This window comes from Chanodichthys erythropterus, chromosome 3, assembly GCF_024489055.1.
Source record: "Chanodichthys erythropterus isolate Z2021 chromosome 3, ASM2448905v1, whole genome shotgun sequence".
Classification (NCBI taxonomy): Eukaryota; Metazoa; Chordata; class Actinopteri; order Cypriniformes; family Xenocyprididae; genus Chanodichthys; species Chanodichthys erythropterus.
This window is the reverse complement of record NC_090223.1, coordinates 19,898,883-20,037,924: the sequence shown is the minus strand read 5'-3', so window position 1 is coordinate 20,037,924 and position 139,042 is coordinate 19,898,883. Positions and strand designations below refer to the sequence as shown.

The window sequence follows — 139,042 nt, the reverse complement described above, 5'->3', positions numbered from 1 at the left end:
GATAGAGATGTTGCTGAGGAGAGGAAGAGAGTTTTGGAGTGCCAGCCGGTGGTTGAGTCCATGGTGGGCAGCCCGCTCATTCTACAGGAGCTCAGCAAGGTATGCGGTCACATTGTGTTATTTGGCTCCAAACTACACTATTTTAAGGTTTCAGTTTCCACTGGTCTATATTTTCTGCCATGTGTTGATGGTTTAAAGTCTCCTACAGATTCCTGAGTGTACAAATCCATTTGAATGGTGCTGCCGCCACCTATTGACCAAAGTGTATGAAACATGCAGAAAATCCATTAATCTCAAAATCGCTTGGGAATAATTTGGCCTAAGGTCATGTTTCATGATTAAGAAGGTCCCTTCTATAGCTTTCTGCCAAATTTGTCCAGTCTTTGCCAAAATTGGCTTCTGTCGTATTCAAAGGAAGTCTCACAAAAGCCGTTAAATGGGATATTGGTATACAACAACATTCTCCAGAAATACGCAAGATGCTGAATATGCTAAGCAGGAAGTTATGTATGGTTTGCATATTTTCACAAAACTAATATCATTGCCACAATGCCCTGAAAATACCATGTTCATTTGGTCACAGCATCATCTGCTTATTTAGTTTAAGGTTTTTGTCCCTTTTCCCCCTTTGCCTAAGATCTGTGGTTGTGTTTCACTAGATATATTCAGGTGGTCAGTCGCTGTTAGCGGTGGACCGTTTGTCCCTGGCTGTTGGGAAGGGAGAGTGCTTTGGTTTGCTGGGATTTAATGGAGCAGGGAAGACTACGACATTCAAAATGCTGACGGGAGATGAAAGCATAAGTTCAGGGGATGCTTTTATTGATGGCTACAGCATCCTCAGAGATGTGAAAAAGGTGGAGCATTTTATTTCATATGTGACACTTCATATAAAAGATTCAGTTCCTGAACACTGGAGATTTACATTTGATATTTTTAACAATTATGGTCATAGTTGGCATAAGTGAATGGTGTATGATTCAACACATTGTTAAATATGACTTTGCTTCAGGTACAACAGAGAATCGGCTATTGTCCCCAGTTTGACGCGGTGCTGGATCACATGACGGGGCGGGAAACCCTGAGCATGTATGCCAGACTGAGGGGCATCCCAGAAAAATATATCACTGCCTGTGTAGAAAACGTCCTGCGCTCGCTGCTGATCGAACCTCACGCTGACAAACTCGTCCGCAGCTACAGGTATGAACATGAGATCTGAGAAAAAGAGGATGAATGGTTAGATGTGATGAATGGATGGTTAGATATGATGGATGAATGGATAGATGTGATGCATGGATGGTTATGATGCATGGATGGTTAGATATGATGGATGGATGGATGGATGGATGGTTAGATATGATGGATGAATGGTTAGATATGATGGATGAATGGTTAGATATGATGGATGAATGATTAGATGGAATGCATGGATGGTTATGATGCATGGATGGTTAGATATGATGCATGGATGGTTAGATATGATTGATGAATGGTTAGATATGATGGATGAATGGTTAGATATGATGGATGAATGATTAGATGGAATGCATGGATGGTGGATGGATGGTTAGATATGATGGATGGATGGTTAGATATGATGGATGAATGGTTAGATATGATGGATATGATGGATGAATGGTTAGATGTGATGGATATGGTGGATGAATGGTTAGATATGATGGAGGAATGGTTAGATAGGGTGGATGAATGGTTAGATATGATGGATGAATGGTTAAATATAATGGGTGAATGTATAGATATAATGGATATGATGAATGGTTAGATACAATGGATATGATGGATGAATGGTTAGATGTGATGCATGGATGGTTATGATGCAAGGATTGGTTAGATATGATGCATGGATGGTTAGATATGATGGATGGATGGTTAGATATGATGGATGAATGGTTAGATGTGATGGATGAATGATTAGATGGAATGCATGGATGGTTATGATGCATGAATGGTTAGATATGATGCATGGATGGTTAGATATGATGGATGGATGGATGGTTAGATATGATGGATGAATGGTTAGATATGATGGATGAATGGTTAGATATGATGGATGAATGATTAGATGGAATGCATGGATGGTTATGATGCATGGATGGTTAGATATGATGCATGAATGGTTAGATATGATGGATGGATGGTTAGATATGATGGATGGATGGTTAGATATGATGGAGGAATGGTTAGATAGGGTGGATGAATGGTTAGATATGATGGATGAATGGTTAAATATAATGGGTGAATGTATAGATATAATGGATATGATGGATGAATGGTTAGATACAATGGATATGATGGATGAATGGTTAGATGTGATGCATGGATGGTTATGATGCAAGGATGGGTTAGATATGATGCATGGATGGTTAGATATGATGGATGGATGGTTAGATATGATGGATGAATGGTTAGATATGATGGATGAATGATTAGATGGAATGCATGGATGGTTATGATGCATGAATGGTTAGATATGATGCATGAATGGTTAGATATGATGGATGAATGGTTAGATATGATGGATGAATGATTAGATGGAATGCATGGATGGTTATGATGCATGAATGGTTGGTTATGATGCATGAATGGTTAGATATGATGCATGGATTAGGGATGCACCGATACCGATACCGGTATCTGGTATCGGCCTCGATACCACATTTTCTAAAGTACTCGTACTCGTTACAAGTCCCCCGATACCGGGGACCGATACCACGGTCTGAGAAATGTCTATGTTTGAGCGGCGTGTAAGGGGTTAATCAAAGGCGCCGAGTGCCCGCCCCCAGGCCCCGCCCCGGCTGCAGCTCAGAGCGGGGAGAAGGCGAGGCGAGACAACATGTCAGCCGTGTGGAACTATTTCAAAGTGAATGAAGACGACAAAACAAAGGCGGACTGCAAATTGTGCTCAGCGAAATTGTCCAGAGGAGGCTCAAAAGGTAGCTCATTTAACACAAGTAATTTAATCAAGCACCTAAAATCCCAACATGACAATGAGTACAAAGAGTTTACCCACGCTTCTAAACCAACACAACCCACGCTGCAGCAAACTCTTGCAAGACGAGAGAAAATGTCCAGAGACAATCCACGTGCTGTGAAAATAACACAAGCAATTATCGAGTACATTGCATTGAGTGACCAGCCACTCTCAGAGGAAGAAAATGTGGGATTCCTGCGTCTCCTCCATGTTTTGGAGCCCAGATATGATGTCCCAAGCCGCCGCTACATGACTGACACAGAGCTGCCTAAACTACACGACTCCGTGAAAAAACATATCCACAGCCTACTGCAAGCCTCCTCTGCGTTTAGTTTCACCACGGATATTTGGACAAGCAGTGTTAGCCCCGTGTCGCTAATTAGCCTAACCTCCCAGTGGATAGACGAGAGTTTCACGCCGCAACGACATAAACATATTTATCCAAATATTGTGCACTAAATAGCTAAACATCACTAAAAAGATGTTTATGAATGCCCCTTGTGTTGTCCAAAGCAGCAGAGTTTACAACAAACTGAAAAAAATACTTGAGTTGCACTGTCACTTTTTAATTATTTTTTTATAATTATTTATTCTGTAATATTTTGCATACAACATGCTTTTCATTTTAAATAAATGTTCTTAATTCCAAACTAGTCCCTTGTTTTTTTGTTAAATTTATATGACTAAAGCTGTTACCTGTAAATTGAAATCATGTTTTTTTTATTAAGTACTCGGTATCGGCGAGTACTGAAATGCAAGTACTCGTACTCGTACTCGTACTCGTACTCGTACTCCAAAAAAGTGGTATCGGTGCATCCCTAGCATGGATGGTTAGATATGATGGATGGATGGATGGTTAGATATGATGGATGAATGGTTAGATCTGATGGATGAATGGTTAGATATGATGGATGAATGGTTAGATATGATGGATGAATGATTAGATGGAATGCATGGATGGTTATGATGCATGGATGGTTAGATATGATGCATGAATGGTTAGATATGATGGATGGATGGTTAGATATGATGGATGGATGGTTAGATATGATGGATGAATGGTTAGATATGATGGATATGATGGATGAATGGTTAGATATGATGGATATGGTGGATGAATGGTTAGATATGATGGAGGAATGGTTAGATAGGGTGGATGAATGGTTAGATATGATGGATGAATGGTTAAATATAATGGGTGAATGTATAGATATAATGGATATGATGAATGGTTGAATGGTTAGATGTGATGCATGGATGGTTAGATATGATGGATATGATGGATGAATGGTTAGATGTGATGCATGGATGGTTATGATGCAAGGATTGGTTAGATATGATGGATGGATGGTTAGATATGATGGATGAATGGTTAGATGTGATGCATGGATGGTTAGATATGATGGATGAATGGTTAGATATGATGGATGGATGGTTAGATATGATGGATGAATGGTTAGATGTGATGCATGGATGGTTAGATATGATGGATGAATGGTTAGATGTGATGCATGGATGGTTAGATATGATGGATGAATGGTTAGATATGATGGATGGATGGTTAGATATGATGGATGAATGGTTAGATGTGATGCATGGATGGTTAGATATGATGGATGAATGGTTAGATGTGATGCATGGATGGTTAGATATGATGGATGAATGGTTAGATGTGATGCATGGATGGTTAGATATGATGGATGAATGGTTAGATGTAATGCATGGATGGTTAGATATGATGGATGAATGGTTAGTTGTGATGAATGAAAATGATCTAGATATAATGAACAGGTATTTAGATATGATCAATGGTTAGATTTGAAATGTAGATGATGGTAAATATGATAGTTTGGTGGTTGGTTGGTTAGATATGATGGATAGATGGATGGATGGTGGTTAGATGATGGATAGAAGGTGTAAATTGAACGAGTATTAGAGATTGAAGTGTAGAGAAAAGGATGCAACAGGAATACTCTGAAGTAAAATCATTTGTTTGCGATATGTTGTATTCCAAGTTGTCTATTGACTCCTCTACACAGTGGTGGCAATAAGAGGAAGTTGAGTGCAGGCATGGCTCTGATTGGTGGACCACCTGTGATCTTTCTGGACGAGCCGTCCACTGGCATGGACCCTGTGGCCAGACGGCTGCTTTGGGATGCAATTACGCGAACCAGAGAGTCTGGCAAAGCCATCATTATAACCTCCCACAGGTAAGTCACACATCACCTGACTAACGCAGATATGAACAGGAAATGAAGAGAGCATGTGGCAGCAGAACGAACCCTGTCTCATTTCTCTCTGCAGTATGGAGGAGTGCGAGGCGCTGTGTACTCGGCTGGCTGTCATGGTGAACGGCCAGTTCAAATGTTTGGGCAGCCCACAGCATCTGAAGAGCAAGTTTGGGAGCGGTTACACGCTGCTGGCAAAAGTCCGCGTGGAGACAGAGTTAGCGGAGATGGACCTTCAGCTCTTCAAAGACTTCATTGAAAACACCTTTCCAGGTATTTAAATGACACGCTTTGTATTTCCGCTGGACAGTTGGACGGTTTGTAACATTTCTCCTGATGCCTTTCATAGGAAGTTCATTGAAGGATGAACACCAGGGGATGGTCCACTATCACCTGACTGACAAAACCCTTACCTGGGCACAGGTATGTCTCAATTATCCAGTCGTGCCAAAATGTGCAGTTTCCCACTCTGCCCTTGACCTTCCATTCCAAGTTTGAATTTAAAATTAAAATGTAAAAAATGAAATTAAAATCAAGTTAATTAATAATTGAATTTTCATTTAACAAAGATTTTAAGTAAATGTTTCAGAGTAAGAATTTCAATTTTTTATGGCCTCCTTTGCAACAAACAATGTGTTTTAGAAAACACTGTGACAAAGATCACAAACTAAATGCATAAAAAGCACATAACATGAAACACTGATCACCACAATAGTGACCAAACATTTTCAATAAAACATCTAAACCTCTGTTAATACTATTCTCAAAAAGAACTTCTGTAGATGAATGGCAGAAGTAAAGTCAATCTGGTTAGTAATACGTGAAGCTTGTAATGCTGTTTGTGGAGTTGTTTAATCCTCTGCTAAGATCTTGAGAGATTTTTCTTATTAGGTTTGCAGATTATCTCAGGCTGTATGTCTTTAAGTCAGTTGTAGTTATTGTGTTTCATTTTCTCAGAGTGCAAGCATGATGTGGAATCAACTAGTGATGGGAATTTTCCAAAATATTGTATTTGAATATTTCATCAAGAGTTTGCTTACGATTAGGCAATATACTGTACACAACAAGCTTACGTTATATCTTAAGGTTTTCTTTTAGTTTAAAGCATTAAACAATTTGTGCAAACAAAAAAAATATATAAAGAACAAAAGCATTTAAACTCAAGCAGCGCGAACTAGAAAAACACTAATAAAGCAGACAGCGCCAATTATCGTACAAAACGTACATAATACACTCAAGACAGTAGCCTATATAGTTATCGTTTTCATATTGTTTCACATGCTCGGGTGAGAAAACGAGCTGCGCTGACAGACGTTGCAGAAACACAAAGATAACGATAATACATAACGGTATGCTAAGCTAAGTTTCTAACAGTAGTACTTTGTGTTTTCTGTTCGTAAATATGTCTCCCTCAACGAAATGTAAAGGAAGCATATGTCTCAAAATCATTTTGCTATCAGATAAGTTATCTTCTCGGCTCACTTTGGGTATAGCTGCGCTTAGCCTACCTGTCGTGAATGCAGTGATGGAAAGTTGTCTTTCCTCATTTCATGTGCTTTCTCAATATGGGGGACATACAACTCAGTTTCATTGATTTTTTGCTCAAAAGTATTTCCATTTTGTAAGATCATTTTCATCCAAGTAATTCCAAACTTCGCGAGGCAGACAACAACATTATGTGACGATCAAATTCAGTAAACTTGTTTAACACGCTCCACAGCGCCACCCGGTGCATTTAGTTATAACTGCGAGTTTTATTGCTCAGGATTTATCATGGATTCACTGCATTTACGGCCAGCAAAGCAACATAGTAAAATTCGAATAGTATTTTTATTTTTCGAATATTAATTACAGATCAAATATTCAACTATTTCTGCAATCAACATCACATTGTAACATTGATTCAATGCCATTACCATTCTTTTTTTTTTTTTTTTTTGATAAAAACTTTTAGCTTATTTTTTCTGATGAAATGTTTTCAACATTAATTGCGGGTGCAAGTGATGTTTGTTCAGTGTGGTTAACGTTGACACATTAACATTGATTTAACATTGTTTCAATTGTTACTTGCTATCTGGGTACTATATAGTACTGTGTAGTATGCAGTATGCTAGTTGTCCTTTTCAAACATAACCAGTATTTACACAAAAACCTATTTCTTGACTCGTTATTTTGGTCAATTTTATTTTTACACAAAAACAGTTTTTTATGCAAAATTTAAAACTGCTAACGAGCGGTATGCTAATATTTAAGGCAGCAGCTATTTACACTAAGAGAAAATAGCAATATATTATATTTACACTATATAAAAGTTGCAGTTCTGTGCAACAAGTCCTCGGTATTGTTGTACATTAAAGGTGCCCTTGACTCAAAAATTGAATTTACCCTGGCATAGTTAAATAACAAGAGTTCAGTACATGGAAAAGACATACAGTGAGTCTCAAACTCCATTGTTTCCTCCTTCTTATATAAATCTCATTTGTTTAAAAGACCTCCGAAGAACAGGCGAATCTCAACATAACACCCACTGTTACGTAACAGTCTGGGTGTACGCCCCAATATTTGCATAATGCCAGCCCATGTTCCCAACATTATCAAAGGCATTAGACAAGGGCAGCCAGTTAACGTCTGGATCTGCACACAGCCGAATCATCAGACTAGGTAAGCAAGCAAGAACAACAGCGAAAAATGGCAGATGGACTAATAATAACTGACATGATCCATGATATCATCATATTTTTAGTAATATTTGTAAATTGTCTTTCTAAATGTTTCGTTAGCATGTTGCTAATGTACTGTTAAATGCGGTTAAAGTTACCATCGTTTCTTACTGTATTCACGGAGACAAGACTGTCGTTATTTTCATTTTTTAAACACTTGCAGTCTGTATAATGCATAAACACAACTTCATTCTTTATAAATCTCTCCAACAGTGTAGCATTAGCCGTTAGCCACGGAGCACAGCCTCAAATTCACTCAGAATTAAACTTTTAACATCAAAATAAATACTTTACTCACATAATTCGAAGCATGCATACAGCATGCATGACAAACATCTTGTAAAGATCCATTTGAGGGTTATATTAGCTGTGTGAACTTTGTAAATGCGCTGTAATATAGTTGACAGCTCGTTTGGCAGGAAGCTCGCGTCTTAAAGGGGCGGCGTCGAGTGAAATCAGTGCATAGTTAATGGTGCCCCAAAATAGGCAGTTAAAAAAATTAATTAAAAAAAAATCTATGGGGTATTTTGAGCTGAAACTTCACAGACACATTCAGGAGACACCTTAGACTTATATTAAATCTTTTAAAAAAACGTTCGTGGGCACTTTTAACAGGATGCAATAATAACAGTGTAAATGATAGTGTAAATGAACTATACTCTCATTCGGCGTAATAATCAAGGAACTTTGCTGCCGTACCATTACGCCCGAATGAGAGTATAGTTCCTAGCCATATCGGCCTAGAAAATCGCAACTTTTCATTTTCCGTCGGTCTTAGTACACGATGTAACTACAGAAGAGTCAAGTTTTAAATAGGAAAAATATCAAAACTCTTTGGTCATTTTTGAGCGAGATGCTAACGGTCTAATCAGATTCAATGAACTATGCTAAGCTATGCTAAAAGTGTTACCGCGCCAGACCCGGAGATCGGCTGAATGGATTAGAAAACGGTGAAACTCAACTGTTTAAGTCTAGAGGAGTTGAAACATGAGCCTATTTTCAAAAGAATTGGAGTGTTCCTTTAACCAAGTTTGATGAAGAAGACATGTTTAACATGCACTTGTAGACAGATGTCCCTACGTTTCACTGGAAACACTCTGATATGACGCATTTTTAACACATCTTTTTGTCTCAGGTGTTCGGAGTCCTAGAAACAGCCAAAGAGAAGTACGGCATCGAGGACTACTGCGTCAGCCAGATCTCACTGGAGCAGGTGTTTCTCAGCTTCGCCCAGTTCCAGCACTGCGCTGAGGCCTGCAGGAAATGACACGCTGAAGCACAGAGGGGATGGCGCTCCTCGAGTTGTTCTTCACCTGCTGAGTAGACGGTACATCCTGGGCCGACTGACTCTCCGTCAGACAGTGGACATTGCTCAGGTGTCTCTCTTCACTTACACATTTCTGACATGATCATACATGCATAACACACACTTCCGGACTCAAACACTGTGTCGCACGGCGACAGGACCACTAACGCAAGATCTTGTGTAACCGTATACAGTGTTTGTTTAACATCTGTCTGTGCGTTTGCGAGCGGTTTGAGGTTCAACGGGAAGTTCCGTCACACTCTTTGAATTTTAATCGATGGGTCTCCGCACCGCTCGCCCGAAAGGAAGTGGTGTTTGTTCGTCATCTGTGAGCGTGACAGACGAGATGTGTCATGTGTGCACTTTTGTACGATTACTGTTATTTATGAATGACTTTTTTTGTTTGTTTCTCTTCACCTGTTTTCTATTGTGGTCTTAAGGCTAAAGGTACACGCACTTCGCCCCATTTCTACTCAAAAAAGGGCGAAAATATTGAAAAATGCAATGTCCAAAACATAATGTGAAAGTCTAAATAAAAAAATGCTGCTTCTTTGGGTTTGCAATGTTATAAAATATTAAATTTACAGGAAAAGTTAGTGAATATAAAATTAAACATTTTATAGAATAGCTTTAGGTCATTTATAGAATTTATACAATAGCTTTATCCCCCTTATCTAGGCATTTATAGTCAGTTATTTGTGATATATCAATTCACCTTCCAAAAAAAAGGAAATTATTCAGAGTAATAGACAGTTTGTGTTATGTATGTCAAAATAAATGTCACTTTTATTTTTTTTCGCTGCTAAAAGTAACTAATTTTTCAGTCAAAACATGTTTGTGTTTTGAAAGAGACCACAAATATTTTAAGTCTTTCTCTCTTCACATTTCCAGTTATGATTTTTACCAGATTGAGATGTATAGAGATTTTTTTTTTTTTTTTTTTTTGAGTAGTGCAACATGGGCTATGTGTAATTCCGCAGAAGAGCACTAGAGGACGTACAGTGCACTTTTTTTTTTTAATGTCTGCATCAAACTGAATGTCTTTAGATACACTAAATGTTCGCTTGTATGATGAGAGTCTGTCAAAGAGCAAAAACCGCAAACTTTTGCAGAAACTTTTGTTTGTTACTGTGGTTTGAATTCATCCTGCTGTGTTTTTTTGCACTATACTGATGTGGACCAATTCATTCGCTGTCAGAAAGATCCATAAAAGAGCTCACCGAAGTATCACAAAGCCAGAGGGATTCATTGGAGCAACTGTTTGTAAAATCATTCTTGCTTACATTTTTTGCATTGAATGTTTTTTATTTAACTAAGAGAAATTACTACTTTCTCCATTGCATTCCACATTATGCTCTTTAAGGACGTCAACAAATCTTTGTTCAACGTGATTCTACATTCAAAGTAAAGCAGACCGTACTGACACGGTCCACGTTTCCATCCAGATTCATGGTAACTGAATGTACTTTCATAGCGAATGAAGAAAACACGGGCTCATTCGTCACCTTAACCTTGTACACACTGACATAGATAAAACAGGGCTCGAAGGTGACTGACTACAAAAAGTTTCTTTTCTATGTTTTGTGTCGATTATTGGTCTGTTTTGCACAGTGCTCTGGCTGTCATGTCTGAACTGCTTGTTTGAAACTGAAATATTGCATTTTGAGAATCGAGAAAGCAAACTTGAGAATGTTAATGATGACAATGTTGATTAAAAATGGTAAAAAATATATACCATCATGCAAAAAGGGAATTTACATCATTGTAATCTTGTGTACTGTATCACTAAATTAACCTTGTGAGAAATGTAAGTATTGCCATTTTTTCCTTTTTTATTAAATCTGCCTTATGCAAAGGAATTGTGTTCCGAAGTTGTTTTCTTTTTATATAGATTGTTTTTTTCTATCAAGACTCTTTTACAGATTAATTTCTGCCATAATTAGCATCTAAATCTTGCAGATGTTCTATAGTTTTCTTTCCCGCTTCAAACCTGGAAATGTGAAAAGGGTCAATTACGTAACTAGGATAACTGTCACCATTTGATAGTTAACTTTCTGTGAAGTACTTGAATATTTTTACTTCATTATTGTATACACATTATTGTTTTAGAAATGTATAAATACCTACTGTATGACTTTCTTCTGCATAACAGAACAGAAAATATCTGTATTTTTTTTTTTTGTCCATTCAGTGAAACTTAGTGGGCTTCAGTGTTTGCTTCCCAAAGTTTTTCAAATTATCTTCTTTTATGTTCACATTTTGAACATTTTAAAATTCTAAAGAACCTTTTTTTTTTTTTATCCAATGGAAAGGTTCCACAGGTGTTAAATATTCTTCATGGAGCCATTGATGCCAAAAAAAGAACCTTCATTTCTAAGAGTGCATTAATGTGTTTTTAGAAACAATATCAGGAGGTGAAAGACCTGTGTTAGCACTGTTCTGGAGAAAAGGTTCATTTTCATAGCCTTTATAAAAGATAAACGCCTTTATCTTTACGTGAAGTGCTTACTGTACATGATAAGGTTGATAGTTTTAATGCCTCTTTAAAATTCAAATCTAATTGGTTGATTTGAATGTTGTTCCAGGATCAACAAAAATGTTGACCCAGGAACATGTTGAACTCAGCAATATCAGGTTATGCGACTACATCCTTGATATAGTAAATTGTTCCTAATGCTGTTGTGAAGCCACTTCTAAAGAAAAGAAACCTGGATTGTTCTCACTGTAATAATTACAGACCAATTTCTTTTTAAGTTAGATTTTAGAAAAAAAGTTATATTGCAACAGCTTCATTCAATTTTTAGATGAATATAATATTTAGGACAAATATCAGTCAGGTCATAATACTGAAGCAGGATTTTAGAGGTAGTAAATGACCTGAGATTAAATGCAGATAAATACAGGTGCTAAAAAAACTGGAAAGGATTGTTTAATTTGGCTCAAGAATATGGTGTTCCTACGGAAGAGGATTAGAGCCAAGCAATAATAAAAAGATAAAACCATCTTGAGATTAAAGTTGTTAAATTTTTAGAAAAAAGTCGAAATAAAATGTTGAGAATAAACTCGTTAAATTACGAGAAAAAACTCGTTAAATTTCGAGAAAAAGGTTGAGATAAAATGTTGAGAATAAACTTGTTAAATTACAAGAAAAAAGTCATTAAATTACATGAACGAATTCGTTAAATAATTTAAGGACTTTTTTCTCGTAATTTAACGAGTTTATTCTCAACATTTTCTTTCGACTTTTTTCAACATTTTATCTCGACTTTTTTCTCGAAATGTAACATTTTTCTCAATTTAACGAATTTGTTCTCGTAATTTAACAACTTTTTTCTCGTAATTTAATGACTTTATGCTCAACATTTTATCTCAACTTTTTTTCTCAATTTATTTTTCTCATAATTTAACAAGTTTATTCTCAACAGTTTATCTCGACTTTTTTCTTGAAATTTAATGAGTTTATTCTCAACATTTTATTTAGACTTTTTTCTCTATATTTAACAACTTTAATCTCGAGATGGTTTTATTTTTTTATTATTGCTTGGCCCTAATCCTCTTCCGTATGTTCCTCAAGGATCAGTTCTTGGACCACTTTTATTTTCATTATACACACTCCCTTTGGCACATCATACGGTAAATCTTAAGCGATCTGGTGGTACTTCTTTTAGCCACAATGCTCCAAAAATTTGGAATTGTCTACCAAATGAAGTGAAAGACGCTACTAGCATTTATATTTTTAAAAAGGCAGGTTAAGACAAATCTTTTTAAAGTTGCTTATACAATATTGTGTGAAACTGAACGTTTGTTTTATGTTTTTAATATACTTTGTGATCCTTTTATAGTTACTTTCAAATATTTTTTATATTAATATTGCATGAAATTGTATTGCCAATATTTATTTTGATGCTTGTGAAGCTGCATTCAATGGATCAAAAGTGCTATACAAATAAATGTTTATTATTATATGGGTTGAAGATGAAGACATATATCATATCTTGAACTGAAATTTCACTATTAATGACATTATTCATCTTTTATGTTCGCAGACCTGTTAGCACAAGTGCGCAAGAATCAAAACATGACTTGTTACAGCCTCTGTGTTCCTGTCAACCCCTGACACAGTTCGCAATAAAAGCTAATCATCCTTAGACAGGTGAAGGTTCAGCCATGGGATAAAGGAGGACGAATGTCAACCGTCTTTCTGTACTGCGGCACCGAAAGGTATTTAGTCTCTCAAGTCACTTGTAAATGTGTGTCTCAAATGCTTCAGGATCTTTTTGCTTCACTTTTTGTTATCATTTTTGCTCAATGTCTTTTGAATCAGCTGGGGTTTTGGTGATTTTTAGTTGATGTGTGAAGTCAGTTCTTCTCAAGTTCACACTGCAGGGTTGATCAACATGATCCACTATTGTTTTGGTATATCGCAGTACAGATATGTCACTCAGGTATAAAAGTGTATTGCACAATGTTTAATCATCTTCAGTCTGATCTGATCTATTGCAGGTGTGTTAAACCAGCTGTGTAATGTTCCAGCTTTACTCTTGACACAGTTGGCCATCAATATATCCGGCCAAACAACTGAACAGAGGAACATTTTTGCCCAGCCTGCAAAATGCTGATGTACCATTTATAGCAGCTTGTTTATTGCCATTTTTATTGCCAATTATATAGTACCTAAGGGCAGTCAGTTACTGTTTGATTGAAGGCAATAGCGGAACATCAGACCAGTGCAAAATGATTAGCATGGCAGGCTGAATAGGAAAAGTGTTATGGTAGCTATTTTCATCCACCTGTTTTACTCAAATTTTGGGATATCACATTAAAAAAAATGCTGGATGGAAACACCATGTGCATAAATTCTAAAAATGAGCATTAAAAAATGCATGCGCTCAAATGAGGTGGATCATTTTTTTATTCATTAACGAAGACATATGTATAAACTACAATGGAAACACATTTACAGACTAAATCCCTTGATGTGTAACCAAAAACTCATGTGAGTTTGCCTCAACAGAGGATGTGATTGGATAACTGGACTAACCAGCGGACCAATCTCATCGCACAGCATCTCAAATGTTGGTTTGGTCATTTTGAAATGCCTGAGTCATCAAAATGATTTGGTATAATGACCTTCCAGAACTTTCACAATGATTGTGTTCCCAAACACCATGCATCCGCCTCTGAACTCAAGGCGACATGACAGCGTTTATTGAGTTTCTTCTCCACACTATGAGTCACAGTGGTGTCCTCGATTGCAGCAACTTCCATTTTTATTACTGATATTTTGCACCAATTTCCCAAGAAGGAACGATTTTGTTCTCTTGAACACATGGAATAGAAACGCTGCTTTATTCGCAAATGTTTTATGCAATATTCCAATTTTGCACAGAAGTTAAATTCAATTAACTTTGGTTGGAAACATAGCTATTGTCTACAGTTTGAGTATTTGGTTTGTTAATGGCATTAATTAATAAATAAATTTATAATTCACTGCACATTGGGGTTGAACATTGTTTATTCTTCTTGCAAGTGAACCGTTATTTAATTTTAGCCGTTCCCAACAGGTATTAAGAAGCATTTCGGTCGATCGGATCACAAGTGGATGTCGCTAAATACAGGTGTAAATGGAGTCTAAAACATTTTGAGCTTGTCTACTTTCGACAACTTCCAGAGGTAGTCAAGTCTACTGGATTGCTTTCATAGTGTAAATGCTCATGTGATCAAATGTGTTCGAACAGCCACAGAAGACCATGTACTCTCCACCTACTTACTTAATGCACAAACATTATGGAAAGCATGCTAGCTAGACATATTTTAAACTACATTTTTTTTTGGCTGGATATCGAACTTTGGATTGAAGATGAAAAATGTACCAAGCACAATGTTCTCTCACCATTCCTGATTTCACCATTCCTAAGCACATACTGTACTCATAGTGTTCGGCTGGTCTTGTGGCTGTTAGAGCAGAAATGAAAGCTGCTATGCTTCATGTGTTTTTCCATCATCTCCGGTCTTAATTTGTAAATTGCGTGAGCTTATTTTGTCTATTACATCGAAAGATCTGAAAAAGCCCATACATTTACCCACCCATTGACCCTCCCCTTGAAGAAATCAGGACAGAAGTGGTTGAAAGTGGACAAAAGAGATGGATTAAAACACCAGGTGTAAACGGAAATGCGTCTCCCTCGTTTACTTTTGATCTGATCGGCCAAAACGCATCTTAATACCAGGTATAAACAGGACCTTAGTCTGGTCATCTTGTTATACCATTTAATTTTGTTCATTGGTTTTAAGATTAAACGAGACACAACCTGTCCATATTCATCTGACTTGTGGTGTAGCCTGAATCAAAACACTGTTTGTTTGTTGGCCAAAGGAGGACTGGCCCCCTGACTGATCCTGGTTTCTCCCAAGGTTTTCCCATTCTGTCACCTGATGGAGTTTGGGTTCCTTGCCATTGTTTCCTCTGGCTTGCTTAGTTTGGGACACTTGATATTCAACAGTATTAATGATTTGACTGCACTGACACTGGATGAGAACTGAACTGAGCTGGACAATGACATCACTGTTTTGTGCAGAACTGCTTTAGAGAATTATTGACCCTTCGCAAAGACCCGCCCCCCTTAGTTACTGTTGCTTTGTCCGACAAGCCATGGCGCTGTCACACCATACGCAGTGAAAAATACATAGCGGCGCAAAGAGAACACTGACAACACGTGGACAGACATGACAGAGCAGGTTTCTTATGATATCAAATAAAATAGCTTTCAAACTGTCATTTTTCAAGAAATTCAAACAATAAAACCTGGCTCTTTAATGCGTCGTGACAGATTGTTGTAGCGCCTCAGCTCAAGTGGCTTTTGAACCGATCATCTCTTCCTACTAGTTAATTTATAGCATCAAATAAACATGAATGAACATCAGAAGGAATGCTGTTTCAAATGCAGAAAGACGTCAGTACACACCATTTGTCAAGTTCAAATCCACTGAGGTTAAACTTCTAACTCCTGACTGCTTTGTCAGACAAAATGGCGGAATCAACGTTATGATTGGTTAGATCGCTTGTCAATCAAATTCCTGGCGAAGGGTCACTTAAACTAATTCCATAATTGATGAACTTTACACAGTTATTGAACGGAACTGAATCAACACTGAACTGACTTCAGCTGAACAATGACTCTATTTATTTTTTTAGAGCTGCTTTACAGCAGAATTGAATCCTGTTTGCATTATTTAACATTATTTTTTTTCAAAAGCTTATAACACTATAACAAGCTCATTATAATAATTAAATCAGACACACACAAAGCTCACGAGTGCACCTCTCACCTCTGTCACACTTCAACCTAGAGTGACTTCAAACCTGCTTTCACAGATATGATTAGGCTGCTTTAAAACGATCTGTATTGTATAAAGAGCTATATAAATAAATGTTAGTGTGACACATGGTTTTAAATCCTAAACCCTCTGACGAAATGTTGCATTGCCTAATCATGTCTGTGAAAGCAGGTCTGAAGTCACTCCAGGTGTGACAGAGGTGAGAGGTGCACTCGTGAACTTTGTGTGTCTGATTGAATTATAATAGTGAGCTTGTTATAGTGTTACAAGCTTTTAATATATAAAAGACAAATAATAGAGCTAATGGCATTTTAAAGTGAAATGTATACATGTGACGTGTTAAAATATATATTTTTAATTCCTGACTAGTGTCAAGATTAAAGCATAGAAGAGAATTTTCATTACAGTTTATTCCAAAAAAAAAATGGATTTGGAAAAAAAAATGGCAAAGAGTGTGAAGCTCAACTTCCATAGGAATGAACTGAAAACGCTGTGCTCCGTTTGCTTCATGCCAGTGTGCATGCACCGTAAAGCCCTGTTCACATCTGATTGAGTTATTGTAAGGCTCACAATATAGAAAATAAATAATTGAGCTCATAATAGTGTATAAAAAGTTTACATATTAAGTGTTGGAATATATATTGTGCTGGTTTAAAGTTTAATAAAGGTCACAGTAGCTCTGTGTGTCACAGTTCAGACCTGCTTTTCTGTGCATTGCTGGGACATCAGATAATATAACAAAATGTGGTGCATATATAAACAAAAAGGCTTTTTTTTATTAATATAAATGCAACAATATTGGAGCAAAGTTTGTGTTAAGCCTGTTTTTGTTTTGTTTTTTCTTGAATAATGTCTTGAACAAGCTGAAAAAGGTTAATAATGAACTCTTTTTCGTCTTTGACCTACATGCTGATGTAATCATACCAACCCTCTTCTCATGGATTTTTATAGTTTGTTTAGGATCACATGAGGTCCCTCCCTTACATAGCAGCTATAAATGTGAGTGAATCAGTTCAGAAGCTTAGAGAGAAAATGGCTGTATTTGAGTCACTTCTGCAGTTTCTCAGCACAGGTACAGTTCTGGGTGCTTTGCTGTTGATTCTGCTTTTGTATTTGCTTTCCTCTGGATCCAAATCTCAGAAAGATGGGAAAGAGCCACCTGGACCAAAACCACTGCCGCTGCTGGGAAACCTGCTGACCCTTGACCTCCAGAGACCCTTTGACACCTTTTGTGAGGTGAGGACTTGATACAATTAAAATGAATAGTAGCCTAACATTTTTAAATTTGTTTGTAAATGTCTTCCTCTGTGTCCTTCAGCTGTCCAAAACCTATGGAAACATATTCCAAGTGTTTTTGGGTCCCAGAAAAACTGTGGTCTTAGTTGGGTACAAAACCGTCAAAGAAGCTCTTGTGAACAATGCAGAAGAGTTCGGCGACAGATATATTGGACCTAGTTTCAGGATTCTGAACGACGAACATGGTAGGATTCCACTCTTTTTTGCGAACTCAAATAAATATACAAAAACGTAATTTACAGAACAAACTGTAAATGCTAGACTTGTTGCATACTCAGATAGCAAGCAACCATCTAAATAATCTTAAATCGGTGTTAATGTGTCAACGGTAACTACATTGAATCAACATCACTTTTATGCCAAAATTAATGTTAAAAACATTATTGAAATTTCAACAAAATCAATGGTAATGGCATTGAATCAATGTTGCAATGTGATGGTGATTCAACATCATACTCGCACTCTCAGAAAATTAAACAACAACTACAACTGACTTAAAGACACACAGCCTGAAATCAACTGCAAATAGAATAAGACAATAAATCTCAAGATCTCAGCAGAGGATCATTAAACAACTCCAAAAAGAGTTCACTTATTACTAACCAGTTTGAATTTATTTCTGCCATCAATCTACAGAAGTTCTTTTTGAGACTCAGCAGAGGTTTAGATGTTGATGTTTTATCTGTCACCATTATGGTGATCAGTGTTTCCTTTAGTTTGGCAGTTGGACTTTTTGCTTTTTGTGTGAGTTTGTGGTCTTTGTAAGAATATTTACCTAAACTCATAATTTTTTGCAAAGAAATCCAGAAACAAAGATGATCAGGTGATAAGGTTTAAATCATCATGAAGAAAAAAAAAGCATGTCACCATTGTTGAGATTCATATGCTGATTCTGATATGCTGATGCAAAATATAAAATCTATTTATAACAAATAACCACTTTTGGTCAGGGAAAAGATTAATAAATTATTCTACTGTATGATGATGAAAACCATATGACCAGATCATCTTTGTTTCTGGCTTCCTTTGCATCACATGATGTGTTTTGTTAAACACTGTTACAAAGATCACAAACTCACATAAAAATCCAAGAGTCAAACTGCCCACCTAAAAGAAACACCAAACATTTTCAATAATATATCAACATGTAAACCTCTGTTAATTCTTCTGTAGATGAATGACAGAAGTAAAGACAATCTGGTTAGTAATAAATTAATCTGGTAATGCTCTTTTTTGAGTTGTTTAGTCCTCCTCTGCTGAGATCTTGAGTGATTTAATGTCTTTTTTTATTTGCAGTTGATTTCAAAGCGGTGTGGCTTTAAGTCAGTTGTAGTTGTTGTGTTTCATTTTCTAAGAGTGCAAGCATGATATTGAACCAACATCACATTGTAACCTTGATTCATTGCATTACCATTGATTTTTTTGTTGTTGTTGAAATTTCAACTTTCATTGCAGGTGCAAAAGTGATGTTGATTCAATGCAGTTAAAGTTGACACATTAACATTGATTTAATGTCTCAATGGTTGCTTGATATCTGGGAAACCTTTAAGTTCCTCATGGCCTCTCCAGGCCAATGTAATGCACTCAACTGGGTTTAAAAAAAATTGTTTTCAATAAATTTGGCACTAATATGAGCTCATTATAAGCATGCATAAAACATTTGATGGTGAAACATTTACTTTAACCATGAAATTCCTTTCGGTTGACTTGAAAATGTGTCTTTTATCAAAGAGTGTACTGTAAGTGGATTCTCAGCAATATTTGGTGACAAAATAGTTTTTTAAATTATTATTTTTTTTTAAATAACATTAATTCATGAATTTGTGCAATGACTAGTCGCTTATTAACCTGCCATATAATGCTAATAAGCAAACTGACACTATAAATCCCAAAGGTCTAAGGTTAATGTATCTAACTCAGTAAGTAATAATTTTCTGCTTGTGTTGTTGCTGAGACTCATTGTAAGGTGGTTTTGTGTTGATAAGGAATTGTTTTTTCCAATGGAGAGAACTGGAAAGAGATGCGACGCTTCGCTCTCAGCAATCTGCGGGACTTCGGGATGGGCAAGAGAGGAAGTGAAGACAAAATCATAGAGGAAATTCAGTATCTAAAAGGAGAGTTTGATAAGTTTGAAGGTACACGCTGAAACACATTTATGGACATCTGATATCACGCTCTTACTGGTCTGTTGAGAGACATTTGTTTTCTCTTCACAGGGAAAGCCTTCGACACAACAGAGCCTGTGAACTACGCTGTGTCAAACATCATCTCATCTATTGTGTACGGCAGCAGATTTGAATACACAGACCCTCGATTCACAGAAATGGTCGACAGGGCAAATGAAAATGTTCGTGTTAGTGGATCAGCTACTATGATGGTATGGAAGTATGTTCTACTTTGTTAAAGAGACATTTTGGTGGCTTCATTTTCTTTAATTAATACATGCATTGTTTTCTCTGTGTGCACTTGTAGCTTTATAATATATTTCCATGGTTGGGTCCACTCCTCAACTGCAAAAGTATTGTTTTAAGAAATATATTAAAAAATAAAGCAGAAATTATGAAGTTGATCAATGAGCTGCTGGAGACTCTGAATCCACAGGACCGCAGAGGGTTTGTCGACTCCTTTCTCATCCGCAAACAGGGCGACGAGGTACAGAAATCACCCTATTGCATAGAAATACAGAAGAAAGTAAAAAGTAATCATCAGCTTTGATAATTAAGTTATTTATTTAATTATTAGGCATGGTTATTAAATGAAAATGAAATATGCACAAAAGTATATCGCTACTAACAGTATATCGCTGCTCACGTGTTTCGAACTTCCTAAGTGAAGTACGAAAAACAACTTTGCCATGAGTATATCTGGGCTTTTAGATTGCTTTTGTAAACATTATTTAACATGAACTAATAATGAAAAATACTTCTAAAGCATTTATTAATCTTAGATGATGTTAATTTCAACATTTATGGACAAATTACTCAAATTAAAAGTTATTTGTTAATATTATTTTATTATTAAGACACAGGTTAACATGAACTAAACATGAACTAACAATGAACAATACATTGTTAGTTTATGTTAATGCTAACTAATTATAACTAATGGGACCTTATTGTAAAGTGTTACTATATAGTAATGTTTTTCAGTTGTTTTGAACTGTTTCCTGTTCTTTTTACTTTGTTAGCTTTTGCTACAATGGTCATTCATTGTTTGATTAATGCACTGCACCTGTTTCTCATTTGTGCATTGTTTTGTTTTCTGTTAGTCTTTGTTCCATGTTTGTCGATAAAAGTTGGTTGTTTGTGTTTTTTGCCATTTGAATAACATGAGTATTATTGTTATTTTTGAGTCTCTCTCTCTCTCTCTCTCTCTCTCTCTCTCTCTCTCTCTCTCTCTCTCTCTATATATATATATATATATATATATATATATATATATATATACATAAAAAAAATCTGTTTGCTTGTGCATTTTGAATTATTATCAGTTGCAACATTTTGGTTTACTCATTATTTTAGTACAAAAAAAAAAAAATAGTGCTTTGTGCTTTTTTGTACTTGACAGCAATCCTGCAAGAAAGACTCGTACTTTCACCAGGAGAATCTTTTTATGACGGTAGCAAATCTGTTTGTCGCTGGTACTGACACAACAGGAACGACTCTGCGCTGGGGTTTGATGCTCATGGCCAAATACCCTCATATACAGGGTAAAAACACAGAGATTTTCCTCAATGCTGAATTAAATGGTGTCCAAAGGAACAAACGTATGTCGCATTTGTGTGCAGATCGAGTTCAAGAGGAGATTGACCGAGTGATCGGTGGACGTCAGCCAGTGGTGGAAGATAGAAAGAAATTACCGTATACAGATGCTGTGATTCATGAAACTCAGAGACTGGCCAACATAGTGCCCATGAATCTGCCCCATTTAACCACCTGTGACATTCACTTAAATGGATACTTCATCAAAAAGGTCTGTCAGAAGAGTATATGGGTATAAAGCCTAGAAAGGATACCATGTGCATCTTGAACATCGTCTTTTCTCCATTTTCTAGGGTACCACTGTCATTCCTCTGCTGACGTCTGTTCTGAAGGATCCAAATGAATGGGAGAAACCGAACAGCTTTTACCCAGAACACTTCCTAGACGAGAAGGGCCAGTTTGTCAAGAGAGATGCTTTCATGCCCTTTTCTGCAGGTATGCTCTAATCTGAGCTCCCAGTGTTTTGAGGAAATAATCATTTGACTTGGAATTAAACAGTCTCTCACTTCTCTCTCAGGCCGAAGGGTTTGTTTGGGAGAGAGTTTGGCCAGGATGGAGCTCTTCCTGTTCTTCACTTCCCTCCTTCAGAGCTACCACTTCACAACTCCACCTGGAGTGTCTGGAGATGATCTGGATCTCAAAGGAATAGTGGGAATCACGTTGAATCCGTCCCCACACAAGCTGTGTGCGATCAGACGCTCCTGATACTGGATGATCAATACAGAAGCAACACATTTTACCTCATTTTAAATAAGAACAGGCATGATTTTACTTGAGTAAATGTTTATTGTATACAAATATTGTATAATAAATATTTAATTGTATACAAATTTTATTTAATTGTATACAAATAACTCTGCAAACCAAAATCACTTCTGACTTTTATTGCATAAAACGTCTTAAACAGCAGGTGCATGTTGTGTGTTAATTTTTTTTTTTTTTTGTAGTAAAAAAGATAATTAAAAAAACATATGTTGTTTTCATACAAAGTATAGCATCATTATACAAGATTACTTAAACGCACAACTGTATGATGAAAAAATAAAACATCCAAATAAACATATTTTCTAAAAAATATTTTTTTTGGTTAATATAATTTTGTTTCTCACATACATATTCTCATCTATGCAGAAATAGGGTTGGAACATCGACACTGTGTATTAATGTTTATACTATGGCAAATGCCATCAGCATGACTGGTGTCTGAAACACACGTGGGAAACACAAATGGGAATATTCATTGGCATATGGCAGTTCATGACATTCACATGCAGAGCTCCTGTGTGTATAAAGGGGTGCCAGAGTTACACTGTAGTTTGTCTTCATGAGCCGTTTGTTTGTAGTGTGTGTTGAGAAGAAAAATCATGTCGAGTAGCGAGGGTTTTAGAAAGCTCATGCCTCCGTTTCCTCAATTTATGACGCCTTAAGACACCCATAACCTTTACATTCTCTGCTTGGGAGTGGAGCATATACGTTCAGCATGTACGAGTGGGCTAGATGCATTCACTGTGACAAGTTTGCAGTGAAAAACTCCACTCACACTTTTCTTGAGGGAGGAGGGGCAAGCATCTGCATCCAGGCGCTCTGCATGGATATTTATCATTTATATTTATCAGTTACTGCATTTTCTCGGAATCGAATCCATGGCCTTAATATCATACAACTTGTTTGATTTGCATTTAACTTTATTATTTTTAAAAATGTGATAATTATTGTGATTATTGGGGTTATTATTCAGTATTTCCATGAATTAGATGTACATTTCATTATCTTCGCTTTCATTACAAACTATAGGTTAGTGGAGTGAAATAAGTAAATTTGCATTCATATTGTTGCTATTATGACATAACTTCAATTAAAATATGGGCAATTTAATATGTAAATATTCATATGCGTATGAGTCACAGAATAATTTTAAATTTCAGATTAAACTCTTTTATTGGGATTCTGCTTTGTCTGACATTGTTTATTAAATTGTTCAACTAAATTGTAAAATTTAATTTTAAATAGAATAATTTATGTATTTTACATTAATGCCACTATAAAAATATAGATAAAAATTAATAAGAATTAAAGCTGCAAACAGCAATGAAAGAGCCCTTGCACCCATGCCAACGCCACCCGGTGGCTTTAGGAAAAGCAAAGTGGGCAATATGCATTTAAGTATATAAATATAGGGGTATATAAATATATAGCCTACATCAATCATTTGTATTTGCCACACTTCCTGGTACCAGCTGCTGGCGATATGACTATAACTAAATTTTGGCATGTAGATGTCTTCAGGCCAGGGCACTTATCAAACATGTGAAGTATGAGGCAGATTGGACATTGTATGCTTGGGTAGGAACAAATCAGCTCAAATGAAATAATTAATTTATAGGGAATTATAAAGAGTCATTTGGTTTACGACCGAGCAACTGAACCATCCAGTGTTCATTTGCTTGGGCCGTAATAAGCTCTTGTAGTTGATATGAATATCCAACTATCGTGAAAACACATTAATAGTTCGGTAACAGTTTAAGACGTTAAATTTTCAAGCACAAACACAAGACACTTTCTTTTAAAATCTACAGGAGACTTTATTGAATATTCTAACACAAAGAGAGAAAGAAAGAGTTTTAAGAGAGAATGAAATGATGAGCATGATTTCTAGCAAAGTATGCTCTTCAAAAGACCTGAAGTAAATGAACCATGGATCATTAATTTAATGCAACAGTTCAGCTTTAGAATCTGGAGGTACTTGCTTGTCGACTTTAAATGGGAATCTCCTTGTCGGCGTCTCTTGTCATGGCTGGAATTTAAAGTATAAACTTTGCGGAAAAACGTAGAACAAAAGACTCTCAACGGAAAAGAAAGTTAACGTAAAAGAAAAGTGATTAAAAGTTGGATGGCTTGAATGAGCTGCTTGTCTGTTCTTTGTCTTAAGCCAAATTCTTTGTTCCAGGATTAGTTACATTCTATCTACAGTTTAGTCCTTGTCTTAAAGCCGGGACACCAAACACACAGTTTTTATTTATTGGCCAACTAAGTTTTCTCAGTGTGTTGTGCACCGTCGGCTGAAGTTGGTCCTCGTCTGCTTTCTTTTCGGCCGATTCGACATGTTGAATCGGCATCGGAGCTCGTCGGTCCGTCGGGCCATCTGATCATTCTGATTGGCCGATCAGCTACTGCCACCTGCTGGTACGGAAAGGCATTTCATCTTGCGCAGGCGCAGAATGACATGCTACTTGGCTGTCGGGTGTAGAGCGTCGGTTTGGTGTGTCAGGCCAACTCTGGACCCAGACATTGCCAAAGTGAACTAACCCCGCAGTCTGCTTTCGTCACCACTAGTTTGTCGGCTTGGTGTGTTCCGGCCGGTCTTGTCTTTGTTCATGTCTTTATCTTGTGATGTGACTATTTAAACTTAGGTGTTTGTCCCACCTCTTTGAGGAGTTTTGGCCAATCAGGTATCGTCTTTTTTCAAAGGTGGCTTTTCTCTGCCCCAATCATAAAATAAGTGTTACTTTGTGCCTCTGGAATTGCCGGTCTCAGCAGAGAGTACCATTTAGACATGATTTCTATTAAATGGAATATGATACATTTTACACAGATTTTATTCAAGCCATGATTTGAATGAAAAAAAGCGATTTAAATACATATCCGACACAAAATACTTTCATTCAACCATTCAATATTTACACAGTTACATGAGTTGTGGGTGTTCTAAAACACGACTGGTCACATGTAGCATGTGTAGACATGATATAAAATGTATGCAGTTAAAAGATGTTTGATGAGTCCGTTTTAAATGGTTTAGAACAATTTGATGCCGTTTTAGTTGTAGAACAGTCTCTGTGGGTTTTTCTGTGAAGTTAGGTCACTCAGAGAAACAGGCCTGCATTGTTTCTGTCTCTTTTGATCTGGAGATCAAAGACTCTTTATCTTCTTGAGCTTAAATTGTGTTGTCTTTTCGACCATTTGGTTTCTACAAATGGCTTAAAAGTTTGCCTACTTTCCTTTAGTCAGGAAGCATGGGTGCCATACAAGTACCTAGCAGGGGGTTGTTCTGTAGACGGGCTGGAGCCGAAAATTAGATTCTCTGAGTTTGGGTTTCTGGAATTATGTTTTGAAAGAATCATCTGAACGATTCATTTGTCTGGTTCGTCCACGGTTCCCACACTTGAGTTACAACAACTTCCTGTTTCATGATGATAATAGCATGCTTTAGCACTCAGCTAAGTGTTGCTAGCATGTTTCAGAATGTATGTTGCATGTTTAGCACTCAATTGCACATTTTAATATGTTGCTAGTAGTGCATCACAGTGTTAAACACATCCATTCCTGTTGCCAGTGGGTGGCGCTATTACTATAACTGAATATAACTGACACGCCCCTCAGCAAAAACTCAAGATCTTCACAGTTCAATGTCACAAGGCCTTTAGATTATACTAACCAAATATGATGTTGATCTAATAAAAGCTCTAGGAGGAGTTCATTAAAGTATAACATCTGGAAATGGCAAAAACTGCCAAATGTTTTCAGATAATTTTTACTTAGTTCCTGTTGGGTTTTCAGATTTTGCACCCAGGGGCTTTTTTGTAGGTACTGGCCTGTTACACGTCTACTGAATTTCATACTTGTACTTGAAACTTAGCGCAAAGTGTGCCTAATTGAAATTTTAAAGGTGGCGCTATTGAGCTATTTTGCCCCACCTAATTCTAAAACCCATATCAGATGTAAATTTTCACCACTTCTGACGCGTGTGCAAAGTTTCATGAGTTTTTGAGCATATTTAGGCCCTCAATAATGCAATTGATTTAAGAGGAGAATAATTGGACGAGCAATTACAATAGGGTCCTTACACCACTGGTGTTATATCCACGTCTGTCCCAAACTCCATTTCCCAGTATCCTCCTGTTTCTGCGCACCTGTCTTCACTCCCATCATCAGTCTTCCTGCCATCTCCCCGGATTCCCTGCACCTGTTGTTCCTCGTCAGCACTCCTTTTAAGTTGGACACTTTCCCTGCACTCCTTGTCAGTTCTCTTGTTTCATATATGTATGTTTAGCTGTTCCTCTGCTTCTTGTTTCTAAATAAAGCCCTGATTATTGTGGATCTCCGTACTCGCCTCATCTCTCAGCAACGCACGTAACAACTGGTGCTCGGGCCCTAATTATATCAAAAGTAATTTATACATTCTGTAAAAGTTTAGCCAGGGGGGCTTCTTATTCCATCTTACCCCTGTTATTTGGAAGTGCCAAGATGTGCATAAATTCTAAAAATGTGCTTGTGCTTAATTATTAAAAATGCATGCGCTCAATTGAGGTGGATTTCTTTTTTTTGTTTTTTTGTGATGCCATAGAAGAACAAGTTTTAGTACCCCAGAAAACCTTTCAGTGAACAGAACCATTTTTTCCCTACATTTTTTAAATCTAAAGAACCTTTTTCCCACTCTAAAGAAGAGCCTTTTGTGGAATGGAAAGATTCAAGATTCCATGTATGTTAAAGGTTATTCATGGAACCATCAATGCCAATAAAGAACTTTTATTGTCAGGTGTATGATTGGTTGCATTTGCGAACCTCTAAACAGATCCATCTTTGAGAGCTAATTTGCTTGACAGGGTCATTAGTATACATGACACACGGTTTACTAAACTCTTGGATGAAACTTTGCATTGCCTAATCATGTCTGTGAAAGCAGGTCTGAGGTCACTCCAGGTTGAAGTGTGAAATAAGAGCGTTATAATAGCATTTTAAAGTCGAACAAATAAATGTGGTGTTGAAATATATATATATTTTTATTCTGGTGTCAAGATAAGTATTTTAAAGAGAATTTCCATTAGTTCATTATGAAAATGATATTATAAGATATTAATATGTGACATAAAATAGTGTATTAAAGCTTGTTTGGTAGATAATATAAATATTTCTTTCATAGTCTGGTCTCACATTTAAATATGTGACCTTGAAGAACCTAATCTCACATCAAAGTAACCCTTTAACACAGAGACTGCACCATTGTTAGTATCATTGAGAAAATATATCACTTTGTATTTCCTGTGTTTAATTTTAATTTTAGTTAAAGCTTTAGTTATTTTGTTGTCATTTTTTGGTCTAAAGTTTTTATACATTTTTCAGTTTGAGTTATTTTAGTACATCAAGATAAACTGAATGAAAATTGAGCTCATGATAGTGTTTTAAAGCTGAAAATATACATGTAAAGTATTGAAATCTTAAAATAATAATAATTGTCAATATCAATATCAAAAAGTGTCAATATCAGTGTTACTCATCTGAACACATAGATGGCCCGATATAAAGTTGCAGATTGTGTTAATCTGATGTTAAAGGTCACAGTATCTCTGTGTGTTACAGGTCAGACCTGTTTTGTTGTGCATTGCTGGGAGTATAGACAATATAACAATATTTAGTGAATATATAAACCGAAAATAAATAGAAATGAAATAGAATTGGAGCAAAGGTTGTGTTAAACCAGATTTTTTGCTTTTAAGGCTTTGTTGCTTGAATACTGTTATCGTGTAGTTTTAACAAGATTTTATATTTTTACAAAAGTGATTTTATTTACAAAGCTTTCTAATTTAGAAAGCACATTAAATGCAAGTAAAATGTCTACTTTTAAGGTTTAATTTTAGTGGGTGTCTTCTGTAAATCATGGTAAAAATTTATGAAATTTAATTTTTGCTCCGAATAAAACAAACAAATAAAACAGTACCCATTCTGACGTATTAAAAAACAACAACCACAATTCAAAGCTTTATTACACTTATTGTTTTGATGCTTGAGAACCCTTTTTCGTCTTTGACCTACATGCTGATGTAATCATACCAACCCTCTTCTCATGGATTTTTATAGTTTGTTTAGGATCACATGAGGTCCCTCCCTTACATAGCAGCTATAAATGTGAGTGAATCAGTTCAGAAGCTTAGAGAGAAAATGGCTGTATTTGAGTCACTTCTGCAGTTTCTCAGCACAGGTACAGTTCTGGGTGCTTTGCTGTTGATTCTGGTTTTGTATTTGCTTTCCTCTGGATCCAGATCTCAGAAAGATGGGAAAGAGGGGAAAGAGCCTCCAGGACCCAAACCACTGCCGCTGCTGGGAAACCTGCTGACCCTTGACCTCCAGAGACCCTTTGACACTTTTTGTGAGGTGAGGACTTGATACAATTAAAATGAATAGTAGCCTAACATTTTTAAATTTGTTTGTAAATGTCTTCCTCTGTGTCCTTCAGCTGTCCAAAACCTATGGAAACATATTCCAAGTGTTTTTGGGTCCCAGAAAAACTGTGATCTTAGTTGGGTACAAAACTGTCAAAGAAGCTCTTGTGAACTATGCAGAAGAGTTCGGCGACAGAAATATTGTGCCTGGTTTCAAGATAACGAACGATGAACATGGTAGGATTCTTTGTCTTTTTTTCCAACTCAAATGAATGTACTAAAATTTAATGTACAGAACTATCTGTAAGCGACATGTTGCATAACCTTTAAGTTCCTCATGGCCTCTCCAGGCCAATGTAAAGCACTCAACTGGGTTTATATACTGATGTAAAAAAAATGCTTTTCATTAAATTTCATTAAATTAATATACTAATATAAGCTCATTGTAAACATGCATTAGGTAGTGAACAAAAATTTGGTGATAAATCATCTACTTTAACCATGAAAACCTAAAAATGTCTTGAAAATGTGTTTTTAATCAAGGTGTATATGTGGATTCCCAGCAATATTTGGTGACAAAATTGTTTTTTTAAATTTTTTAAAATAACATATAAATTCATGAATTTGTGAAATGACTTATCACTTATTAACCTGCCATATAATGCTAATAAGCAAACTGACACTATAAATCCCAAAGGTCTAAGGTTAATGTATCTAACTCAGTAAGTAATAATTTTCTGCTTGTGTTGTTGCTGAGACTAGTAATGTGGATTTGTGTTGATCAGGAATCCTCTTTTCCAATGGAGAGAACTGGAAAGAGATGCGACGATTCGCTCTTAGCAATCTGCGGGACTTCGGGATGGGCAAGAGAGGAAGTGAAGACAAAATCATAGAGGAAATTCAGTATCTGAAAGAAGAGTTTGATAAGTTTGAAGGTACACGCTGAAACACATTTATGGACTTCTGCAATCATGCTCTTGTTTAAAGGATCCGTTGAGAGACATTTGTTTGCTCTTCACAGGGAAAGCCTTCGACACAACAGAGCCTGTGAACTACGCTGTGTCAAACATCATCTCATCTATTGTGTACGGCAGCAGATTTGAATACACAGACCCTCGATTCACAGAAATGGTCGACAGGGCAAATGAAAATGTTCGGGTTGGTGGATCGGCTATTATGATGGTATGGATGTATGTTTTACCTTATGTTAACCCTTAAATGCATACCTCGGGTCTTTAGTGACCCGGGATGTCATTCACTACCCTCCTCCTCATTCATTTTTTAAAGTTAGACTTCAACCTTGGTATTCCTCAATTGATTCATTATAAAGTATATAACATCATAAAATTATAAGAGAATGCCTATTTTTTAATTAATTTTTTTTTTTTAATTGTATAGGGTCGCTAACGACCCGAGGTGTGTATGAGTGTACGTATATTTTTTCTGCACAACAATAATTTAATCTTAGATGACGGAATACGTGCAATACATCTTTATTCCACAAGGTGGCAATGTCTGATACACAATGCTCAAGTGACGACTCTTTCAGACAGAAAACGAAATAATAAGAAAACCATGAAATGGCTCAGCGATTTACTGCAGAGCAAGTACTGAACGCAATCAAATATGACTAACTGTTACTGGATGGATCTGGTGAAGCTGTTAGCGATCGAAATATTGATTTTGTAAATGTTGAAAAATTATATAGTACTGAGAATATGTTTGAGATCACGAATAGACTCATATTTGCGACCTCAAACATAAAACTAGCCCATTATTTGCTGAATTTACTAGGAAATGAGCTCTGATGAGGACAGTGATGATGGCATAAAACATCTGCTCAAACTGAGCCCTTTCAAGCTTCAAAAGGTAACAAAATATGATTTATTTTATTCTTCTGTAATTGCTACTCTAATATCAGAGGAGTTTTATATTACCGCGACAGGTAGAGATCCTTCCGTGTAAGATATAGATCAGGGTCGGTAAAGACCCGAATATGTAAGAATGATTGGTGAAACAGTCATGCATTTAAGGGTTAAAGAGACATGTTTGGTGGTTTCAATTTTTTAAAATTAATACATGCATTTTTTTTTCTCTATGTGTACTTGTAGCTTAATAATATATTTCCATGGTTGGGTCCACTCCTCAACAGCAGAAGGATTATTTTAAGAAATGTGTTGAAAAGTAGAGCGGAGATGACGAGGTTGATCAATGGGCTGCTGGAGACTCTGAATCCACAGGACCGCAGAGGGTTTGTCGACTCCTTTCTCATCCGCAAGCAGAGTGATGAGGTACGGAAAACGCCCTATTGCATAGAAATACAGAAGAAAGTAAAAAAATAATCATCAGCTTTGATTGTTTAACAAAATTATTTGTTTAATTATTTATTTAATTATTAGGCATAGTTATTAAATGAAAATAAAATATGCACAAAAGTTGCTAAAACTAAACATACAATAAATATGCACCAAAAAAAAAAAAAAAAAAATTAAAGGAACACTTTGAAAATGCATCAGATCTCCATGGGGAAAAATATCATATCATGCTGGATATCTATACTGATATGGACTGGGTAATGTGTTAGGAACAAAAGGATGCCACATCATTTGATGGAAATGAAAATTATTAACCTACAGAGGACTGAATTCAAAGACACCCTGAAAATCAAAGTGAAAAAATTAATTCAGTAGGCTAGTCCATTTTGCTGAAATTTCATTGCAGCAACTCAAAATGTTTCTCAGTAGTTTTTATGGCCCCCACGTGCTTGTATGCATGCCTGACAATGGAGGAACCCTGGAACCACTGCACCAGCATAGGGTCTGACAATGGGTCCAAGGATTTTATCCTGATACCTAATAGCAGTCAGGGTGCCATTGTCTAGCCAGTAGAGGTCTGTGCGTCCCTCTATGGATATGCCTCCCCAGACCATCACTGACCCACTATTAAACCGGTCATACTGAACAATGTTAAAGGCAGCATAACGTTCTCCACGGCTTCTCCAGGCCATTTCACGTCTGTCACATGCTCAGGCTGAACCTGCTCTTATCTGTGAAAAGCACAGGGCGCCATTGGGGGAACACCAATTCTGGTGTTCAATGGCAAATGCCAATCGAGCTCCGCAGTGCCGGGTAGTGAGCACAGGGCCTACTAAAGGGTGACGGGCCCTCGGGCCACCCTCATTAAGTCTGTTTCAGATTGTTTGGTCAGAGACATTCACACCAGTGGCCTGCTGGAGGTCATTTTGTAGGGTTCTGGCAGTGCTCATCCTGTTCCTCCTCGCACAAAGGAGCAGATACCGGTCCTGTTGATGGGTTAAGGACCTTCTATGGCCCTGTCCAGTTCTCCTAGAGTAACTGCCTGTCTCATGGAATCTCCTCCATGCTCTTGAGACTGTGCTGGGAGACACAGCAAACCTTCTGGCAATGGCACGTATTGATGTGCCATCCTAGAGGAGTTGGACTGCCTGTGCAACCTCTGTACGGTCCAGGTATCGCCTAATACTACCAGTAGTGACACTGACCCAAGCAAAATGCAAAACTAGTGAAAAACAGTCAGAAAAGATGAGTAGGGAAAAAAATGTCAGTGGCCTCCACCTGTAAAACCATTCCTGTTTTGGGAGTCGTCTCATTGTTGCCCATCTAGTGCACTTGTTAATTTCATTAAAACCAAAGCAGCTGAAACTGATTAACAACTCCCTCTGCTACTTAACTGATCAGATCAATATCCCTGGAGTTTAACTGACTTGATGCTATTCTCTGATTAAAAAGAGTTCCTTTAATTTTTTTTTAGTAGTGTATTTGGCGACACTTTACAATAAAGGCCACGATATACTTCAAGCGAAATTGAAGAAAAAACTGATGTGACATCATTTCAAAAACAAAGTTTGTTCTGAGAGTTCGAAACAGCTTGCCAAAGTAACATTTCCAAGTAATTTTTTTCATTATTGCTGGTAAACACTTTTGTACTACTATTGGTCTGTGGTGATTATGTATAGGTAGGTGTGCGCAATGTTTCACATTGCTCATAATTTACCCGGGGTTAACAATTATTCCTGGGTATTCATAAGCTGACGTTTCACACCTTTAGATTCCTAAACCCTGGGTTAATGTTCTTATTTGTGGTGTCAGTGTCATTGATTGGATAAACGCAGAACGCAACCTGTTTAAATAAAGGCTCATTGTGCATCCTCATATTGCTGACTGTACTATTGAATTTATACTGAATGAACATTTCGGACTATAATGAAACGTCCGGCCCCCCGACCTCGTGGAAGACCTCGGCGTCGCCAGGCTCCTCGCTTCAGGAGCCGCTCGCAGGGAGGGGGCTCTGTATGCTCGGCAAAACAAGACTTCGTGAAGCATGATGGGGTAATGGAGTCTTAAATAGTCCAGATAATGCACAACAGGTGGTGGGTAATCAGCCCAGGTACGTGGGATTTGTAGTTCAGAGAACAGTCAGTATTCCGGTGACGGCGCCCTCAGGTGGCGATCAGAGGGAGCCACAGAGACCGTTTCTGTGACACACACACACACACGCACACACACACACACACACACACACACATACATACATACATACATACATACATATATATATATATATATATATATATTAAATATAAAACTTCAAACTGCTCAATAATTGAGAAAAAAATTCAGTTTGCATGTGCATTTTGAATGTATTATTATCAGTTAAGTACTTTGCAACATTTTGGTTTACTCATTATCTTAGTACAAAAAAAAATGCATTTGTGCTTTGTGCTTTTTGTACTTCACAGAAATCCTGCAAGAAAGACTCGTACTTTCACCAGGAGAATCTTTTTATGACGGTAGCAAATCTGTTTGTCGCTGGTACTGACACAACAGGAACGACTCTGCGCTGGGGTTTGATGCTCATGGCCAAATACCCTCAGATACAGGGTAAAAACACAGAGATTTTCCTCAATGCTGAATCCAATAGTGTCCAAAGGAACAAACGTATGTCGCATTTGTGTGCAGATCGAGTTCAAGAGGAGATTGACCGAGTGATCGGTGGACGTCAGCCAGTGGTGGAAGATAGAAAGAAATTACCGTATACAGATGCTGTGATTCATGAAACTCAGAGACTGGCCAACATAGTGCCCATGAATCTCCCTCACAAGACCAGCTGTGACGTTCACTTCAATGGATACTTCATCAAAAAGGTCTGTCAGAAGAATAGACATGTATGCCTAGAAAAGATCCCATGTGCATCTTGAACATCGTCTTTTCTCCATTTTCTAGGGTACTCCTGTCATTCCTCTCCTGACGTCTGTTCTGAAGGATCCAAGCGAATGGGAGAAACCGAACAGCTTTTACCCAGAACACTTCCTAGACGAGAAGGGCCAGTTTGTCAAGAGAGATGCTTTCATGCCCTTTTCTGCAGGTACGCTCAAATCTGAGCTCCAAGTGTTTTGAGGAAATAATCATTTGACTTGAAATTAAACAGTCTCTCACTTCTCTCTCAGGCCGAAGGGTTTGTTTGGGAGAGAGTTTGGCCAGGATGGAGCTCTTCCTGTTCTTCACTTCCCTCCTTCAGAGCTACCGCTTCACAACTCCACCTGGAGTGTCTGGAGATGATCTGGATCTCAAAGGAACAGTGGGAATCACGTTGAATCCGTCCCCACACAAGCTGTGTGCGATCAGACGCTCCTGATACTGGATGATCAAAACAGAAGCAACACATTTTACTTCATTTTAAATAAGAACAGGCATGATTTTACTTGTTCTGAGTAAATCCACAAAATGTATGCAAATAACTCCACAAACCAAAATCACTTCTGACTTGTATTGCACATCTTGAGCAGCAGGTGCATATTGTGTTTATTTTATTTTTTTTTAAATTTGTTGTCAATGTAGTCATTAAAAACATTTATGTTGTTTTCACACAAAAGTATAGCCTCCTTATAAAAGATTACTCAAAAGACACAACTGTAAGATAAGATTAAATAAAAAAAAAAAATAAAAAAAACATTTTCTAAAAATAATCTTTTTTGTATTATTAATATAATTTTGCTTCTCACTTATATCTAAGCAGAGAAACGGTATTGGCAATGCTATTGGGAATGCCGTCAGTGTGACTGGTATGAGAGTAAAATGATGCCAAAAAAATTTGCATGCGCAGGGTAAGATTTGTGAAAGTGTACATACGATTACAAGTGTAAATCAAATTTGCATGTGCAAGAGAAGGACAAACAACAATATCAGAGGCAGGACAGTAAATGTAGTCAGGGTAGAAAAATAGTCCAGTAAAATAGTCCAGATTCATACAAAGGTAATCCAATGCAAAGTCAAACACAGGCAGAACAACATAGGACATAATAATGCTCAGAAATGTAGCCAGGGCAAAAAAGACTTTGCAAAGTGTGACCGCACACACAGGGCTTAAATAGTAATATGGAACAGAACTGCAGTAATCAATCCAAGTATGTGGGCTTTTGGGTACTGTAGTCCAATGATAATACTCAGGCAAGTGAGACCTCTGGTGGTCGATTGAGGAATCTTCACCGGCGTTTGTGACGGATGAATTTTCACCAAAATGCAGTAGAGTTTGTCTGCACACAAAACCTTTAAAAGATCAACTTTAAAAGATACTGGAAGTGTTTCTGATTAGAAGTTTAGTTATCCTAATTGTGCACAATTAATATACATTCTTAAAAGTTTGGTCCTAGAGAGCCGCTGTCCTGCAGAGTGTAGCTCCAACCCTGAAAAAAAACCCTCATCTGCGTAACCTTAGTAATCCTGAAGAGCTTGATTAGCTTGCTCAGATGTGTTTGATTTAGATTGGAGCTAAACTCTACAGGACAGTGGCTCTCTAGGACTGAACTTCCTCACCCCTGCCATAGAAGAACAAGTTTTGATTCCCCAAAGAACCTTTCAGTGAACAGAACCTTTTTTTCTACTGTGAAGAACATTTAAAAATCTTAAGAACCTTTTGTGGAATGGAAAAATTCCATGAATATTAAGGGTTCTTCCTGGAACCATCAATGCCAATTAAGAAACTTTATTTTTAAGAGTGTACGATTGGTTGCATTTAACACCCTTTTTTGAAAGCTAATTTGATTGACAGCCCCAGTTAGTGTACATGGCACATGGTTTTACATCCTAAACCCTCTGACAAAATTTTGCATTGCCTAATCAGGTCTGAAGTCACTGCAGGTTGAAGTGTGACAGAGGTGAGAGATGCACTTGTGAACTTTTTGTTAATTTGTGTGTCTAATTGAGTTATTGTAAAGCTTATATCATATAAAAGATATAATAGAGCATACAATAGCATTTTTAAGTAAAACCAATAAATGTGAAGTGTTTAAATATTTGATTAAATAATAGAGAATTTTCCGTTCAGTTCCTTATGAAAAAGAAAAAAAAAAGGTTAGTAAAATTTGTTTGATAATGTTAACACTCTATATAGTGTATTAAAGCCCATCTGGTAGATGATTTACATATTTCTTTCATAGTCGTAGTCTATATGTTTGATTCTAAAAGTTATAATCTGTATAAACACATAGATTGCCCAATATAAATTGCAGTAGACGAGAGATTGCACTAGTTTGAAGTTTAATAAAGGTCGCAGTATCTCTGTGTGTCACAGTTCAGACCTGCTTTGCTGTGCATTGTTGGGCAAGTAGACATTGCAAATATTTTGTGCATTTAAAACCAAAAGACGTTTTAATCCCATAAATTACAAAAAAACATATATTGGAGCAAAGATTGTGTTACACCTGTTTTATTATTATTATTATTTTTGTTATCATGGCTTTATGGCTTAAATAATGTTCCTGTCTTGTTTTAACAAGCTGAAGAAGGTTAATGATTCCCCAAAGGGTGTCACATACATGCTGATGTAACCATAACAACCCTCTTCTCATGGATTTTTATAGTTTGTTTAGGATCACATGAGGTTCCTCCCTTACAAAGCAGCTATAAATGTGAGTGAATCAGTTCAGAAGCTTAGAGAGAAAATGGCTGTATTTGAGTCACTTCTGCAGTTTCTCAGCACAGGTACAGTTCTGGGTGCTTTGCTGTTGATTCTGGTTTTGTATTTGCTTTCCTCTGGATCCAAATCTCAGAAAGATGGGAAAGAGGGGAAAGAGCCTCCAGGACCCAAACCACTGCCGCTGCTGGGGAACCTGCTGACCCTTGACCTCCAGAGACCCTTTGACACCTTTTGTGAGGTGAGGACTTGATACAATTAAAATGAATAGTAGCCTAACATTTTTAGATTTGTTTGTAAATGTCTTCCTCTGTGTCCTTCAGCTGTCCAAAACCTACGGAAACATATTCCAAGTGTTTTTGGGTCCCAGAAAAACTGTAATCTTAGTTGGGTACAAAACCGTCAAAGAAGCTCTTGTGAACTATGCAGAAGAATTTGGCGACAGAAAAATTGGACCTGGTTTCAGGATAATGAACGACGAACATGGTAGGATTCTACTCTTTTCTGCCTAAAATCAATGTATGAACCGTAAATGCTAGACATTTTGCAAAACAAACATGTTGCTCAAGCTTTCAGTTTCTTGTGGCTTCTCCAGTCCAATGAAATGTACTCAAATGGGTAAAACACTGAAAGAAAAAAAAGAAAAAATTCATTAAATTTGGCACAAATGTGAGCTCATTATAAACATGCATAACATATTTGGTGGTGAATCGACCACTTTAACAATATAAAACCTAAAAATACCTTTGATTATGGGACTGTTGGCTTAAAAAGTCTTTAATCAAGGAGTACTTGTGGATTCCAAGCATTATTTTAGGACAAAATTGGTTTTCACTTTTTTAACATATAAATTCATGACTACTCATTTGTAAAATGATTAGTGATCTAAACACATAGATTGACAAATAAAGGTCAACTTGTCACTCATTATTAACATGCCATATAATGCTTATAAGCAAACTGACACTTTATAGGTCTCAAAGGTCTAAGGCTAATATATATCTAACTCAGTAAGTAATAATTTTCTGCTTGTGTTGTTGCTGAGACTCATAGTAAGGTGGTTTTGTGTTGATCAGGAATCCTTTTTTCCAATGGAGAGAACTGGAAGGAGATGCGACGCTTCGCTCTCAGCAATCTGCGGGACTTCGGGATGGGCAAGAGAGGAAGTGAAGACAAAATCATAGAGGAAATTCAGTATCTGAAAGGAGAGTTAGATAAGTTTGAAGGTACACGCTGAAACACATTTATGGACTTCTGCAATCATGCTCTTGTTTAAAGGATCCATTGAGAGACATTTGTTTGCTCTTCACAGGGAAAGCCTTCGACACAACAGAGCCTGTGAACTACGCTGTGTCAAACATCATCTCATCTATTGTGTACGGCAGCAGATTTGAATACACAGACCCTCGATTCACAGAAATGGTCGACAGGGCAAATGAAAATGTTCGGGTCGGTGGATCAATTTCTATGTGGGTAAGTGTAATCGATTTGTTAACCAGAACTTTTGCTGAAATTGCATGTAGATTGTCTACTGCCATTAGAATCAATGTCTCAAAATCTACAATAGATACTTTTGAAAGTGTATCTCTGTGAAACATCTGTTTCTTTTGAATGTGCATTTCTAGATTTATGATATATTTCCGTGGTTGGGCCCATTCTTGAAAAACAAAAGGATTATTGTACAAAATATTGTCCAAAGTCGAGTGGAGATGACGAGGTTGATCAAAGGGCTGCTGGAGACTCTGAATCCACAGGACCGCAGAGGGTTTGTCGACTCCTTTCTCATCCGCAAACAGAGCGACGAGGTACGGAAATTCAATATGTTGCATTATTTTAATTTATATTTTTTGCCCATAATTTTATGATGCCCTTTACTGGAATAATCGGACAATCAGGCGGAAGATGCCAATCAGAAGTTTGCACACGATCTGAATAGGTCTTTATGTTTATGTTATTGGTTATGTGAATAAATAGCATATTTATTTTGTGGATTGCATTTGACAGAAATCTGGCAAGAAGGACTCATACTTTCATGATGAGAATCTAATGATGACTGTGACAAATCTGTTTGTCGCTGGTACTGACACAACAGGAACGACTCTGCGCTGGGGTTTGATGCTCATGGCCAAATACCCTCAGATACAGGGTAAAAACACAGAGATTTTCCTCAATGCTGAATTCAATAGTGTCCAAAGGAACAAACATGTTGCATTTGTGTGCAGATCGAGTTCAAGAGGAGATTGACCGAGTGATCGGTGGACGTCAGCCAGTGGTGGAAGATAGAAAGAAATTACCGTATACAGATGCTGTGATTCATGAAACTCAGAGACTGGCTAATATAGTACCCTTGAGTCTGCCGCATATAACCAGCTGCGATGTTCACTTCAATGGATACTTCATCAAAAAGGTCTATCTGAAGAATAAATGGGTATAAGGCCCAAAAAAGATACCATGTGCATCTTGAACATCGTCTTTTCTCCATTTTCTAGGGTACCACTGTAGTTCCTCTGTTGACGTCTGTTCTGAAGGATCCAAACGAATGGGAGAAACCAAATAGCTTTTACCCAGAACACTTCCTAGACGAAAAAGGCCAGTTTGTCAAGAGAGATGCTTTCATGCCCTTTTCTGCAGGTACAGTAAAAGGTTAGGTTAAGTTGAGCTTAATGCTTACGTTTGCGTTTGAGTGTTAACCTCAACTTCTATTGGAATTCATTAAAAATGCTTGCTCTGCTCCATGCCAGTGGACCATTAATGTGGCACGTGTCTGAAAGGCTTGAATGAAGCGCGTTTGGCTTTAGATAAACGTACAAGAGGATATATGGCTGAAATATCATTACAACAAACAATCCTGAGTGCTTGTGGTGTGATCCGCACCTCTGTTTTGACACGCTGCTCACTTCAACTAAACAGTAAAATGGTGTTGCCGTTCTGTCTCGCGGTCCGAGGTTGGGATGCGGACTGCGGTCCACCATATTTTAATATCAATGGTTTAGTTTGTGTAAAACATCTACTAGCCTATAATTCATTTGGCATTTCTTGCACAATAATTAAGATTTTTTTTTTTGTTGTTGTTGGAGGGGTGAGGGGGGGATCACTGTGCTGGCTCAACATTGTGATGTCTGTTAGCCATCAGCGATGAACGATGGCATTGTCTATCGGCCCAAACCTATTTCTATTCATCCCAAAATGTTCTTGTCAAGTCCTTTTCAAATGCCAGTTGCACTAAATGTGCCTTTCGCTTGTCCGTAAGCACATTTTTCAGAGTAGAAGGCGATTTTTCCACATGGCCATAGAATAAACAACTCCTATGCAGGAAATTCGGAATGAACCACTTTCGAATTAGTTAAGTTCAGCATGTGTAGAACGAGGTGCGCATCCAAGTAAGTGCTGTCATTCTGGGGATAAAACGCTAAAAGTGTTTTAATTAACTCGTTCTCCGAAACACTCAGAGATTTCTGCAAGCACTGCATTCAAAGTACTGTAGTAAAATCGTCAAAGCTCCTCTTCATTTCCCAAATCACCTTGAGCTTGGCCAATGCTCTCCTCCAGCAGATGAAAGCCTTTGTTAGTGGTTTTTGTTTGGAAGGTCTTGGTGCACACAGTGCAATTTTGCAAGGAATCCTGAAGTGCATTTAAATAATTCAACTGCACTTATCAGGTCCATGTCGTCTGACTGCATCAGTTTGTTTGGAACATCAAGCAGTTGTAGAAACTTGGGCAATACCATATGGGCAATGAATTTAAAGCCCTAATCAGGCCAGCTACTTCCATGTGTACCTCTGTCTCGTATCTGTGATTGCCATCGATCGTGCTAATAACTAGTAATGTCTTGAAAATATTTATTTTTATTTTTTATTTTTTATTTTGTATTTGAAGATGCCCTGTCCACTGCTGTTCAATGAATCTCTTAAGACTATGGTGGATATTGCATGAATGACCACAAGGTGGTGCTGTTGATTGAAGCAATGCACATTTGGAATCAGTCTTCCTAATTTGTACTCCTCCATTTTCCCCACACATAAGAAAGGCTCAATATTTTAGAAGTACTGAGCCCAGTCTTTTCAAGCTCTGTAATAATTTTGTTGGTCAGGGTTTAGGCATCCCCTTTTTCATTTGTTGTCATGGAAAAGGTTAGTCCAATTAACAAAGTGAACGATGATGGAAATATTTTCCATTCTGGTTGGGTCACATATCCCATCTACTATGATTGTGTACCACGAGTCTGCAACTTCTCGAACAATTTCTTCAGTCAACAGACTGCAATAACGTCATTTTGAATATCGTGAGAATAGTATGTTTCATTGCCTGTTATTGTCTTTACAACACTCCTAAGCTATGGGTCTTCGCAGAAGGGTGTTTTCAAATAATGAGAGGAAAAGTCCACTCCCACCCTCTGTTAGACCATCAAATTAATCTGTGCTTCCTCTGAGTGGCAAGTGATTCACTACAAGAAATTCAACCATGTCCACTATAGAGGAGAGATAGTAGCAATTCCTAGCTAACTGGTTACTGTTAACCAGGGTGAACATTTCCTGTCCACTTTCAGTCCGCTATTCTCTCTTTCCAGAGTGCCATACTTGTCATATGTTCTTTTGACGCTGCAAGTTTGATTAAGTCTTCCTGAAATCAAATGTTTTTTTAGCTTTTAGTATGAATATGTTAGCCTTAAGGTTATGAATAAGCTGGTGTGTTCCAAAACAATGACAAAAATCGTATTTAGGAGATATAAGCATTCAAAACTTACAGCCTCTCACTTCCGCTAAAATGGATCACAGATTTCCATGACATCACTGTGGACTTCAGCTTCTCATCAGATCTTCTGTCCAATCAAATGCTCTCTAGAATCTGAAGTCCCGCCCCTCCTACACCCTAAACATATACTGATGCTGCAGCTGAAATCGGTCATTTGTTCACACATTTACTAGTTTCTACATGGTGAATGGAACATAGTGCACTATATAGGGGATAGGGAACGATTCAGACAGAGTAAATATGCTTTCCATCGAAGTGAATATAGTCTGTTTTCACGTTAGTGTCATGTGAACCACCGCAGCGTGAACACAGTCTGCTCCGGCCTAGATCGGATCATATCCGTAAGTCGCCACAGACCAGAAAACATATTGGACTCATTTAAGTTCTGCACAGAATGCTGTATTTTAAAGCGATATTGAGGAGTATGCCACGTGGTGCATTGTGGGACTTTTTAGGGAGCGAAAGTTTCAGTGCCCTGGAAGGATTCTGCGATTGAGACAGCCCTTAAAATGGCTGACTCCCTGATCAGTGCCCTGACTACTGAACTAGGGAGCTGATTGAGACACACCCGTGTGTAAAAGTGGACTTCAATGATTTCTTATCATGTTGCGCCCTCTATAGGCTATGACCAGCAATTTGTTGACGTCAAGCTTAAAGCGTCATGGTAGAGCATTAAAGTCGACTAGTCTGTGTATGTGCGACCCCTATACAGAAAGTCGGCATCAAGCAGAAGTTGCGATTGTTTATTTGTCCCAACGGCAGGGGAATCCTATGACTTGAGGGAAACCCTAGAATTACAACACAGCATCACGATATAAAGTTAAGGAAACTAAACAACCGAGAGATATATATGTCTACCTCAGATTTAACATTTGAACTGTACATCAGCATTGGGAATAACGTTATAATCTCGTTCACTGGAGAGAAAGCTGCTTACATGTAGCTTACAAAGGGAAAGTAACTGCATGAAGACACTAAACATAAACACATATTTTGTGTCTTTATCAGCTTTTCCGCATATATACTGGCCCTGATAATCATCACACGTTCACTTACCTCTTGCTCCATTTCTGCAAATCCGTTTTTGTGAACGAATGACTGTTTCTAACTGTTGCTTTGGTCTTCGTCAAATGCCGCTTGCACCACCTGCTGGTGAAGCCGACTAACAGAGGATGGAGATATGCATCGTCACTCTACTACTTTTCCTGCAGCTCACAAATGTGTAATGTCGAGTTTTCTGCCGAATTTGAACCACTGAATTTGTGTAAGCGAATTTGTAAAGCGAAATAAAATGGTTTATACTGTAACATAAGCACAGAGACAAGAAGGTAAGATCCAAGTGCAGCTTTAATGGGGTAATCCAATAAACATAATCCAGGCAGGCGAGGGTCAAAGTCCACAGAACAGTCCATACAAAATAAAGCAAAATGCAAAAGGAAGCAGGTGACATGAAATGAAACCGCGATAACAAAAGCAAAAACAAACCAAGTATAAATAGACAGACACTGATGAGCAAACTCAAAACAGCTGGTTTGCAATGACAGGATAATGAGTCCGGGAAGTGTGGTATGAGAAATGAAGTCCAAGGGGTGAAACAAGAGTCTGGGTTGGAGTTCCCTCTAGTGGCTGATTAGGGCACTCTCACTAGTAATCATGACAGTACCCCCCCTCAAAGGAGGCTACCAGATGCTCCACCAGACAAAACAAAAAAAAAAACTCACAGGAGGGAGGTGGACTGTAGGAGGACCAGGGGTAGGGATGGTGGGCCAGGTCCAGAGTCCCCGACTTAAGGCCAGGGGGAGCCGGAGGAACAGACCATGGGGCCTCCATGAAGGTCGGAGTCCTGGCTGAGTGCCAGGGCGGTGCCAGAGGAACTGACCAGGCAGGTTCCAGCAGGTCTGGAGTACTGGCTGAATGCCAGGGCAGTGCTGGAGGAACTGACCAGGTGGGCTTCAGCAGGACTGGGCAGCGGTGGCGGCAGGGCAGATGGCCTGGTCGGCGGCGGCAGGGCAGAACAAGGGAGCTTAGAGACCACATCAGGAAGAACGGGCTGCTCATTGACAGCCTCCGAGGCCGTATCATGGAGAGCTGGCTGCTTGGTGACGGCCTCAGTGACCGTATCAGGAAGAGTGGGCAGCTCTGAGACGGCAACAGGCCGTTCTGGAATGACAGCAGCCTGTTCTGGAACGACAGCGAGCTGCTCTGGAACAACAGCGAGCTGCTCTGGAACGGAAGCAGGCTGCTCTGGGACAACAGCGGGCTTGGGCTGGCAGACTGTTCCAAAGTCAATAAAGTTCGAGTGCATCACCACTCACGCAGGACAGCCAGAACATAAAAAGTGAAGACAGCCCTCTTGGCCATAACAGGACTGACAAGGAGAGCGGGCTGCTCTGGGGCGACAGCGGGCTCAGGCTGGCAGACTGGTCCACGATCAAAAGAACTGGAATGCATCCTCCAGGCCCGCAAGACAGCCAGAACATTTAACATAAGAACAGTCCTTCTGGCCATGACGGGACTGACAGGAAGCGCATGCAGGACTGGAGCAGACTCTGAAAAGGCCTCCGGGTCTTGAGGGATGAAGGAAGCCTTCCTCCTCCTCTTCCTCCTTTTACGTGAGTGAGGCGGTGACTCTGTACCCACCTCCTCTGTGGGCACTGGAGCGAACTCATGGACTGGAGCGGTCTCTGGAGCGGACTCACTGGCTGGAACGGACTCACTGGCTGGAGCGGATTCACTGGCTGGAGTGGACTCACAGACTTGAGTGGACTGATGGGCTGGAGCGGGTTATGGAGCGGGCCCACGGGCTGGAGTGGGCTGACGAGTGGACTGATGGGCTGGAGCAGGTGCTGGAGGTAACTGAATCTGCCCATTCTTATGCAGATACAGGTAATTAGAGAAATCCAGAAATGTAACCCCTTCACCAGCTCCATCTCCCACTGTGGCAGAGGGTCATCTAAGCAGTTATTAAATGTGTCCTTGAGGACCACATCTCCGCCCGTGACCAGAACTTCTGGGTGAATGCCCGTACCTCCATACCTCTCTGGAGAAGTTTAGTCAGATCCTGTTAATTAGCTGATTAGAGTGTGGCACCAGGTGTCTTCAATATTGAAACCTTTCACAATATTCTAATTTTCTGAGATACTGAATTTGGGATTTTCCTTAGTTGTCATGATCACTGTCTGCTCCTGTCAAACTACACTTCCCACAATCCTCCCTGCCAGTCACATGTTCACTCCACACCAATCACTTGTCGCCACATACAGCCATGCACACACTCCTCCCTAATCACCACACCCAGCTACAGCTCATTACCAGGACTATAAAGGACTTCCACACACACCACCTCACCGCGAAGTATTGTTTAACTGTTGTTGCAATTCTAAGCGTTTTTCTGTATTCCCTGTCTGCCTGTTCCTTGTTGCCGTTACTGCCTGTTCCCTGTTTTTGACCCATTGCTGCCTGTCCTGATCATTGCCTGTCCCTTGACTACGATTCTGCCCGTTCCTCACTGTTCCTGTTTGTTCCTGTTTCGACCCTGCCTGTACGACCACTCTACTTTAATAAAACGCTGCACTTGGATCTCCAGCCTGAGACTCCCATTCACAACAGTTGTCAGTTATAATCATCAAAATTAAAAGAAATAAACATTTGAAATATATCAGTCTGTGTGTAATGAATGAATGTAATATACAAGTTTCACTTTTTGAATGGAATTAGTGAAATAAATCAACTTTTTGATGATATTCTAATTATATGACCAGCAACTGTATATTCACATTTAAAGTCGACATCAAACTAACTACATGTTGTTCCATCTAGGAACATGTTGTACTTGGTGAAATCACGCCCCACTAAATGACTGAGGATCAGTCATTTAACAACACACCGATTGTTCAGCAGATGAAATGTCTTTCTAAAAAAAAAAAACCTTTCAGTGGGCAAAAACTCTTAAATGATGTAATAGGACCTTTATACAGAGTGTGCCATTGTAAAGACTGTAAGTCTATCCCTTAAAACCTTGTTTTTATCTGTATTAAATTCAATATGGTGTCTAACCTGACTAAGGTCTGACGGGTCAAGTTTCATACCATTCGCAGTAAGCACCTATAATTTTGTTATTGTCTTTTGTGGTTACGGCCCTGCTTTAGCTCCCATTGGCTCGGTTTCAAAACTTAGCGTCCTGCCTACCCAGACAGCATTTTAAACAGACCATTCAACTCCTCTCTCTCTCTCTCTCTCTCTCTCTCTCAGGCCGAAGGGTTTGTTTGGGAGAGAGTTTGGCCAGAATGGAGCTCTTCCTGTTCTTCACTTCCCTTCTTCAGAGCTACCGCTTCACAACTCCACCTGGAGTGTCTGGAGATGATCTGGATCTCAAAGGAATAGTGGGAATCACATTGAATCCGTCCCCACACAAGCTGTGTGCGATCAGACGCTCCTGATCCAAGAAAATAACATCAGTTATTAGAAGAAAACACATAAATTTTACCCCGTTTCGGAATAAATTGGATGATTTCTGCACTTATTTTACTCATTCTTCTGACTAAATGTATATATATGTAAATAATTAGCAATGTGTCAAACCACTTCTTTTTGTATTATAAACTTTTCAGACAAGTAAAAATGTTGAATGAAACATTTCTAGATTATAAATGAATAAGGAATATTGTTATTGATTGTTTGGAGAAATAAAAAACATTTTTTATGTCATAATTATGAGTTTTTGTTATAATTTCTACTTTTTATGTTATAAATATTTGTTTAATGTCATTATTGACATTTTCTTTCATAATGTCATCTTTTAATATCATAATTATGACTTTTATACAGTCTGTGAGCAATCTTTTAGAATAATAACATTATTTTGTGAAAGAATTGACTTTGTTGACATTTTTAGCATGTACTTCATACTTCGTGTGATTTATTTATTTATTTTGCCAATCCACTTTAATAATGTTACAATCAAAGTGTTTTTGGCCCTGTTTACACCTGGTATTAAGACCACAAGTGGACGACATTAAATACAGGTGTAAATGGGGTCTAAAATGTTTTGAGCTTGTCCACTTTTGACCACTTCCAGAGGTAGTCGAAAACTCATTTGACCGTATTGCTTTTGTAGTGTAAACACTCATGTGGTCGAATGTGTTCGAATCGCCACAAAAGACCGCCCACTTTCCGCCTGCTGACCTAATGCGTGAATATGGGAAGCGTGCTAGCCAGACGGGATTTAAACTTTGTTGGCAAAAGACCAAAGTTTGGTTTGAAAAATGTACCAAGCACAATGTTCTCTCACCATTCCTGATTTCTAACACACACTCACTGTGTTCGGCTGGTCTTGAGGCAGTCAGAGCACCTTTGGGTACCAAAAAAGTCCTAGTTGGGTAGAATTTAAAACCGTTAAAGAAGTACTTGTTAGTTTGTATACAGAGATATTAGACATGGTTTACGAATCAAGCAGATATATGGTAACAACTCAATCTGTCTTTCAAAACAATTTTTAAAATGTGACCAACAGAACTGTAGTGGCATTTTTCACACTGATTCAGGAGGGCTTGAGGAAAATCTAGAACATCGCTTCCCTCAAAATGTGCAACGTTCTCTACTTAATAATTATTAAATGTTTTGGCTTTTCGCCCTTGATTTCACTGGTCATGTGGAATTGATTGATGTGTTTGTGCATGCATAAGAAATTTGGTGGCAGCCAATCAAACATAGTACACATCTTTTCAAATCAGCTTTACAGAAAACAGCAAGCAAGGTGCTAAATATTATCTAGCTACGTACAATAATGGCCACAGATTTAAACCGATTACTACACCACAATGTTAGCAATACAATGATTAACTGTTAAAGTAAATTGGCAGTGGTTAGGGATTGGCAGTGTCTGTTCATTTCCAGGTTTAATTTTGAATCCCAAATATTGAATATGTTCTTAGACTTTTGGACCCCACTAGAAAAATCATGCAAAACCTCTAGTTACTTTGATATAAAGTATAATTTCCAGCAGAATCACATGACAGCCCTCCCATATAAAAGCTTATGGTTGCATCTGGTCAATGCTTAGCAGTTTAGCTGCCCGGATTGTAAAATGGCTGTAATCGAGTGTGTAAATGCTGCCATGTAAATTGTGTATATAATTTATGTATAACTTATTATTTTGGTTTCTAAAATCACTTTCATAATTAATAATTTTAAGTTCTGTTTGTTATTTGTGTTTATATATTATTTTATTTATTATAAGTTGCAGTACTTTTATTTTGAAGGCTTGGTTCAAGTTTATGCAGAAATGCTGACTTCACGTCAGATTCTCAGCTCCTGCAAGCAAGCGGCAAGCCCGGACATTTTGTATGCTCCGATGAAAGTTTATTCTCGTCAAAAAGGACTTGAACACTCACAAAGAAGATTCAAAGATTATTTCCCTTTCATGCAGCATGCAGCCAACGAGGTATTTCGTTTATTTGTCTGCATTTTGTGACTGTAAAATGCCATTATATCTGTTGCGCACACTTTCATTTTTTGTCAAGCTGATTTTGTATTGTCATTTATACTGTTTAGTTTTCACGGTGGCATTGAAGAAAATTCTTCAATTAAACCAGTTAAAAGAGAACCACTTGTGTCTGCGTATGCTTGGAGGGAGATTCAGTGAAAACTCGGCCTGTTCGACGACACGAGTGGATGACGCAGCAAGTTTGCAGAGCCAGCGGGCTTAAGTTACCACGATGTGTTTCGCAGCGCGTGGAGCGTCATCAAAGGATTAACAGATGAGCTGAAAATACGCACCACACACGCATAATAAGAATGTAAGAAGACGCATACAGTTGTCAGGAGCAACGGACTAATTCATAAAGAACTTGAATACTTAAGAAGAACGTTTTTGTGAAGCTTGCCAAAAGATTCTTCTTGTGTTTGTTTGACCTATTTGCTCACTTAATTTAATTTAAGCTTGTTATTCAAAGACACCTTTAAAGATTTGGTGAACTTTACATATTTTAAATGTGAAGTATTTTTGTAAATAATAAGAGAAGGCTATTTGCCATTTGATATCAAAGTTTTCTGAAGTGTTTTTATATTGAGTGTATTTTGTAAGGTAATATTCAAGCTGAAATAAGTTGTTTTGCACATTTTAATTTCCTGTGCAATACTATTACTGAAGCATCACATTTGCTTTAAGTATTTACATTTAACTGACATTTACATTAGCCTACATTTTAAGTGTTTAAGGTTAATTTAGAGGTTTATTACTTATACATATTTCTACTAACAAAATTGGGCCAAATTAAAGTAGTGATTCAAAATGTCTGAGTCAAGTGAGCCCACAAGTCAGGTAAGGGATAGTATTAGGGAGAGTGCAAATTCCCAAGACCAACCTGAAGAAGGTCAAGTGGGTGGTGCTGAAGCCCAGAAAGAAGAGGCACAGCAGTCAAGACGAAGTAAAAGAACCAGAACTTTAACAGAGAAGGGCAGAGAAATGCAAGCTACAAGAGTTAAGTCACTTCAACAAAGGTTTAACTACATTTACGACAAATCGAGAACACATGTTAAATCTTCTAAGCGGACATTATCACAATCAACAGAAGCTTTATCTGATGATCTGCTTAATGATATAATTGGTGATGTCATAGGTCTTTCTGCAGATGTTCAACGTGTTTATGATGACCTACGCAAAATCTCGACTCCAGATCAAGACATACGTCGACGAGTGGATCTGTGTGTAGAGATTTCTAACTTTGTTGTATCTAGAGCCTCAAGTCGACTGGATGGAAAGATTCCAGAAGGAGAAGAGCAAGATTGGCCGGAAGCTGGCTCCCTCTTCAATTCAAGTTCCTGTAAATCAGGTTCTGTCACTTCTATCTTGGAAGGTTCCTCAGAGCATTCAAGTAGATCTTCTGTAAAGCGACAAGAAGCTGCTGCTGATGCTGCTGCAAGCCAAGCTGTTCTGGAAGTGTTACAAGAACAAACTAAAGAACAATTGGAAATACAGCTCCTAGAAGCACAAGTTAAAAAGAAGATAGCTGATCAAGAAGCAGCAGTTGTAAAACGTCGTTTAGAGCGAGAAGCAGAAGAGGTGAAACGAAGACTACAGAGAGAGGAAGAGGAAGCTAAATTCAAAGCTCAATTGGAAGAGGAACATGCAGCTCTACAAAAGACTCATGAGGATAAACGGAGAAAGATACAACATTTGGAAGCTGTAAAAGGTCTAAATGCAGCACGTGCAAGACTGCAGGTGTACGATCAAGAGAAGGTTGTAGAAGATGATCAGAAGGACTTCATGAAAATGCCTCCTGTACCACAAGCTGTGACCACCTCTTCAAATGAAAGTACAGCAGATCTTGTAAAAGTGTTGGTAGGTGCTTTAAGTGCTAACAGAATTCCAGTTCCTGAGCCTTCTGTATTCAGTGGGGATCCATTGAAATACAATGACTGGAAACTCTCCTTTGAAACACTGATTGACCAAAAGAATATCCAAGACAAGGAGAAGATATACTACCTCCGTAGGTATGTAAGTGGACAAGCTAAGAAAGCACTTGATGGATATTTCCTACTTGGAACGGAATCTGCCTATGTTGCTGCATGGGAGATTTTAGAAGAGAGGTATGGAAACCCATTCACTATTGCAAAATCATACAGAGACAAGCTCCAGGCGTGGCCTAAAATGGGATCTAGGGACAGTTTTGAGCTCAGAGAGTTTGTTGATTTCCTGCGTAGTTGTGAGGCTGCAATGGTCCATATCAAGGCATTGGAAATCTTGAATGACTGTAATGAAAACAGGAAGATTCTTTCAAAGTTACCAGATTGGTTAGCGGTGAGATGGAACCGCAAGGTTATCGATATAGAAGAGGAGAGTAATCAATTTCCCTCTTTCAGCCAATTTGTTAAGTTTCTGACAAGAGAGGTGAAAATTGCCTGCAACCCTGTCACATCATTACAGGCACTTAAATTAGGTGAGGTTGAAAAGCCAAAATTCCAAAAACGTCAAAGCTTTGGAGCAAAAACACTGACCACAAGTTCCAATGAAAAGCCTGTCATAACATGCATTTTCTGCCAAAAAACAGGGCATACTTTACACAAATGCAGGAAACTCATGGAGAAAGTGATTTCAGACAGGATTAAATTTTTTCAAGCTGAAAAGCTATGCTTTGGTTGTCTCAAGTCTGGTCACTTCTCAAAGAACTGCATCAGTAGGAGTGTTTGTGACACGTGCCACAAGATGCATCCGACCTGTCTGCACGAGGAGCGAACCAAAGAAAACCCAAAACTACAACAACCTAAGCCAAGTGCAAATCAAGAAATGTATCCAGCAAGACCTCAATCAGCACAACATAAAGAACCAACCACAGCTGTTACTTCAAATAGAGTAATACTTAATGAAGCTAACGCACAAACTGCAGCGATAATTCCTGTCTGGATTTCATCCATAACTCAACCAGCACAAGAAGTCCTTGTTTATGCTCTGTTGGATTCTCAAAGCGACACAACCTTCATTTTGAGTGAAGTCGCAGAAGCATTGGAAGCAAACAAAGAACAAGTTAAGCTCAAGCTCTCTACTATGACTTCAAGAACCACAGTGGTAAGCTCTCAAAGAGTAAAGAATCTACAAGTTCGAGGCTTTTATTCTGGTAAAAGGATCTCTTTACCACCAGTTTACACTCGGGAATTTATTCCAGCCAACAGAACTCACATACCAACTAATGAAACTGCAAAGGTTTGGTCTCATCTAGAGCATCTCCAAGACGAGATAGCACCACTGCAGGATTGTGAAGTTGGTCTGCTCATTGGGTACAATTGCTCACAAGCCCTACTTCCAAGAGAAGTAGTTTCTGGCCAAGAACATCAACCTTATGCACAGCGTACGGACCTTGGATGGAGCATTGTTGGTCATAGGAATCCATATGTAGACTATGGTGACGCTATCGGAACCAGTCATCGCATAGTAGTAAGGAAAGTGACACCAGATGTGGAATTTCCTGTCAATCTCAAAACTGAAGTACACTATGTGAGCCGAATTAAAGTAAAAGAAATTACTCCTTCAGAGATCATAAAGGTTCTTGAATCAGACTTCTCAGAAAAAGCTGAAGAAGATCATCCTGTGTCCCAAGAAGATCTCAAGTTCTTGTCAATTCTGAGAGATAACATCACACAGAAAAGCAATGGTCACTACGAAATGCCATTACCATTCAAGAAGGAAAAACCAAAACTTCCTAACAACAAAACTTGTGCAGTACACCGCCTGAAATGTCTTGAAAAGAGATTCAAGAAAGATCAGAAGTATTACAAGGACTATGTAAACTTCATGGAAGACATAATTTCACGTGGTGACGCAGAGAAAGTCCCTGAGGAAGAATGTGATGGTAGTCCAGTATGGTATATTCCACATCATGGAGTTTATCATCCACAGAAACCAGGAAAAATACGTGTAGTATTTGACTGTTCTGCCAAGTTTCAGGACACATCCCTCAATGACCATCTGCTCACAGGCCCTGACTTGACCAATACATTGGTAGGTGTCCTATGCCGTTTCCGAAAAGGTTACATTGCAGTCATGTGTGACATCGAAAGAATGTTCCACCAGTTTCATGTGAAAAAGGAGGATCAAGATTACCTACGCTTTCTCTGGTGGGAGAATGGCAATTTAGAGACCACACCATCAATCTACAGAATGAGAGTCCACTTGTTTGGAGCTGCCTCATCTCCTGGTTGTTCAAACTTTGGCCTGAAACATCTGGCAACACACGGGCATGGTCAGTTCAGTGAAGACACCATACACTTCATTCATAGAAATTTCTATGTAGACGATGGTCTGATAAGTGTGCAAACTGAGACAGAAGCTATCAAGCTTATTGAAGAATCAAGAAAACTTTGCTTCACTGGCAGGTTAAGACTCCACAAGTTTGTTTCTAACAGTGAAAAGGTGATGGCAACCATCCCAAAGGAAGAACGTGCTACGGTTAAGGATCTGGATATGGCTTTGAGCTTACCTCAAATGGAAAGAGCTCTTGGAGTTGAGTGGTGTATTACATCTGACTCATTTAAATTCAGAGTTCAAGTAAAACCCAATCCATTAACAAGGAGGGGTATGCTTTCTACCGTGGCCTCTGTGTATGACCCCCTGGGGTTCATGGCACCATTTGTTTTGTTGGGGAAACAAATACTCCAACAAATGTGCAGAGAAAAGGTTGGTTGGGATGAGGAAGTTCCAGAGAACTTAAGACCTCAGTGGGAGTCCTGGATCAGAGACTTGCCTAATCTAGCTGAAGTGGAAATCAAGAGAGGCTTCTTACCTTCAAATTTTGGCAAGGTCAAAATGTATGAGCTCCACCATTTTGCGGACGCAAGTGTCTCTGGATATGGTGAATGTACTTACTTGCGAGCCATTAACAAGTCCAACAAAGTTCATTGCTGTCTGGTAATGGGAAAATCCAGAGTTTCACCCACCAAAGTTACAACTATACCGAGGCTGGAACTCTCAGCAGCAGTTGTTGCAGTTCAAACCAGCAACATCCTTCGGAATGAACTAGAAATTCAAGATCTAAAAGAGTTCTTTTGGACTGATTCTACTGTCGTTCTTGGCTACATAAACAATGACGCCAGACGGTTTCACATATTCATAGCCAATCGCATTCAGAGAATCAGATCCAGTACAAAGCCTGAACAATGGGCTTATGTTGCCTCTGAGGACAATCCAGCAGATCATGCCTCTCGAGGTTTGACAGCACAGCAACTTAAGACTTCAAATTGGTTCACAGGACCAAAGTTTCTTTGGCAAAAAGAGCTACCTGACAGAGAATGCAAGGTGGGAGAAATTAAGGAAGATGATCCTGAACTTCGCAAGGCTCTTGTGTGTAACACTAAGGGAAAAGAGAGCAGTTCATTGTTGGATCACCTACAGAAATTCTCTGATTGGTCAAGAGTAGTTAAGGCAGTTGCTAGACTGAAATGCAAAATCCAAGAATTCAAAGGTTTGAAGCAAAGATCCAATGAAAGCACAAGTCTAGAAGAAAGGAAAGAAGCAGAACTTGTTATCATCAAGTTGGTTCAAAAGGAAGCATTCTCAAATGAGATAAAGTGTTTGAAGCTAAAGAAAGAAATCACCAAGACCAAAGACAGTAGGCTGTACAAGTTAAATCCATTCTTGGATGAAGAAGGTATCCTGAGGGTTGGAGGACGTTTAAGTCAAGCCACATTACACCCATACGTAAAGCATCCGGCAATACTCCCAAAAAACAGCCACATATCAGCTTTGCTTATTAAACACTTTCATGAGAAGGTACATCATCAAGGACGTGGAATGACAATGAACGAACTGCGAGCTAATGGATGGTGGATCCTGGGATGCAGCACTGTAGTCTCATCACACATCTTCAAATGTGTCAAATGTAGAAAGTATAGAAGACCTACAGAAGAGCAAAGAATGGGTGAATTACCGCAAGACCGAATGGAATCAACTCCACCATTCACTTATGCCGGTATTGACTGTTTTGGTCCAATATATATCAAAGAAGGAAGGAAGGATCTCAAGAGATATGGTCTTTTACTTACCTGTTTGTGTTCAAGGGCCATACATATAGAGATGATTGATGACATGACAACTGACTCATTTATCAATGCTTTGAGAGCATTCATTGCCATAAGAGGAAATGTTCGCCAGTTGAGATGTGATCAAGGAACCAATTTTGTCGGAGCAAGGAGAGAGTTTACAGAACTCATGAAAGAAATGGATCAAGAAAGGGTGAAGGCTCTAGGATGTGAATTTCTTATGAACCCTCCAGCAGCAAGCCATATGGGTGGTGTTTGGGAGAGACAAATAAGAACCATAAGAAGTGTTCTTACTGCTATTCTTGACCAGTCGGCACAAAGGCTCGACGGTACCTCTTTAAGGACATTTATGTATGAGGTTATGGCTATCATTAACAGCAGACCACTCACCACTGAACATTTGAATGACCCATCAGGACCTGAACCTTTAACTCCAAACCACATCCTTACAATGAAGTCCACAATCATTCTGCCCCCACCTGGACAATTTACAAGAGAAGATCTCTATCTTCGAAAGAGGTGGCGCAGAGTACAGTATTTGGCAAATGAATTCTGGACTCGATGGAAGAAAGAATATCTTTTGAATTTACAGCTAAGACAAAAATGGCACAAAAACAGAAGGAATTTAAAGGTCAATGACATTGTCCTCTTGCAAGATGATCTAGCTCCACGCAACAAATGGAAGCTGGCCAGAATCACAGAAGTCTACCCAGGGTCAGATGGTAGGGTGAGAAAAATAAGGTTACTAGTTAGTGACACCACATTTGACAAAAAAGGGAAACCTACAACTAAAACGGTGTTTCTTGACAGACCTGTACAGAAGGTTGTTACTTTGCTTGAGACAGACTAAGGGGTACACATTTTCTTGAAGTTACAACTTAATTGGTTAATAACAGGAAAATGCTTTCATTGAAATGTTGAATTGGTTACCAGCAACAACCATTGTAATTATAGAAATCCCACATTAAGGTTTGTGTGATTTGGTGGGAGTGTAAATGCTGCCATGTAAATTGTGTATATAATTTATGTATAACTTATTATTTTGGTTTCTAAAATCACTTTCATAATTAATAATTTTAAGTTCTGTTTGTTATTTGTGTTTATATATTATTTTATTTATTATAAGTTGCAGTACTTTTATTTTGAAGGCTTGGTTCAAGTTTATGCAGAAATGCTGACTTCACGTCAGATTCTCAGCTCCTGCAAGCAAGCGGCAAGCCCGGACATTTTGTATGCTCCGATGAAAGTTTATTCTCGTCAAAAAGGACTTGAACACTCACAAAGAAGATTCAAAGATTATTTCCCTTTCATGCAGCATGCAGCCAACGAGGTATTTCGTTTATTTGTCTGCATTTTGTGACTGTAAAATGCCATTATATCTGTTGCGCACACTTTCATTTTTTGTCAAGCTGATTTTGTATTGTCATTTATACTGTTTAGTTTTCACGGTGGCATTGAAGAAAATTCTTCAATTAAACCAGTTAAAAGAGAACCACTTGTGTCTGCGTATGCTTGGAGGGAGATTCAGAGTGACTTCTGCAGTTTCCCAGCACAGGTACATTACTGGGAGCTTTGCTGTTGATTCTGGTTTTATATTCGCTTTCCTCTGGATCCAAATCTCAGAAAGAGTGGAATGAGCCACCAAGACCCAAACCACAGCCGCTGCTGGGGAACCTGCTGACCCTTGACCTCAAGAGACCCTTTGGCACCTTTTGTGAGGTGAGGACTTGGCATTGACACATTTAAACAGTGAGAGTAACATTCTGAGGTTTGTCTCTGTGTCCTTCAGCTGTCCAAAACATATGGAAATATGTTCCAAGTGTTTTATGGTCCTCAAAAAATGTTTGGTACTAGTTGGATACAAAACATTTAAACAAGCACTTGTGAACTATGCAGAAGAGTTTAAGGACAGGGATATTATGCCTGGATTCTGGATAGTATCCAAAGGACATGGTAAGATCAACTGAATACTGTTATTTAAAACAATATGTAAACATTATATTGCCAATTGTTTTGCATGTCTATATGTTGAGGAGATAAAATTTCAAGATATACATTAACATACACAATATACAGCTTCACCTCAATATGTGTTCGCTGATAAGTTTTGACTTCAACATTTTAGATAAGATCGACCAATTAATTAAAATGAACCTACTCAAAAGAGTCATTTATTCATGAATCTGATTTCCCTAACAAATCTAATTCGCAACAGGCGATAATACTGTATTGCTGAAATATTGTGAATAAAATGTAACATTTTTATAGCTATTTAATCAATAAAATCAATGTTATTTGAACAATAAAACGCTGTGATATTTAAGAAATAAAGTGTTGTTGAGAAATGAGAAATTTTCCCTTGGCAAATAACAAATAATTTATAATAATAATGATTGAATCACATTAAGTGAATTCTTCAAATGATTTGGGAAAAACTGACTCTTTTGAATCGGTTCTTTTAAATCCGTCTGATTCATTGAAACCACAAATTACCAGGGGTGCATTTCCCAAAGTGAACTATATGGTCGCAAGTTTCGTCGTTACCAATAGAGTTCAATGGGACGGCCATAGTTGGCTAACGATGCTTTCGGGAAACACACCCCAGTATGAGTTTGAATCGGTCAGGGGTGCATTTCCCGATAGCATCATTAGCCAATTAACATCACAAGTTCCATCGTTACGTACATAGTTCAACGATTTGGTGTTTCCCGAAACCATAGTTCAAACGAACATTCGCAAACTACATCGTAAACTTGTGTGGTTGGAACGACAGCTCTCGAGCTGTAGCATGTGGCCGCTTACACAGTGACTGCAGAAACTGGTGAAGAACAGCATCTGTTAACAGAATATAGCCTACCAAAGATAGAAGACCGCATGTTCAACTTTCTATTCACGTATTCACATTGAACCAATAATATTTCTGAACAGTAAATGAGGATTAACAGCAGGGAACTGTATCGGTATGGCATGTCGATATTGTTTGCCGTACATAGTCAAGCATACAACACTTTATGAATTAATATCGTATAATACGGACCGATTTGACCAATCATACAAACATGGGCCAACATGTTGAATTATTTTTTCTCTATATTGTCTTGAAAATGTGAACTAATTATGCTCTTTCGTTGATCGTTGCACTAATTTTATGCATTGTGATCAAATGCACTTAACTGAAAACAAGAGCACATAATTTAATGACTTCACTGGTTGTTTTGTTATTTGCTATGAATTTTAAATGCCTCTTAAAATATTGAACTGAAATTGAATTTGACAGATGACCTGCTGTAAACTATATCATTGCTATTGAAAATCTGACGGAAGCATTATCACCTGTTTATATAGTGTGTATACCATGGCGTGCTTTGTTTACTGTAGATCAGTAGTTAGTCAGTGCTGTTCCACTCAATTCAGTCTTGTTTAGATCTTAAGCTATTAATTCAGTACTTACATGTAATTGTCAGGTTCTAATTTATTAAACTTTCTCATTCAAAATCATTCCAATTGTCACATTTCAGTCATATGTATTACAACCAGTAATCTATGACACTTTACATGATTAGAGTACAAATAGACCTGAAACTCACAAATAAAGTTATTGTTTCTTCATAAAATGGTCACTGAAATTAGGTTCTTTTATATACAAGACAGAGAGAAAGTGTCCTATTAGAATTTGGTGTACATTGTGTTACTTAGCTGGCTCAAATCTAAGATAAGTGTTTTATAAGTTATAATTTATTTCCTAAGTGCAGAGAAACACCATTGATTCAGTTATGGATCAGTTCTAAGATGAAAGTGAACTTTGGTTCAGTTAGACTGAATTAGTTCAGTTTTGATCTTGCTGTAAGAAAATGCTTAAATCATGGATAAAATATCCCTAAAACCTGTGTCTGGGACAGCCCAAGAAAATAAATAGATAGGGTGCAGTCCAGATGTTTTGTAGCCAATCAGAAACACTGTCTGTAAATCACTGAATCATTGTGAATGTTCAGGTTTGCTTACATTGGGTTGGCTGTCAGGTCTTTGGTTTTTATAGTGTGCATATGGCGGAAGAAAAAAATACAGCAAGTTACAGTTAAAACTGCTTACCAATTACAGTTTAAATACTCATGCAAGTGTATACCTAGCCCAATAAATCACAATATCTTTGTAAAAATCATACAAAACAAAAATGTCATTTGAATTATACCTCTGATGTTAAAGACAAGTGTGTTTTGTATTATTGTTCTGTGGCCTTAGTACTAATTTAATGTTCATTGATTCATTGTCATGACTCATGTACCTGGTTCCTGTTGCAACCATAACAGCACTGTATTCTCATGGCTACCTTGTTTTGAATTACAGACTCTCCATGGATTTAATTGAGGTTCCTCCCATAAGTATGCATTACAAGGGTTTGCATGCAGCAGAACATTTACGCAGCCTTAAAAAATGGCTGTTGTTGAATCAATGCTGAATTTTTCCAGCACAGGTACATTACTGGGTGCTTTTCTTTTGTTAATGTTTTTATATCGACTTACCTGTGACTCCAGATCTCAGAAAGAGGGGGAAATCGAGCCACCGGGACCCAAACCTCTGCCACTGCTGGGGAACCTGCTGAGTCTTGACCTTACGAGACCCTTTGACACCCTTTGTGAGGTGAGAACTTGACATAGATACATTTAATCTATTATAGTACATTTTAACAGATGTCCTTCTCTGTGTCCTTCAGCTGTCCAGAACCTATGGGAATGTTTACCAAGTGTTTTTGGGTCCTAAAAAAGTTGTGGTACTAGTTGGACATAAAACCGTTAAAGAAGCACTTGTGAACTATGCAGATGAGTTTGAGGAGCGAGATATTACACCTGGTTTCAGGATAGTTAACGACGGCCATGGTAAGAATGACTCAATGCTTTGTTTGCATTTAAATCAGTTCTTAATTTACAATCCAAATGTGTCGAGTAGGCATGTGACGGTATCAAATTTTCATGTTGCAATGATTGCTGAAGCTTTTATCACAGTATACGGTATTATCACAATATTGAAATAAGTTGCAAAAAAAGTGTTTTCATAGTATAACATGTTTAAGAACTCTTTTTCTTATAACAAAAAGAACTCTGAATATTATTAAATACAATAACGCAATACACAAAAAATATATAAAGTACAATTTTTAAACAGATTAAAGTTCGAAAGAATTATAAATTAATTACTTACTAATTACTACATTATTTACTGCATTAACTAAGATTAAGAATGAGCAATAGCTACATTTGTTACAGAAGGTATTATTTTTTTGTTAATGTTAGTAAAGAAATACAACTGATCATTGTTAGTTTTAGCTCAGGTCATTTAATAATAATTACAAATTTGAATTTGTAATTGAACATTAACTAAGAAATTAACATGAACTAAGATTAATAAATGTTTGGTAATAATGAATTAACATGTTAACTAATGAAGCCTTATGTCACTAAGTGTTACTGAACAATAACAAATAATCAGAACATTTTCAATCATTATAGGGCATGATGTAGTCCAGATTAAAATATAAAAATGATTAAGATTGAAAATAAATAGCCTATTAAGTCTTTAAGTATTAAGTAGTGGGTGCTGTGATGAACAACCTTGTGAATACAAAAATGCTGAATGGCTATTTGAAGCATTTTAAATACTGTTCAATGTTTATATGGTTGATGGGTAAAGTATTCTTAAAATGCATTATAAAAATTTAAACTAAAAATAAATAAATAATTATTCACGGTATTTTGAAGTGCCCGCGATAACAATATTGTGCATATTCATTATCGTGATATATCTATTACCGAATATCAGCATGTGTCTAGTGTCGAGTCCTATTGTTTGTTATGGAGCAAAATTAAAGCTCTGCAGACATCTTATTGTGTTGGTTAGTTTTCTGCTCATTGTTGCTCTTCTGTCATTGGAGTTTATTGCAGCCCACTGCATAGTAAGAAAATGTCTGATTGGGAGTCTTTGAAAATTTCTCAGACTTTCTAATTTCTAGACTTGTGATCAGATGGTTCTGTCTGTGTTGATCAGGAATCCTCTTTTCCAATGGAGAGAACTGGAAAGAGATGCGACGATTCGCTCTCAGCAATCTGCGGGACTTTGGGATGGGCAAGAGAGGAAGTGAAGACAAAATCATAGAGGAAATTCAGTATCTGAAAGGAGAAATTGATAAGTTTGAAGGTACACCCTGAAACACATTTATGGACTTCTGCAATCATGTTCTTAGTTTAAAAATTATCCCTTGAGAGACAATTATCCATTTGTTTGCTCTTCACAGGGAAAGCCTTCGACACAACACACCCTGTGAACTACGCTGTGTCAAACATCATCTCATCTATTGTGTACGGCAGCAGATTTGAATACACAGACCCTAGATTCACAGAAATGGTTGACAGGGCAAATAAAAATATTCGGATTAGTGGATCGGCTTCTATGATGGTAAAGTATGATTTACTGTATGTTAAAGAGGCAATTTGGATGACTTTAATTTATTTTTCTTTTTTTTTTAAATCATGAATTCATCCATATCTTTCTCTATGTGTACTTGTAGCTTTACAATACATTTCCGTGGTTGGGTCCATTCCTCAACAGCAAAAGGATTATTGTAAGAAATGTGTTGAAAAATAAAGCAGAAATGACGAAGTTGATCAAAGGGCTGCTGGAGACTCTGAATCCACAGGACCTCAGAGGGCTTGTCGACTCCTTTCTCATCCGCAAACAGAGCGACGAGGTACAGAAATCACCTTGTTGAATATACAGCATGGAGTAAAAAGAAATCATCAGCTCATTTATTAAACATATTTTTTAAATGATTGGACTTTGATATTCAATTAAAATGAAATATTTGTAACCATTACTGCAACCTGTACTAACAATGAAAAATATTTCTAAATGCTACTTAATGATACTCAATGCTAACTACCCAGATGCCAAGCAACCATCAAAATAATGTTAAATCAATGTTAATGTGTCAGTGTTAACCAGACTGAATCAATATCACTTTTGCACCCACAATTAATTAAAAAAAATAATAATACATTTAAAAAAAAATCAATGGTAATGGCATTGAATCATTGTTACAATGTGACGTTGGTTCAGCATCATGCTTGCACTCTCAAAAAATGAAACACAACAACTACAACTGACGTAAAGCCACACAGCCTTAATTCAACTGAAAATAAAAGAAGACAATAAATCTCTGAAGATCTCAGCAAAGGATGATTAAACAACTACAAAAAGAGCAGCTTCACTTAATATTAATTAGATTGACTTTATTTCTGCCATCCATCTACAGAAGTTCTTTTTGAGAATTTAACAGAGGTTTGGATGTTGATGTCTTATTGAAAATGTTTGTCATTTTATTGAAAATGTCATTATTATGGCGATCAGTGTTTCCTTTATTTGGGCAGTTTGACTTTTTATGCTATTTGTAACAGTTAGGGGTGTAACGGTACGCAAAACTCACGGTTCGGTACGTACCTTGGTTTTGAAGTCACGGTTCGGTACAGTTTTTGGTACAGCAGGTGGAGAGAAAACTAAACATAAAATTGCTTTTTTTTATTATTAAACAGAGGTTTACTGAACAAATTGTGTTTTTGTCTTTAAATATATTAAATTAACTTAAAACTAAAAGTTTCTTAAGGATAAAAAAAATATCTCTGCTAATGCTATAAACTATGTAGGGAACTTGAAAGAAGCCCAAACTATTAGCCTAAATTCAATTGCTTTTAATTTTAGATAAAATAATCAACACTCAAATAACAAATTGTATGCAAACCTGTAAGCTGCACCTAAGGCAGTTTTTGCATTAACTTCTAAATGTTTTTACTCCAATTCGTTGTTGAAATATAATCATTTCTACACAGTGGCTGTTATTTTAACATCAGATTTATTTAAACATACATTAAATAGCCTAATCAGGATATCACTAAAAGATTAAGTAAAATAATGAATATATTGGCTAATACAGTGCATATATTAAGCGAAAGAGTTCATTTCTCTAGCGAACTAACAAGCTGTGAACACTGAATGGCTTTTCTGAGGTAAATGCATCATGACATATTGTTGAATACGGACGCTTTCATTGATGTCTTTCCACCGTTGAAACACTGAATGAGCGATTACATGAGATATGACCGTTTCAGTAAGTTATACTGAATCTTGCAACATACCTTCAGATGTTCTTTCATGTTTATTCTGTAACTAGTATTAAGGAGGAAGAGATGAACACATTCACTTGCGCTCCGCGTTCGCGCTGCCGGTTGAACTGAGGCGCCTGTACAGTGATCTGTCACCCCACATCAAAGCACGTCAAAATGGCATTTTCTGTTTAAACTTCATTATTTCGTGGACAGAATTTGAAGGATGACACTTTGTTTCTTATCGAAAGTAACAAAACGCAGAGCTTATTGCGGTTATTGGTGGTGAATATTGGTTGCAATGTAATGCTTCGGTACACACGTGCACCGTACCGAAAGCCCTGTACCGAAACGGTTCGGTACAAATACGTGTACCGTTACACCCCTAGTAACAGTATGCAGCATGAAGCATGTCACCATTGTTGAGATTCAAATGCTGATTCTTGATGTCTGTGTGTGTCAAAATATCTTTTTTTCCCATAATATATTTTAAAAGTCATAATTCAGAATGATCTGTGGCAATAAAGTATTGTTGGTAAATATAATCTATTAATAGCAAATAACTGGTTTGGTTTAGAGATAAGATTAGCAAATTATTCTACTTCATGATGTTGAAAACTATATTACCTTACCATCTTTGTTTTTGGTTTTCTTTGCAACAAATTATGTGTTTTGGTAAACACTGTTACAAATACCACAAACTCACATAAAAAAGCCAAGAGTCAAACTGCCCAACTATTAGAAACACCAATCACCATAATAGCGATCAAACATTTGTAACAATCTTTACCAATATTAAAAGTATTTAATCAATTCATGGGTGAAATATATGAATAAATCATAAAGCCTTATGATTAATTATGATACATATATCGACCCAAGAGGGAATTTTGCACATATATTGTAAATTAATTAGGGATTATAATCAATTACATATATTATTAGTTCTAGTTTAATAGTTGTTTAGAGAAACTAGTTTGTCCAGCAAACCATTATTTTTCTCACAGACTATTATAAAAAGAATGTTATTCTCTGGCCACGATAATAACTTTCTATTACAGCATCAAAACGTAAAGCAATGTTGACGGATCGAAAACGTAGAAGTGACTTGTTTTTTCTGAAGGAGCAGCAGAACAATCGAGCATGAATATAATGTGTTTAATATATGAAAACTACAAATACAGAGGTTATACATCCAAATATACACAGAGGATATATATACAAAAGCAGAAATAAAGACAGGAAAAGAAAGGGAAGAAGTAGCAAAACTTACTAACAGTCCTTGAGAGCCAGCAAAGAATCAGTATTACTTGGTTAGGTCATATGACTCATTGCATCTAAGATAGAGAAGCGTTTCTTGCATTAGTTTGCGTGCTGAGTTTCGGTTCTGTGCGGCTGCAGTTCGTTGGCTTCTTCCATTTCCGCGGGAAGATTTGAACTGAGGACTTGAAAGTTTGTTTCGCCAGAGATGGTCGTCCCAAAAGAAGATGAGCGCGTGATGGAAGCGCGGTCACCGAGACGTCCGGGAGAGACGTGTACGAGATGGCGATGGACAATTCAGAGACAAACGAGAGAGACAAAGCAAAAATGGTTGTGCTTGTCTTTTATGGACAAACAAGCCAACACGCCTCCTTGGTTGAAACAGCCAACGGTAAGGGTGGAATTCTGGCGAGCAAAACTTTTCTTTGTCTTGTGGCTCGATTTGCATAATTTATGAAGTATCAGATCGGAGTGTACTTTCTTCAAAGTACCTTTAAAAATAGAGCAATGCATTTTACAGTAATGTGACATACATTGTTGATTAAAGCATAAAGAGAGCTTTACAAAGAAACCAAACTTGTCAGGTGGCAAACGCATATAAGGGAAGATAGTTTATACTCAAATTTTATTGTTTAGAATGACACTAACACAACTACAGTCAAAGCTAAGCTTGTACACTAGGGATACATACATATAGCTTGCAGTAGAATGGCGAGTACACTTTGGCATAGTCATATTTTGTATATATAATCCTCATGCGTGTTTGTGTGTGTGTCTCTGTGTGTGTGTGGTGTGTATTGGGATTTGGCTAGTCTGGGATTTGGCTAGTCTGGCCTGTGGCTGCATGGTCCTTAACCCACATGGGTGATTCTTTTGAAGTCCCAGGAGCTGGGGACTGGGGTTCTCTGTTTAACCTCAGTGGGTCCACAAAGATGCCAAAAGTCACAGTCACTCCTAGACCGACTGGAGCCAATTTGTGATTTACATGCACAGTTCAGGAGGCTAAAAGCATTCTGAGAATTCCAAAGTTGGTTGGCTAAGACAGATCTTGTACAGGCATTACACATTTTCAATAAAATATCAACATCTAAACCTCTGTTAATTCTCAAAAAGAATATGAATGACATAAAGTCAAAATGGTTAGTAATAAGTGAACTTCTCTCCTATGCTGAGATCTTGAGAGATTTATTGTCTTCTTTTTGTCACGGTACACACAGAAACAACAGACGGATCCAATTGCAGCAGTGTTTTAACGGGTTATCCAACTCAAAGTCCAAAAACAGGCAAATGTCCAAATCCAGAAGGTTAGTCCATACAAAAACAGTAAACAAGCAAAAACAGAAAACCAGGGAACAAAAGTACGTGACATTAAACAAAGAACCACAAACAAAGGCAGAAACAAACCAGGTATAAATAGACAGACACTAATGATGTGATACAAAACAGCTGGTGCAATGAACATGGGATAATGAGTCCGGGGAGTGCGTTATGGGTAATGTAGTGAATGCAATGGGTGGAAACGACAGTCCGGAATGGAGTGCCCTCTAGTGGCTGAAAGGGCACTCTCACTGGTGATCATGACATTACCCCCCCTCAAAGGAGCGGCTACCAGACGCTCCACCAGACAAAACACAAAAACACAAAAAACTCAGGAGGGAGGTGGACCGGAGGAGGATCAGGGGGAGGGATGGTGGGCCAGATCCAGGGCGCCCCACTGAAAGCCAGGGTGGTGCTGGAGGAACTGACCAGGCTGGTTCCAGAGGGTCTGGAATCCTGGTTGAGTGCCAGGGTGGCGCTGGAGGAACTGACCAGGCTGGTTCCAGCGGGTCTGGAGTCCTGGCTGATTGCCAGGGTGGTGCCGGAGGAACTGACCAGGCAGATTCCAACGGTTCAGACGGCCTGGCTGATTGCCAGGGTGGTGCCGGCTGACCAGGCAGATTCCAACGGTTCAGACGGCCTGGGCAGTGGTGGCAGGGCAGAAGGCTTGGATGATGGCGGCAGGACAGAAGATCTGGGCGGTGGCGGCAGGGCAGAAGGCTTGGACGGCGGCAGCAGGGCAGACCAAGGTTGCTCCGTGGCCGTATCAGGGAGAGCGGGCAGCTCGGGGACGACCTCCGTGGTCGTATCAGGGAGAGCGGACAGCTCGGTGATGGCAGCAGGCTCGGGCTGCTCAGGCGGTGATGGCATCAGGCTCGGGCTGCTCAGGCAGCAGGGCAAGGTGCGTCGGTGGCGCCGGCAGGGCAAGGCGCGTCAGTGGCGCCGGCAGGGCAAGGTGCTTCGGTGGCGCTGGCAGGGCCAGGCGCTTCGGTGGCGCCGGCAGGGCAAGGCACTTGGAGAACCCACGAGCAACAACTAGAGTGGTCTCCAGGCCTTGTAGGACGGAGGAAGCCCTTTTCCTCCTTCTCCTCCTCTTATGAGTCACCGCCTCACCCAAAATGGACTCACTGGCTGGATCGGACTTCCTGACTGGAGCGGGCCTTAGAGCGGACTCACTGACTGGAGCGGACTCTGGAGCGGACTCCCTGGCTGGAGCGGGCTCTGGAGCGGACTCACTGGCTGGAGCGGGCTCAGGAGTGGACTCACTGACTGGAGTGGGCTCAGGAGTGGACTCACTGACTGGAGTGGACTCACTGACTGGAAAGGGCTCAGGAGTGGACTCACTGACTGGAAAGGGCTCTGGAGTGGACTCACTGACTGGAGCGGGCTCAGGAGTGGACTCACTGACTGGAGTGGACTCACTGACTGGAAAGGGCTCTGGAGTGGACTCACTGACTGGAGCAGGCTCTGGAGTGGACTCACTGACTGGAGCAGGCTCTGGAGTGGACTCACTGGCTGGAGCGGGCTCTGGAGTGGACTCACTGGCTGGAGTGGACTCACTGACTGGAAAGGGCTCAGGAGTGGACTCACTGACTGGAGTGGACTCACTGACTGGAAAGGGCTCTGGAGTGGACTCACTGACTGGAGCGGGCTCAGGAGTGGACTCGCTGACTGGAGCGGACTCACTGACTGGAAAGGGCTCCGGAGTGGACTCACTGACTGGAGCAGGCTCTGGAGTGGACTCACTGACTGGAGCGGGCTCTGGGAAGACCTCCAGGCCTTGAGAACTGACTGAAGCCTTTCTCCTCCTCCTCTTCCTTCTCCGTGAGTTAGGCGGTGAACCTGTGCCCACCTCCTCTGTGGACTCTGGAGCGACCTCACAGGCTGGAGCGGGCTCTGGAGCGGATTCACGGGCTGGAGCGGACTCTGGCTGAGCATGTGTTGCCAAACGACTCTTGTGGGAGAGATAGCCGACAAAGCCCCAAAAATCCAGGGTCTGGAGCCCCTCCAACTCACACTGAGGCAGCAGGTAATCGAGGCACTCATTGAAAATCCCTTTTTGCGCCTCATCATTATAGCGCAGCCCTCTCGCCATGGTCCAAAAAAACTGGGCAAAACCTCCTACCTCTTCTCCCTCCTGTCGCAGAGCCAATACTGCCCGAACAAGAGCCATCCGCTCTCCAATGGAGGCTGGGGGATGAATCCGAACGCTCATGCTGCTGGATCCTTTGTTTGGTGGTTCTTTCTGTCACGGTACACACAGAAACAACAGATGGATCCAATTGCAGCGGTGTTTTAATGGGTTATCCAACTCAAAGTCCAAAAACAGGTACTTTTATTTTCAGTTGATCTCAGGCTGTGTGTCTTTAAGTCAGTTGTAGTTGTTGTTTCATTTTCTGAGAGTGCAAGTATGATGTTGAACCAACATCACATTGTAACATTGATTCAATGCCGTTACCATTGATTTTTTGCTAAAATTTCAACATTTGTTCAACATTATTTGCAGGAGCAAAAGTGATATTGATTAAATGTGGTTAACATTGACACATTATTATTGTCTTATTATTTTACTGGTTGCTTGCTATCTGGGTAATGAGATCTTGTTGTAACATGTTACATGTTCAATTAGTAAAATCTTTTTTTTTCCAATCCTTGTTGCATTATATGCTAATGGTAAAATTTCAAATATTGGAAAAATGTTTTTGCCTGTGACTCAATAAATATTAAAGATATCTTAATATCCGTTTGGATTTGGTCCTTAAACTACAACTACATGAATTTCATTGTTTCAATTTTCTAACTATAATAATTTTCCTCAGTATTTTAGTAAACGTGATAAATTTGTGCTTCGTGGATTTGTACTTGTCAGCAATCTGGCATGAAGGACTCGCGCTTTCACCAGGAGAATCTTCTTGCGATGGTAGGAAATCTGTTTGCTGCTGGTACTGATACAACAGGAACGACTCTGCGCTGGGGTTTGATGCTCATGGCCAAATACCCTCATATACAGGGTAAAAACACAGTAATGTGAAGTGTTTGTTCCCATGCTGATGTGTATTTGTGAAGCCCCCCCACCCCCCCCTTTCCATTGAGTCATAAAACACAAATATATGCCATAATGCAGATCGAGTTCAGGATGAGATTGACGGAGTGATCGGTGGACGTCAGCCAGTGGTGGACGACAGAAAGAAATTACCGTATACAGATGCTGTGATTCATGAAACTCAGAGACTGGCCAACATAGTGCCCATGAATCTCCCTCATAAGACCAGCTGTGACGTTCACTTCAATGGATACTTCATCAAAAAGGTCTGTCAGAAGAATAGACATGTAGGCCTAGAAATGATCCCATGTGCATTTTGAACATCGTCTTTTCTCCATTTTCTAGGGTACTCCTGTCATTCCTCTGCTGACGTCTGTTCTGAAGGATCCAAGCGAATGGGAGAAACCGAACAGCTTTTACCCAGAACACTTCCTAGACGAGAAGGGCCAGTTTGTCAAGAGAGACGCTTTTATTCCCTTTTCTGCAGGTGTTTTGAGGAAATAATCATTTAACTTGGAATTAATCTCTCTCTTTCAGTCTTTTTGTTTCCATGTTGGCTGATTTGTGGATTGTACCTCCAAAATTCTCTGTATTTGCATATTTTTGTTCATATTTCTCATTAATTTCCTATAGACCTTATAGTCAGGGTAGCACCATTTTTCATTTTTGACAAGAATGAAAATGAGGCTGTGAAGGATAAAATTATAGTGTGTTCAATTGTACTGTTGTTTAACAACACGATTGTTCAGCAGACGAAATGTCTTTCTAAATAAAATACAAATAAATAAATAAATAAATAAATAAATAAATAAAAACTTTTAGTGGGCAAAAACTCCAAAAACAGGTTTTCAATGTGAAAATAATGTAATAGGACCTTTATACAGAGTGTGCCATTGTAAAGACTGTAAGTCTATCCCTCAAAACCTTGTTTTCATCTGCATTAAATTCAGTATGATGTCTAACCTGACTAAGGTCTGACAAGTTAAGTTTCATACCATTCCCAGTAAGCACCTATAATTTTGTTATTGTCTTTTGTGGTTACTGCCCAGCTTTAGCTCCCATTGGCTCTGTTTCAAAACTTAGTGTCCTGCCTACCCAGACAGCATTTTAAACAGACCATTCAACTCCCCTCTCTCTCTCTCTCTCTCTCTCTCTCTCTCTCTCTCTCTCTCTCTCTCTCGGTCAGGCCGAAGGGTTTGTTTGGGAGAGAGTTTGGCCAGGATGGAGCTCTTCCTGTTCTTCACTACCCTCCTTCAGAGCTACCGCTTCACAACTCCACCTGGAGTGTCTGGAGATGATCTGGATCTCAAAGGAACAGTGGGAATCACATTGAATCCATCCCCACACAAGCTGTGTGCGATCAGACGCTCCTGATACTGGAGGATCAAAACAGGAACAATATGTTTTACTGGCATTTATTCCAAATAAATTCACAAAATGTAAATATGTGAATAACTCACAAACCTTCCGCAAAATCACTTCTGACTTTTTTATTGCATAAAACAAAAAAAAAAAATTGTAATGTTACATTTTGTAGTAAAAAATGTAATAAAAAAATGTATGTCGTTTTCACACAAAAATGAACCTCCTTTAATAAAATAACATAAGAGGCACAACTATGTAAGACAAGATTAGAAAAAATGTAAGTGAAATAAAAAAGGATAAACTTCAAGATATATCTTCTGAAAATAAACTTTTTGCTTAATATAATTTTGTTTCTCACTTACATTCTCATCTATGCAGAAAATTGTAATTGTGACATTTACTAACTAAGCCATGCTAACCAGCGTACTGAACATTAGTCCATTTACTGGTGGATAAATATTTATTTGATTGTTTCGGATTTGCTGGAACAAAACAAAATGTTTTGCAAGATAAATGCTCTGTTAATCTTTGCAATTTGCCATATCTTATGCTATTATTCCACATTAATTAAAACATATTTGATGTACAAATATGTACATAATATTTGTTATTGTTTCTTTATTCTGAACTTGTTAGTTTAATAAAATCACATTTTAGTACAGTACTCACAGTTAATCTTTTAAAGTGGTATACTGTTGCTTTAACTGTAATCTACTGTGCATCTACAACAAAAACAACAACATGTGTCCTAGTTTATGACAGTCTCCACCTCCAAGACCAAAAGTATCCACTCCCACTTTATCTATGTACTGCTGAAATCTGTACAATCCTCAAGGTCTTATGGGTATTGTTCTGTGAACATGGAATCATTTTTGCAGCTTTCCAACACAGGAACATTTATTTTTTGCTTGCTTCTGCTCTTGGTTGTTTATCTCCTATTCTTGAGCTCTCAGAGAGACGAAAATGAACCTCCAGGGCCAAAACCGTTGCCACTCTTGGGAAATCTGCTAATGTTAGATGTTAACAAACCACACTTGAGCCTATGTGAGGTAAGTATGAATGATATCAGTCCTGTTGGCCAACAGGTTTAGCTTTGTTTCTATTGGTTCATCAGTAGAAAGCCTTGAAGTGTTGACAAACCGGTCTGGTGAGTTTTAGAGAGCAATTCTGTTTTTCCAAAGGGAGAATATACGATTGTTTACCCAAAAATTCTGTCATCATTTTACTCTCATGTTGCTTCAATCCTTTGGAACACAAGAACATATTTAGAACAAAACAACATAATATTCTCTTAAGATTCATTTAATAAAGTTGAATAATGTTTGGAACAGATCTTTTTCTCCTTTAAATGCCTGTAATGTCTATTTCAATCTTCATCAGATGGCAAAGCAGTTTGGCCCAGTTTTCACAGTCTACTTTGGCCCAAAGAAAGTGGTTGTGCTAGCTGGCTACAAAACAGTGAAGCAAGCACTTGTTAATTATGCAGACGAATTTGGAGATCGAGAAATCATGCCACTGTTCCATGATCTCACTAAAGGACACGGTAAGAGCAGTCCAGTTTAAAGGGTTCTTTATACTTACTTTCATCGATATAAGATACACAAGGGCTTTTCACACTGCACTTAATCCCGTGTTATTGTCATTCTAAACACCGCTTTTAACCCAGGGTAAAGGAATGTTTCTCACCTGTAATTTAGACTCAGGGTTAGCACTGCTTTTTACCTGGGGCCAGAGCAGGGTTTGCACCACACTGCATGGTTTCACACTGTACAAGTTTGGCACTGTAATATGGGGTTAACAAGTTAGAATGTTAGAATGTTACAGCTAGATGCTTAGCAACAGACACCCAATCATATGCTCATATTTGCCTGCTTTGGGCAGTCATGGAAACACTGTGTATTGTATATAAACAGTAAATTCAGCATTTGAGAGGAAAAATGTCAAATGCTGACAGAAAATGCAACAATTTATGCGAAGAAGAGACTGTTTCATTCTTACCTTTATAGTCTGAAATATCCATTCAGTATAAACTCGATAGTAGTCGGCAATATGAGGATGCACAATGCTAGACTTTATATAAACAGGTCACATGTTGCATTTATTCATTCAATGACACTGACACCTCAAATATTCAAATAACCCAGGGTTTAGGAATCTAAAGGTGTGAAACGTCATTTTATGAATACCAAGGATTAACTGGTTACCCCAGGTAAATTATGAGCAATGTGAAATGTGAAGCAAGATATCCCAGGATTCTGTTTACCCAGGGTTTAGAATGACCCAGGGTTAACTATTTCAAGTGTGAAAAGCCCTATACAGTTTTTGGACACTTTTGGACATTTTAGTCACACTAATAAAATCTGAATTTCATTGCATTAGATACAAAATAGGTATATGAGGCATATGTGCTCAAATGATGCTCAAGCTTTTCTCAAAACCAACTTACCTTTTCTGAACCACTTTTAAAATTTGTTTTAACCAATTGGTCTCTTTAATAGATGTATGAAGTCACTTCAGAAAGTGACCTTGGCGTCACAACTGTTTGAGCTACAAGAATATGATTTCTGTAAGATTAAATTCAGAAACTTTGTAGGAATTATATTTGCCAACGGAGAGAGCTGGAAAGAGATGAGACGGTTTGCTCTCACCAACTTACGAGAATTTGGAAAGAAAAAAATTGAGGAGAAAATCATAGAGGAAACATGCCATTTACGAGAGGAATTTGAGAAGTTTGAAGGTAAAGTATCAATGTTTTGTAAGAGATAATATCATAATGCCTGTAATGTAAAGCTTCAAATGTCATAGTAGTGCAGCAATGCAGGCATGACCAGCAAATGGACCAAAAGCTGAACACCACTGCCTGTTCTTTTATAGGAAAACCTTTTGAAACCACACAGCTGATGAACTACGCTGCCTCAAGTGTCATTTCCGCCATTGTGTATGGCCGCAGGTTTGAGTATACAGACCTTCATCTATGGAATATGGTGGATCGAGCCAATGAGAGCGTCAGACTGAGTGGAACAGCATCTGTGCAGGTTCACGTATGATTCGAATGTAACCTGTGAGAAGGAACTGGTTTATAATGGCATACACTACTGCATCATTGTGGTAGAAACATCTCCTGATTTTTGTTCTCCAGCTCTACAACATGTTCCCTTTCTTGGGACCATGGCTGAAGAATTGGAGACTGCTCATGAAAAACCTTGAGCTTGATATCAAAGAGATATCAGAGCTGGTGAGCAGTTTACGTCAAACACTGAACCCACAGGACATCAGAGGCCTTGTCGATTCCTTTCTCATCCGCAAGCAGACTGCAGAAGTATTGTCAATATAACACAGCTTAAAATTTTAATGATCATATTCTTTTTTTACTTCTTTAAATCTCTAATGTGATTTCCATTTGATCAGGAATCTGGTGAGAAGAACTCACTTTTTCATGAGAAGAACCTCATTTTTACAGTTGGCAATTTGTTCATCGCTGGTACGGACACTACTAGTACAACACTGCGCTGGGGATTGCTGCTTATGGCCAAATATCCACACATACAGGGTATGATTGAAATATTGCAGTTGGCTGAAATGATTAAAACATTATTCTGGATATATTCTGGGTTCAGTACAAGTTAAACTCAGTTTGACAGCATTTGTGGCATAATGTTGATTACCACACACACACACACACACACACACACACACAAAACAAACTAGTTTACAGTGAGGCACACAATGGAAGTCAATGAGACTATTCTGTAAATGTTAAAATACTTACTGTTTCTATAGTATAGCCACAAGATATGAACAAAATATCAACATCTAAACCTCTGTTAATTCTCAATAAGAACTTCTGTAGACATATGACAGAAATAAAGTTGTTTAATCCTCCTCTGCTGAGATCTTGAGAGACTTAAAGGTACAATTTGTGATATTTTTTTCCGCTAGAGGTCGCTAGAAGCCTATTGAAAACAAAGGCGTAGTTTGATGACGCCAAGTTTTAGAGCAGAAACTTGGGACATGTGGTCTCCATCTCAACGGACGGTGCAAAAGAATAGGGATTGGAGTCTGGAAGAACTCATGTTCGTGGATGCGATTATTAACGTTACTGTAGTATGAAGCAGAGCAGGACCGAGTGTTGCGGGAGCTGAACGAGGAGCTGAAGCGATTGATCAACACACGCCTCACGAGCAGCGGGACTTTTATTATGACGCAGTCGCCGGCGCCGCTTCCGCTTTTCCGGTCATGAGTTTACGGGAGCTGTCCTTGTCGACAGAACCAGCGGCAGATGGTAAACAGTAATTATCTTCCATAAATAAGTAACACAATCCATCATAAAACATGCAAGAAGTAAATAAGGAACTGCTTGAAGCAAGCTATTGGTTTGCATTTGTCCACGGCACTGTTGTCATGTGGTTTCTACGTCAGTAAAGGCGGTAACAAAGGCGGTAACTGACGTCATTGACAGGCGACTGCACTGCCCCGTGTCACTGTTTAGAATGGGAATTTTCTCATGATTTACAAGCAGTTGAAAACATTAAAGATATTGTTAGTAATCAGCTGGACAAAATATATAACACTAGCCTGGTGGTTTTTGGATATTTTACTGCAAAAATCTTACATATTGTACCTTTAATGTCTTCTTTTATCTTCAGTTGATTTCATCTAAGGCTGTGGCTGGAAGTCAGTTGTAATCTGTGTTTCAGTGTGGTGTTTATTCCAACCACATTGTGAAGTCTGCCCGCCGATGGAGCTTGACGTCAAACAAACTTTGGGTTTAGATGTCAACCTGATTTTCATTTTCAACCAAAATTTGGCCATGTTCTGTGCCCACTGAGAAACTTCCTGGTAAAAAAAAAATAAAACAAACAAACAACAACAACAAAAAAACTTTATTATAAGAATTTTAGGGGATAATGTTCTAACAATGTTATATAAACATTTTTAGAATATTTTTAGAGAATGTTATTTTATCCTTTAGGAGAACATTCTGGGAACAAAACATAAATAGATAAATGGTTATCAAAATTATGCCACAAATGTTGCAGACTGAGCTGAACTTATCCTGAACCAGAATATCAAACAGGCTTTATCAACAAGCAAGACGTTTCTGTTTTAACTGGGTTATGTTTTACTTGTTAAATATACTTTGGATGTTTAACTTATCTTGTGCTGGTAGGCTGAGTTCAGAAAATGTAATTAAAGTGTGATGTGTTTGCAGATCGGGTTCAAGTGGAGATCGATCAGGTGATTGGTGGACGGCAACCGATTACAGAGGACAGGAAGAACTTACCGTATACAGATGCTGTGATCCATGAAACCCAGAGACTGGCTAATATTGTACCCATGAGTATTCCTCATAAGACCAGCTGTGATGTTCACTTCAACGGATACTTCATCAAGAAGGTAAGAATACTGTAAAATAATACAAAATACAAAAAAGTTGACTCCCTTTAAAAAAAAAAAACAACAAAAAAAAAAAAAAACATAGAAAGATGTGATCTTTTTCTTGAACAGGGTACATGCATATTTCCTCTTCTAATGTCTGTACTGTGGGATGAAGATGAATGGGAAACACCACACACCTTTAACCCCGAACACTTCCTGGACAAACATGGTCGATTTGTGAAGAGAGACGCCTTCCTGCCCTTTTCTGCAGGTACTACTTTCCTTCACAAAGGGCTTGACTCTCGTTCCCTTCCTCGCTCCTACTGCGTATGGGGAAAAGCTCCTTTTTCCTCCTTGCTGAAGCCTTTTACAATAGCGCAGTGAAAACTGCACGTCTATTGGCTCAAAGGAATGAAACTCTTTGAGCCAATGACGGCGCGGCGTAGTCGCGCGAGTCAATGGCGAAATAGCGTGCCAGCAAGCCCGCCAAAACGGGCGTGGCTTATGGCTATATAAGCCAGCGTTTCGCCGTTGGATTCAGTTCTCTCTCCTTCAGCGACGATCTACGCTTCGCTGGATCCTGCTGATCGCCTTCGCCGCCGAACGAGCTCACTACGCCGTGGAAGAGGCCCCGCAGAGGACAGCTGAATCCGCCGCTTGCTCCTGCCGGCGCCGCCGAAGACTGCCGCCCAGAGTGCTGCTCTCGCCGCCCACCGCGAGCTTCCGGTTTCGCTTTCAGCGAGTCTCCTGCTGCCATCCGGCGAGCGTTTTTCAACGCACCAACGCGGTTCACCGCCGCTGCTTCAGAGCTTCCGTTCACGGTCTATACCGCTCTAAAAGAGCCCCCCCAAGCGCCGTTTTTATGGCGGCGGCATCCAGTATGCCGCGCCACGCCTGTGATGACGACGGATGTCTGGGCAGGCCCCACGCTGACGCCGCGCTCACCGAGACTTCATGCCCGTACTGCGAGTGCATGAGTCTCGCTTCTCTCCGCGCTCGGATCGCTTTCTTCTCTGAAAGCGCTTCCACCTCCCGCGCCTTCCCGTCTTCTTCCTCCCGCGAGCTGGCAAGGAAAAGACAGCGAGGCAGAGGAGTTCAGCGCTCGGAGATGGGAGAGCTTAAGCCGGCCTAGCGCCCGCCGACCTCTCCCTCTTCTGTGAGAGAGCCGTCCCCTGTCCTCTTCGCACGCCCGGAGCAGCATTCCTCAGCGGAAGCGAGTGACCTCATCTCCTTCGGCGGCTCAGAGGATGAGCAGCCCGACGACTCCATGTCGCTCGCGGCATCTGAAGCGGAGGAGTGGGTCGGCGACGAACAGCCCGCCCCCCTGCCATCACTAGAGCCCATTGACTCCAGGACTGGATCGGACACCGAGCTCATCCGTATCCTTTCCAAGGCCGTTGAGGAGCTCGACTTGGAATGGGCCACACCTGAAGAGCCGACTCGCAGCAGGCTGGACGAGTGGTTTCTGCCGGGGCCCCGCCAGACCCCTTGCCAGCGATCTGCGCCCTTCTTCCCCGAGGTCCACTCAGAGCTCACGAAGTCCTGGCGAGCCCCTTACTCCGCCTGCCTTTGCACTTCTTCACCCACGGCTCTCACCTCAGTTGATGGCTCCCATGAGAAGGGCTATGAGCAGATACCGCCGCTCGGCGAAGCAGTGGCCGCTCACCTCTGCCCGCCCGCTGCCGTGGGCTGGAAGAGCAAGAGGGCCCTTCCCTCTAAGCCCTGCCGTACGACCTCAGCCATTGCCGGCTGAGCGTACTCCTCCGCAGGGCAAGCAGCTTCAGCGCTCCACTCAATGGCCATCCTCCAGGTCTTCCAGGCCAAACTCCTCCGCTCCCTGGACGAGTCTGGAATTGACGCGCCGGCCTTCCGTGACCTCCGCAGCACCACCGACCTGGCCCTGCGCGCCACGAAGACCACGGCCCAGGCCATAGGCAGGTCCATGGCCAACCTGGTTGTGTTGGAGCGCCATCTCTGGCTTAACCTCACAGAGATCAAAGACGCAGACAAGATGGCTTTCTTGGATGCCCCATGTCTCGCCCTCAAGTCTCTTCAGGTCAGCTGTGGAGGGGTTCACCGAGCGCTTCTTGGCCGCGCAGAAATCGTCCCAGGCAATGCGACATTTCTTGCTGAAGCGCTCCAGCTCCTCTTCTACTGCAAGTCGGTCCAAACCAACGCCGACCCAGCCTCAGAGCAAGCCAGCCCTTCCGCATCACAGCCAGTGCCTACGGGCCTGCCCAATGAAACGCTCCACGCTCCCGAGACGCCAGGGTCCCCGCCCTAAGATAGTGCTGGACCCAACGCCTCCGGCGTCTTCCTGATCACGCAGGAAGAAAGAGGATGGGGTTAGGTCTTGCCACGGCCGGACCACCCCAAAAGCTCTCTCGCTTACATTCCCTACCACCTCGCTTAGCTCCGGGTGCTGGAATGGGCCCACAATGACTGCACCCACACAAACCGCCGTTCTAATGGCGAACCCAATATTTTTACATTACCAAAAAGAGAGCAAATTTCCTCATCCAATAACGACGGTGCAAAGACCCCTGCACAGCGGTCTGTCACCGGACGCTATTCAACCCCTGGCCACACGGGTCGAGGCCTGGCAAGCCATCCCCGGAGTGTCACAGTGGGTCATCGGGACCATATCCAACGGCTACTCCCTACAGTTCACCCGTGGGCCGCCGTGCTTCAGCGGTGTGGTCACCACTTCGGTCAAAACGGACGACGCTCATGTCCTCCGCGCAGAACTGAAGTCTCTGCTACAGAAGGGAGCCATAGAAATCGTTCCCCCCGCAGAGAGCGAGTCGGGCTTCTACAGCCGCTACTTTGTTGTCCCCAAGAAAGATGGCGTTCTCAGACCCATCTTAGACTTAAGACTTCTGAACCTCTCCCTCATGAGACGGAAGTTCAGAATGTTGACATTGAAGCAGATCCTCGCGCAAATCCGCCCCGGGGACTGGTTCTTCTCACTGGACCTGAAGGATGCGTACTTCCACATCCAAATAGCCCCTCGCCACAGGCCTTTCTTGAGATTCACCTTCGAGGGTGTGGCTTATCAATACAAGGTCCTGCCCTCCGGGCTGTCTCTAGCTCCCCGCACGTTTACCAAGTGCATGGACTCGACGCTTCTCCCTCTAAGGAAGATGGGGATCCGAGTTTTGAATTACCTCAACGACTGGCTCGTACTGGCCCAGTCTCGTACCGAGCTAGAATACCACAGATCTGTGCTCCTCAGCCACCTTCAGTGCCCGGGACTCAGGGTCAATTTTGCCAAGAGCTCACTGCTCCCCAGCCAGCGTATCACGTTCCTGGGCGCAGTCTTCGACTCAGTCCGCATGAGGGCTGTAGTCTCTCCAGAGCGCACTCTGACGATTCAGAAGCTCTCAGCATCAGTCAGGAACAATGCCCGTTACCCTCTGAAGACTTTCCAGAGGATGTTAGGGCTGATGGCTTCCGCCTCCCCAGTACTGCAACTCGGCCTCCTACGAATGCGGCCTCTGCAACACTGGCTGAAACTCAGGGTTCCAATACATGCTTGGCGGCACGGCCGCTTCCTTATAAGGGTCAATCAGGCCTGCGTTACAGCCCTGAGACCTTGGACTAACCCCAGCTGGTTCAAGCATGGAGTCCCCCTTCAGGCGGTAACAAGAAGGAAGGTGCTTTCGACGGACGTCTCCAACACGGGTTGGGGCGCCGTTTTCGAGGGCAGACCAGCCTTCGGCTCGTGGACTCACGAGCAGAGCCATCTGCACATCAACTGCATCGAGATGCTGGCAGTAGAGCATGCCCTGAACTCTTTTCAGGTGTTCCTGGAAGGACACCACGTCCTAGTCCAGTCGGACAGCATGACGGTCGTGTCGTATGTAAACCACCAAGGAGGCCTTTCGTCCAGCCGCCTTTGCGCCCTGGCAAAGCGCCTGCTCGAATGGGCAACGGCCAGGTTACAGTCGCTCAAAGCGACACACATTCCTGGCAAGTCGAGCCTTGGGGCAGACATGCTATCGCGGAGCAACGTCCCCTCAGACGAGTGGATGCTCCACCCTCAAATGGTACGAAAGATTTGGGAGATCTTTGGGAAGGCAGAGGTCGACCTCTTTGCCTTAGAAGACAACTCTCACTGCCCAACCTTCTTTTCAAAACAGACGGATGCCCTGGCCCAGACCTGGCCCAGGCTCCTCCTTTATGCTTTTCCCCCGATCGCAATGATCCCTTGCGTGATCAGACGAATCAGGGAGGACAAACACAGAGTCCTGCTGGTGGCCCCACTCTGGAGGACCCGAACCTGGTCCTCAGAGCTGTTCAGGCTCTCCACGAGAGACCCATTGCCTATCCCCCTGAGAAGAGACCTCCTCTCTCAGGAGAACGGGACAGTCTGGCACCCCCAGCCCCAGCTGTGGGCTCTGCACCTATGGTCCCTCGATGGGAGCCACTAAGCCTCCCTGGGAACATTTTACATACCATTTCTCAGGCTAGAGCTCCGTCCACCAGGCGTCTTTACGGCCAGAAATGGTCTGTCCTTGTTGACTGGTGCTCTGTGGAGAGTGACGTATCCCAGATACTGTCTTTCTTCCAAGAGCGGCTGGATAGCGGTCTCACCCCTTCCACGCTCAAAGTCTATGTTGCAGCCATTGGAGCGTTTCACGCACCTATCGCTGGCCAGACGGTGGGCAGAAACGGCCTCGTTGTCCGTTTCCTAAGAGGCGCTAGGCGGCTTAATCCCCCTAGACCACTTACCGTTCCCTCTTGGGACCTTTCCACTGTCCTTGCAGCCCTCAAGGGTCCGCCCTTCGAGCCACTGCAGTCAGCTGACCTTCAGCTCTTAACGCTTAAAACCACTCTGCTACTTGCGCTAGCATCGGTTAAGCGCATCGGCGACCTGCAGGCCCTCTCTGTGAGCCTTGCATGCCTTGAGTTCGGGCCCAACGACTTCAAAGTCGTTCTAAAACCCAGACATGGTTATGTCCCCAAGGTGCTCTCGACCCCGTTCAGAGCCCAGGTTATTTCCCTCTCAGCGCTACCTCCTTCCACGGACGAGCGAGAGGTGCATTTACTCTGCCCTGTCAGGGCATTGAGAATCTATACTGAGCGGTCTCAGCCATTCAGGCAGTCAGACCAGCTCTTCATCTGCTTTGGCGGCCGCACCAAAGGGTCTCCGGTCTCAAAGCAACGTCTCTCGCGTTGGATAGTCGACACAATTGCTCTATGCTACTCCTCTATGGGCCTGGACTGCCCCATAAGAGTAAGAGCCCACTCCACTAGAGGCATGGCCTCATCCTGGGCGTGGTCTAGTGGCGTTTCTCTCAAAGACATCTGTGAGGCGGCCGGCTGGTCCTCGCCGTCCACTTTTGTCAGATTTCATAACTTGGACATCCCGACCTTACATGCTCGGGTCCTCTCAGTGTGAAAAAGATGGCCTCCCTGAGCACTGTCATCACACACTCTCAGGGGCCTCCCGGCATACACAGTACTCGTTCCCGTATCTCAGGGAACCAAGGTTACGTATGTAACCGAGTACGTTTTTATTCATGAAATATCCTGGTGAAATTGTTTTATTTTAGATTTTGTTGTGAGATCTATAATGATCTATACTATTCCCAAAAATGCTGAGGCAATACACATCACAAAAATGCTAATTTTAAACACAAGATGTATAGAAGTTTGTGACTTTTCTCTCTCTCTCAGGCCGTAGAGCTTGTCTTGGAGAGAGTTTGGCCAGGATGGAGCTCTTCCTGTTCTTCACCTCCCTCATTCAGCATTTCCGCTTCACTCCTCCTCCTGGAGTGTCTGAGGATGATCTGGATCTCACACCAGCAGTGGGCTTCACCCTGAACCCGACCCCACACAAACTGTGCGCAGTGAAGCGGTCGTGAAATCTGTTAGTTAAATCTGTTAAAACAGCAAAGTTGATTGTTTTCAAACAGATACAGCCCTTGCATAATATTTGTGTTGATTCTTTAAATTCAAACATCAGAAATCTCAGGAATCAATCTTTTTCAGCATTCACAATGAATCATGAAAACCATGTCATATATAAAATCCCTTATAGCAAGCAACCATTGAAACAATGTTAAATCAATGTGTCAATGTTAACCATATTGAATCAATATCACTTTTGCACCTGCAATTAATATTGAAAACATTTTGACATTTAAACAAACAAACAAACAAACAAAAAAAACAAAAAAATCAATGGTAACGGCATTGAATCAAGGTTACAATGTGATGTTGGTTCAACGCCATGCACTCTCAGAAAATGAAACACAACAACAACTGACTTAAAGACACACATCCTGAAATCAACTGAAAATAAAAGTAGACAAAAAATCTCTCAAAATCTCAGCAGAGGATGATTAAACAACTCCAAAAAGAGCATTACCAGCTTCAATATATTACTAACCAGTTTGACTTTATTTCTGTCATTTATATTCAGAAGTTATTTTTGAGAATTAACTGAGGTTTAGATGTTGATGTTTTATTGAAATTGTTTGGTCACCATACTGGTGATCAGTGTTTCATTTAGTTGGGCAGTTTGACTCTTGGCTTTTTATGTGAGTTTGTGGTCTTTGTACCAAGTAACATAATTAGTTGCAAAGGAAGCCAGAAACAAAGATGATCTGGTCATATAGTTTTCATCATCATAAATTAGAATAATTTAATAATCTTATCTTTGACCAAAAGTGGTTATTTGTTATTAATAGATTATATTCACCAACAATATTTTCTTGCAACAGATTAAACAATTTGAAATATGATTCTAAATACATTTTGGGATTTTTTAAATTTTTTTATTTGACACACACAGACATCAAGAATCAGTATATGAATAGGCTTGTTCAAGATGCATCGGTGCTGCGCAGACCATTTGGTGTATGACATCAAGTACGGTGAGAGGTACTTCAATCTCTCTTGCGGTACTTTGATGTCATACAACGATCGGTCTGCAAAGCGCATCTTGAACAAGCCTAATCTCAACAATGGTGACATACTTCATGCCGCAATGCATGCTGGGAGTAATTAGTTTTATACTATGGTGGCTCCCAGCATGCATTGCAGCATGATCTTTTTTCCCATAATGTTTTTAAAAAAATCTAAATTCAGAATGTCTGACTTGTGACAAGAAAGTATTTTCGGTGAATATAATCTATTAATAACAAATAAATGAAAAAAGAGATAAATTATCCTACTTTATGATGTTGTAAACTATATCACCTGATCATCTTTGTTTCTGATTTTCTTTGGAACAAATTATATGTTTGGGTAAACACAGTTACAAAGACCACAAACTCAAAGCCAAGAGTCAAACTGCCCAACTAAATAAAACACTGATCATCCTAATGATGACCAAAACTCTGTTAATTCTCAAAAAAAAAACTTCTGTAAATGAATTTCAGAAATAAAGTCAAACTGGTTAGTAATAAGTGAAGCTGGTAATGTTGTTTGTGGAGTTTTTTTCTTTTTTTTCCAAAAATCATCATCTGCTGAGATCTTGAGAGATTTGTCTTTTATTTTCAGTTGATTTCAGGCTGTGTGGCTTTAACTCAGTTGTAGTTGTGTTTCATTTTCTGAGTGCAAGCATGCTGTTGAACCAACATCACATTGTAACATTGAATCAGTGCCATTACCATTGATTTTTTTGTTGTTGTTGAAATTTCAACCTTTTTTCATCATTAATTGTGGGTGCAAAAGTGATTTTGATTCAGTGTGGTTAAAGTTGACACATTACCATTGATTTAACATTGTTTCGATGGTTGCTTGCTATCTGGGATTAGAAAGGTCAGATATGTTATTTTTGCACTTTCAAACTTAAAAAGATTTGTAACTGGACTATCAGATTCAAAATATGATTAAAGTTGGCACAAAATGGAAAATCAACTTATTCACATTCATCTATTTTTAAAAAAACAGGTTATTGATCTTATTGTGAATGGTTCATCCATGCATGTTTCTTCTTCTTTTTTGACCTTGCAATTTTTAATTAAAAATATGCCAGACTTATCCAATCATGTATATGATAAAAAAAAGAAATGTTCTTCTAAGAGTGTAAATAACATAAATCTGTCTGCATTTTTAGAAGGAAAAAAACCTTTATTTATATGTAGTTTTCACAAAATCAGTTTTTGTCAGGTTTAGCTCACATCTGGCTACACATCATGTTTTCAACATGTGGAGACACAACGACCTGCCTTCACACCTGTTTTTTTTTTTGTTTGTTTTTTTGTTTTGTGAAGACTCTCAGTTGTGGTGGAGATCTCTCTGACTATGGCTTTAGTGGAAGTGCTTCTCATGCATGTGTCCACCACAGGAGCTTTACTTGTTGTTTTTGGTTGCTTATCTAATCTCAATCAGCTCCAGCTCTCCTGAAGAAAAGATCCTCTGGGACCCAAACCAATGCCACTGCTGGGGAACCTGCTCCAACTGGATCTCAAACAACCTCATGTGAGTACGTTTCTGTATCTTATGTTTCCTAGATTATAATTCCTGTTGTCATTTTCCCCATAATTTGTTACACACATTATTTTACGCTATTCAGATGTTTTCTATTTCTTGTCTTTGCTTTCCATGTTTTTTAGGCAAAACTTTCCCATTTATTTCAATAATCTGATTTAACAGATAAAACAGAAATATGTGCATTTTTGTCTCTTTATAGAAACATTGATATCTCATCACCTTTGTCTCAAACACAGTCTGATATTTGAGTCTTATTGGGTGATTTTATTAGGTCCAAAAAGATTTAATTTCTGAAAGAAGTGCTAAATGCCACATTTTCTTGTTGGATGAATGTTTACATATAATAAGACATTAGAAAACACACTCTTTCTGTCATTTAATTGATCACAATCTCTGTTCACTCTTAAAAATAAAGGTTCTTTATTGACATCGATAGTTCCATAAAGAACCTTTAAAATCCATGCAATCTTTCCATTCCACAAAAGGTTCTTTATAGTGTAAAAAAAAAAAGGTTTAGGTTTTTTAAATAAAAAATGGGTCTTTTAGTTTTTTTTGAGGAACCAAAAATGGTTCTTCTGGCATCACTGTGAAAATCCCCTTTTGGGACCTTTATTTATAAGAGGGTATATCAAAATACATTTTCGTTTGAAGTCAAATCAACAACTAAGAACATTTCTGTCCCCGATTTTAAGTTCCAAGTGCTTTTCTTGTTATCATTTCAGTTGCTAACAGATAAAATCAATGCATGACCATGTTACGCAAATCTATTTCACAGTTGTCCAAAAAATACGGGTCAGTGTTCAAAGTGCATTTTGGACCCAGGAAGGTTGTGGTTCTGGCTGGATACAAGACGGTCAAACAAGCATTTGTGAACCAGGCAGAAGAATTTGGGGAATTCCCAATTCCTCCATATTCCAGGACTTCAATCAAGGATGTGGTAAAACATCAGCCTCACTAACATGACACAACATGCATCACTGCTGACACTTGAGCATAATACAATAATTATTGAGCAAAGAAAGAAAAACTAGTGTTAGTTTTCTTTTTTAATAGTGGTGTTGAGCAGCCATACTCTTCCACAACATTTCATTGTTGTTAATGATTTATTTAATATAAGAATATTATATCATAGAGAATTAATACAAAAAGGTTCTGGTGAACTCTCTGATGATTTATGAATACAAAACATGTTTCTCCACAGGAATCCTCTTTGCAAATGGCGACAGCTGGAAGACGATGAGAAAATTCGCTATCTCAACTCTTCGAGACTTTGGAATGGGCAAGAAACTGAGCGAAGAGAAAATAGTAGATGAGACACATTATCTGTGGGAAGTGTTTGAGAAGTTTCAAGGTAAAGCAACTGCTTGTGTTAACAGCATACTTTTCTAAGTATTTGTAATGAATCATCACTCTGGCTGGGATCCATTTGCATGCTTTTATTAGTAAGAGCGTGGTCATACAGACAGGAGCAAACAGGTATAACAGGGACAGGCAGAATCGTGGTCAGATAACAGGCAGAGGGTCAGGCAGATATCACTCACAGAACAAGGTAACAGGCGGGGGTCAAAGGCAGGCAGCAGTGGATCGTAGACGGGTAACAAACAGGATCAGCAACAGGAATACAAACAGGGAAAGAACGCTCAGAAATGTTCACCTAAACAAAACAAGACTTCACAATGAACTGCAGGGCATGAGAGTCTTTTATAGTCCAGGTAATGGGTATCAGCTGTGGCACTAATTAGTCCCAGGCACGGGCTGATGGGAAATGTCGTGTGCATGTGCGTGTGTATGTCAGTACTCGGGAGATGGCTCCCTCCGATGGCCAGAGGAGGGAAACATGGAGTTCGTCTCTGTGTATTAGATTACTCTATAATCTTCTCTGTTTGCATTTGTCTTGCAGGAAATCCATTTGATACTACCCAACCGGTGAATCGTGCTGTCTCCAACATCATCTCAGCTATTGTGTATGGAAAACGATTTGAATATGAGTACCCAAAGTTTCATGATATGGTGAACAAGGCAAACAAGAACATCTGCATGACTGGTTCAGCTATGATACAGGTACTCTGCAGTGTTTATGGGTGCCGTTCCTTGCAATGTTATTTTAAAGGGGGTTTACAATCAGATTTGAAAAGAGGACACAATGAGCAAAAATGTTGCAGATACACTGAATCACTGTTAAAACAATTTCAGCTCTGGTCTTAAACTCTGTTTTCATGTCAGCCAAAAAGATATAGATGCATTTTAAAGTTGGTGTGTCTTCACCTGTAGATCTACAACATGTGTCCGGTTCTCGGACCCTGGATGAAGACATGGAGGCTGTTAATGGAAAATATGGAAAGCAACAGGAAAGAAATGCAGAAGCTAGTGAACGTCTTACAGGAAACTTTGAACCCGCTTGACTGCAGAGGATTCATCGACTCCTTCCTCATCCACAAATAAAACATACAAGTAAAGTATTAGATGAATTTATGCTTCATTTTTGCCCACCTGCCAGCAAAAGCTTAAACTTTTACCTTGGATATGGTTTTCAGTTTTTCACTGACTTGTACCATTTATTTACATAGAAATACACCAATGAGCCAAAACATTATGACCACCTGCCTAATATGCTGTTGGTCCTAAATGTGCTGCCAAAAGAGAGTCGACCTGCTGAGGCATGGACTCTTTGCTGACACCAAGACATTAGCAGCAGATCTTTTAAGTCTGGTAGGTTGTGAGGTGGAGCTGCCGTGGATTGAACTTGTTGGTCCAGCACATCCAATAGATGCTCAACTGGGTGTCAAATTGACATCCACATGAATGGAAGGACCCAGGGTTTTGAACAAACAACCTTCATCCACTGCTCCAAGGTCCATTTATGATGCTCACCCATCATAGGCACTCTGACTGATCTGCAGCTACACATCCCCATACACAGCAGGGTGTGATGCATTGTGTGTTGGGACATCCCATCATTCAAATTTTGTGTGATTTGTGCCACAGTAGACTGTCTGTTGGCTCAGACCAGACGGGATAGTCTTCATTTTCCTTGTGCATCTACAGTATGAGCTTTGGTTGCCCAATACCCTGTCACCGTTTTGTGGTTTGTTCCTCCTCGGACAACTGTTGGCAAATTTTCACTACTGCTGTCCGGGAGCAACACACAAAATCCTTGTTGTTTCAGAGAATCTCTGACCCTTCTCTGGCCTTGCCATAACATTTTGCCCTTTTCAAGGTCACTCAGATCTTTATTCCTGCTCATTTCTCCTGTATCCAACAAGCTGATTATGAGAACTGATTGTTTGCTTACAATCTAATCTACCCAGACCTTAATATGTGACCTGTTACTTGTCAAAATGTTTTGGCTCATCAGTGTAAATTTGTCTTTGTATTGCATCATTTAGTCTTACCTTAAAGGAACACTCCACTTTTTTGAAAATAAGCTAATTTTCCAACTCCCCTAGAGTTTAAACAGTTGAGTTTTACCGTTTTCAAATCCATTCAGCCAGTCTCCGGGTCTGGCGGTACCACTTTTAGCATAGTTTATTGAATCTGATTAGACCATTAGCATCTCGCTCAAAAATGACCAAAGAGTTTCAATATTTTTCCTATTTAAAACCTGACTCTTCTGTAGTTACATTGTGTACTAAGACTGACGGAAAATGAAAAGTTGCGATTTTCTAGGCCGATATGGCTAGGAACTATACTCTCATTCCGGCTAAATAATCAAGGAACTTTGCTGCCATACCATAGGTGCCAGGCACTTGCACACATAGACATAAAAGGGGGCTTGAGCCCCTGCCATTTTTCAATTATACTTCCCACCTAGCACAAAACATCTTAATTTTCAAAAATAAATAAATTAATTATTTTACAGTCTACAACCCAGTGGGCTTTATACAAACAATAAATCTTTGTGAAAATAACACTAAAATTCCTTAATCGTACTTTTGCGCTTCTAAAATCTAGGGTACGTGTGTTCTACCACTGTTGACATCTGTGTTGAGGGATGAGAACGAGTGGGAGAGGCCCAACACATTCAACCCTCAACACTTTCTAGATGAGAAGGGTCAGCTGATCAAACAAGATGCCTTCATGCCCTTCTCTGCTGGTGTCATGTTTTGACATTGACTTGTCTTTTAGTCTGAACTTGAGCCGAATGGTTGGATTGTGTTTCAATGTTTTTTAATGATACAAGAAAAGAACAAACCCGATTCCAAAAAAGTTGGGACACTGTACAAATCAAATTTCAATATTTTATTCAGAATACAACATAGATGACATATCAAATGTTTAAACTGAGAAAATGTATCATTTTAAGGGAAAAATACGTTGATTTTAAATTTCATGGCATCAAAAAAGTTGGGACAAGGCCATGTTTACCACTGTGTGGCATCCCCTCTTCTTTTTATAACAGCCTGCAAATGTCTGGGGACTGAGGAGACAGAGTTGCTCAAGTTTAGGAATAGGAATGGTGTCCCATTCTTGTCTAATACAGGCTTCTTTGTCGCATCTTCCTCTTTATGATGCGCCAAATGTTTCCTATGAGTGAAAGATCTGGACTGCAGGCTGGCCATTTCAGTACCCGGATCCTTCTTCTACGCAGCCATGATGTTGTAATTGATGCAGTATGTGGTCTGGCATTGTCATGTTGGAAAATGCAGGGTCTTCCCTGAAAGAGACGACATCTGGATGGGAGCATATGTTGTTCTAGAACTTGGATATACCTTTCAGCATTGATGGTGCCTTTCCAGATGTGTAAGCTGCCCATGCCACACGCACTCATGCAATCCCATACCATCAGAGATGCTGGCTTCTGAACTGAGCGCTGATAACAACTTGAGTTGTCCTCGTCCTCTTTAGTCCGGATGACATGGCGTCCCAGTTTTCTGTACCAACTTTTTTGGAATGTGTAGCTCTTATGAAATCCAAAATGAGCCAATATTTCGCATGGCATTTCAAAATGTCTCACTTTGAACATTTGATATGTTATCTATATTCTATTGTGACTAAAATATAAGTTTATGAGATTTGCAAATTATTGCATTCCTTTTTTATTCACAATTTGTACAGTGTGCCAACTTTTTTGGAATCGGGTTTGTAAGTGATCCACTTGCAGAATCTGTGAAAATGTGAATAATTTGAATAAAATAAGAGAGATCACACAAAATGCATGTTATTTTTTTATTTAGTACTGTCCTGAGTAAGATATTTTACATACAAAATGTTTGCATTTAGTTCACAAGACAAAAAAAAAAAAAAAGCTAAATTTATTAAAATGGCCCCATTCATAAGTATGTGAATCACTGGTTCTCAATACCGTGTGTGGTTACCTGGATGATCTATGTCTGATTTTATGTTCTGTGATGGTTGTTCATGAGTCCCTTGTTTGTCCTGAGCAGTTAAACTGAGCTCTGTTCTTCAGAAAAATCTTCCAGGTCCCAACAATTCTTCAGTTTTCAAGATTTTTTTGCATTTGAACCCTTTCCAGCAGTGACTGTATGATTTTGAGATCTGTCTTTTCATACTGAGGACAATTGAGGGACTCAAACACAACTATTAAAAAAGGTTCAAACATTCACTGATACTCCAGAGGGAAACACGATGCATTAAGAGTCAGGGGGTGAAAACTTTCGTGGATCATCAGGTAACCACACACAGTATTGAAAAGCAATGGATCACATACTTATGAATGAGGTTATTTTAATACATTCAGCTATTGTTTTGTATTGTGAACTAAATGTAAACATCTTTTATGTAAAATATCTTACTCAGGACAGTACTAAATAAAAAATAACATGCATTTTGTATGATCCCTCTTATTTTATTAAAATTATTCACATTTTCACAGATTCTGCAAGTGGTTCACTTTTTCCTGAACTTGTTCTAATAAACTGTATTGTTCTAATAAAGTGTTCTTCAAAAGTAGCCATTCTGAACATTATCTCTTTATTTCTCAGGCCGTAGGGTTTGCCTTGGAGAGAGTTTGGCCAGAATGGAGCACTTTCTGTTCTACACCTCTCTTCTTCAGCATTCCTGCGTCACTCCTCCTCCTGGAGTGTCTAAAAATGATCTGGATCTCACACCAGTCGTGGGTCTGATCTTGAACCCTTCACCCCACAAACTGTGTGCAGTCAGTAGACAACAGAAAGACAACTAAACTGATCCAACACTCAACTGAGAAAAGTTCTGTTCCTTAAAGGCAGGAACACACCAAGCCGACAGTCGGCCAGTTTTTGTTCGTCGGCCGACTAAGTTTTCTCTGTGTGTTCCGCACCGTCGGCTGAAGTTGGTCCTCGTCTGTTTTTTTCAGCCGATTCGAAATGTTGAATCGGCGTCGGAGATCATCGGTCCATTGGGCCATCTGATCATTCTGATTGGCTGTTCAGATACTGCCACCTGCTGGTACGGAAAGGCATTCCATCTCCCGCAGGTGCAGAACTGACGTGCTACTTGGTCGTCGGCTGTTTAGTGTCGGTTTGGTGTGTCAGGGCAACTTTGGACACAGACGCTGCCGACGTGAGCCAACCCTGCAGTCTGCTTTCATCGCCACTAGTTCGTCGCATCGGCTTGGTGTGTTCCTGCCTTAATATTGTTACATGTATCTTCATCGTATGTTGACTGTTAAATAATTTCTTAATTCTTGGGCTTCACTTTTTGACTTTCTCTGTGTCTTGGATTTTTCCATTGTGCACATCATGTACCTACCTAGACACAACAAGTAGTAGTCCTTGGACACACTGACACTCTCACATGTAACCAGAAGTTGAAGACACACACACATTTATGCACATACATTTCTTTTTATATTTTGTGAAATGCCATACATGGTAAGGTTTGATTCTTAAGTCGTATGATTGGATGCTCAAGCCATCCTGGAGATTGTTATTTGGCCTATGTCTATATATATATGACCCTTCTTCCTGAATAAATCTGAGAATACTTTGTACCACACTTTATCTGTGCCTGCTTGGTCATTCTCCCAAGGCCTTGCGGTGCTGCTGCCACACATCACATGGGTTGAAGTGCCTGTTTCTTAATTGATGACTGGGATTACAAATATTCTACCTATAAATGTGTGAGTGCATCAGTTCAGAAGCTTAGAGAGAAAATGGCTGTATTCGAGTTATGGTTTTGTATTTGCTTTCCTCTGGATCCAGATCTCAGAAAGAGGGGAAAGAGCCACCTGGACCTAAACCACTGCCGCTGCTGGGGAAACTGCTGACCCTTGACCTCAAGAGACCCTTTGACACCTTTTGTGAGGTGAAAACTTGATGCGTTTAAAGGGTCATATTAATATATGAGCATGGAGAAAATGACAACAAACTCCCAAGCACAAGGGAGAAATGCAAAATAATATTTAATAGGGCTAATAACAGGCTACTTTGATTATGTTTACGAGCACTGCAGTCTCAAAATCAGTCTTTTAGAATAATCGTGTCATTGCGTTCAGGCTATACCACTGTATCAGTGTCCAGTTTGCACATATAATTCATTTGAAGAAGACTTGATGAAATATGTGTGCATAATTACACCATGCTGGTTAATGTTTGGTGCAGGAGAATGTGTGAAATAAAAACTTTAAACACAGATACTTTATTCTGTATGAGCTAGTGTTACTAAACTCATCGCGGAGCTCCGCGCTGAAACCGATCATATGTGCGTTCCACGTGTATATCATAACAGTCGTATTTTTCATGTGTTCGTATTCAAACTTCAGTTCTGACCGCATCGTGGGCAAAATACAAACAACACACGTGTTGTGCTGAGGTAAACAGTCTACGGCTTGCGTATTTGAACGCAGCTAGAGCAGGCAGAGGAGAATGAGCCGCACTTTTGTGACATTTGAATTCCCCGCTGTAATGCGATCTCACGCGAACATATTTTCCATTTGTGCTGGTAGATTACAGCAAAACAATCCACATGCACACAAACCTCTGCTCTGATCGCGTCGAAGGAAAACACATTGTGTTGAAGCACTGAGGAAACGAGCTCCAATGATATGTCTCTGAATGACAAGAGACCAAGGTGAGAAAAAAGATACTTCCTCATGCATAATTATAATCTTATGCATACTACAGCACAGTGATTGGATTAAATGAGCTTTATGTCATGAATACATGTCAAGAATCACTTGAAACGGTCTACGTCAGCATATTCGACCATGCCCATACTTGGGCCGAAAGTACATAATTACGTCAGATTTTGTGACGTTGCTCTGACACAGCTTTTCGTGTTTTTTGTATCGGAGAAAGTTTAAGTCTTAAATCGAAATTAATCCATTATCTGTGTCTGTATTTGTTCTTCATGCGAGTAAGTGCTAAATTCCCCACTTTTACAAAGGTGCATTGTCGAGAACGACAGTAATTTAGTACGATTTAAGGCAGCGTGCAGTCTACGCAGTCTATCATATGCATGCCATGCTGCTTGTGTGGATACAGTTATTTTTGACTGCAAACGATGAGGTAATCTGATTAAATGTACTAGATTTACGACATTTTGGCATTTAGAAATACATGCTCTATTTTAATATTATTTTAAGGTAGAATTAAATTAACTACTTGTTCGCGTACCCCCTTTTGTCACGTCACGTACCCCGAGGGGTACGCGTACCCCAGTTTGGAAACCACTGGCCTAATACATAACTTTTTTTTTTTTTCTTTCTCTATTGGGGGAAGCTTACACCCCTATCAGCAGCAATCTGATACAACAAGCATGTTGTAAATCACAGACAAGTATTAAACTAGTGATAGTCTGGTTGGGGAAGCATCAGCTGATGCGAGTTTGACCTGCCGGAACTGACGCTAACGCTGGATAACATATTTGGTGGTGAATCGACCACTTTAACAATATAAAACCTAACAATACAATGTTGGCTTAAAAAGTCTTTAATCAAGGAGTACTCATGGATTCCAAGCATTATTTTAGGACAAAACTGGTTTTCACTTTTTTTTTGTAAAATGACTAGTGATCTAAAAACATAGATTGCCCAATATAGGTCGACTTGTCACTTAATAATAACTTGACAGGTAATGCTTATACCTGTTTATAATTGATTATACACTTTATAATCCCAAAGGTCTAAGGTTAATGTATCTAACTCAGTAAGTAATAATTTTCTGCTTGTGTTGTTGCTGAGACAGACTCATAGTAAGGGGGTTTTGTGTTGATCAGGAATCCTCTTTTCAAATGGAGAGAACTGGAAAGAGATGCGACGCTTCGCTCTCAGCAATCTGCGGGACTTCGGGATGGGCAAGAGAGGAAGTGAAGACAAAATCATAGAGGAAATTCAGTATCTGAAAGGAGAGATTCATAAGTTTTGACAACAAAACATATTGGACTCATTTAAGTTCTGAACAGAATGCTATATTTTAAAGCAATATTGAGGAGTATGCCACGTGGTGCATTGTGGGACTTTTTGTTTCAGTGCCCTGGAAGGATTCTGCGATCGAGACAGCCCTTAACAAGGCTGACTCCCTAAAGCATCATGGTAGAGCATTAAAGTCGACTAGTCTGTGCATGTGCGACCCCTATATAGAAAGTCGCCATCAAGCAGAAGTTGCGATTGTTTATTTGTCCCGATGGCAGGGGAATCCTATGACTTGAGGGAAACCCTAGAATTACAACACAGCATTGCGATATAAAGTTAAGGAAACTAAACAACCGAGAGAAATATATGTCTACCTCAGATTTAAATAACATTGAACTGTACATCAGCATTGGGAATAACGTTATATTCTCGTTCACTGAAGAGAGAAAGCTACATGTAGCTTACAAAGGGAAAGTAACTGCGTGAAGACACTAAACATAAACACATATTTTGTGTCTTTATCAGCTTTTCCGCATATATACTGGCCCTGATAATCATCACACGTTCACTTACCTCTTGCTCCATTTCTGCAAATCCGTTTTTGTGAACGAATCACTGTTTCTAACTGTTGCTTTGGTCTTCGTCAAACGCCGCTTGCACCACCTGCTGGTGAAGCCGACTAACAGAAGATGGAGATATGCATCATCACTGAATTTGTGGAAGCGAATTTGTAAAGTGAAATAAAATGGTTTATACACATTCACCTATATTATACCTATATTCACATTTCAAGTCGGCATCAAACAGAAGTTGCGATTGTCTTTTCGACTTTGTAAATAATTATTGAATTGACTTTGTAAGTAATGAATAATTACAGAGAAAACTTGGCATCATACACAGGCTACATGTTGTTCCATCTAGGAACATGTTGTACTTGGTGAAATCACGCTCCATTAAATGACTGAGGATCAAGTCAGGACTTTAACATCACACAGTTCAGATGTTGGGAGACTCACGTTTCACTTTTTTTTTTTTTTTTTTTAGATCCTGACCCCTTCATTGCTCTGTGTTTTTTTGGTTCTTTGTTTGTTTGTTTCCATGTTGGCTGATTTGTGGATTGTACCCCCGGAATTCTCTGTATTTTCATATTTTTGTTCATATTTCTCATTAATTTCCTATAGACCTTATAGTCAGAGTAGTGCCATTTTTCATTTTTGACAAGAATGAAAATGAGGCTGTGGGGGATAAATTTATAATGTGTTCAGTTGTACTGTTGTTTAACAACACACAGATTGTTCAGCAGATGAAATGTCTTTCTAAAAAAAAAATAAATAAATAAAAAACCTTTCAGTGGGCAAAAACTCCAAAATAGGTTTTAAATATGAAAATGATGTAATAGGACCTTTATACAGAGTGTGCCATTGTAAAGACTGTAAATCTATCCCTCACAGTCTTGTTTTCATCCGCATTAAATTCAATATTGTGTCTAATCCGATTAAAGTCTGACGGGTCAAGTTTCATGACATTCCCAGTAAGCACCTATAATTTTGTTAATGTATTTTGTTGTCACTACTTTAGCTCCCATTGGCTCTGTTTCGGTATAAATTGGATGATTTATATATATAGTCTATATATATATATATATATATATATATATATATATATATATATATATATATATATATATATATAAATAATTAGCAATGTGTCAAACCACTTCTTTTTTTATAAGAAACTTACAGACAAGTAAAAATCTTTAATAGGAATGAAACATTTCTAGATTATAAAATCAATAAGGAATATTGTTATTGATTGTTTGGAGAAATTCTTTTAAAAGTGTTTAATGATATATTTTTAGCTACTGACTCTGGTGATTGTGTTATTCTTGTGCTTCTTGATTTAACTGCTGCATTTGATTCTGTGGACCATGAAATCCTGGTCTCACGTTTGGAGCAGTGGGTGGGCATCAAGGGCATAGCACTTGAATGGTTTAGGTCCTACCTGGACGATCGGACTTTCTGTGTCAGTTGTGGTGACTCTGAGTCCTCCTCTGCTCCTCTCTCTTGTGGGGTCCCACAGGGCTCAGTTTTGTATTTGCTCCCACTAGGTTCAATAATCAGGAAGCATGGCATGTCTTTCCACTTTTATGCAGATGATAGCCAGATTTACGTGCCTCTTAAAAAGAATGACACTGTCGGACCGTTACTCGAGTGTCTTGCTGATATACAGGCCTGGATGTCTCTTAATTTTTTAAGTTTTACTGTAAAAAAGACAGAGGTGATGGTTTTTGGTGGCACCATTGGGACCCCTTCTGTTGATTTGGGGGCCTTGGCCCAGTACAACAAACAAACAATCACTAACCTAGGGGTTAAAATCGACTCTGACCTCAAGCTTGACAGTCAGATTAGGGCAGTCGTTAAATCAAGCTGTTTTTCAATTGAGGCAGCTGGCCAAAGTAAAGCCATTTCTTTCGAGGCAACACTTTGAGACAGCAATGCACGCCTTTGTCACTACTCTGCTGGATTACTGTAACTCACTGAATGTGGGGGTTAGTGGGTCTTCTGTTGCTCGTCTGCAGATGGTTCAAAACGCTGCAGCACGTCTGTTAACGGGAACGCGCAAATACGAGCACATTTCCCATATTTTAGCCTCACTACACTGGCTGCCCATACATTTTAGGATCCATTTTAAAATTCTCTTATTTGTTTTTAAATCTCTAAATGGTCTTTTGATGAAAATGTTTCTGAGCTGCTACAACCTTATAGACCCACCCGTTCTCTCAGGTCAGCTGATCAACTGCTCCTGAATCTGCCCAAAACAAAACGGAAGCTTAGAGGGGACCGTGCCTTTGCTGTAGCAGCTCCTAAACTGTGGAATGATCTGCCACTGCCCATTAGACAGGCCTCTTCATTGTCTTCTTTTAAGTCGCTTCTCAAAACCCACCTTTTCTCTTTGGCCTTTGACACCTGATTTTGACATTTGTTTCTTAATTTGTTTTTGTTTTTATGTCTTGTATGAGTTGAGTATGTTATGTTTTATATATTTTTCTGTACAGCACTTGGGTCAACTTCTGTTGTTTTAAAGTGCTTTATAAATAAACTTTGATTGATTGATTGAAATAAAAAGCATTTTTTTTATGTCATAATTATTAGTTTTTGTTATAATTTCTACTTTTTATGTTATAAATATTTGTTTAATGTCATTATTGACATTTTATTTCATAATGTCATCTTTTAATATCATAATTATGACTTTTTTTTTAAACTTTATTTTTCACAAATGTTATTTTACAAAAATAACAAAACAGCAGACCACAAAACAATAACAAAATCACAGAGTAACTAGTTTGCACACACATAATACCATTATACTATTACACTTGATATTTCAGCATAATAAAATAGAGTAATACTTGTCAATATCTAAAGGCAGAGTTTCGTTTCATATAGTTGTCCCATTTTTTCCAATAAAGTTTACATTTGTCCGAGGCCAACCTTATTGAGAATGTGAGTCTTTCCATTTCGCGAATGTCTGTGATGATCTGGAACCAGTCTGTTTTGGAGGGAACATCTTCACACAGCCACTTGCGTGTTATGGCTTTCTTTGCACCAGCTAATAGTATTGACTATTAGATACTTCTCTGATTTTGTTAACTCTTGAGGTAGATTACCTAAATAGACTATTGTGAAATCGTATAGCAAGTCCAGTCCAGTTATGCTTTTTATTTCTTTTACCACCATTGACCAGAAGGGTGTAATTTTGGTACAGCTCCAAAAAACATGAAAATGGTTTGCTTTGATGTCACCGCAGTTTCTCCAACACACAGCTTTGTCTGGATCTTTACATTGTTTACTCTTAACATATGGTGAAATAAAGAAACGTACAATGTTTTTCCATATAAACTCCCTCCAAGTACCAGAAGATGAGGTATTCATGGCAGTCTTACATATGTTCAACCAGTCATCTTCAGAAATTAATATATCTGCTTCTTTTTCCCATGTTTGTCTAATATATGTGGTTGAGAGGTTTCTTGCAGCTTGTAAACATGTATATATCTTTGATATTTGTTTCTTAGGGGCATTACCTTTGCAAGATTCTACCAGAAGTTTAACCAGTCCTACTTCTTCTTCCATAAAATTTATATTTTTGTCATAATAGTGCCTCAATTGAAGATATCGGAACAAATCATGTTTTTGTAAATTATATGTCTCTGAGAGTTGTGAGTAACTTTTAAGAACCTTCTTATCTGAAAGAGTCCAATATCCCTTGATGCCTTTTTGAGACCAATGCACAAAACCACAATCTGTCTTTGAATCAACTCAGAATCATAGGCTGGCCATCTTAAACATCTGGCACTCCTCTCAGTGTTGCTGTTTTTTAGTATTTTAAACCAAATTTCTATTGGTACTGTTATTAAGGAAGGTAGCAATTGTGAGTTTAAATGTTTATTGAGAAGAGGTTTATCACCGAGCATGGACTGTAGGGGGGTGTCAAAATATGACTGATCTATTTCCTTCCATTTAACCTCGCATGTTGGATCACTCCAGCCTATCAGTACTCGCAGCTGTGCTGCTTTGTAGTAATCTTCCAAACATGGTACAGCCAATCCGCCTTTCTCCTTTTGCAACTGTAATGTTTGGAACTTTATTCTTGGTTTTTGTTTTGCCCAAATAAAATGTGACATCATTCTATTCCAATCATAAAATTGTTTGGGTGGTATCCGAATTGGCAGTGCCAGGAACAAATAGAGAATCCTCGGTAACACATTCATTTTGATACTATCAATCCTATTATACGTATTCATTGGCAGCAGAGTGTCACAGTCTGTTTAGTTTCAGTTTCAGTTTCAGTTTATGGACTTTGTTTTCGTTCTGTGATCACATGTTCTGTTTCCCGCCTTAATCATTAGTTATCTGTATCACCTGTGTCTAGTTAATCACCCTTGTTATGTTTGCTATTTAGTTTGCCCCCGTTCACTCAGTCCTGGTCCGTTCACCGTTGTAAGATGTTGTGTTGCTTCTCTATGCCTGTTAACCTGTGGATTACGTCATTAAAACTAGTATTTGGATTTCTACTCCTCGTCTGTGCTCCTTCCTGCAGCAAACCGTAACAGATGAACGGACCGCCCAAATTTGATGAACGGGCCACGTTCATCACCGTGGCCCAGGAAAGCCACGATTTTTTTCATTTTGCCACAAACTTTTGCGTTTTGGCTAGACAGACCTCTTTGGAGGATGAAACCATCAAGGACCTGTTCTGGATCGGGGCCAACCTCTACCATGCCACCCACCTTCCAGACACCACCGGACTTAGTTGGAGGGAAGCCGTATATTTGTGTCTGGAAAGCGTGCGGTCCCGATTCCGAACCCGGCCAGACCCAGAGCCCAGCCCGTCACCACCGCGATTGACGACGCCTGTGCCCCCCGCAGACTGGAAGCTTCCGCCTGCCGCGACGCTAGAGCCTACACCCGAGGACAAAGAGGTGGAGCTCAACATCGCCCCGGAGCCGAAGCACCACCAGGAATCTGACCAGGGGCGTGAGCCGACGTCATCATCCATCGCCGTGGGAGTCCTAGTGGAGTTCGAGGGGATGGATGCGAGCCCCGCCCATACCCCCGCCACTGAGAGCGAGCAACAGTTGGACTTATTGGACAGTTTTATAGAGAGTGGTGTGAAAAATACTTTGTATCCCTGCATTTCCAATGATTCTGATTCTTCGACAGTTCTATCATCCCCACCCAACCTCCCTCTCCCACCACCTCAAATAACTACCAGTAAGGACACTTCATCTTTGGGTTCCTGTGCCACTCATTTCCAGAGCATCGCCAAGCCTGTCACCCAGCCATCGTCACCTCCCATCATTCCCATTGACTCACCTCATCCTCCTCTCAGTGGCGAGGCCTCATCATGGTCCTGCTGGGAGGTCACTCCTTCTGGGCGTCAGGAGTCCGTGGCTCCGCCTCCTGCCTCGTCGTGCTCTGTCCTGCCTCGACCCGTCGGCCTGGCTCCTGCACCTACACTCCTCCTCCCCTCGACTCCGGCTCCGACCATCGAGCATTCAGACTCACTGGGCTCCCTCGGTACGTCGGCTCCCCCTGGGTCGGACGTCGCCAAGCCTCCGCTGCGGACTTGCGGGCCGTGCGCTACTCTTCGGCCCTCCACCCCTTCGGCTTCGGCAAGCTCCGCCCTCCATCAGGCTCCACCTCCGCCCTCGGTCACTCCAGCTCGTCCTCTGCTCTCCGGATCTCCACCTTCGCCTCGGAAAGTCGTCACTGCGGCTTCGTCGCGGCCGCCCAGGTCATCGGCATCCCATCACCGCCTCGGACTTCCGTCTGCGCGGGGGATTCCACCCTCCAAGGCTCCGTCACCGTTGGTCATCTCCACTAAACCACCATCAAGGCTCCTACCACCGTTGACGTCACCTTGGGTCACCGCCTTGGCTGTGCTCTGGGTCACATCCACCTGGCCACTCCTACCTCCTCCAATCCCGCCTTGGTCGTCATCTTCCAGTCTTCTGCCTGCCTCCGGTTCCTGCTCCTGGCCACACCCTCGTCCTCCTCCCAAGCCGCCTCCATTTCTCCTTTCACAGCGTGAGGACACGCCTTTCCGGAGGAGGGCGTAATGTCACAGTCTGTTTAGTTTCAGTTTCAGTTTATGGACTTTGTTTTCGTTCTGTGATCACATGTTCTGTTTCCCGCCTTAATCATTAGTTATCTGTATCACCTGTGTCTAGTTAATCACCCTTGTTATGTTTGCTATTTAGTTTGCCCCCGTTCACTCAGTCCTGGTCCGTTCACCGTTGTAAGATGTTGTGTTGCTTCTCTATGCCTGTTAACCTGTGGATTACGTCATTAAAACTAGTATTTGGATTTCTACTCGTCTGTGCTCCTTCCTGCAGCTAACCGTAACACAGAGACCACCGCTGTATATCAGCTTTAATATTTGAGGTCAATATAGCATAATTTTCCTCAAACAATCTAGAAAGATCTTTAGGAATTTGTATTCCTAAATATTTTATTTTATTTTTCCAGTTGAATTTTGACAATTTTTTAATATCTATGGACGGGTGGTAGTTAAATGAGATAATCTGAGTTTTTTGCAAATTTAATCTGTATCCTGAATAGGTACCAAATTCTTTGAGTAAGGACAAGAGTTTGGGTAAACTCACATTAGGGTTAGATAATGTTAAGAGAACATCATCAGCATACAAGCATGCTTTATGTTCTCCTATGAGTCTCCTATGATAATACCGGAGATGTTTTTATGTTCTCTGAGCAAAAAACGTCGCACTAAGGGGACAGCCCTGTCGACAGCCTCTTCCTAAATTCACAGTGTCGGAAAGGTCCCCATTTATTTTAATTCTGGCAGATGGCGAGTCATACAAAGATCTTATACATCCAATAAATTTACTATTAAATCCAAATCTGTTTAAAACTAGGTATAAATATTCCCAACCAACAGAATCAAATGCTTTTTCAGCATCAAGACTAATGGCAATTGATTCTTTATTTTTCATTTTATCAAAAAGATGGAGGGCCCGCCTTACATTATCATGGGTTTGTCGATTTCGTACAAATCCAGATTGATCTGTGTCTGTTAGATCAGGGACAATTGATTCAAGCCTCTTGGCTAAAATTGTTGCAAATATGCGGTAATCAATGTTTAAAACCGATATTGGCCTATACGAACCACATTCAATTTTGTCTTTGCCTGGTTTGTGTATAACTGAAATCACCGCCCGTTTCCAGGATGGTGGTATTTCTCCTCCTGTTAAGATGTGGTTAAAACAATTTTTAAGTTGGGGAATAATAAATTTTCGGAAATGTCTGTACCACTCTGCGGGGTAGCCATCCTCACCTGCCATTTTGTTTACTTTCAATTTAGAAATTTTTCTACTGATTTCCTCCTCTGTTATTAATTGATTTAACTTTTTGTTCTGTTCTGTTCCTATTTATGGTAGGTCAAGCGAGGACAGAAAACGGTTTGTAGCTTCTTGATCCAATGGGTGTGGTTGGGTATATAGTTGCATATAGAAAGCTGCAAAAGAATTTTGTATGTCTTTCAAGTTATAGTGTATCTTTTCATCCTGAGGGTTTTTCACCTTGTGTATAAATCAGCCTGCTGTTTACGTAATCTCCAAGCAAGAAGTTTCTTAGCTTTGGGACCATTTTCATAGTAAAGTTTGCTTTATTTCTGTTATATTTTCTAATAGGTCATTATTATTATTTTTCATATGTTTTTGTTCAAGGGACTTTAGTTCTGCGGTCAAATCATTGATACGCCTTTCTCTTTCTTTTTTTTTTTCATAGAAGACCACATAATCAATTTTCCCCTAAGAACGGCCTTTAAGGCGTCCCAAAATATACTTGGAGAAGTGCAGGTGTCATTGTTATAGTCTGTATAGTCTCTAATTTCTTTTTCAACAAAATTATGAAATACACTATCTTTTAAAAAACTGGTGTTCAGTCTCCATAATGTTTCTTTACGGTCATTATCTAAATGTAATGTTAAACATACATCTGCATAATTATGACTTTTATACAGTCTGTGAGCAATCTTTTAGAATAATAACATTATTTTGTGAAAGAACTGACTTTGTTGAAATTTTTAGCATGTACTTCATACTTTGTGTGATTTATTAATTTATTTTTTTGCCAATCCACTTTAATAATGTTACAATCAAAGTGTTTTTGGCCCTGTTTACACCTGGTATTAAGACCACAAGTGGACGACACTAAATACAGGTGTAAAAGGGGTCTAAAATGTTTTGAGCTTGTCCACTTTTGACCACTTCCAGAGGTAGTCGAAAACTCATTTGACTGTATTGCTTTTGTAGTGTAAACACTCATGTAGTCGAATGTGTTCGAATCACCACAAAAGACCGCCCTACTGACCTAATGCATGAATATGGGAAGCATGCTAGCCAGACGGGATTTAAACTTTGTTGGCAAAAGATACATGTTTGTTTTAAAAAATGTACCAAGCACAATGTCCTCTCACCATTCCTGATTTCTAACACACACTCACTGTGTTCGGCTGGTCTTGAGGCAGTCAGAGCACCTTTGGGTCCCAAAAAAGTCCTAGTTGGGTAGAATTTAAAACCGTTAAAGAAGCACTTGTTAGTTTGTATACAGAGATATTAGACATGGTTTACGAATCAAGCAGATATATGGTAACAACTCAATCTGTCTTTCAAATCATTTGTGACCAACAGAACTGTAGTGGCATTTTTCACACTGATTCAGGAGGGCTTGAGGAAAATGTAGAACATCACTTCCCTCAAAATGTGCAACGTTCTCTACTTAATAATTATTAAATGTTTTGGCTTTTCGCCCTTGATTTCATTGGTCATGTGGAGTTGATTGATGTGTTTGTGCATGCATAAGAAATTTGGTGGCAGCATAAGAAATTTGGTGGCAGCCAATCAAACATAGTATACATCTTTTCAAATCAGCTTTACAGAAAACAGCAAACAAGCAAGGTGCTAAATATTATCTAGCTACGTACAATAATGGCCACAGATTTAAACCGATTACTACAGCACAATGTTAGCAATACAATGATTAACTGTTAAAGAAAATTGGCAGTAGTTAGGGAACATTCTGTTCATTTCCAGGTTTAATTTTGAATCCCAAATATTGAATATGTTCTTAGACTTTTGGACCCCAGTAGAAAAAGCATACAAACCCTCTAGTTACCTTGATATAAAGTATAATTTCCAGCAGAATCACATGACAGCCCTCCCATATAAAAGCTTATGGTTGCATCTGGTCGATGCTTAGCAGTTTAGCTGCCCAGATTGTAAAATGGCTGTAATCGACTTCTGCAGTTTCCCAGCACAGGTACATTACTGGGAGCTTTGCTGTTGATTCTGGTTTTATATTCGCTTTTCTCTGGATCCAAATCTCAGAAAGAGTGGAAAGAGCCACCAGGACCCAAACCACTGCCGCTGTTGGGGAACCTGCTGACCTCAAGAGACCCTTTGACACCTTTTGTGAGGTGAGGACTTGGCATTGACACATTTAAACAGTGAGAGTAACATTCTGAGGTTTGTCTCTGTGTCCTTCAGCTGTCCAAAACATATGGAAATATGTTCCAAGTGTTTTATGGTCCTAAAAATGTTTTGGTACTATTTGGATACAAAACATTTAAACAAGCACTTGTGAACTATGCAGAAGAGTTTAAGGACCGGGATATTATGCCTGGATTCTGGATAGTATCCAAAGGACATGGTAAGATCAACTGAATACTGTTATTTAAAACAATATGTAAACATTATATTGGCAATTGTGTTGCATTTTATATGTTGAAGAGCTAAAATGTCAAGATATACATTAACATACACAATATACAGCTTCACCTCAATATGTGTTCGCTCAAGCTGATAAATTTTGACTTCAACATTTTAGATCAGATCGACCAATTCTTTAAAATGAACCTACTCAAAAGAGTCATTTATTCCTGAATCTGATTTCACTAGCAGTTCTAATTTTGTTAACAATGTAACATTTTTATAGCTATTTAATCAATAAAATCAATGTTATATGAACAATAAAACGCTGTGATATTTAAGCAATAAAGTGTTTTTATTGTTAATAACTTCTGTAATTTAATTAATGCTGAAATAAAATTAAATATAAATATCAAACTTAAACGAAAAGGAGAAATTTTCCCTTGGCAAATAACATAAATAATTTATAATAATAATGATTGAATCACATTAAGTGAATGATTTAGGAAAAACTGACTCTTTTGATTCGGTTCTTTTAAATCCGTCTGATTCATTGAAACCACAAAATACCAGGGGTCTGTTTCCCAAAGCGAACTATGGTTGCAAGTTCCGTTGTTACCAATAGAGTTCAATGGGACTTACGACCATGGTTGGCTAACGATGCTTTCGGGAAACGCACCCCAGTATACCCCAAAATCATCGTTAGCCAACTAACATCACAATTTCCGTCGTTACTTACATACTTCAACGATTTGGTGTTTCCCGAAACCATAGTTCAAACGAACATTCACAGACTACATCGCAAACTTGTGTGTTTGGAATGACAGCTCTCGAGCTGTAGCATAGTTTTTTGTTTTTATGACATGTGGACTTAATAAATCATTATCTTGAGCAAAAAAAGTAAGCTGACATTAATGTATATCTTTTATTTTGAATATATACAAATGTCATTTACATATTTTAGTTTGTCAAGAGACTTTATAAGCACCGTTTTTGGAGAGTGCACATGTGTGTACGTGCTCTCAGAACAAGCATTCGATTTAATCTGGAAATACAGCAAAATAACTGAGGAAAATGAGAATTAGTCCTCTAATGCCATGTCTGTAATTTATAGCAAAAAAATCTAGCATTAATTCGAACTCAAACGGATTCATTTACAGAAGTTATTACTCGCCACCTGCGTGACGACATTCACCAACGTGGCTGAACGACAGGTTTGCGACAATGTGGTTTCGGGAAACAGTCGTGACTAGCTAGTTGATTTGTTCAATGATGCATCATAATAGTTCAGCAGCGAGTTACATCGTTGTTCAGGAAACGCACCACAGAGCAGTTCCTGCATAAATGACTCGCTCAATTGAATCGTTTGGGCAGTTCTTTTTCACGCTTTTATTATGTGCATTGCTGACTACACCTTGCTCCCTTCAGTGTCTCGAAAAACAGTCACAGTCCATATTTACATCTTGGCAGAAATAAGCAGAAAAATGAAGCAGTTTAGAGCTTTCCAAATGGTAGACAATGTAAGACTGATGCCGGAGTGCCTGGACCAAGAAAGGGCTACTCTTTGAGAAAACAAAGGAAATTAACATTTGAACTCTCTCTCGCAAAATTAGCATCCTCATCCGAGACAGTCAATCACACCTCAGCATTGCCATAATCTACATTTCCCTTCCTTCACCCACTCCTCCCCCATCTCTTCTCTCTACATGCAGAGATGACCTGAAATTCACCCAAAATCTATGTGGTGTAATGTGAACAATCATCACAGAATGCTATACATGTTTGGTATCTTTGAAATGCCTCAGTGCAATTGGTACAATGGTCTCGTCTACATGGAAGTAAACCAAAGGTATTAAAGGTTTTAAAAGTTTAGAGATACTTTGGTTGCAACTTTGGGTGTGCCCCTTTCCCAGGGTCCTTCATCCAAACCACCTCCTCTTCCACAGGAAGGTGCGAACTCCCTGGGTCTGTGACCCTATTCAATGCAAATTCTGATGCAAATTGTAAGTTAATTTCCCACATCGGGGGATGTCTTATCTTGGTCTGAGTATTAAAAGAAATGTTGCAAAAGGCTCGGGGCGACTCGGTATTCAGATGAAGCCCACATTGCGGAGTGTCCAGGACACTCAGCAATGTGTATTTTTATAAAGTCAGGTATACATCTTAACCTATTTCTGAGCATTTGATGTTTTGTATTGATCATCTTTGAATTGATTATGTAATTGGCATGATACATTTACCTGACTAATAAATTGTCACATTTGATTTTATTCTGACTTACTCTGAAATTATTGACTTCTGTAGATTACGATGTATCCATTGTTACCGCAAATCTGCGTCAGGTTAGTAACGGACTAAAGTCCAGTTTTGAGTGGAGCATAGGGCACACTAACTGTGATTTTAGAGCTCCGACTAACGCTTGGCATTAGTTCAAGTGTACTTAGACTGTAAAGGCTAAATAGGGAATTTCTGTTTAGGACAACAAAATGTTGATCGACCAACCTAAATAGGGTGAGCCTTACCTCTGTTTAATGTAATGTTACTCTAGCTAAGTGTACGTGGGAAACCATGGCATAACCAAACCAAAGCTACTGTCATAGAAGTAATATTGGTCAGCTTATCTGTAGTAGTGGTTATGACCTCTGATAGTGTTACTTTAATTCAAGTGTATACAGATCTATGGAGACTAAACAAATACTTTTAGATAGAGCAAGCATGAAAGTGGCCTTCTAAATAGTATAGTCAATTACCTCTGTCCAGTGACCAAGAATGGAAAGTTTGTGATCGTGGGCCCGCATAATTAATGAATGGCCAGTGCGGGGACCCTGTGCGACTCTGAGAACCAAATGAAAGAGTACAATAAGAGTAAAGAGTTAAATAGAATATTCAAATGTAGAGCCAAATTATTATACAAATGACCAATAATCAATTGACATTCTAAACGAAATTCAAGGTCATAATACCATGGAGTCAGATAAAAGTTTACTTGGAATTAAATTAATTTGCCACACTGAAAAAAACAAATTTGCAAGAAACCTTACCCGTCCTATGGGAAACCGCCGTTGGGTCGTTTGGGCGGGCCTAACAACACCAACACAATTTTATGACCACAATTCATGGTGATAACAGTTTTACTAATAACTACCAATATATGTAGCTTGAAGTGTTACTAGTACTTTCTGTTTTTGTGTTGATCAGGAATCCTCTTTTCCAATGGAGAAAACTGGAAAGAGATGCGACGTTTCGCTCTCAGCAACCTACGGGATGGGCAAGAGAGGAAGTGAAGATAAAATCATAGAGAAAATTCAGTATCTGAAAGGAGAGTTTGATAAGTTTGAAGGTACACACTGAAACACATTTATGGACTTCTGCAATCATGTTCTTATTTATAGGATCCTTTGAGAGACATTTGTTTGCTCTTCACAGGGAAAGCATTCAACACAACACATCCTGTGAACTACGCTGTGTCAAACATCATCTCATCTATTGTGTACGGCAGCAGATTTGAATACACAGACCCTTGATTCACAGAAATGGCCGACAGAGCAAATGAAAATGTTCGGGTTGGTGGATCGGCTACTATGTGGATTAGTATAATCGATATGAGGGTTAGTTCACCCAAAAATGAAAATTCTGTCATTAATTACTCATCCTCATGTCGTACTACACCCGTAAGACCGTTGTTCATCTTCAGAACACAAATTAAAATATTTTTAATGAAATCCGATGGCTCAGTGAGGCATCCATTGACAGCAAGATAATTGACACTTTCAGATGCCCCAAAAGGTACTAAAGACATATTTAAAAGAGTTCATGTGACTACAGTGGTTCAACCTTAATGTTAAAAAGCGACAAGAATACTTTTTGTGAGCCAAAAAAACAAATAATTACTTTATTCAACAATCTAGTGATGGATGTTTTTTTTTTTTTTTTTTTTTTTGAGCTTTACAAATCTTTTGTTCCCTTTCAGTCGGTCACTTTGACTTTACGTCAGAGACTCACTTTCGAGTGTTAACAAAACGAGCCAATGATACGAAGAGTATCTTGGTCTGCGGAATTTGCATGCGCAAGCTCCACCCCACTCAGTGGGTATATAAGGAGCAGCGTGAGCAACTCGCATTCAAGCTTTCGCTTCGGAGCCGAGCGCATCGTTGCCTTCACCGGAGTGTTTCTACGGGACGAGTCTCTGCAGTACTGGTGTGACGGCGTGTTTCAGCGGATTCCAGTGTTCCTGCCTTGCCTGTTTCCCCTGAGCGCTTCAGTACTAAAAGAGCATTTCCTAAAAGAGCTTCACAGGTTTTTACGGTCGTGTCTTTTTAAAGATGTCGTACCGCCCGTGTGCTTCTGGGTGCGGTTGCTATATGGCGCCTCTTCACGGCCATGATCGCTGTCTCACGTGTTTGGGTTTTCAGCACGCTGAAGTGGCTTTCATGGATAGCTCATGTTCTCAATGTGGGAACATGACCATCAAGATGCTTAGATCGAGACTCGATTACCTTAAACAGTATCGAGTCCCCTCTGCCACACCCTGACCTAGTTCCACTTCTCGTGAGGGGGCTATCTCGGTTGGTGGCCAGGGTGATCTGAGGGTTATGGTGTGGAACAACCCGACGATCCAGCCTCCTCGGGCCACGCCCCCCTCCCAGGCATCTCAGCCGCTGGAGCTTCCGGGTGGGCCTGCTGCCTCCCCTTCTTGGGGACCCAGCGTCTCATCGCTGCATCTCAAGGCGGGTTTGAGTCCTCGGGAGATGAAGATTTGGCTGCGTTGCCTCCCTCTGAGAGAGCAGCGTTTTCCGAGTCAGATCCCGAGCTGATGGCCATTCTTGCCTGGGCAGACGAGAGCATTGGGTTGGAGTGGAATCCTCCACCCTGTCCCAAACGCTCGAGGCTGGTTGATTGGTTCCTGGGGGCTGCACGCTCTGGTGAACACCAGGGCCCCCCACCAGTTCCATTCTTCCCAGAAGTGCATGAGGAGTTTACCAGTACATGGAAGGCACCTTTAACTGCCCGAAACCGTTCTGATGCTGCCTCCGCCTTCACCTCCTTCGATGGCGGGGTGGCTAAAGGGTATGCTGGGGTACCCCCGTGGAGCGTTCGGTTGCGATGCAGTTGTGTCCTCCGAGCGCCTCTACGTGGCGCGGTGACCCAAGCTCCCGTCCAAGGCCTGTAAGTTCTTGTCTACGCTTGAGACCAAGGCTTACAGAGCTGCGGGTCAGGCCGCTTCCACCCTGCACGCCATGGCCACCTTGCAGGACTACCAGGCTAAGGTGTTCAAAGGCCTGCACGAGGCGGGTGCTGACCAAGCGGCCCTTCAGGAGGCTCGCACAGCCAATTGGTCCTTGCCCTTCGGGCGACTAAGGTCACGGCACGCTCGATTGGTCAGGTGATGTCCACCTTGGTGGTCCAGGAGCGCCACCTATGGCTGAACCTGGCAGACGTGAGGGAGTTGGACTGTACTCCTAAACTCCCCTGTCTCTCAGGCCGGCCTTTTCGGCGATACGGTCAAGGTTGTTGCCCAGCAATTCTCGGCCGCTCAGAGACAGTCTGAGACAATCAGCCATATCCTGCTCCGGCAGCCAGCTGCTGCTCCTACACTGCCGTCGGCTCAGGTGCCTCAGTCTGCTCGTCGCAGAGGTCGCCCTCCTTTGACCCCGCTGGCATGGTTTCTGGGAGCCTGGTTAGAGCTATCCAACCTGTCCCGCTGGCTTATTTGAACGATCAGGCTCGGCTATGCGATTCAGTTCACTCGCCGTCTCCCCAGATTTCGGGGGATTCAAGCTACGATGGTGGGCAAAGACGCCCCTGTCATGCGTTCGAAGATTGCTACCCTTTTGGCAAAGAGCGCGATTGAGCCGATCCCTCCAGCTGAGATGAAGTTGGGTTTTTACAGCCCATACTTCATTGTACCCAAAAAGACAGGTGGGTTATGGCCAATCCTGGACCTTCGGGTTTTGAACCGGGCTCTTCACAGACTCCCGTTCAAGATGTTAACGCCCAAACGCATTTTCGAGAGCATTCGTCCACTAGATTGGTTTGAAGCGATAGACCTGAAGGACGCATACATTCATGTCTCCAATCTTCCTCGACACAAACCGTTTCTTGAGTTTGCCGAGAACGCTTTGCCTTCTCACGGAGCCCCCTCTGTCACTCCACGGTTTCAGACGCAACCCTTATTACGGGACACTGTGCCTCCCATACCAGTGACGTCTGTTCCGTCTCGCTGCCCCACCGAGGCTGCACCTGTGGTTCCTTTGACCCCACTGGCAAGGTTTCTGGGAGCCTGGTTAGAGCTACCCAACCTGTCCCGCTGGCTCATCTGAACGATCAGGCTCGGCTATGCGATTCAGTTCGCTTGGCGTCTCCCCAGATTTCGGGGGATTCACGCTACGTTGGTGGACAAAGATGCCCCTGTCATGCGTTCGAGGATTGCTACCCTTTTGGCAAAGGGTGCGATCAAGCCGGTCCCTCTAGCTGAGATGAAGTCGCGTACTTTCATGTATCCATTCTTCCTCAACACAGACAGTTTCTTCGGTTTGCTTTCGTGGGGCAGACATTTCAGTACAAGGTCCTCCCTTTCGGGCTGGCCCTGTCTCCCCGCGCCTTCACGAAGGTCGCGGAGGGAGCTCTTGCTCCTCTCCGGTGTCCGTATACTCAACTACCTCGACGACTGGCTGATTCTAGCACACTCTCGAGAGCGGTTGTGCGAGCACAGAGACACCTCGCCCATCTGGGCCTTCGGGTCAGCTGGGGAAAGAGCAAACTCTGCCTAGTGCAGGGGATCTCTTTTCTTGGTATGGGAATAGACTCGGTCACCATGTACGTGCAGCTTACGAGCGAGCGCGCACAGTGTCTGCTGAATTGCCTGAATCAGTTCGACGGCAAGATTCCACTGAAACTGGCTCGCCATCTCCTCTTATGGAGTCAGAAGCATCTGAAGTCACTTCGTGCCATTCATATTCCGGGGCCGACTCAATCGGGCAGCCTAGGAGCTATCACGACAGCAGTCCTGTCCCGGGGAGTGGAGACTCCATCCCCAGTCAGTTCAGCTGATTTGGGAACATTTCGGGGACAGATGACCTGCTGTAAACTATATCATTGCTATTGAAAATCTGACTGAAGCATTATCACCTGTTTATATAGTGTGTATACCATGGCACATTTTGTTTACTGTAGATCAGTAGTTAGTCAGTGCTGTTCCACTCAATTAAGTCTTGTTTAGATCTTAAGCTATTAATTCAGTACTTACAGTAAGTAATCATGCAATAAGTGGGATGAAGGACAAAATAAACCTCTTCAGGTATAAAGTAATGAATTTGTATGAAGTGTCCTATCAGAGTTTGGTGTACATTGTGTTACTTAGCTGGCTCAAATCTAAGATAAGTGTTTTATAAGTTATCATTTATTTCCTAAGTGCAAAGAAACACCACTCAAAGCTGTGTAATTATTATCTTAAATTAATTCATTTATGGATCAGTTCTAAGATGAAAGCAAACTTTGGTTCAGTTAGACTGAATTAGTTTAATTTTGATCTTGCTGTAAGAAAATGCTTAAATCATGGATAAAATATCATTAAACCTGTGTCTGGGACAGCCCAAGAAATTAAATAGATGGGGTGCAGCCCAGACATTTTGTAGCCAATCAGAAACACTGTCTTTAAATCACTGAATCATTGTGAATGTTCAGGTTTGCTTACATTGGGTTGGCTGTCAGGACTTTTTATAGTGGTTTTTGGAGTGTGCATATGGCGGAAGAAAAAAATTACAGCAAGTTACAGTTAAAACTGCTTACCAATTACAGTTTAAATACTCATGCAAGTATATGCCTAGCCCAATAAATCACAATATCTTTGTAAATATCATACAAAACAAAAAGGTCATTTGAATTATACCTCTGATGTTAAAGACAAGTGTGTTTTGTATTATTGTTCTGTGGCCTTAGTACTAATTTAATGTTCATTGATTCATTGTCATGACTCATGACTCATGTACCTGGTTCCTGTTGCAAGTTGCAACCATAACAGCACTGTATTCTCATGGCTACCTCGTTTTGAATTACAAACTCTCCATGGATTTAATTGAGGTTCCTCCCATATATATGCATTACAAGGGTTTGGATGCAGCAGAACATTTATGCAGCCTTAAAAAATGGCTGTTGTTGAATCAATGCTGAATTTTTCCAGCACAGGTACATTACTGGCTGCTTTTCTTTTGTTAATGTTTTTATATCGACTTACCTGTGATTCCAGATCTCAGAAAGAGGGGGAAATCGAGCCACCGGGACCCAAACCTCTGCCACTGCTGGGGAACCTGCTGAGTCTTGACCTCACGAGACCCTTTGACACCCTTTGTGAGGTGAGAACTTGACATAGATACATTTAATCTATTATAGTACATTTTAAAAGATGTCCTTCTTTGTGTCCTTCAGCTGTCCAGAACCTATGGGAATGTTTACCAAGTGTTTTTGGGTCCTAAAAAAGTTGTGGTACTAGTTGGACATAAAACCGTTAAAGAAGCACTTGTGAACTATGCAGATGAGTTTGGGGAGCGAGATATTACACCTGGTTTCAGGATAGTTACCGACGGTCATGGTAAGAATGACTCAATGCTTTGTTTGCATTTAAATCAGTTCTTAATTTACAATCCAAATGTGTCGAGTAGGCATGTGACGGTATCAAATTTTCATGTTGCAATGATTGCTGAAGCTTTTATCACAGTATACGGTATTATCACAATATTGAAATAAGTTGCAAAAAAAATGTTTTCATAGTATAACATGTTTAAGAACTCTTTTTCTTATAACAAAAAGAACTCTGAACATTATTAAATACAATAACGCAATACACAAAAAATATATAAAGTACAATTTTTAAACAGATTAAAGTTCGAAAGAATTATAAATTACTTACTAATTAGTACATTAATTACTGCATTAACTAAGATTAAGAATGAGCAATAGCTACATTTGTTACAGAAGGTATTATTTTTTTGTTAATGTTAATAAAGAAATACAACTGATCATTGTTAGTTTTAGCTCAGGTCCATTAAATAATAATTACAACATTTAATTTGTAATTAAACATTAACTAAGAAATTAACATGAACTAAGATTAATAAATGTTTGGTAATAATGAATTAACATGTTAACTAATGAAGCCTTATGTCACTAAGTGTTACTGAACAATAACAAATAATCAGAACATTTTCAATCATTATAGGGCATGATGTAGTCCAGATTAAAATATAAAAATGATTAAGATTGAAAATAAATAGCCTATTAAGTCTTTAAGTATTAAGTAGTGGGTGCTGTGATGAACAACCTTGTGAATACAAAAATGCTGAATGGCTATTTGAAGCATTTTAAATACTGTTCAATAGCTCAGCTGCTTTCTTTACGGGGTTTCCGGGGTAACCGCTGCATTTCTGCTGTTCCATCAGTATCCTCTGCTATCAGAGTGTGAACGTGCACTTTCATTCAGCACGTCTCCTTCACTCTTTCCGCCCTGTGCTTCTCATTCACGTTGGGCTCGTTTACATGTGCGTTTATTTGACGCAGCATACAGCGGTGTTGTGCATTTTATATGGTTGATGGGTAAAGTATTCTTAAAATGCATTATAAAAATTTAAACAATTCATAATAAATAATTATTCACGGTATTTTGAAGTGCCCGCGATAACAATATTGTGCATATTCATTATCGTGATATATCTATTACCGAATATCGGCACATGTCTAGTGTCGAGTCCTATTGTTTGTTATGGAGCAAAATTAAAGCTCTGCAGACATCTTATTGTGTTGGTTTGTTTTCTGCTTATTGTTGCTCTTCTGCCATTGGAGTTTATTGCAGCCCACTGCATAGTAAGAAAATGTCTGATTGGGAGTCTTTGAAAATTTCTCAGACTTTCTAATTTCTAGACTTGTGATCAGATGGTTCTGTCTGTGTTGATCAGGAATCCTCTTTTCCAATGGAGAGAACTGGAAAGAGATGCGACGATTCGCTCTCAGCAATCTGCGGGACTTCGGGATGGGCAAGAGAGGAAGTGAAGACAAAATCATAGAGGAAATTCAGTATCTGAAAGGAGAGTTTGATAAGTTTGAAGGTACACGCTGAAACACATTTATGGACTTCTGCAATCATGTTCTTAGTTTAAAAGGATCCCTTGAGAGACATTTGTTTGCTCTTCACAGGGAAAGCCTTCGACACAACACACCCTGTGAACTACGCTGTGTCAAACATCATCTCATCTATTGTGTACGGCAGCAGATTTGAATACACAGACCCTCGATTCACAGAAATGGTTGACAAGGCAAATGAAAATATTCGGATTAGTGGATCGGCTTCTATGATGGTAAAGTATGATTTACTGTATGTTATAGAAAATTTGGTTGACTTGAAATTCTTCTTTTTTTTAAATCATGAATACATATCTTTCTCTATGTGTACTTGTAGCTTTACAATACATTTCCGTGGTTGGGTCCGTTCCTCAACAGCAAAAGGATTATTGTAAGAAATGTGTTGAAAAATAGAGCAGAGGTGACGAAGTTGATCAATGAGCTGCTGGAGACTCTGAATCCACAGGACCTCCGAGGGTTTGTCGACTCCTTTCTCATCCGCAAACAGAGCGACGAGGTACAGAAATCTTGAGAGATTTGTTTTCTTTTATTTTCAGTTAATTTCAGGCTGTGTGGCTTTAAGTCAGTTGTAGTTGTTGTTTCATTTTCTGAGAGTGCAAGCATGATACTGAACCAACATCACATTGTAACATTGATTCAATGCCGTTACCATTGATTTTTGTGGGTGCAATCATTGTGGGTGCAAAAGTGATATTGATTCAATGTGGTTAACATTGACACAATAATATTGTCTTAACATTATTGCAATGGTTGCTTGCTATCTGGGTAATGAGACCTTGATGTAACGTGTTACAGATTGATAGTTCAATTAGTAAAATCTCTTGACTTTTTCAATCCTTGTTGCATCATATGCTAATGGTAAAAGTTCAAAAATTGGGGAAAAAATGTTTTTGCCTGTAACTCAAGAAATATTAAAGATATCTTAATATCCATTTGGGTTCAAACTACAATTACATGAATTTCATTGTTTCAATTTTCTAATTTCAAATTTTTCCTCAGTATTTTAGTAAACATGATAAATTTGTGCTTTGTGGATTTGTACTTGCCAGCAATCCGGCAAGAAGGACTCGCGCTTTTACCAGGAGAATCTTCTTGTGATAGTAGGAAATCTGTTTGCTGCTGGTACTGACACAACAGGAACGACTCTGCGCTGGGCTTTGATGCTCATGGCCAAATACCCTCAGATACAGGGTAACCCCCCCCCCCCACACACACACACACACACATTAGCTGAATTAATTTGAGTCATAAAACACAAAAATATGTCATAATGCAGATCGAGTTCAGGATGAGATTGACGGAGTGATCGGTGGACGTCAGCCAGTGGTGGACGACAGAAAGAAATTACCATATACAGATGCTGTGATTCATGAAACTCAGAGACTGGCCAACATAGTGCCCATGAATCTCCCTCATAAGACCAGCTGTGACGTTCACTTCAATGGATACTTCATCAAAAAGGTCTGTCAGAAGAATGTAGGCCTAGAAAAGATCCCATGTGCATCTTGAACATCGTCTTTTCTCCATTTTCTAGGGTACTCCTGTCATTCCTCTGCTGACGTCTGTTCTAAAGGATCCAAGCGAATGGGAGAAACCGAACAGCTTTTACCCAGAACACTTCCTAGACGAGAAGGGACAGTTTGTCAAGAGAGATGCTTTCATGCCCTTTTCTGCAGGTACGCTCAAATCTGAGCTTCCAGTGTTTTGAGGAAATAATCATTTGACTTGAAATTAAACAGTCTTGTCTCTCTCTCAGTCTTTTTGTTTCCATGTTGGCTGATTTGTGGATTGTACCTCCAAAATTCTCTGTATTTTCATATTTTTGTTCATATTTCTCATTAATTTCCTATAGACCTTATAGTCAGGGTAGCACCATTTTTCATTTTTGACAAGAATGAAATTGAGGCTGTGAAGGATAAAATTATAGTGTGTTCAATTGTACTGTTGTTTAACAACACGATTGTTCAGCAGACGAAATGTCTTTCTAAATAAAAAAAAATTAAAAACTTTTAGTGGGCAAAAACTCCAAAAGCAGGTTTTAAATGTGAAAATGATGTAATAGGACCTTTATACAGAGTGTGCCATTGTAAAGACTGTAAGTCTATCCCTCAAAACCTTGTTTTCATCTGCATTAAATTCAGTATGGTGTCTAACCTGACTAAGGTCTGACAGGTTAAGTTTCATACCATTCCCATTAAGCACCTATAATTTTGTTATTGTCTTTTGTGGTCACGGCCCTGCTTTAGCTCCCATTGGCTCTGTTTTAAAACTTAGCGTCCTGCCTACCCAGACAGCATTTTAAACAGACCATTCAACTCCCCTCTCTCTCTCTCTCTCTCTCTCTCTCTCTCAGGCCGAAGGGTTTGTTTGGGAGAGAGTTTGGCCAATATGGAGCTTTTCCTGTTCTTCACTTCCCTCCTTCAGAGCTACCGCTTCACAACTCCACCTGGAGTGTCTGGAGATGATCTGGATCTCAAAGGAATAGTGGGAATCACATTGAATCCATCCCCACACAAGCTGTGTGCGATCAGACGCCCCTGATACTGGAGGATCAAAACAGAAACAATATATTTTACTGGCATTTATTCCAAATAAATTCACAAAATGTAAATATGTGAATAACTCACAAAACTTCCGCAAAATCACTTCTGACTTTTTTATTGCATAAAACTCCTTTAGCAGCAGGTGCATTTTGTGTTTGTCAATTTTTTTAATGTTACATTTTGTAGTAATAAATGTAATAAAAAAAATGTTATGTTGTTTTCACACAAAAATGAACCTCCTTTAATAAAATAACGTAAGAGGCACAACTATGTAAGACAAGAAAAAGATTGTAAGATTTCAGAAAAAATTAAGATAAATAAAAAAGGATAAACTTCAAGATATATCTTCTGAAAATAAACTTTTTGCTTAATCTAATTTTGTTTCTCACTTACATTCTCATCTATGCAGAAAATTGTAATTGTGACATTTACTATCTAAGCCATGCTAACCAGCATACTGAACATTAGTCCATTTACTGGTGGATAAATATTTATTTGATTGAAATGTCGAAATGTCAATGTTTCTTTCTGAACCAGTTTAATAAAAATGGATTTTAGTACAGTACAATGACAGCTAATCTTTGAAAGTGGTATACTGTTGCTTTAACTGTAACATTTATCCTATAGTTAATGACAGTCTCCACCTCCAAGACCAAAAGTATCCACTCCCACTTTATCTATGTACTGCTGAAACCTGTACAATTCTCAAGGTCTTATGGGTATTGTTCTGTGAACATGGAATCATTTTTGCAGCTTTCCAGCACAGGAACATTTATTTTTTGCTTGATTCTGCTCTTGGTTGTTTATCTTCTATTCTTGAACTCTCAGAGAGACGAAAATGAACCTCCTGGACCAAAACCGTTGCCATTCTTGGGAAATCTGCTAATGTTAGATGTTAACAAACCACACTTGAGCCTATGTGAGGTAAGTATGAATGATATCAGTCCTGTTGGCCAACAGGTTCAGCTTTGTTTCTATTGGTTCATCAGTAGAAAGCCTTGAAGTGTTGACAAACCGGTCTGGTGAGTTTTTACAGAGAACAATTCTGTTTTTCCAAAGGGAGAATATACGATTGTTTACCCAAAAATTCTGTCATCATTTTACCCTCATGTTGCTTCAATCCTTTGGAACACAAGAACATATTTAGAACAAAACAACATAATATTCTCTTAAGATTCATTTAATAAAGTTGAATAATGTTTGGAACAGATCTTTTTCTCCTTTAAATGCCTGTAATGTCTATTTCAATCTTCATCAGATGGCAAAGCAGTTTGGCCCAGTTTTCACAGTCTACTTTGGCCCAAAGAAGGTGGTTGTGCTAGCTGGCTACAAAACAGTGAAGCAAGCACTTGTTAATTATGCAGACGAATTTGGAGATCGAGAAATCATGCCACTGTTCCATGATTTCACTAAAGGACACGGTAAGAGCAGTCCAGTTTAAAGGGTTCTTTATACTTACTATCATAGATATAAGTTACACAAGGGCTTATCACACTGCGCTTAATCACAGGTTATCGTCATTCTAAACACTGCCTTTAACCGCGGTGTAAGATTATTTTATTCTCTGTTTATTGTCCCGAATCATGCTTCATTCTCAGTTTGTCTTTATCATTCATTGAATACATAGGCCTATGGGAAAAGAGTCATGAACATGAAGCCAATCCATTCACAAAACCTCCTTCCAATCATACTTAAGTACATGGCTTTTATACATGCTCAAGGGGTGGTGTCCAACTGTCCAATGAGATTGTACTTACATGATATAGGAATGTGGTACATATATAAAAACAAGTCTAAATATGGTCAGCTTCCGGTCAAGTAACCATGCTTTCCTGGGGCTCCAGTAAGGCCTAAAAAGCAGGGACCTTTCTTGGCTGCTTTCCAAGAAACACACACACATAGACATAGTGTACATTTAAAAAAAAAAACAAAAAAAAACAGATGTGTGATGAAACAATAACAACTAGTCTCCATTCTACCCTTGTAGCCGTAAAGACCAGGAGAGAGAAAACAGGGAGAAACAGGGAAAGAAAAGTCAGGCTGATAAGAATATCTGTCAAGTCCTGCTCTTGTTCAACTTCCAAAGGACACAAGGACAACTCAAATTTCCACTCAAACACTTTTAATTTTCTTTTTGGCTTTGTCAGTTGATTTAGTAAATTAGGTTGTAAACCTTTAAAGACAGAGAAATAAATGTTACCATTTTAACTAAACATTTTAAATAAACAGTTTCATATGTTTTAGTAAAGTTTTAACATTAAACTTGTATAAAATACAAAAGAATAGTACATTTACATTTTTCTTTTCCAAACTCAAAATGAAATTTAGCACAAACTCATTTAAACACAAAATCAATTAAGTCAATGCTGCAAAGTGTTTTGCCAATCTACAGAGCAGTTAAACATATTTGAACATATTAAGCAGCATTTTAAACATCATGAAATTAAATAAAACATTTCACCAACCATTGGCGTCTTTGGACTGAATCTTTGAGTGAACTTGGAGTGTCTTCTCTCTGAAGTTCCTTTGTTTAAATGAATGAGAACCTCCATGTTTTTACAGGTGCTCTCAATCAGTGTCAGCCAGTTTGCTGCTGCTGGTGCACTCTGGGAAGTGTAGTTTTTTGAAACAGCCAACCAGACCACATCTCCAACCGCAACATTTCGCTCTTTCGTGTGCCATTTGCTTCTTATGAATAGATTTGGTCCAGCCAATTGGCTCCACTTCTTCCAGAAATTGCTTACCTCTGCTTGAATATGTTTAAGTCTTTTGTAAGGGTAGCCATCGAACTGGAAATCTCCAGGGTCTCCCTTTGGATTGGCACGTCCTAAAAGCAGAGAATTCGGGGTGATGTACTCTACACAGTCTTCTCTGCTTTGAGTTCTTGCATCGATGGGTCTCTCATTTGCAAGGTTGGCTACCATGAAGAGAAAAGTTTGGAATTCTCCCCATGTGAAAACTCCATCTCCACCAAGGTTGCTCAATGCCCGCTTCACTACTTTGACAGCTGCCTCTGCTGCTCCATTCCTATGGGGAGAGTCTGCAGGGTGGATCTTCCACGACCATTCCGTACCATGCTTGGCAGCTGTGTCTTCAAGTTCAGATTTGTTTAGTCGGTCAAGAAATTTGTGAAGCTTCTCTAGAGCAGGTTTGGCTCCCACAAAGTTAGTGCCAGGGTCTGACCAGAGTTTCCTGGGGTGTCCTCTCAGTGAAGTGAACCTTTGATAGGCTAGCAGGAATCCTTCAGATGACATGTCACTCACCACTTCAGTGTGTATGGCCCGGGAAGCCATGCAGCAGAAGACTATTCCCCATACTCTGAGTCTAGTTCTCTTCTTGACCTCATCTTTCACTTCATAAGGGCCGAACAGGTCCATGGTGGTGAATTCAAAAGGTGCAGCTGGGGCTGTTCGCTCTAGAGGCAGGTCAGCCATGATTTGTTGACACTGTTTTGCTTTGTTTTTCCTGCAAATCACACAGCTATCAACCATTTTCTTGGCAAGTCTCCGGCCTTTTATTACCCAGGCTTTCTTCCTCATCCGGAGAAGAGTTCCTGCCACTCCCTCGTGGTTTACTTTGTGGGATTCTTGTGCCAGCAATGTAGACACCCATGCTTCAAATGGTAAAACTGGCACTGCTGTTTTATCTTCGTTGAAGGTCTGAATTCTGCCTCCACAAACTAGAAGTCCCGACTTCACATCTTTGTATACTACCAGTCTGCTTAGAGTTGTGTCTGAAAAAGTTGTTCCTTCTTGAGCTGCGAGGAAGAGGTCTTTGAGTGCATCTTCATGTTCTTTGACAGTCAGCACAGCTTGCTTGGGTGATGTTACCTCCCACTTTGACTGTTTAGGGGCCCGTGCTTCCTCTTCAGCCATTGCTTGGCAGCTAGACAAACCCAGGCAATGACTCTCACCAGTTTGGACAGGCTACTGAATCTTCGTACTTCCACAAGATCCTTAACCCAGCCAGTGGGCTTACTTCTTAGAGGAAGAGTTGGGTTTACTACAGGTTTTTCCTCTTGAGTTTCACTCTTTGGACTTTCCTTAGTGGCTTGTAGTACTTCTTTTTGCTGACCCCTTCTTGCTTGAGCTCTTGTTAATGCACCTGAGAATGCCTTCCTCTGGAGCTTGTTTACACTCTCCCTGGCATTAGCTGCAACCTCTCCAGCTGATTTTATAGGCCACTCCTTCACTGGCCACTTAAGGAACTCTGGTCCATTTTGCCATGTGGAATTCTCCTTCAAATCTTCAGGAGCGCCCCCTCTTGTTATGATGTCAGCTATATTTAGATCTCCACTAATCCACCACCAGTCTTGCACTGGTCCAGCCTTCTGGATTTCACCCACTCTATTTGCAAAGAAGGTTTTGTACCCATAACTGACTCTTTGAATGGCTCCCAAGACCGTTTGACTGTCGAGTAGATGGAACCATCTCTCAATCTTCATTCGAGCATGCTTTTCCACATACTTTCTGATCCTGGCTGCAAAGACAGCACCACAGATCTCAGCTTTTACAGCTTCTCCCTTCTGATCCAGGGGTGTCAGCTTGGCTTTTGATTCAACGAATCGAACTTCAGTGCCTTGACTTGTCTTCCATCTTAAGTACATCACAGCTCCAAAGGTTTTGTCACTTCCATCAGAGAATGTAATGCCCCAAGGTTTCCCTACCCAGCCAGCTGGTGTGAGACTCCTGTGGAATTTCACCTGCCCAAGCTGCACATATTCTTCAAACAGCTGTATGGCTTCTTCTCTGAGCCTTTCTGAGAGAGGTTGGTCCCAGGTTTCTTGGGTTAGTTTCCCACCCCCTCCCTCTTGGAATGCTTTTCTAACAAGTATTGCTCCCTTCTGTTTGGCAGGTGTAACTAAACCAATTGGGTCGTACAGTCCAGCTACTTGACTTAAGAGAGCTCTCCTAGTCAGTGGATTAGGTGTCTCAGTTCTCACCTCCTCCTTGAGAAGATCTTTTCCAACTCTCATCTTCTTCTTTCTTTTGGAAAAGTTAACTGAGGTTAACATATAGAGCTTGTCTTCATCCACTTGGTAGCCGATGCCCAAGGCTTTGTTGTCTTCGTCCCTCATTTGATTTGGAAGAATTAAGGTGGTTTTACCTTTCTTTGTTAGAACCTCCGCCTCCATTCCTTGCCTCCCACTTTGCCCTGACCGGACCCATGGCTTGAGAAAAAAACCTCCAGCTTTCAAGATCTCTTCAACATTTGCTGTGATTTTTTCAAGTCTATCCAGGTCATTTTGGGAGGTTAAGAGGTCATCCACATAACTGTCCTCTTCAATGACTTTGCGCTCATCCTCCAAATGAATAAAGTTGGGCAGCCGTGCTGTTTCCCTCATAACCAAATGAGCAATGCAACCAGCAGGTCTGTCCCCAATGTTGACTCTGGTAATTGCATATTCACTTATCTCTTCATCTGGGCTGTCCCTCCAGAGAAACCTGTGAAGATGCATCTCACGCTCCTCCAGCCATACAGAGTTGTACATCTTTTTGATGTCTCCTAGAGATGCATGCATCCCTTCTCTGAACCTCAACAGGACAGCTCTGATAGGGTTGAGAACGTCTGGTCCCTTCAGAAGAAGATCATTCATACTCACACCTCTGTATTTCTGGCTACTATTCCATACAATACGAACTGGTGTTGTCACCGAATGAGGGTTTGGCGCCACCAGGTGGCTTACGTACCACACTGGTCCGTTCCACTTGTCCATGATTTTGTTGGTGAGTTTTATGGCTGCGCCTCGTTCGACCATTTCATGGATCTGGGTAGCATATGCGACTTTCCAATCTGGCTCTCTGCTTAGTTGCTTTTCCATCCTTAAGAAACAAGCCTGGACTGCACCTTTGTTGTTTGGGAGAGAGGTTGGATTTACTGTCCAAGGATACTTTGCATCCCAATGTGGAGCTGGTGTGTGATCATCCCCCTTCTTGTAGGTGAGGCCTCCTTTAATGATCTCAAGCTCCTCTCCTCTGCCAGGGTCATTTCTTTTCCTCCTGGTGGACAGTTTCCACATTTGCATCCTCCGCATCTTGGCTCACATGCAGCTCCGATGCTGTCCCAGTGCCACCACTCAAGGAACTCACGGTTACTAGCAGCTGTAATTTTGGCCTGAGCCACATCCTCCTGCTGTAGCTGTGCAGCTGTGTCAGTTGTTAGACCTGTAATTTCTTGATATTTGACAGCTGCTGTCCTCATGGAGCGAGCAAAGTGTGTTTTGGACTCATATGCTGCAACCTCCACTTCTTCAAACAACTCAGGATGTGCTCCACCCACTGTCTTCCCCAAAGGACCCTCCCACAAGACGAGGTCTCCGATGATTTTTACCCTCTGGGGAGCTTGAGTCTTCCCTCTCGGTGGCTAATAGAGAAGTTCAACCTCTTCTGGTCTTTCCAATTCTTTAAGTTTGACTTCTGGGAAGAATTTTTCAACTTCTCAGGTTCAATTACTTGATGAAATCTGGAGATTTCATCCAAGCCGTAGCAGACCATTTCATGAGCCCTCTCTGTTCCTTTAGGAGTCTTGACTCTGACCTTGAGGAGATACCTTTGTGTGTTCACCTCCATGGTCATTCCACCAACCCCATGCACAACTAAAGTTATCTTCTCATTTCTTAACTTCAGTCTTTCAGCAGCCTTATGGGTAATGTAGTTTGTGTCTGAAGCAAGGTCAATTAAAGTCCCAATCTTCTGCCCCTGCGTTTGCAGTGACTCGCATCAACATCATGATGACAGGAAGTTCAGAGAGCCCATTTCTCTGCAGTAGCTCAGACTGGCCTGAAGCATCGAGTGTCACTGCGGTTTTGTTGGTGTTGAGTGAAAGCCTTTCTGCATCGATCTGCCATTTCTGGGGAAAGTTCAGACAAGAACTCCTCTTGTTCCTCTGTTAGTTTGCTTTCACATTTGCTGTCTTTTCCACTTTCTCTCTTCCCCTCTTTTGACTTCTCCTTTTGGGCAGAGGAAAAAATGGTGGTCTGGGGCACCACCTTCCCTTTTACAATCTTTATTTCTGCATAGGAAAGTGTCTCTGCAGTATCCATCTCCATCATGGCATACAAGACATTTTCTGCATGCTCCCAGATTTCTCAATACAGCTTTCTTTTCAGGTAGCTTAAGTCTTTTGAACTTTCTACAGAAAAAGATTTTGTTGTTGTGCCCACTATCACCACAGACACCACATACCTCATCAAGCTCTTCTTTCTTAGTAGTTTTTGTTGAGGCAATCTTTCTGTCATATTTCTTGTCTAAACGATCTGGTTTCTCCATCTTCTCCACAGTTCTGAGCTGTTCGAGTCTCTCTAGTATTTCTTCTTGACTTTTAAGGAACTTCAAGAGCATGTCAAAGTGGTTATCTGATGTGACATTGTTTCTAGGTTCAACCATGAACATCAACCAGTCTCTTTTAATAAAGTCAGGCAACTTGCTTTCAATGGATTTAATTACCAGTGGGTTCTTTATGGCTCCAGAGTTTCCTAATTCCGTGAGATCTGCTAGGGCCTTCTCCACTGACTGTATGACGTCAATGACCTTTCTTGGTTGGTTCCCCTTCACATGTGGCATCTTCTCCAGCTCTTCAAGGATTTCCACAGTGATGGTTGACTTGTTGCCATATCTGTTCTCCAGGACTCTGAACATGTCATTGGCAGTGGTGTATGTTGAAAGTCTAAGGTCTTTTGAGATTTTGACATCCACACTCTCCAAGAGTTGAATTTTCTTAACTTCAGTTGATCCGGATGGTTCTCCCTGCTTTTGCAGGCTTTCCCAGTCTTTCCTCCATCTGTGATATTCTCTCTTGCTCCCATTGAAGATAGGTAGAGTGGTTGGCTTGATTCTCACTATTGGTGTGGATGCTGCTGGTTGGGGTAGTACTTTCACTCCTGTGCCTTGCTCATTGATCGTCCGTGCAGTGGCAAATTCAGCTCTCCTTAATTCAAGCCTGTAGTAGGATGCTCTTACGTCTTTGACTCTTCCATCTAATTCATCCTTTAATTCCACAGGGATCCATCTCTCCCATGTTGACATTGCTGAGATAGCCTCTTTTATTCTCTTTTCCAAGAGGGTGAGGTGCACTTCATAGCCCTCCAAATTGGCACTTTCCACATGTACATCAGCCGCTCTATCATTGGCTTTTTCTGCTTCTAGGATTGCCACAAGAAGTTCACTTCTTCCATACCTCGACCACAGGTTTGTTTGAACAATGTCCCTTATCTCTGCCAACTTTGTTTCTCCTTCTTTTACAGATCTATCAATGTCGGCCTCTTGCTGTTCGTCAAGACCTGCTTCTTTATCCTCAGTCTTGATGTCAGCCTCCAGTCCAATCCTGTAGTCATCATTGGCATCGAGCATCTTTCTGAAACAGTTTGAAAGCTTGGTGAATTCCTCCCTTAATTCCACTTGAAGCATGCTGCTTGCTCCTCTTGAAATGAAGTTAGCTTGTCTGGTGAAGTTGCTTTTTGCAGTGGTCCTCTCCTTTTTGAGCTGCTGGACCGACTTCCCCAGGACATCTTCCGCCATCTTGACTTCCTCTGCGTCAACAGCTTATTTCTGGATCTGAAGCCGTTTATCCTCAGGGCCAGGCCGCTCCGCGTGGTTTACAACTGTCAAGTCCTGCTCTTGTTCAACTTCCAAAGGACACAAGGACAACTCAAATTTCCACTCAAACACTTTTAATTTTCTTTTTGGCTTTGTCAGTTGATTTAGTAAATTAGGTTGTAAACCTTTAAAGACAGAGAAATAAATGTTACCATTTTAACTAAACATTTTAAATAAACAGTTTCATATGTTTTAGTAAAGTTTTAACATTAAACTTGTATAAAATACAAAAGAATAGTACATTTACATTTTTCTTTTCCAAACTCAAAATGAAATTTAGCACAAACTCATTTAAACACAAAATCAATTAAGTCAATGCTGCAAAGTGTTTTGCCAATCTACAGAGCAGTTAAACATATTTGAACATATTAAGCAGCATTTTAAACATCATGAAATTAAATAAAACATTTCACCAACCATTGGCGTCTTTGGACTGAATCTTTGAGTGAACTTGGAGTGTCTTCTCTCTGAAGTTCCTTTGTTTAAATGAATGAGAACCTCCATGTTTTTACAGGTGCTCTCAATCAGTGTCAGCCAGTTTGCTGCTGCTGGTGCACTCTGGGAAGTGTAGTTTTTTGAAACCCATTCCTGAGATTTAGCTCAACAATATCTTACACCCTGGTGAAGGAATGTTTCTCACTTGTAACTGGTAACTCCAGGTAAATTATAAGCAATGTGAAACGTGAAGCAAGATATCCCAGGATTCTATTTACCCAGGGTTTAGAATGAACCAGGGTTAACTATTTCAAGTGTGAAAAGCCCTATACAGTTTTGGACACTTTTGGACATTTAAAGGTGCCCTAGAATGCATTTTCACAAGATGTAATATAAGTATAAAGTGTCCCCTGAATGTGTCTAAGTTTCAGCTCAAAATACCCCATAGATTTTTTTTAATTAATTTTTTAAACTGCCTATTTTGGGGCATAATTAGAAATGTGCTGTTTCTGTGCGTGTTTCCCTTTTAAATGCTCGTGCTCCCCGCTCCCAAGCTCGCAACTCTATAATACATTGCATAAACAAAGTTCAGACAGCTAACATAACCCTCAAAATGGATCTTTACAAAATGTTCGTCATGCAGCTTATCAGATCTTGTAAGTATAGTATTTATTTGGATGTTTACATTTGATTCTGTATGGGTTTGGTAGTAGCCTATACTTGGGCTAACGGAGCTAAAGCTAACATTACACACTGTTGGAGAGATTTATAAAGAATGAAGATGTATTTATGAATTATACAGACTGCAAGTGTTTAAAAATGAAAATAACGACAGTCTTGTCTCCGTGAATACAGTAAGAAACTATGGTAACTTTAACCACATTTAACAGTACATTAGCAACATGCTTACAAAACATTTAGAAAGACGATTTACAAATATCACTAAAAATATCATGTTATCATGGATCATGTCAGTTATTATCGCTCCATCTGCCATTTTTCACTATTGTTCTTGCTTGCTTACCTGCATGAAGTCTAATGACTCGGCTGTGCACATCCAGACATTAATACTGCCTTGTGTAATGCCTTGAACATGAGCTGGCATATGCAAATGTTGGGGGCGTACATATTAATGATCCCAACTGTTGCGTCACAGTCTGTGTTATGTTGAGATTCGCCTGTTCTTCGGAGGTCTTTTAAACAAATGAGATTTATACAAGAAGGAGGAAACAACTGTGTTTGAGACTCACTGTATGTCATTTCCATGTACTGAACTCTAATTATTTAACTATGCTGAGGTAAATTTAATTTTCAATTCTAGGGCACCTTTAAGTCACACTAATAAAATCTGAATTTCATTGCATTTGAAACAAAATATCAAATCAAGAGGCATATGTGCTCAAATGATGCCCGAGCTTTTCTCAGAACAAACTTAACTTTTCTGAGCCACAAAATTTGTTTTAACCAATTGGTCTCTTTGGATGTATGAAGTCACTTCAGAAAGTGACTTTGGCATCACTCAACAGGTTGAGCTACAAGAATATGATTTCTGTAAGATTAACTTCAGAAATTAAACATCTTTGTAGGAATTATATTTGCAAATGGAGAAAGCTGGAAAGAAATGAGACGGTTTGCTCTCACCAACTTACGAGACTTCGGGATGGGAAAGAAAAAAATTGAGGAGAAAATCATAGAGGAAACATGCCATTTACGAGAGGAATTTGAGAAGTTTGAAGGTAAAGTATAAATGGTTAATATCATAACCATTGATATTATCATAATGCCTGAAATGTAAAGCTTCAAATGTCATAGTAGTGCAGCAATGTAGGCATGGTCAGCAAATGGACCAAAAGCTGAACACCACTGCCTGTTCTTTTATAGGAAAACCTTTTGAAACCACACAGCTGATGAACTACGCTGCCTCAAGTGTCATTTCCGCCATTGTGTATGGCCGCAGGTTTGAGTATACAGACCTTCATCTGCGGAATATGGTGGATCGAGCCAATGAGAGCGTCAGACTGAGTGGAACAGCGTCTGTGCAGGTTCACGTATGATTTGAATGTAACCTGTGAGAATGAACTGGTTTATAATGGCATACAGTATTGTGGTAGAAACATCTCCTGATTTTTGTTCTCCAGCTCTACAACATGTTCCCTTTCTTGGGTCCATGGCTCAAGAATTGGAGACTGCTCATGAAAAACCTTGAGCTTGATATCAAAGAGATATCAGAGCTGGTGAGCAGTTTATGTCAAACACTGAACCCACAGGACATCAGAGGCCTTGTCGATTCCTTTCTCATCCGCAAGCAGACTGCAGAAGTATTGTCAATATAACGCAGCTTAAAATTTTAATGATCATATTCTTTTTTTACTTCTTTAAATCTCTAATGTGATTTCCATTTGATCAGGAATCTGGTGAGAAGAACTCACTTTTCCATGAGCAAAACATCATTTACTCAGTTGGCAATTTGTTCATCGCTGGTACGGACACTACTAGTACAACACTGCGCTGGGGCTTGCTGCTTATGGCCAAATATCCACACATACAGGGTATGATTGAAATATTGCAATTGACTGGAATGTTTATTCTGGATATTCTGGGTTCAGTACAAGTTAAACTCAGTTTGACAGCATTTGTGGCATAATGTTGATTACCACACACACACACACACACACACACACACACAAAACTAGTTTACAGTGAGGCACTTACAATGGAAGTCAATTAGGTCATTCTGTAAATGTTAAAATACTTACTGTTTATATAGTATAGCCATAAGATGTGAAAAAAAAAATCAAACACTGCCTGTAACCTACTCGGTTACGTACGTAACCTCGGTTCCCTGAGATATGGGAACGAGTACTGCGTATGGGGAAAAGCTCCTTTTTCCTCCTTGCTGAAGCCATTTTCAATAGCGCAGTGAAACTGCACGTCTATTGGCTAACCAATGACGGCACGGTGTAGTCGCGCGAGCCAATGGCGAAACAGCGCGTCAACAAGCCCGCCAAAACGGGCGTGGCTTATGGCTATATAGCCGGTGTTTTCGTCATGGATTCAGTTTAACTCGACTGAAGCGCCGATACTGAGCCGCAGTGTTGGGGCACGGTATAATACGCAGTACTCGTTCCCGTATCTCAGGGAACCAAGGTTACGTACGTAACCGAGTACGTTCCCATTCGATACTCTCACTCATACTGCATATGGGGAACAAATTCAATCATGCCGTGCTGCGACAGGGAATGACAAAACATAACGTGGGCGCCAGGGGGCCCAGAGGATATGAGAGGGGCTAAAGCCATCGAACCCTAGATGCACAGGGGCCGGAAGGCCCCTGGGAGAGTGTGACGACAGTGCTCAGAGAGGCCGTCTTTTCACAACGAAAGGACCGGAGCATGTAAGGTCGGGATGTCCAAATTGTAAAATCGGACAAAAGTGGACGACGAGGACCAGCCGGCCGCCTCACAGATGTCTTTGAGAGAAACGCCACTAGACCACGCCCAGGATGAGGCCAAGCCTCTAGTGGAGTGTGCTCTTACTCTTATGGGGCAGTCCAGGCCCATAGAGTAGCAGCATAGAGCAATTGGGTGCGGCCGCCAAAGCAGATGAAGAGCTGGTCTGACTGCCTGAACGGCTGAGACCGCTCAACATAGATCCTCAATGCCCTGACGGGGCAGAGTAAATGCACCTCTCGCTCGTCCGTGGAAGGAGGTAGCGCTGAGAGGGAAATAACCTGTGCTCTGAACGGGGTTGAGAGCACCTTGGGGACATGGCCATGTCTGGGTTTTAGAACGACCTTAGAGTCGTTGGGCCCGAACTCAAGGCATGCAGGGCTCACAGAGAGGGCCTGCAGGTCGCCGATGCGCTTAACCGATGCTAGCGCGAGTAGCAGAGCGGTTTTGAGCGTTAAGGGCCGAAGGTCAGCTGACTGCATTGGCTCAAAAGGCGGACCCTTGAGGGCTGCAAGGACAGTGGAGAGGTCCCAAGAGGGAATGGTAAGAGGTCTAGGGGGGTTAAGACGCCTAGCACCTATTAGGAAACGGACAATAAGGCCGTTTCTGCCCACCGCCTGGCCAGCAATAGGGGCGTGGAACGCTCCAATGGCTGCAACGTAGACCTTGAGCGTGGAAGGGGTGAGACCACTATCCAGCCGCTCCTGGAGGAAAGACAGTATCTGGGATACGTCACTCTCCACAGGGTCGATGCTGCGCATTGAGCACCAGTCAATGAAGACCGAACAATTCTGGGCGTAGAGACGCCTGGTGGACGGAGCTCTAGCCTGAGAAATGGTGTGCAAAATGTTCCCGGGGAGGCTTATCGGCTCCCATCGAGGGACCATAGGTGCAGAGCCCACAGTTGGGGCTGGGGGTGCCAGATCGTCCCGTTCGCCTGAGAGAAGAGGTCTCCTCTCAGGGAGATTGCCCATGGGTCTCTTGTGGAGAGCCTGAACAGCTCTGAGGACCAGGTTTGGGTCCTCCAGAGTGGGGCCAGCAGTAGGACCGCTGTGCAGGGGTCTTTGCACCATCGTTATAAGATGAGGAAATTTGCTCTCTTTTTGGTAATTTAAAAATATTGGGTTCACCATTAGAACGGTGGTTTGTGTGGGCGCAGTCGTAGTGGGCCCAGGGCACATAACCCGATGAATTCCAGCACCCGGAGCTAAGCAAAGTGGCAGGGAATGCAAGCGAGAGAGCTTTTGGGGCGGTCCGGCCGTGGCGAGACCTGACCCCATCCTCTTTCTTCCTGCTGGATCAGGAAGACAATTAGGTCATTCTGTAAATGTTAAAATACTTACTGTTTATATAGATCAGATCGTCCCGTTCGCCTTAGAGAGGAGGTCTCCTCTCAGGGAGATTGCCCATGGGTCTCTTGTGGAGAGCCTGAACAGCTCTGAGGACCAGGTTTGGGTCCTCCAGAGTGGGGCCAGCAGTAGGACTCTGTGTTTGTCTTCGCTGATTCGTCTGATCACGTAAGGGAGCATTGTAATCGGGGGAAAAGCATAAAGGAGGAGCCTGGGCCAGGCTTGGGCCAGGGCATCCGTCTCTTTCGAGAAGAAGGTCGGGCAGTGAGAGCTGTCTTCTGAGGCGAAGAGGTCGACCTCTGCCTTCCCGAAGATTTCCCATATCTTCCGTACCGTTTGGGGGTGGAGCATCCACTCGTCTGAGGGGACATTGCTCCGTGACAGCATGTCTGCCCTAAGGTTTGATTTGACAGGTATGTGCGTCGCTCTGAGCGACCGCAGCCTGGGCGCTGCCCATTCGAGGAGGCGCTTTGTCAGGGCACAAAGGCGGCTGGACGAAAGGCCTCCCTGGTGGTTTATATATGACACGACCGTCATGCTGTCCGACTGGACCGGGACGTGGTGTCCTTTCAGGAACGTCTGGAACGTGGCCAGGGCATGTTCTACTGCCAGCATCTCGAGGCACTTGATGTGCAGATGGGTCCACGAGCCGAAAGCCGGTCTGCCCTCGAAAACGCCTCCCCAACCCGTGTTGGAGGCGTCCGTCGAAAGCCCCTTCCTTCGTGATACCGCCTGAAGGGGGACTCCACGCTTGAACCAGCTGGGGTTCGTCCAAGGTCTCAGAGCTGTAACACAGGCCTGATTGACCTTGATTAAGAAGCGGCCGTGCCGCCAAGCATGAAGTGGAACCCTGAGTTTCAGACAGTTTTGCAGAGGCCGCATACGTAGGAGGCCGAGCTGCAGTACCGGGGAGGCTGAAGCCATCAGCCCTAGCATCCCCTGGAAAGTCTTCAGAGGGTAACGGGTGTTGTTCCTGACTGATGCCGAGAGCTTCTGAATCGTCAGAGCGTGCTCTGGGGAGACTACAGCCCTCATGCGGACTGAGTCGAAGACTGCGCCCAGGAACGTGATACGTTGGCTGGGGAGCAGTGAGCTCTTGGCAAAGTTGACCCTGAGTCCCAGGCACTGAAGGTGGCTGAGGAGCACGGATCTGTGGTGTTCTAGCTTGGTACGAGAGTGGGCCAGTACGAGCCAGTCGTCGAGGTAATTCAAAACTCAGATCCCCATCTTTCTTAGAGGGAGAAGCGCCGAGTCCATGCACTTGGTAAACGTGCGGGGAGCTAGAGACAGCCCGAAGGGCAGGACCTTGTACTGATAGGCCACACCCTCGAAGGCGAATCTCAAGAATCGTCTGTGGCGGGGGGCTATCTGGATGTGAAAGTACGCATCTTTCAGGTCCAGCGAGAAGAACCAGTCCCCTGGGCGGATCTGCGCGAGGATCTGCTTCAACGTTAACATTCTGAACTTCCGTCTCATGAGGGAGAGGTTCAGAAGTCTGAGGTCTAAGATGGGTCTGAGACCGCCATCTTTCTTGGGGACAACAAAGTAGCGGCTGTAGAAGCCGCTGGATATAATCCCGATGACCCACTGTGACACTCCGGGGATGGCTTGCCAGACGCCAGAGGCATTGGGTCCAGCACTATCTTAGGGCGGGGACCCTGGCGTCTCGGGAGCATGGAGCGTTTCGCAGGGCGGGCCCACAGGCGTTGCTCCTTAGGTGGCGCTGCTTGTGATGCAGAAGAGGCAGGCTTGCTCTGAGGCTGGGTCGGCGCAGGTTTGGACCGACTTACAGCGGATGAAGAGCTGGAGCGCTTTGGCAAGAAATGTCACATTGCCTGGGACGATTTCTGCGCGGCCGAGAAGCACTCGGTAAACCCTTCCACGGCTGACCCGAAGAGACCTGAGGCTAATTTCATCTAAGGCTGTGGCTGAAAGTCAGTTGTAATCTGTGTTTCAGTGTGGTGTTTATTCCAACCACATTGTGAAGTCTGCCCGCCAATAGAGCTTTACGTCAAACAAACTTTGGGTTTAGATGTCAACCTGATTTTCATTTTCAACCAAAATTTGGCCATGTTCTGTGCCCACTGAGAAACGTCCTGGTGAAAAAAAAGAAAAAAAAAAGAAAAAAAAATGTTCTAACAGTGTTATCTAAACATTTTTAGAATATTTTTAGAGAATGTTATTCTATCCTTTAGGAGAATTCTGGAAACAAAATATAAATAGATAAATGGTTATCAAAATTATGCCACAAATGTTGCAGAATGAGCTGAACTTATCCTGAACCAGAATATCAAACAGGCTTTATCAACAAGCATGACGTTTCTGTTTTAACTGGGTTATGTTTTACTTGTTAAATATACTTTGGATGTTTAACTTATCTTGTGCTGGTGGGCTGAGTTCAGAAAATGTAATTAAAGTGTGATGTGTTTGCAGATCGGGTTCAAGAGGAGATTGATCAGGTGATTGGTGGACGGCAACCGATTACAGAGGACAGGAAGAACTTACCGTATACAGATGCTGTGATCCATGAAACCCAGAGAATGGCTAATATTGTACCCATGAGTATTCCTCATAAGACCAGCTGTGATGTTCACTTCAACGGATACTTCATCAAGAAGGTAAGAATACTGTAAAATAATACAAAATACAGAAAGTTGACTCCCTTTTTTTATAAAACAAAAAAACACATGCACCATGGTAGTACTGTCACACTCCTTGCAGTAGACTATACATTGTAAATACTATACCATATCAAAATAGAAAGATGTGATCTTTTTTTTTTTCTTTTTTTTTTTTAATAGGGTACATGCATATTTCCACTTCTAATGTCTGTACTGTGGGATGAAGATGAATGGGAAACACCACACACCTTTAACCCCGAACACTTCCTGGACAAACATGGTCGATTTGTGAAGAGAGACGCCTTCCTGCCCTTTTCCGCAGGTACTACTTTTCTTCACATAGGGTTTGATTGTCGTCTTTATTCATGAAATATCCTGGTATTTATTTTAGATTTTGTTGTGAGATCTATAATGATCTATAATATTCCCAAAAGTACTAAAGCATATAACACATCACAAAAATGCTCATTTTAAACACAAGATGTATATAAGTTTGTGACTTTTCTCTCCCTCTCAGGCCGTAGGGCTTGTCTTGGAGAGAGTTTAGCCAGGATGGAGCTCTTCCTGTTCTTCACCTCCCTCCTTCAGCATTTCCGCTTTACTCCTCCTCCTGGAGTGTCTGAAGATGATCTGGATCTCACACCAGCGGTGGGCTTCACCCTGAACCCGACCCCACACAAACTGTGCGCAGTGAAGCGGTCATGAAATCTGTTAATTAAATCTGTTAAAACAGTAAAGTTGATTGTTGACAGCCCTTGCATAATATTTGTGTTGATTCTTTAAATTCAAACATCAGAAATCTCAGGAATCAATCATTTTCAGCATTCACAATGAATCATGAAAACCACGATATAAAATCCCAGATAGCAAGCAACCATTGAAACAATGTTAAATCAATGTGTCACAGTTTGAATCAAAATCACTTTAGCACCCATTGTTGAAAAAAAAATGTTGACATTTAAACGAACAAACAAACAAAATCAATGGTAATGGCATTGAATCAAGGTTACAATGTGATGTTGGTTCAACGCCTAAAAATGACTTAATCCACACAGCCTGAAATCAACTGGTAAAAAAAAGGAGACAATATATCTGTCACGATCACCATCTGTTCCTGTTACAATCCTGTCAGTTCCTGGACTACATTTCCCATCATCCCCCCTGTCAATCACATGCACTCACTCCACCAATCACCTGTTGCCACATACAGCCATGCACACTCCACACTAATCACCACACCCAGCTGATACGCATTACCTGGACTATAAAGGACTCATACACACACCACCTCACTGCGAAGTCTTGATTCACCCTGTGGTCATTTCTGAGCGTTCCCCTGTGTTTATCCTGTCTGTCTGTCTGTCTGTCTGTCTGTCTGTCTGTCTGTCTGTCTGTCTGTCTGTCTGTCTGTCTGTCTGTCTGTCTGTCTGTCTGTCTGTCTGCCTGCCTGCCTGCCTGCCTGCCTGCCTGCCTGCCTGCCTGCCTGTCGGTTCTTGATCCTGCCTGGTTACCCGTTTATGATTCCTTGCTGCATACCTGTGGACTGTTTATTGTTATCTGGACTGTGAATGATATCTGCCTGCCCTGATCTACTGCCTGTATCCTGACCACGATTCTGCCTAGCCCTTGCTGTTCCTTTTTGCCCCTGCTTAGACCCTGCCTGTACGACCACGCTTACTTTGGAAATAAAGCTTGCAAATGGATCTTACCATGAGTCCCGCCTCGTTACAGAAGACTTCGCCACCACCACGATCCAGCAGCTTTCCCGGAGGACATCTATACGGTATGGACATTGATCAATTGTTGTTGTGGAGTACGCAGGTGTAGCACGTAACGTGTTTAGCGTGTCACACTAGATAATATTCAATATTGGCCGATTGATCAGAAGAAAGGTGCAACTACTGGAGGGAGGAAGGTAACACAGCAGGTGAGTGAACAACCAACACTGAGCCTCTTAACTGAATAAAGCTGGATTTTATATTAGAAAATGGTTTTCTTGTTTTTCTTTGAATAAATGAATCGCATATGATTACAATCTGACAGTGTAAAATGAATTACAATGTTTCCTCTTATTACTCTTTGGAAATTTCTAGGCACTTGGAATCAGCAGGTTAAACAGTTCAACTCAGTTAAAACAATTGTCATGCGATTGACATAGTAAGGGAACTAAATAAAGAATCTTTGAATAGAAAATCTTTGAATAGTCTGTTACCCAAATGAAATAAAATAAAATGTAACTTAATACACTCAACAAATTGTTACAATCAATGATTCAAATACTCAGATAAACACTCAATATGATTCAATGTACAGAATGCGATTCAGTAAATTATCTTGCAAATTCGATAGATCACTTTTTTCCTTAAAGAAATAAATAGCTTTTCAGCTGTGTAAATACTCAATAAACATTCAAGAACCAGTGAATTGGTTAAACAATTAGAGTCTATGAACTAAATGACTCAATCCAAAGAACCGTTGATTCTTTTGAAAGAGTTTGAGTTCAAAGTTTACGTCCTTTGATTGTGAATCCAGAGGAAAATTAATGAAGATAACAGTTCTCCATGAGTTCAGGTCCCGTTTTTCCAAAAAACAAAATGAAAAGGATTCTCCTACCAGTTTTGTGGTTCAAAACACAGTTCAGGTAAGAAAACTGTTCCGCGGGCAGCTCGCCATGTACAAATTGCACTTTGTGCATCCAGCATGAATTCAGGAAACTCGTCACAGAAGAACTAAAATCTCACAAAAAACCCAGTCTTGTAGAAACACAAGGCAGAACAATAATTAATGTTCAATTCAAACAATTTCATCATCAAATCATGTGTGCATTTAAAATACATTAACTTGACACTTTAACACTTATTGAATACAATGAGACTTAAATAAAAAATTGTATGATACTTCTTTAGCTCATTAGCATTTTTACATGTGCGGTAGCTTTAGCCCATATGCTATCAACTTCGGCACGCACACGGCCTATATAAACACTTCATATAATTCTCTATCAAATTCGCATCTGAACACTTTAGTTTCTAAATGTATTATTTAATGTGGAAGGGTTTAAAGATCGCTTTGTGCAGCTGCCTCGTCCCATTCTCTCTCCTCTCTCGGGAAAATAGAGAACTCCCTCTCACACTGACAGTGCAGCAGCGCCGGCGCAGCCTGTGGGCGGGACTTAAGAGAGTGCTGCTAACATTGGCTCTTAGAAGAGTCAATCACTGGAATGAGAGCAGTGATTGGACAGAGTTTTCCTTCTAGAACTTTTCTCTTTTTTTCCTTTTTCTTCGCTTTCTTTAAATTTTTAAATCATCTTCCTAATCATCAACTGGTAACCTGACTATCCGGGTTACACAGGGCACACGATCACTGGAGGATTACATCACAGAATATCTAAACCTAGCTTATTATTCGGATCTGCCTGATTGCACACTCATTGACTTTTTCTGTGATGGAGTTAACCAGCCACTCAAAGAACAATTAGTTCGCAATGGACCCCGTTCCACCCTCAGTCACTTTTTGGATTATGCTTTGTTGACTGTTGGCTCTCCATTTCCTGTGGGTGTTGCAGAGGAACGCGATTCCTCGTCTTGTTGTGTAATGGCCGCCGCGCCAGATGACACTCACAAAATGGCGGTCACCACAATAACAACACCAAGTCAGGTCAGCACTGATTACCTTGAACCAAGTCACGTCTCCGCTGATCGCCCAGAGCAACGTCACGCCTTCGCTGATCGCCCAGAGCATCGTCACGTCTCCGTTGATCGCCCAGAGCCACGTCACGTCTCTGGATCATTCAGAAAGCGGCTAGGATTGCGTTCCAGTGTGACTGATCCACCGCTGATTTCAGCACGAGCGGCTGGTATTCCCAAGCATCCACCAGCCGCTTCACTCTCAAGCCAGCCGGTCGCTACGCCCTCAAGCCCGGTGGCCGCTTCGCTCTCAAGCCCAGTGGCCGCTTCGCTCTCAATCCAGCCGGCCGCTTCCCTCTCAAGCCTGCCGGACGCTTCACACGTGAGCTTGCTGATTGCAACGTACTCAAATTCCCCGGTTGCAACGCTCTCAAATTCTTCGGTTGCAACGCACTAAAAGTCGCCGATGGCAACGCACTCAAATGCACCGGTTGCAATGCACTCAAGCGTCCTGATGGACAAGATGGCTGCTTTGCCAGTGCCTACGGGCAAGATAGCCGCCCCTTCGGTGCTCACGGAGGTAGGGGGTGTTCCAGCTATTGAGTCCGCTCCAGAACCCGCTTCAGCCAGTGAGTCTGCTCCAGAAACCGCTCCAGTCGGTGAACCATCGCCTCACTCCTCACAGGAAGAAGGCGTCCTCCTCTCCTCAAGATGCAGATGCCCTTCAAGAGGCCGCTGTGGGCCTGGGGACCATTCCAGAGGTCTCTCCTGCTCCGCCCAAGCATCTTGCTCTGCCGGCGCTGCCCGAGCTCCTCGCCCAACCGCTTTGCTCTGCCAGCACCACCCAAGCACTTTGCCCTGTCATCGCCGTCCAAACGCCTTGCCCTGCCGGCGTTATCCAAGCTCCTTGCCCATCAACCCACTACGTACTCCGTTGATCTTCCCAAGAACTTTTTTTTGGGGGAAGGGATGTTTATACTTAGGGATGGGAAGTTTGTGGGTGGGAACCCTGCACGGCCGCGGTCATCAGCGGCCTCCGAACTGCCTGTGGCTCCTGACCAGCCGTGGCGGCCCAAGCCACCTGACCTGCCGTGGCTGCCCGAGCCACCTGACCCGCCATGGTCGCCAGAGACTCTTGACCTTCCATGGCTGCCCATAGCACCAGACCCACCATGGCCACCTGTGGCACCTGACCCGCCGTGGCTGCCCGAGGCACCTGACCCTCCGTGGCTGCCCAGGCTACCTGACCCACCATGGCTATCTTGGAACTTGCATTGGAGACCATGCTCCCATCCAGACTCCAATGCACCCACCCCCCCTCCCTATTCGTGCCATTTACGGCGCGAGGATGCGCCTTCCGGGAGGGGGACATTCTGTCACGATCACCATCTGTTCCTGTTACAATCCTGTCAGTTCCCAGACTACATTTCCCATCATCCCCCCTGTCAATCACATGCACTCACTCCACCAATCACCTGTTGCCACATACAGCCATGCACACTTCACACTAATCACCACACCCAGCTGATACGCATTACCTGGACTATAAAGGACTCCTACACACACCACCTCACCGCGAAGTCTTGATTCACCCTGTGGTCATTTCTGAGCGTTCCCCTGTGTTTATCCTGTCGGTTCTTGATCCTGCCTGGTTACCCGTTTATGATTCCTTGCTGCATACCTGTGGACTGTTTATTGTTATCTGGACTGTGAACGATATCTGCCTATCCTGATCTACTGCCTGTATCCTGACCACGATTCTGCCTAGCCCTTGCTGTTCCTGTTTGCCCCTGCTTAGACCCTGCCTGTACGACCACGCTTACTTTGGAAATAAAGCTTGCAAATGGATCTTACCATGAGTCCCGCCTCGTTACAATATCTCTCAAGATCTCAACAAAGGATGATTAAACAACTCCAAAAAGAGCATTATCAGCTTCACTTATTACTAAGCAGTTTGACTTTATTTCTGTCATTCATCTACAGAAGTTATTTTTGAGAATTAACAGAGGTTTAGATGTTCATGTTTTATTGAATATGTTGATCACCGTTATGGTGATCAGTGTTCCATTTAGTTGGGCAGTTTGACTCTTGGCTTTTTATGTGAGTTTGTGGTCTTTGTACCAAGTAACATAATTTGTTGCAAAGGAAGCCAGAAACAAAGATGATCTGTCAAATAGTTTTCATCGTCATAATTTAGAATAAGTTAATAATCTTATCTTTGACCAAAAGTGGTTATTTGTTATTAATAGATTATATTCACCAACAGTATTTTCTTATAACAGATCAACCAATTTGAAATATGATTTTAAATACATTTTGGGATTTTTTTATTTGATCGATTGGTATATGACATCAAAGTACTTGAATCTTTCTCACGGTACTTTGATGTCAAACACCGATCGATTTTTTTTATTTATTTTTTTTTTTTTCATCATTAATTGTGGGTGCAAAAGTGATTTTGATTCAGTGTGGTTAAAGTTGACACATTACCATTGATTTAACATTATTTCAATGGTTGCTTGATATCTGGGATAAGGAAGGTCAAATATGTTATTTTTGCACTTTCAAACTTAAAATGATTTGTAACTAGACTATCAGATGCAAAATATAATTAAAGTTGGCATGAAATTGAAAATCAACTTATTCACATTCATCTATTTTCTAAATGCATGTTATTGATCGTATTGTGAATGTTTCAATGCATGGTTCTTTTTCTTTCTTTTTTTTTTTTTTTTTTTTTGACCTTGCAATTTTTAATTAAAATGAAATATGCCAGACTTCAATCATTGAGTCTTTTTAAACCCCCTTTTTTTACAATCGACTGCATGCTCACATTTACATTCACCTCCATCTAATGAACAACCATTGTATCCATGTCACAATACTGAAGAAAAGATATGTTGTTACTTCCATTGTGACTTCAAGTTCTTTCTGAATTTAAAGTCGCTTTCATTGCACCATTTGTCATCAAAGAGCATCTTTTTTTTAATTGGATGGCTATCAAAAAATCATTTTTGAATGATTTAATAAAAAATACACATTTTAGTTGTAAATATTTCTTTACATTAGTTTTTAGAAGTGTATTGCTTTTTCAAGACTTTTAAAAGAATGGAATGGTCTTTTTCTGTCAGCTCAGCACAAACATCTCTGTATAGGAACAAAAAAATAATAATTCAAGAGTTAAGTTGAATTTCTGACATCAAGAACAGACATGGATGTTTACAATAACATCAGACAGAATTTATTTGGGACACACACAAGTTTACTTAGCTATCGAAATTGAGACATTTAATGGGCTTCTGTTATTTTTAAATACAAATAGAACCTTTTCTTCTAAGATAGTAAATAACATAAATCTGTCTTTATTTTTAGAAGGAAAAAAAAATATTTATATGTAGTTTTCACAAAATCAGGTTTTGTCAGGTTTAGCTCATTTCTGGCTACACATTTGTTTTCAGACACACACAGATTATTTTGGTGGTTTTTGTCTAGAGGAGCTGAGAGGTCTTAGGAATGTGAACTAGTCTACAGTCGTCAGCAGGCATACCATAAACTGTGTTCAGCTCCTCCCTTCATGTTTTCAGCAATACCTTCACACCTGTTTTTTTTTTTTTTTTTTTTGAATTCTGAAGAAACTCTCAGTTGTGGTGGAGATCTCCCTGACTATGGCTTTAGTGGAAATGCTTCTCATGCATGTGTCCACCACAGGAGCTTTACTTGCAGCTGTGCTGTTGTTTTTGGTTGCTTATCTAATCTCAATCAGCTTCAGTTCTACTGAAGAGGG

At 40.3% G+C, this 139,042-nt stretch overlaps 10 protein-coding genes and 2 pseudogenes across 22 annotated transcripts in view; 11 read left to right on the top strand and 1 right to left on the bottom strand.

Moving 5' to 3' along the window:
- abca3b (ATP-binding cassette, sub-family A (ABC1), member 3b) overlaps nucleotides 1–11,094 on the top strand; it is a 61,155-nt gene extending 50,061 nt beyond the window's left edge. For both annotated transcript variants that reach the window (XM_067381273.1, XM_067381272.1), the window contains exons 25-31: nucleotides 1–99; nucleotides 660–854; nucleotides 1,010–1,197; nucleotides 5,029–5,199; nucleotides 5,294–5,490; nucleotides 5,567–5,640; nucleotides 9,073–11,094. The exon at nucleotides 1–99 is cut by the window's left edge and continues 36 nt beyond it. In XM_067381273.1, coding sequence (XP_067237374.1) covers nucleotides 1–99; nucleotides 660–854; nucleotides 1,010–1,197; nucleotides 5,029–5,199; nucleotides 5,294–5,490; nucleotides 5,567–5,640; nucleotides 9,073–9,204 — 1,056 coding nt within the window. In that variant the 3' untranslated portion in view covers nucleotides 9,205–11,094. The remainder of the gene's footprint in view (nucleotides 100–659; nucleotides 855–1,009; nucleotides 1,198–5,028; nucleotides 5,200–5,293; nucleotides 5,491–5,566; nucleotides 5,641–9,072) is intronic.
- A 6,494-nt stretch (nucleotides 11,095–17,588) lies between these two features.
- On the top strand, nucleotides 17,589–22,689 carry LOC137017229 (cytochrome P450 2K1-like). Its single transcript, XM_067381250.1, has 9 exons — nucleotides 17,589–17,817; nucleotides 17,900–18,062; nucleotides 19,863–20,012; nucleotides 20,094–20,254; nucleotides 20,350–20,529; nucleotides 21,445–21,586; nucleotides 21,665–21,849; nucleotides 21,932–22,073; nucleotides 22,156–22,689. The coding sequence occupies exons 1-9, from the start codon at nucleotides 17,614–17,616 to the stop codon at nucleotides 22,341–22,343; spliced, it is 1,515 nt and encodes a 504-aa protein (XP_067237351.1). The 5' UTR covers nucleotides 17,589–17,613; the 3' UTR covers nucleotides 22,344–22,689.
- A 5,885-nt stretch (nucleotides 22,690–28,574) lies between these two features.
- Nucleotides 28,575–34,774, top strand: LOC137017233 (cytochrome P450 2K1-like). The gene is made up of 9 exons (XM_067381260.1): nucleotides 28,575–28,787; nucleotides 28,870–29,032; nucleotides 29,581–29,730; nucleotides 29,817–29,977; nucleotides 30,907–31,086; nucleotides 33,573–33,714; nucleotides 33,793–33,977; nucleotides 34,057–34,198; nucleotides 34,281–34,774. Exons 1-9 carry the CDS (start codon nucleotides 28,575–28,577, stop codon nucleotides 34,466–34,468), a joined length of 1,524 nt encoding a protein of 507 aa, XP_067237361.1. The 3' UTR covers nucleotides 34,469–34,774.
- A 384-nt stretch (nucleotides 34,775–35,158) lies between these two features.
- Nucleotides 35,159–46,174, top strand: LOC137017232 (cytochrome P450 2K1-like). Of its 2 annotated transcripts, XM_067381259.1 has the most exons (10): nucleotides 35,159–36,740; nucleotides 36,882–36,986; nucleotides 37,069–37,231; nucleotides 37,822–37,971; nucleotides 38,058–38,218; nucleotides 38,371–38,550; nucleotides 38,750–38,891; nucleotides 38,968–39,152; nucleotides 39,235–39,376; nucleotides 45,749–46,174. In XM_067381259.1, the coding sequence occupies exons 1-10, from the start codon at nucleotides 36,708–36,710 to the stop codon at nucleotides 45,934–45,936; spliced, it is 1,449 nt and encodes a 482-aa protein (XP_067237360.1). In that variant the 5' UTR covers nucleotides 35,159–36,707; the 3' UTR covers nucleotides 45,937–46,174. The 2 variants fall into 2 exon arrangements, with proteins under 2 accessions (XP_067237360.1, XP_067237359.1); XM_067381258.1 differs by lacking the exon at nucleotides 35,159–36,740 and having other exon boundaries at nucleotides 36,749–36,986.
- A 1,444-nt stretch (nucleotides 46,175–47,618) lies between these two features.
- LOC137017234 (cytochrome P450 2K1-like) lies at nucleotides 47,619–69,817 on the top strand. 4 transcript variants are annotated; one of them, XM_067381263.1, is made up of 12 exons: nucleotides 47,619–47,939; nucleotides 48,050–48,294; nucleotides 55,177–55,358; nucleotides 55,469–55,747; nucleotides 58,561–58,666; nucleotides 60,068–60,217; nucleotides 60,315–60,475; nucleotides 60,588–60,767; nucleotides 67,622–67,763; nucleotides 67,877–68,061; nucleotides 68,141–68,282; nucleotides 68,982–69,817. In XM_067381263.1, exons 6-12 carry the CDS (start codon nucleotides 60,103–60,105, stop codon nucleotides 69,167–69,169), a joined length of 1,113 nt encoding a protein of 370 aa, XP_067237364.1. In that variant the 5' UTR covers nucleotides 47,619–47,939; nucleotides 48,050–48,294; nucleotides 55,177–55,358; nucleotides 55,469–55,747; nucleotides 58,561–58,666; nucleotides 60,068–60,102; the 3' UTR covers nucleotides 69,170–69,817. The 4 variants fall into 4 exon arrangements, with proteins under 4 accessions (XP_067237364.1, XP_067237366.1, XP_067237365.1 ...); XM_067381265.1 differs by lacking the exon at nucleotides 55,177–55,358 and having other exon boundaries at nucleotides 55,652–55,747; XM_067381264.1 differs by lacking the exons at nucleotides 47,619–47,939; nucleotides 48,050–48,294 and having other exon boundaries at nucleotides 54,965–55,358.
- A 135-nt stretch (nucleotides 69,818–69,952) lies between these two features.
- LOC137017235 (cytochrome P450 2K1-like) lies at nucleotides 69,953–82,911 on the top strand. Of its 4 annotated transcripts, XM_067381267.1 has the most exons (10): nucleotides 69,953–70,209; nucleotides 70,541–70,703; nucleotides 71,754–71,897; nucleotides 72,035–72,195; nucleotides 72,300–72,479; nucleotides 72,569–72,710; nucleotides 74,373–74,557; nucleotides 74,669–74,810; nucleotides 80,222–80,414; nucleotides 82,886–82,911. In XM_067381267.1, exons 1-9 carry the CDS (start codon nucleotides 70,021–70,023, stop codon nucleotides 80,407–80,409), a joined length of 1,494 nt encoding a protein of 497 aa, XP_067237368.1. In that variant the 5' UTR covers nucleotides 69,953–70,020; the 3' UTR covers nucleotides 80,410–80,414; nucleotides 82,886–82,911. The 4 variants fall into 4 exon arrangements, with proteins under 4 accessions (XP_067237368.1, XP_067237369.1, XP_067237367.1 ...); XM_067381268.1 differs by lacking the exon at nucleotides 82,886–82,911 and having other exon boundaries at nucleotides 72,300–72,395; nucleotides 80,222–80,609; XM_067381266.1 differs by lacking the exon at nucleotides 82,886–82,911 and having other exon boundaries at nucleotides 80,222–80,609.
- Nucleotides 82,473–85,693, top strand: LOC137017237 (cytochrome P450 2K1-like; annotated as a pseudogene).
- Nucleotides 85,694–102,084: 16,391 nt separating this feature from the next.
- Nucleotides 102,085–106,034, top strand: LOC137003948 (cytochrome P450 2K1-like; annotated as a pseudogene).
- Nucleotides 106,035–110,654: 4,620 nt separating this feature from the next.
- LOC137017230 (cytochrome P450 2K1-like) lies at nucleotides 110,655–115,207 on the top strand. 4 transcript variants are annotated; one of them, XM_067381255.1, is made up of 10 exons: nucleotides 110,655–110,861; nucleotides 110,935–111,097; nucleotides 112,458–112,607; nucleotides 112,696–112,856; nucleotides 112,958–113,137; nucleotides 113,204–113,212; nucleotides 113,706–113,832; nucleotides 113,918–114,102; nucleotides 114,176–114,317; nucleotides 114,995–115,207. In XM_067381255.1, the coding sequence occupies exons 1-10, from the start codon at nucleotides 110,655–110,657 to the stop codon at nucleotides 115,180–115,182; spliced, it is 1,512 nt and encodes a 503-aa protein (XP_067237356.1). In that variant the 3' UTR covers nucleotides 115,183–115,207. The 4 variants fall into 4 exon arrangements, with proteins under 4 accessions (XP_067237356.1, XP_067237355.1, XP_067237352.1 ...); XM_067381254.1 differs by lacking the exon at nucleotides 113,204–113,212 and having other exon boundaries at nucleotides 113,703–113,832; XM_067381251.1 differs by lacking the exon at nucleotides 113,204–113,212 and having other exon boundaries at nucleotides 113,691–113,832.
- A 712-nt stretch (nucleotides 115,208–115,919) lies between these two features.
- On the top strand, nucleotides 115,920–132,337 carry cyp2k16 (cytochrome P450, family 2, subfamily K, polypeptide16). Its single transcript, XM_067381270.1, has 9 exons — nucleotides 115,920–116,108; nucleotides 116,443–116,605; nucleotides 125,800–125,949; nucleotides 126,095–126,255; nucleotides 126,352–126,531; nucleotides 126,621–126,762; nucleotides 131,445–131,629; nucleotides 131,813–131,954; nucleotides 132,150–132,337. The coding sequence occupies exons 1-9, from the start codon at nucleotides 115,920–115,922 to the stop codon at nucleotides 132,335–132,337; spliced, it is 1,500 nt and encodes a 499-aa protein (XP_067237371.1).
- On the bottom strand, nucleotides 122,298–124,333 carry LOC137013933 (uncharacterized). Its single transcript, XM_067377989.1, has 3 exons — nucleotides 124,196–124,333; nucleotides 122,369–123,903; nucleotides 122,298–122,315 (listed from the first exon to the last, which is right to left on the bottom strand). Exons 2-3 carry the CDS (start codon nucleotides 123,698–123,700, stop codon nucleotides 122,298–122,300), a joined length of 1,350 nt encoding a protein of 449 aa, XP_067234090.1. The 5' UTR covers nucleotides 123,701–123,903; nucleotides 124,196–124,333.
- A 6,574-nt stretch (nucleotides 132,338–138,911) lies between the features above and the next one.
- The window catches only part of LOC137017231 (cytochrome P450 2K1-like), an 8,823-nt gene continuing 8,692 nt past the window's right edge, over nucleotides 138,912–139,042 (top strand). For both annotated transcript variants that reach the window (XM_067381257.1, XM_067381256.1), the window contains exon 1: nucleotides 138,912–139,042. This exon is cut by the window's right edge and continues 88 nt beyond it. In XM_067381257.1, coding sequence (XP_067237358.1) covers nucleotides 138,924–139,042 — 119 coding nt within the window. In that variant the 5' untranslated portion in view covers nucleotides 138,912–138,923.

Excerpts from the sequence above, each read along its gene's own strand:
- LOC137017229 (XM_067381250.1), top strand. The coding sequence starts at position 17,614 with ATGGCTGTATTTGAGTCACTTCTGCAGTTTCTCAGCACAGGTACAGTT. Across the intron at positions 20,530-21,444 it reads TCCGCAAACAGGGCGACGAG|CAATCCTGCAAGAAAGACTC; the intron begins GTACAGAAATCA and ends TGTACTTGACAG. Across the intron at positions 22,074-22,155 it reads TTTCATGCCCTTTTCTGCAG|GCCGAAGGGTTTGTTTGGGA; the intron begins GTATGCTCTAAT and ends CTTCTCTCTCAG.
- cyp2k16 (XM_067381270.1), top strand. The coding sequence starts at position 115,920 with ATGGAATCATTTTTGCAGCTTTCCAGCACAGGAACATTTATTTTTTGC. Across the intron at positions 116,109-116,442 it reads CACACTTGAGCCTATGTGAG|ATGGCAAAGCAGTTTGGCCC; the intron begins GTAAGTATGAAT and ends AATCTTCATCAG. Across the intron at positions 126,763-131,444 it reads CAAATATCCACACATACAGG|ATCGGGTTCAAGAGGAGATT; the intron begins GTATGATTGAAA and ends ATGTGTTTGCAG.
- LOC137017230 (XM_067381251.1), top strand. The coding sequence starts at position 110,655 with ATGGCTGTTGTTGAATCAATGCTGAATTTTTCCAGCACAGGTACATTA. Across the intron at positions 113,833-113,917 it reads CAAATACCCTCAGATACAGG|ATCGAGTTCAGGATGAGATT; the intron begins GTAACCCCCCCC and ends GTCATAATGCAG. Across the intron at positions 114,318-114,994 it reads TTTCATGCCCTTTTCTGCAG|GCCGAAGGGTTTGTTTGGGA; the intron begins GTACGCTCAAAT and ends TCTCTCTCTCAG.
- LOC137017233 (XM_067381260.1), top strand. The coding sequence starts at position 28,575 with ATGGCTGTATTTGAGTCACTTCTGCAGTTTCTCAGCACAGGTACAGTT. Across the intron at positions 31,087-33,572 it reads TCCGCAAGCAGAGTGATGAG|AAATCCTGCAAGAAAGACTC; the intron begins GTACGGAAAACG and ends TGTACTTCACAG. Across the intron at positions 33,978-34,056 it reads ATGGATACTTCATCAAAAAG|GGTACTCCTGTCATTCCTCT; the intron begins GTCTGTCAGAAG and ends TCCATTTTCTAG.
- LOC137017234 (XM_067381261.1), top strand. The coding sequence starts at position 58,460 with ATGGCTGTTGTTGAATCAATGCTGAATTTTTCCAGCACAGGTACATTA. Across the intron at positions 60,476-60,587 it reads GTGGATCGGCTTCTATGATG|CTTTACAATACATTTCCGTG; the intron begins GTAAAGTATGAT and ends GTGTACTTGTAG. Across the intron at positions 68,062-68,140 it reads ATGGATACTTCATCAAAAAG|GGTACTCCTGTCATTCCTCT; the intron begins GTCTGTCAGAAG and ends TCCATTTTCTAG.
- LOC137017235 (XM_067381267.1), top strand. The coding sequence starts at position 70,021 with ATGGAATCATTTTTGCAGCTTTCCAACACAGGAACATTTATTTTTTGC. Across the intron at positions 70,704-71,753 it reads TGATCTCACTAAAGGACACG|GAATTATATTTGCCAACGGA; the intron begins GTAAGAGCAGTC and ends GAAACTTTGTAG. Across the intron at positions 74,811-80,221 it reads CTTCCTGCCCTTTTCTGCAG|GCCGTAGAGCTTGTCTTGGA; the intron begins GTACTACTTTCC and ends TCTCTCTCTCAG.
- LOC137017232 (XM_067381258.1), top strand. The coding sequence starts at position 36,774 with ATGGCTGTATTTGAGTCACTTCTGCAGTTTCTCAGCACAGGTACAGTT. Across the intron at positions 37,972-38,057 it reads AGAGTTAGATAAGTTTGAAG|GGAAAGCCTTCGACACAACA; the intron begins GTACACGCTGAA and ends TGCTCTTCACAG. Across the intron at positions 38,219-38,370 it reads GTGGATCAATTTCTATGTGG|ATTTATGATATATTTCCGTG; the intron begins GTAAGTGTAATC and ends GTGCATTTCTAG.
- LOC137013933 (XM_067377989.1), bottom strand. The coding sequence starts at position 123,700 with ATGGCGGAAGATGTCCTGGGGAAGTCGGTCCAGCAGCTCAAAAAGGAG.